The sequence below is a fragment of the Anopheles ziemanni genome, chromosome 3 (assembly GCF_943734765.1).
Source record: "Anopheles ziemanni chromosome 3, idAnoZiCoDA_A2_x.2, whole genome shotgun sequence".
In the NCBI taxonomy this organism is placed as follows: domain Eukaryota; kingdom Metazoa; phylum Arthropoda; class Insecta; order Diptera; family Culicidae; genus Anopheles; species Anopheles ziemanni.
Genome location: NC_080706.1, coordinates 65,767,629 through 65,911,807, shown reverse-complemented (window position 1 = coordinate 65,911,807; position 144,179 = coordinate 65,767,629). Strand labels below are relative to the sequence as shown.

The window sequence follows — 144,179 nt, the reverse complement described above, 5'->3', positions numbered from 1 at the left end:
GCGCGAATCGGAAAATTTCGAAAATGAACGTTACGGAAGAGAAAGGTTGTTCCTACCACACCTAGCTATCAACGGATGGTAACTCACGTCGTGGTTCATCCGCCGAGGATTACTTTCGAAATTTAACTGCGCATTTGGCGAGGAATGAAGGACGATTCGAGCGGCTTTTCGGGTAGTATATGGTTTATTATTTCAAACTTGGAACACTTGGTTGATTTAACGGAAAATAATTGGATTGATTTAGATCACTTTTGTATAATATCGAAGTTGTATATCGCCACCTGCCAAACCACAAAAAATGTAAAGAAAATAAAATAAAGTAGAACATAGCGCCACTATTATAATATAACTAGAACGAGCAAGCGGAAGACAAGTTAATGAATACATGAATATGAAAATATTTATGTTATTGAGGTGACTAAAGAAACTTTAACCGCGTGTAAAATGCGAGAAAAATGCGATGTAATACATTTCATTCAAGAAGGATACTATTTAACTCTTGGAGATAACTTACGACTACGAGTGAAATGAAAAAAAAATTGTCATATGCGTTTTACACTCCTGCGTCAATTCTTCTTAACCACCTTTAAGCTAGATTTTGATGCCAAATAGTTTCTAGTCAAAGCGTTCGGGAGCAAATTGATTTTTTTAGTTTTAACTTAAAAATTTGTTTTATCATTTTATTCAGTTAAACTTCAAATGTAAACCTAGTTTATTCAGGAGCGCTTAACGCATTTTAAATGCATTTATACGAATGTCGCTCAAATACCATGTAGCCAACAACTCGCCTATTAATTTACTTAGTAACACAAAATTAGGTGTTGTCTCGTAAAACTGATTTACGTACAATTTCTTCACTTCATCGTAAGGTGCATCACTTTTACCAGCTTTGCTGAAACCGTCGCACAGAAAAAGAAAAACATAAAAGCAAAGTACGGGCAGAAGCTGTCCCTAGCGACGGTCGAAATGCATTCCGCCGACGATGTCTGGCTCATCATCATCATCGTAAACATTGCAAAATTTTATCATTATTTCCACCCGCGGTAGTAAAGAAAAACCAACCCTCGGAACTGCCCGCACAAACGAAGTCCCGATCGCAGCATAACCCGACCGGGAACGGGTTTTCCACCAGGATTGCGACTCGCCTCGGTTCGAAAGCAAGTTCGCTTGCTGTACGGTGGAGTCCTGGTCCTGCCTCTTCCTGCACGGTGCCTCGCGTAGTTGGTTGCACGACGCCGATGACGACCGACGTTGGCGATCGTAAAACATTTGCCACAAATGAGCATAATTATGATGTAAAATCCGCCAGCGAAGGTGATGCAGCGCGGATGTGGGTGATTGTGTGTAAAACGGTCGGTAGATAAAAAGGAAAGGGAGCGGAATGAAAATGAAAAATATGACAGCGCCAATCAAGCGCTGAAGCCAAGGATGGCCGAAGATGGCCGAACCCGGACGGATGGGTTAGCCGGGCGGGTGGCGAGCCTCATTACGGACGTCAAATGTTACTGCCCCGGGCCGGAACGGGTGGGATTTTGCCTTCCGCGTCGGATCGCACCGGTTCGAAGCCGAACGGAACCGGACCGAATAAAATGCACCTCATACAATCTTCATATATATTTTTACTTCTTCATTTTTCCTTCCCGATGATCGTCCGGTTAATTCGTTATCTCCGTCGTTTTTTTGTTTTTGTCATTTTTTTTACTGTCTTTTCGGTTCGCCAGCAGATTGTTTGTAAAGCATAACAATTGAGGATGACAAACATGAGTATTATATGCTGCGAAAACGATGGTCAACACTTCACTCACACCCCGCCGCTCCCAACAACCGAACCACCAACGCATGCCTCTTAATTGGGAGCATAATATTGTTCCAATCAATACACACCCAAGAGGATGATATAATTCAATTGACATCGACAACATCCCACGTCATCCGATCACACCGGAATGTTGGGAAAGCAGCAGCGGCAGCAAAATCGCAATTGATTCGATTGCCGCGGGAAATTCACGCGTCCAAACGCCCATCGGGAGCCGGTTGGGTGGTATAAGAAAATTGTCACAACAAATATACGCCTCCTGAGAGTGTCCAGAGTTCAGGATGGGGGGTGCGCCGAATTCTGCCACTGTATGCGAACCCCATCCTCCCGGCCCAGATTGCGTTCCAAGATCCGCGGAATGCATCATTAGTCATCGAATTTCGCTTCTGACTTTATTTATTTATTTTATACTTTCTTTTATTCGACTACATTCGGTGTTTTCGAAGGAACTCCACTTTACGGTCGAAAGAAGGAAAAAACACCCCGACAAACCCCCTTTGGGAACGCATTCGGAATTCCATCGACGCACGCTCGCCTGCTTGCTGATAATTGGTGTTATTGCGCATTATCAGCAGCGTCGCAGCATCGAGCATTCCGATCAGTTCATATGGTGTGTCCTGCTCGTATGCCTCATTCTCCCAATTATGGAATTACCCTGTGTGGCGAAATACGCACGCATTGACACGCGAACTTTCAATATTTTACATAAACAACAACCGTGTGCCAAGAGAGTCCAAACCCGTTCAGAATGGCGAGGAACATTCCTGCACGATTGTTTTATGGTGCAGGTTTGATATACTTTTAAATTTCGACAATTTTTTTAAATAATTAAAAACTTAAATGCGTCAAAAGCGTTGACACACGATCACTTGTGACTCACAGCCGAGCGAGGGCCATAGACATTCTCACGCAAGATGGGACCACCATCGAGACGTAAATCAACGACCTATCGAGCTGGTGTCGAGAGAGCATAGAATATGCTACGAAAAAAACAACTGCTCGCGGGGCCAAATGTCCGCCAAAAATATACGCCTGGATGAGGGGTGCGTGTACAGCGATGGAGACCCTGTCCACGACATGTTTGTATTTTTCCAACCGTCCTCTCACACGTGAGTTCGTTGATTCGTTGATGGCGAAAAAAAACCGGACGTAAACAAACATATAAATTACATACATTTTACCACCTAAGAACGCTCCGCGGCTTATTTATTATTACAGTAGGGCGATGTTTTTTGAAGAATGAGGTTTTCGGAAAGAAGTATGCTCAACCCGCAAACGATGATTCGAAGCGTGGCGATAAGCGAAACGCAAAACAGAAGGTACCAGAAACAAGATTATTGATTTCATGATCACCGAATCGAAAGACTGTTTTGATAGGTAACGATTCTACGATCGCATGGCGTTTTGTCAGCTGTTTCTAGACTAACTGAAATCATAAGCATCCCGACGAGAACATTCTACGAAAACGAAGGAATTGCGTCTCTTTCACATTTGTGCCTTGCTACGAGTGTATCTTAGAGTACGTAAACTTGATTTTTTTTAAATCTTACTCACACAGTATCTGACAGAAGCAAGGGTACATCCTACTTATGAATCTAAGCTAAACTGTGGACAGCCTACTGTAGAATATCTAGCTTGAAACACGCCACAGGGTTTCTTCCCAGAAATAAATCACAAAAACTGCGTGAGAAAAAGGGTTGTCATAGATTTACAGCTGGCATAGAATTTGTGAAGAAGTAGAAATGAAAATGAGTCGGTTCAGAAGCCAACCCTGACATGCTAAACCCTGTCGGGAGGAAAAAAGGGCATTCAAGTTAAAGTCAGTTAGAAAACCCTATACGCTATCCTCGGTTCTGTGAGAAAGTTTTAAAAATGACAGAACAGAAACAAAAATGGTTGGGAAACTGGTAACGATTTCAAGAGTAGGATCCGAAGATCGGAAATGGGACTGGAGAACCCTACACAGTCGCTTCACAGTGCTGTAGAAAATAAACGGCATCCCTTGACAGGGGTTGCTTGCAGCTGCGTTAACGGATCAAATTTGAACTGCTGTCTGAAAGGAAGACACTGTAAAGCGAACTAAAGCGTAACGATATTGGAATATGTCACGTTGTAGGGGAATCCTTAAGCATCAGCATGAAACATTTCTCATTGGAATCTAATGTTTACATTCGAGGTAAGGGGTATAAAATGCTAAATATTCAATAAAGGGCCATATCAAGGACTGGAAAACCCTGTAAATCTTATCATCTGAGCTGAATTTACGCGCTTAACACAAATGTTCATTCAGATTTATCAATCTCAAGCTCTATTCTAGGTCTGATCGTTGCTCAAACTTAAGAATTTTCGTGATTAAGTAAACTTTTCTGTAAACCAAATAACGTTAAAGCTAGAAACTGAAAATGCGGTGTACATTTTCAACGTGACGGTTTATAACGGTTTTTTCTTCCTTCGATTCAAACATTTCACAGAAGATGTTCTACCCTGTTTCGGTGCTTAAATCTGATTGGCTCGAAATACCTCTGTCAGACAACGAAACGAAAAAAAGCAAAACGATTCTTCAACCCTCTAATCCGAAATCCCTTAGAGTAAAAAGTCACACGTGCAGTTGAGCACGTGATAGTACTTCAATTTCTCAGCAAAAGAAAAAAAAATAAAAATCGGGCGCATGCAACGAAAACCGAACCCTGTGTGCCGACCCTCGCCGGTTGATGATGAATGCATTTCATGCCTTTCATGCATCCGCATCGCCTTTCATCCTCTATCTATTCCCTACCCTTCTCCCTTCCTCTTTGTCGCTCTCTTCTCAGCGTCATTTGAAGCCCGTTTTCTATCTGTTGCATCGTTTCCGCCCGACCCCGCCGACACCACGCGATAAGGAAAATGAGTTCCCAGTCGATCGGGAAGGGAAAATCGGGTGAAAGGAAAATGTCATCCCACCGTTCCCGCAACCAGGGTTTCTTGGAGACGGGAAAATGTCCACTCCCACGCACGCGAAGGAACCAGGATGAGGCGGCACACAACATATTAAAATTTATGTTGGGAAGAAAAACGAGCTATGCAACCATTAGCAGCATCATTTGAGAGCATGATCGGTGAGTGAGAGAGCAGAAAACCGAATGAACACAACCGTTCTCCCTTCGCCACCGCTGTGTCGCTCTATCGCCGTCTCTGTTTCTCTTTCGCGCGGGGAAGCCGAGATCGCGGGCCGCGTGCCGCCGAAGCGCCGGCCGGGGTCGCTCATCGAGCACGAAGCCAGCATAAATTGGCCCGATTCGGCCAGCATGCCAGCATTCACGCCCAGCGCACAGAACAGATCGGTCTGCATCAATATTTCCTCGGACGGTAGAGACGCGCCTTTTTTCCCAACCACTTGAAGTTGATTTTAAAACTGCTCATTCCCACGGAAAACCCTCTATCGGAACGCACGGAAAAAGTTTGACACAAAAGTGTTGTGAAAATAACGAGTTCAATCACAAAAGTGAACGTGATCGTTTTTCGTGCGGTTTATGGTGCCAAAGAGACGAATAACTTTGTTACAAACAAGAAAAGTAAAGGATATCAATTTGTGGTTGAAAAACAATTAAGAGTTACGAAGCGTAACACAGAAGATTGACAAAAGTGCTTTTAAACACTATTGTGACAGTTAAAGTCGGAAAAGTAAGAGATCGTAAGATGGCTCTCCAGTTGAAATCGATCAGTGCTATCCTGCTGGTGACGCTCTGTATCCTCAGCGTGGTTAACGTGTCCCGGCAAGCTTCGCTTTCGGTTCAGGTAAGTGATAAACATTGGTGCTCCGTAATTTTAAAGTTCCTGACTTTACTTTGCCTACCTTAACTTACGTTTCAAATGGCGCTTTGTTTGAACAGAAAAGAGCGGGAAAAAAATAAATTGTTATTCTACCTCCTAAGAGTGAGCTCGATCTCGTCGAACCACCCTGTGTGGGACGCCGTATCCCTGGTCATGTTCTTGACTTTGGTTTCAACGCAATAAACCAATAATCGCTCGCGCGCCGCCCGAAATATGCGTTGCCCGATTTGTCTGACCTTCAAGATGATCCAATTCGTCCGAACCAAGCCAAAACAAACCGCCCTTCCCTGGCCGCCCCGTGAAATCCCCTACGTGTTACACGTTATGTGTCGCGGCGATCCCCCATCCGCGCTTTCTTCAGCACCCCAAACCCAGACACGAAACGTGTAGACGGAAAACCAAATATTAAAAAAAAAAGAAATCAGAAAGATTCCTCATATCCACGCGTATCGTCATCGGAAACGGGGCGAGAAAACGACTGCACGATGGACTGCAGGGCCAAACCGGTCATTATTTTTCGGCACCAGATTGGTTTATGTAATAGGGTTGACTCAATTGCTAAATTGCGACAGGCCCAAAATTAGGCCCAAACCATGCCATGCCAAGCCCTCCACCCAAGCCGGTAGGGCGGGACAGGCAAACATTTATCATTCTCGTGCGGCTTCTGAGTGAAAGCAAAACAGTCACACGACAACACGACCGGTGTTTTTGAAAGAACTGATTTCGCTATTGCTGATGCAAAAGTTGTAGAACAAAAACCTTGTTGTAAATCTGATGCAATTTAAACACCATATTGACACTGCAAGCAATGACCTCCCTTAACGTCGGCTCGGTTAAGCGTTGCGCGCCAAGACGGTAAAACCGATCCGAAGAATGCTTTCATTAGCAGCAATGGGATGGAAAGTGGATAAAAACAGTACTTAGCGTAAGCCAAGTCCATCCTTTCGTGCAAGTCAACTCTACTACGCTCTAATAAGGTCATAAAAACGGTCCCAAGTGCCAATCAATCTCTCTATCTCTCTGTTTCTGATATCAACCGCTGAATTGCACCCATCTAGGTTTATTCCATCTACCACTTCCACGTTAGTTCCTCGAATCTAATTGATGTCCACTAATAGCCTATTGACCGTAACGAATAAAGCCAGGTAATTTTTCTCTGTTTTCTTATCCTGTTTTTACTTTCTTTGATGAATTAATGAACATTTCTCAAAAAGAAATTTTAAAAGATGCAAAAGTAAAATAGTAAACTATACACCATTAAAAATGCATGTAAAACACATCGTTTATTTCTTCTCAGCAGGTTGTCCCTAAAATGGTGGTTGGCTTCTATAGACTGAATATATTTCGGCTTCAGTTAGACCAATACACAATTCTTATAAATTCTTATGGAATCCAGCACAATTTGTTTAGAAAAGAGGAATTTTATAGCCTCTATATTACTGGGAATGTTTATCGTTTGTACACTCCGTAGAAGAACTAGGACCAATAAGAGTATTGTATTTTTTTCTTCGTAGAGCTAGGATTTTATTCCACTACAACCACTTACCCTATTCGTTTTTAAAATAGAAAAGTCCATCAAACTTGAATTTCCGAATTTTTTCTGAAGGTTTTGTAAAACCAACCGATGCTTCGTGATATTAAAAAGTTATCTACCAACTTTCAAAGACTTTTCATAACTCCTAGTTCCGAGAAGACAACTCCATCGACTGTCGGACAAGATTTCTTCACAATTTCCACCCAGCAGGCTGGAAAGCATAATTTGGCTTAAGATCGGATTTCTAGGAACTCTCTGGGCCAACGCGTACTTCCGCAAACAGAGACCGTGAATTTTCCTATCTTTACTCACTCATTCATGAACTGAAGAACTTGTTTACTATGACCGCCTGAGTCTGCCTTTGGACGCGACGCGTACGTATGCAAATATGGTCGTGCCCTCGGCGTCCATTGGAAGTCTGGCGACCGACACCGAGCGTTGGCGCTGTGTCTCTGTTTTGCTGCAAAGTGCATATGGTTTCATGTTCCACCTGTTAAAGTGGCGGCGAAGTGTGGCAGTATGTTTTTTTATTTTACCTTCCTAAAACCATGTCTACCGAGTCAGAGGCGCTAAAAGTGGAGCGAAAAGTTGACTGGTGTCGGCTTCCATTCCACCTCGTTGCCTTTCCTCGGTTGACACCTCGCGTTGCCTGTGATGTGTTCAAGCATGAATATTCGATGTCTGATGTCGCCTCGGCAGGTTGTGGAAAATTTCACGTAAGCAACTTCCTAGTTTGTTGCCGCTAATGTATGCGAACCGTATACCTAGACGCTTGCGACAGCAGAGATACTCCAATATCTCCCCGTGTGAGAGTGTTAAAAAATATTGTGAACATCTCAAACATTTCGATTCTTAAGTAAACTCCGGACGCTCTGGTACTTTCTGAAGACAACGAAATGACGTCCGGTGGCGAAGAAGGGCCAATCCTGAGCACGCCCCGTGCGTCAGCATCAGGCGATCGCACGAGGCACGTTCGAGAATCAACCGATAACCCCGGACGATGATTAGGGTACTGTATTGATTTCTGATAACGCCCTTTGAGACGTCGGAAGGGCACTTGCACCCTTGCAGGCGTTCCACGAAAGGCGGGTTCATCTGTTGCACGAGACCTCTACTACTGCACACGATTTCATCTTAATCGCGGTGTGCTTGCACATCGTAATCTCTATCGATGTAAAGAAAAAGACGCTTGGTTAGAGCTGAATCGATGAATCAACACCATTACAGGAATAAATGTCAAACGAAGTTGTCAAAATTGCACACCGGATGTATTAAAGTAGCACAAACCTAACCTATAACTTTTTGTTTCTTACACTTTACAGCTCCTCTCCCGTGGCGAACGTTCGACATCGAACCAAACTCTGAACGAGAGGATGTGCGAAAGCAACACCCCTTGCGGTTGGGCGCTTTATGTACCATTTTCCCGGCAGATAGAGAAGTTCATGAAAAATACGTAAGTTTGATCTAAAAATCTCCTTTAAAGTTCTTAGTCCAGGGATCATTTTGACTCTGTTTGGAAGAGTACCTAAGACCTCTTTCACAATTCATTTATTTACCTTTTCCTAAATTCTCTTCCAAACCAGTTGCGAATGCGAAAAGACCCTCGAATGCATGCGCACGGATGATGATGTGTCGATCAGCGCGTACGTGTACCGCTGCCGGGAGAATAAACCGACACCCGAATCCTGATCAACTGACGAATACTGATACCCTGTACGGAAGCTACCGGTACTCCCCTTCGGGACCCCAAGCCGGGCCCTGATCTTCTCGATGCGAGAGTGTACAATGTAACAGCTCGATATCTACATGACTAAATCTATAAACATTATCTTATACCGCTGAGACAAGCCTCCGGCAGGACCTCTAAGAAGCGCAGCCTAGCAAAGTAAGAGGTCGGCCTACCGAACCCTACCGCGACATCTCTTCCTTCCGGTGCCACCAAAATGGGCGAGAGAGCAGCAATATTTAAAATTTATTTATATTCGCATACTTGTTTCTTGTTTTAACGACAAAAAAGGGAATCTCGTTTCATTGTTGAGTATCTGATACGATGGATGAAGTTTTGTTGCACTATTTTGCACTCACTGTTCTTACTGTATAGTCGATATCAGCATTTTATGTTTTTGCGATTTTATTTTACTTTTTATTTTATGTTATTCATATTGCTTATAATAAGTACTAGGAAGCCATTACAGCGATACAATCATCCACGGACGTTAAATTATCACGAGGGAAAAAGTGCGCTCAGTATAGCCTCGACTGCGAGGACGACGTCATATTGACGTTAGCTTTTCTTTACGTTTAATATACAAAAGTGTTTAGTTTACGGTAAGAATTGGTTTTTGACAAAAACTGGCAGCTCATGCATAGCGGTCAGTAAAAACTAACCATGCTTCGATTCTGCATACTTCTTCCCTCCCTACCTCTTTCTGTACACGGCTCGAGCATATACCTGATTGAAATAGTAAAGTCCAAGGTATATGGACGTTAAAAACCCTACCGTCTACCTTTGAAAAAAGACTTGATTTAATGCGCAAAATCCCTTGCCACCGTAACCGAACCGTCGGGTTTAGCTGTAGTGCGCTATAAGGCAGTTAGAGTAGTGGCAGTTAGAGCTAGACTTAGTTGTTATATCCTCTTACCATATGCCCAACGATCGGTGGAAACAAGCTGAGCGAAATCTCAACGCATCCACACCACAAAAACACGGTTTTTTTGCTCACCTAGCTCGGTAGTATTAGCTTGTAACTGCAGTGGTACAACTTCACGGCGTCGAATGGACAATCGACCGATAAGCTCGCAGTTGGATCACATACAGAAAGGACCAGCAGAGTTTCGCGCGTACTTAAGACAGTGCATGATGCAAACAGTGCAAACTAGTTATGATAATCAACATTTGAAGGGCCAAAACAAACAATTACTAACCAGAACAAAATTGCGCAGGACTTCCAATGCCGTTCCACTATCGACAGTATATTACACACGACTCCAAGCAACATGCTGCAAAGTGAGGTTATAACAAGCATCGTTATCCGCGAAAATGGCAGCCCAAAAGTTTCCAGCTTTTTGTCCATTGTTAGAGAGTCCTTCTCATATAGCTACCATAGCAGCTTCAACGCAACAGACAGTATTTAATTGTAACTTCTTCCAACAAACCCTTGCTATCCGTGCTGGAACATGTTCAACAATCGGTCGCCATCATTAACGGCCCTTCTAGAGAACAGCCATAGTGAAACCGAACACACTTGCGAGCAACTACCGATGTTGTAGACATGTGACAAATTTTTACTGGTAAAATAAATACAAAGGCTAAAGCAGCAAGGACGACTTTGTTTTTGTTTGTGCCGTTACAACGAACCATCCGAAACTTCTAGCTAAGATTTGTAACAAACATGTCGGCGCCATTAAAAGGAACATTGTGTTTATTATTCTTCCTTGTTTCTTCCTATGATGATACTGAATGTTTTATTTTTTGTGTTCAACTTCTTTTGAATTGACGTCTACTAATCACTGCAAACGTGACTAGCGTAACTTCCTGGAAAATTCCAGCAAGAGTTAAGACACATTTTCGATAATATTTGTTAAAACAACGCATTGCTTTGCGCAGATTAGAATGAATGAGTAACGGTAACGTAGCCTTGACACCACTTCGCACCGCCATGCTGGACTTCACCGACAAAAACGGCTTCGAACAGCTTCTAACCGGCACCGGATAATGTAATCTGCTATGACAAACGGGTCGGAGATAATGCAAGTTCCCCACGCCCCGGGGACCCAGATTGTTGACCCGAATAGTAAACTTGTACTTACAGTACAAGAGTTGTAAGAAGCAGATTGATCGATCTCGCACGTCGGTGAATGTCCGGCACTCGACGTGCCGAGTCGTAAATCGCGGCTACTTTGATACGATTGATCGGATAGGCATCAGTGATCTATGCATTACACAGTGCGGCTGATGACAGCTTGGTGCGTTATGACGAAGGCACTGGAAATGAGCTTGCTCATATGGAATTTACTGTCTATGGCATATTTAAGATGATTTGAAAGTGATTCATGTTTCTTGATTTCACTGGCAATCAAATATAGGCAACGCTAACTCCCACTTCCAGGTGGCCTTATCACACTACCAAGAAGCACCATTATATCAAACTGAGTCTCAAAACCAAAGTTTGTCAGTCCAGTGACTTTGCCATGTCGCCATTAGTGTGATATGGCCATTCCTCGCCTTCCGTACGTCCTGAGCGCATAAAATTCAAAGTTCCTGTTTGATGGACAGGCTTGGACGGACGCGTGTCATAGCAATGATAATCCACTATCGTACACCGTAGTGTCGTGTTGCGAAACATTCTTCATTCTGCTACTCATCATGCTTACTATCAGGCCCGGCGTGCTACTATACTTCATTGACGTATTTCAGGCATGGACTACCAGGAGCAGGGTCGCCGCCACCCTGTGCTGAGCATAGTGGTCGAAGTTCATTCGCTGTTGATCGACAGGCACACGCACATGACAGAGGCTCTTGCTGATGCAATTAACCACCATCATAATCATTTCCTTCCGACCTTCCACCGTAACAGCCTCCTCTTAGTCCTGCTAGGCGGCTATCTTCGTTAGTCCGTTCTAATCTCCAAATGTTTTCCTCGAACATAAATCATCGGTCGGTGTTGTTGTGCCTCTGAAAATCCCACATCGGGGTCGTTGATACCTTCAAATGAGCCAAAACAAACAACACACCATTGACACCATCCGATCCGGTACGCTAGGGGCGGGTATATGCCACAAATAGTAAAACATCAAAAAGGCAACGTCGGCCATAAGATTACGATTCGCTGAGGAGGAAAAAATTCATTCAAGAAATTCACCGCAAGTACCGACCATCTAGGCTTTATCGCGCCACTCTGCTGATAAGGGTATGGAGTGCAGAATTGCAGGCGATGCATTTTATTCGTTGGAAGCGTCATAGCGAATGCCACGTACGCCTTGGTAAGAAGGCAGGTGTTTGGTAACCGCCTTAGCAGCATTTCAGATTCCTTAACGAATTCAAAATCATTCATTGATCTGTGAATCTGAACAAATTCAAAATCATTCATTGATCTGTGCTGTCGTTATCACTTAAAAAAATTCCTGGAATTTATTGAAGCTGGTTGGAATATTTTCATCCTGGGTGGTCTACATTATTGGGGTTATTTCCGCTCCGAACGACGCCATTGCGCGCCGGTACTACGCATTACCATCGGTGCGGTCACGCATTATCAAAAGTTCAACAACGTTGAAAAGTTTGTCCTCCGTCCATTCACGGGGGGCTACCGTCGCGTGAAATACATAGCCAACGAATCCAATAGCCGGTGTTGTAATGTCCACAAGAACTTCGTAGTGGGGCACGTTTCCATCACGTTTCGTATGGCTGCGCTTGTAGTATGTGCCAATGGCTCGAATCGGACCGGACTAGCGATAACGGCACACACCAAAGTTTTGGTTGTGGCATTGATTATGAATGGCAGAAAGACCAAGAAGTATGACTGAAATTTTGAATAACAAATATTCCCCAAAACCGAAATTTTACTGCTGTATAATTTTTTAGTTAATATTTCATCAGTCATCAATGCGTTTTATTCGGTAAATTTCATTATACAATTTGGTAAGGTTTTAACTTGCTTTCTTACCTATGGTTTTGTTTCAATAACTTCAAAGTTGCAGGGTAACGGTTTTCTGTGTTTCAAATAACGAAAACGTTCCAAAAAAGACCGCAGCCATTGAGTTTATTATCGGTTTCATAGTACCGATCGGTTTGCAGGCGAATAGATACCGATAGCTATACCCAAAAATAGATTTTAATGTAAATTCACTAAGATTAATCAATATCATTGCATTTTGAACGGAATTTTTCTAAACACGTAAATAACCGACTTTTGAACCAAGATAAAGAAACAACAAAAGTTATGACAGCCCGAGTTGGTAAGGTGAACTAACCTCAATACAAGTACCTTGGTGAAATCGTGAAGTCGTGATTCTTTTCATCTGATGAAAATTGTGCAGTTTCACGCTAGTTTCGAGAGGATTTAAATCGAACCACTTCGCTCATGAGGAGAAAAAGTTACTTTTATTCGTTCTATACCGTTTAGCCTTGAGTGGCAGTCGTGAAAACCAACCACAAACATGGGCAATACGGACACGAAGCTGAACTTTCGCAAAGCCATTGTGCAGCTGACGAGCAAAAGTCAGGTGAGTTTTCGTGCCGTGAAAATGCTGGCAATATTGCAGCACAATTCGGATAAACTTCGACGGTGGCATTGCGTTCCAGCCGATCGAATGCTGCGCTTATCAAACGTTTGTTTTACGACCATTTCTAACATATGTTCCTTTTCCCTGCGTGGTTTGTAATGCGTCATCAATTCCCAAACCACCCACCCCCACCCACAACCGTGGTCATCCGACACAACAGCCGATCGATGCGAGTGATGACGCATTTTGGGAACAATTCTGGTGTGAACACAACACGCCGGTGCAGGACGTGTTTGCGCTGGTGCCGGCCAATGAAATACGAAAAGTGCGCGATGTAATGCCGACCAATTTGGCCACTCTGTGCTACAAGGCGACGGAACGGATGGTGCGCGCGGTGGACAACAGCTGTCGGACGCAGGGAGAGCAGCAGACCGTACTGAACTGTGTTCGCCTGCTGACGCGCATTCTTCCGTACGTTTTCGAAGACGTTCAGTGGAAGGATTTCTTCTGGTCGTCGCTCCCTTCGTCCAATGGAGAGAAAGAGGAAACAGGTTCCATTCCGCTGGCCCAGAGCCTTCTGAATGCCATCTGCGATCTGCTGTTCTGTCCGGATTTTACCGTCGTCGGGTACCGCAAGTCGGGCCCCGAGAAGGCCGAAGAGCTGAACTCGATCGACAGTTGCGAGTACATCTGGGAGGCGGGTGTCGGTTTCGCCCAGTCGCCACCGCGCAACGGAAACATGGACTCCCGGCGCACGGAACTGCTGAAGCTGCTGCTGACGTGCTTCAGCGAAACCATGTACCGGCCGCCGACGGCCAGCGATGAACCAAACCGGTGGATTGTTCACTTTACCAGTGCGGAGAACCGGCATGCATTGCCCCTGTTCACCTCGCTGCTGAATACGGTGTGTGCGTACGATCCGGTCGGTATCGGTGTGCCGTACAATCACCTGCTGTTTACCGACACGCTCGAGCCGCTGGTAGAAGTTTGCCTGCAGATTCTAATCGTGACACTCGACCACGACATCACGAGCAACGGGCCGGCACAATCGTCGGCGTACATCCACGATGACAGTACCATCGCGGACAATCTCTTCATCAACTATCTGTCCCGGATCCATCGGGACGATGACTTTCAGTTCATCCTGAAGGGCGTCACGAGGCTGCTAAACAATCCGCTCGTACAAAGCTATTTACCGAATTCGACAAAACGTTTGCACTGTCACCAGGAACTGTTGGTGTTTTTCTGGAAGATCTGTGACTACAACAAGGTATGTTGTATGGAAACTATTTTTTAAATATTGGAAGTGTAATTGATTGTTTTCTATTTTCAGAAATTCCTTTACTTCGTACTGAAAAGCAGTGATGTGCTGGACATCCTCGTACCAATCCTCTACCATCTCAACGATTCTCGTGCCGATCAATGTAAGCCTTTTGTGATTTGTTACCATAGCAACAATGTTTAACATTTCTTGACGTTCCAGCTCGTGTCGGTTTAATGCACATCGGAGTATTCATCTTGCTGCTACTGTCCGGCGAGCGAAACTTTGGCGTTCGACTGAACAAACCCTACACAGCTACCGTCCCGATGGATATACCGGTGTTCACCGGAACGCACGCCGACTTGCTGATAACGGTGTTCCACAAAATCATCGCCACCGGCCACCAGCGGCTGCAGCCCCTGTTCGACTGTCTGCTCACCATCCTGGTGAACGTGTCACCCTACCTGAAGACGCTCTCGATGGTGGCGAGTATTAAACTGCTGCACCTGTTGGAAGCCTTCAGCACGCCGTGGTTCCTTTACTCGGCACCCTCGAACCACCATCTGGTGTTTTTCCTGCTGGAAATCTTCAACAACATCATCCAGTACCAGTTCGATGGCAACTCGAACCTGGTGTACACCATTATCCGCAAGCGTCAGGTGTTTCACGCGCTGGCCAACCTGCCGACCGATGCCGCCGGCATTGCACGCTGTCTTAGCAATCGCAAAGGGGCCGGTGGTGGTGGTGGCGGCGGCAACCGACAGAACAACTCTAGTCATGGATCGGGTGGCCGTAGTGTGGCCGGATCGGACGATGCTGCAGACTACCAGCAGCGCAAGGCGGCCCTCACAGCGCCAGGATCGGTTAGCGCTGCCGAGGAAAGCGAGGAGGAATCGGTTGCCGGTCGCACCGGAAAGCTGTCGCTAAGGGATGCTAATGGAACCGAAGGCCAGGTGCCGGTGGCTTTGGTGGGCGATGAAGATGCCCGTAGTGACATTGTGGAAGAATCGATGGAAGGTTCCCATCCAGCGCAGGAAGCTGAACCCGGCACGCTGAAGGTTACGCTGCTCGATACGCCCAACCTGGCGCAGATAACGGAACGCGAATCGGCCCACCCGAGCGATCTCACAAGCCCCTCGCCGGTCGATGGTGAAGCGAAGTCGATTGCAAACGCCCCGACGGGCACAGTGTCGGTGGTGAACGATGACGACGAAGCTGACAGTGTCGCTAAGGAAACCGATGTGTCTCCTAGCAAGACACCTTCGCCACTGCGGCGTTCTGTAGCCCAGCGAGGTAGCATTCGCGTCACGCCAGCCCCTGTGCACGGTCCGCAGGCGAAACAGTGGCAACCGGCTCCGGAGTGGGTTCAATCGTGGCGCTCGAAGCTACCGCTGCAAACCATCATGCGTCTGCTTCAGGTGCTCGTGCCGCAGGTGGAGAAAATTTGCATCGACAAAGGCCTTACCGACGAGTCGGAAATACTAAAGTTTCTGCAGCACGGTACGCTCGTCGGCCTGCTGCCGGTGCCACATCCGATTCTCATCCGCAAGTACCAGGCGAACGGGGGCACCACGGCCTGGTTCCGGACGTACATGTGGGGCGTCATTTACCTGCGGAACGTCGATCCGGCCGTCTGGTACGACACGGAGGTGAAACTGTTCGAGATACAGCGTGTCTAAGCAGGAATTCGCCGTGCGCTTTGGCAGCTCTCGCCAGGTATGCTTTATTTATCACTTTCTCTTACTAACCAACACTTAACAAAAGTCGTGCACGCGGACCGTGCTGTGTGGATGGTGATTATTATCTATGCCTTTATGATAAATGTGCAATCATACCGACTAGCGAAAGTGGTGACCGACGTTGGCCCTGTAAACGAGCAAGCAGCAAACATTGATATAACTATCACAATAATCCCCTGTCCCTACGATGAGTCCAAGTGAAACTGTTCGACCATTCCGTTTGAGGCATTGAAAGGAAAACAAGTATAATATAAAACGACATACAATTCATTCTGAGATATATACCCCTAAACAATTCCAACAATTCCCCTCGAGGTCATTTTTGTGTTGATCGTCTATGCGCGTGTTCTTGCTAATAACAAATGGCTTTAATGTAGAGCTGACCGAGTGCTAAGCTTAGATATCAAGCTTTATTGTAAGTTGTCAGTTGTTTAGTTATCTGTCGAAGCGCGGTCCCAACCATTTTTTGATAAACTCCTCGTCCATATTGCTATTGCCCAAGAGAGAAAGTCAGAGCAGAGCGTTACATATGATTGTAAAATGTAAGCTTATATAGAGGCTTCAGGTTCCTCTCGTTTAGAAAAGGACTTTTGACAACAACAAAAAAGTAACGCGTTTATACTAAGCCATTCCCTCTTACGGAGTGTAGCTGTTGAAAGACAAGACGATGGATAGAGTAGTGAAGCAGGATAATAACTGAAAACGGTAGTCTGATGTTGAAACAAAGAAAGGCAGCAAGGGAAAAGTGATGAAGTGGAGATTTAAAGAACTAGGATAACGGTAACGGAGCAGCGCAGACGTAATATAATTTAAACCAATCAAACCGATAACTTATAAAACTACCAATATACAACATTCACAATACATATACATACGTGCAACGTGGCGGGCGGCAAAGCCCACCCGGCACGAGGACTGTGTTACAAAAAGACATCCACGGTAACGTTCTTTTTGGTGGAAAATATTGAGAATACTTTTATTGGCAAATTAAAATTTGTTTCATACTACTTACCTTACCGTCTCGGGGTACTTTAAGTTTTCCTTCACTAACCTAATACGGATTTAAAAATTAATTTTCTTCTTGGGTTCTTTTCGAGTACTACACTTTTTATACGCGACAGTTCTCTTTCGTCTGTGTTGGGATTTGAACCTACAATCTCTCGGGGAGGCTAACTCGTTCTCCAGCGCGTCAATTTCATAAAAAGTAGCTTATTTCTCCAGCAATATGTTAAAATCGTTAAAAACAAAATGTAAAAATTTAGCAAAAGATTACAGTGTGACTTTATTGGTCGGGCTGGCGCTGGCAGTCCACTCCGGGACGCGATCCCACTACTGCTTGCCGCGGAGACTCTTAGCTGCTGGTTTTCACCCCTCGCTCGGTTTGTCTCTCCTTGGCCAACCTGAATGTCTCGGACTCCTCCATGACACCCATATTGACGGCCAGCTTAGTGCGGACGTCCCGTCAACATGGCCTAGTCCAGCGCTCAGGACTCCCGCCCTCAAATCAGTCCGTAATCCGACCCACGGGTAGCCGCGTTACAGGAGACGCCACGCTCCCAGTCGAACGGAGACGCGTTCGAAGGTTTACACGTTCTCCGAATCGGCACACGCGTATGTGGTAGTGCCGTTCTATTTTTAGCATCAAGGCAGCTAGCGCCATCTAGCCAATGTTGCTTGGTTGCATGCAATCACTTAACTTGTACGCAGTGAAGTTGTAAACTTTTAGCTATGTTGTGTACAATTTTTATGAAATTTAAAAACTTTTATAACTGTAATGGAATTAGCAGTAAAGAAGTACGGGACCTCAATAACTGCATTGTAGGGTGTATAACATATATTTTCATTCTATTTTATTGAGGGCTGATTTATACCGCTATGTCCTATGTTCGAATTCACTTGATTCACAAAGACTTAAAGGCGAGATCCAGGGCCTTCATATGAAAACAGCATATTCACAGAATATTTATGAATAGAGAAATATTCAAACGGAGCATGTATAAGATGTCTTAAAACAAATTTTAGTTCTGTTTGTTTGTTATAAAAATCTGTCACCTTTTGTTCTTTCAAGATTTGCTTATATGTAGGAGATACCAACGAGACGATTACATGTTTCAAAAGTTTTATTTTCATTTGACAAAATTTGGCGGAACATGATTATTGAACAGTTTCAGGGGTGCCGGTTATAGTTGAGTTTGGTTTTCCTCCACATTTTCCAACGGCGTTGCATTTGTTAGACTGCCATAAATGTGTTGAGTTAGAAAAATCGTTAGAAGCGAAATTTCTGTACAGTTTTGATTTGCGATAATTAAGAGACACAGCTCCTTCGTTAGGGTTATTTCCCTATCATACATTTTTCCCAAACACGCCAGTATCTTACACGATCAACAACCATTCACAAACACCATTTACGTTGTAGTTTCAATAATTTTAATTATAATTTTTATCACCCTATATTTAACGGCTGTATTTACATGTAGCCTAGCTGTTGGTTATATTTACAAATAATCTATCTATCTTATCCTTTTCATGCTCCACAATAGTTATGTACACATTAAAATAGTTTCTAAACCTTATGTGTTTATAGTATCCTAGTGTTTTACTAACTTATTGATTGGTTATCCGCAGCAACGGATTTTATATGAACGCATATCGTCACGAGTGGGTATGAGTCTCCGAACATCCAAAACTATTTGGAACAACGGCCTTTACGTTGCAAAAAACAGCTTCACTACTATTAACACACGCCTTATCCAGTAGTATACATGTTATCCGCTACGCTAGTTTGTTTTAAATACGCTTTTAATTTCGTGTAGAGATATTTTATCGCTACCATATGTTAATGTTTTGGGCAAGACTTTAAGATGCAATTCTCTACGGATTATTGTGCATGTATGTTATTTCAATGTATTTATGTCATGGAATTCGTCCTATTATTATAATGTGAACCTTTATCCTGCAGTGTTTGTCTTCTTCTTATGATAAGCTATACATTTACTAATACTACCTCTTCGTACTTCTATAATTTACCCCTATGTCAGATCTTGGCAGCTGTATACTAGGTAGGCTGCTGAATACTAGTTTTTCTTCACTTCGTTTTTTTTACAGTCACATGATCACGTCCTTTTACTCCGACTTAGCTTGCTCTTAGCCTCCTACTCACTATCCCGAGTTTGATTTGATCACTGCTTGTCAGTTGTTGGCTTACAAAACTAATAGGAATCCGATCTTCACTTGTCCGCGCACTCCCCGTTTGACCAGCAGAGTTCGGGACTACAATAAACGAAGCGTTTTGTTTTCATCTATGTTTCTTCTGCTAGAGAATAAATAGTGTCACCCTTCGGAGTCCGAGTGTAACCGCATTCGTAGCGCACGGCGGCAATAAATATGTATCGTACACAATAAATAACAGGTCCGGTTTGCAGAAACGTTTAGGAAAGGAAAACCCCACGTAACATGTACAGCGTAACGTAACGCGTCGCTCTGGCTCTGTAACACAGTCTGACGAGAGGAGCTTATAGAGATGCTTAGAACTTGCGATTGTCCCGCAGGTGGGCCCGCTTGCGACGGATTTTCTTTTCGCACTTGCCCCACCAGGACTTTTTCACGCACACCGTTTCCGGCTTCAGCACGAAACACTTCATCTGCACGATGTTGAAGAACAGTTTGCCGACCAGATTGGAATCACTGGAGTCGGCCATCTTGAGGCAGGTTCGGAATCTGCAAACGGAATTAAAAAAAGTTCTTAATTAAATGCTTCAAAACTTTTAATAATCTTCTCATATCAGAAATTAACCAAACAAACGAGAGAGCTTGAGAGAGCGAGAGCTTTAAAGTACAAAATTGGAAAAAAATGGTCTAAGCTGAAATAAGAGTAAGAAATCAAATTAAATAACTTAAAAACATTGTATACAGAAGGACATCAGTTATCCTGCGAATAGAAAGAATTATGTTATCGGAACGTCAACCGGGTCCATCGCTGATCTCTTTATTGCCGTCAAACTCTCTGAAATGACGTGTTTGATGCATCCCTTGTCACACGAAAATGTGGTTCTTTTCTCTTCCTTCGCCATCAATTCGGAATTCCTTATCTTAGCTACATCAGCGCATCGATAGTGCATGGTTTCCAGCAGCTTAAAACCTCTCCAGCTGCCTTAAGAAAAGGAAGGGAAATGCTAACAGCAATAAAGATTATCATCTTTCTATATAAGATTCCAAAAGGCGCCTGTACTTTTTCCCTCAATTGTGTGAATTGGCTGGGAATAGGAAGAAAATCCTACAATAATCTAATTCTTTAAACGGATTATCGAAGATTTTTATCTACGGGATGCAAGGTGTCGATTGACCGATTCCGCAAATTGAATAGTGGTTTTTAACATGTCTGTTCGAATTGAGCTAGCACTTTTTTTTTGCGCCTCAAAAACCTCGTAATATCTATCACTTTGTGCAAATAGAAATCGAATCCGAATGATTCTGTTCCATTAAGTGCGCATCGGTAAACTGTACCGCGCTCAAACTTGGCCACGCGAGGGGAGGAGCGATAAAAGTTCTCAACTAAATCATCCCAGCCGTTCGCAATACCGTTCGACAAAACGCATTGCGCAATGGTGGTTTCGTCCGGGGATGGCCAGCCGTTTTATGAATCGACGATTTCCAGGCCTAGCCTGCCGAACGCATAAAACTGCCATTAGCACACTCTGCCAATCGACCCAAAATGGGCCCAACGTGTCCTTACGAGGGGTGGGTCGACGGCACCAAATGGAAAAAATTACGAGCAAACTCTCGGAAGTAGTGAACCCGCGAAACCCAACAGAAGCATCGGTGACCGGATGCAATGAGCCAAATAATTTCGGGAGAATGAGTGTAATGTTTATGCAGTAAAACTATTCGCGGAATCCTCGTTGTCCCAATTAAGCGTGTGTCCTGCGACCGTCATTAAGATTTGTCGAATTAATTTCCTCTTTCATGTAATATTCCCCGGATAGATGTGCATAAAAGTGTAAATTGATTGCTGCCTCAAGGAAAGATCGTTTTCTGCCTTATTATCTTTGGCTTACAACTCAAAATATCATGAAACAAATATTTAACTCGTTACTTTTTCTTTAATTCTAGGATATCTTCTTCTTCTTGGCGTAACGACCTCTTGGTCATGCCTGCCCGTAAAGGACTTACGAGACTTTTTACCCTATGTGTACGTGGATAGTCAGTCCTCTCGTACAGGGGAGGGTCCGGTCTCGGTTGGGATTCGAACCCACGCCGTCGAGGTTGTGAGCCCCGGAATTCTAGGATACCCTGGCTGCCAAATTAATGCCTTCAGAACTTCGCCAAAAAACGAACGATGAACGGACTGTTTCGAAAGACTTTCGTGGTGGTGAAAAAAAAAACATCCAGGTGTAATCCTACTGACCTACGACGATTTATATATGCCCTCGAAACGAATCCGTAAAGTCGCAAACACCCTTCGACTGGTAAGTCATACCCTTCCTTAGAGGACTACCGAAAGAAGTCCTGCCGGTGACAGTTTTATTGTCTCCCGCAGCACAGCCGAATGGCGGATGACTTCTGACAAACCATCGAAGAGGAGCACAGAAGTGAGTCTTACAAAAATGTCGCCGTTGTCGTAACCGTTTGTGCGACGGTTTTTCATCTTTGCTATACTTGTTAGAACTTGTACCATGCACCGTTCCACACCTCTTTGTTAGCCCTCATTCAGGTGTCATTCTGCCACTCCTGGCATTTCGGGTGAGCGGAGGATGAGATACAAGCATTTAACAGTCAATCCATTCGGCTTCCCCGTTTTGCCAGAGTTCTTTTCGAGCCGCATCCTTTTAAGCGACACGACGGATGCTTTTTAGTTCAGTCCTGCAGAAGTATCCATCTTTAACACGTTTCCCAAACAAAAGCAAACAGAACATGAAGGTAGATGCTTGCTACTTTTGTTTTCCGCCCCGTTTTGTTGTCCTGTCCCGGCTTCTCTGAAGACCCGGCCGAGGGTTGATGCAATTCTTTGCAGCGGAAACCGGGACGAATGAAGCCACGGGAAGACAACCCAGAAGTGGCGCCAAAGTTGATGATTTTAATTAAGATCGTTTACATTAACAAAAAATAGAACACAGAGACCGAGAGCCTGACCTCCCCGTGACCGAACCCCAACCGCCACCAGGGGGAGAAAAACGACAAGCGGCCATTTAGCGGTGGCGAATGATTAGTAGCGCTCCCTACACTTGAAATCGAGTGGATAAGCGTGCTGGTGATTGAAAGTGTCTTTAAAGTTGGTGGCCATTAGAAACGGCTGGCTCATCGCGCGTTGGTTCATTCTCAAGGAACACTTCGTCTCGGTAGCGGCGAATTGAAACCTCACTTCCTATCGCATGCCAGCGAAGACGATGCAGCGAGCGGCAATATGCTGCCGTTATGTATTATTTTATCAGTTGCACTCGTTCAAACGACTCTCGGTTTCGCAAGCAGCCACGATTGATCGGGGAGAACACCGTTTGTGTCGACCATTTGGGGTAAAATTATCTTCCATCGGTAAACATTTATTGCCACTTGAATGGAAGGCATTGTCGGCAGGTTGTGTGCCATCGTTTAGTGAAGCAGAACGTTACTTTTCTTTTTCGATCTAAACATGTTTTCATTTTGTCTTTTGAAATAATGCTGATTTTTACTATTGATTATTTTAATCAGCCCTGTACAAAACGCACAACAAATTGAATCATTGTTGCATTTTATGATGTTGGGCTTACCAGTTTTTGTTTCGTTTCAGTTTCTCCCAAAACCTCGGGGTCGATTCAGGCCACAACGAAACCGAAGCGTGTACAATCAATCAACCAACACCGAACCAAAACCATCCACCGGAAGGTGGCGGCTAATAGATTATGACAAATTTATCTACGATCGAAAGTTCGGGTTCCCTTGCCGAACCCTAACCGCGAAGCCACTCGAGAAAAGAACTGCGTCCCATCCCTGGGTGTTATAGGACCCGTCGCCGGAGGAAATTCGTACCCCGCCCCGGTTCGAGCTCGACGATTTCGGAAATCAATGACAGATGTCCACTTTTCAGCCCTCCTCTAGAGCGATTCGCTTCGGTTTCCCGTACGGCGGCAGGGTTACCTCCGTCCCGTACGGAGCGCTGCAACTTCAAACGGCCGACCGGGTTTGTGCCAATCTGTTAAATGGCCGGAAACAGTAGCAACACCTCCATGACCAATCGCGCCACACACTTTCTCCGCTCAAGTGCGAGAGAAACGGGAGAAAAGAAGCCAATGCCAAACCCCCAGTTGGAGAAATGGTCCGGTTCCGGAAGTCGCCGTCGAGAGGCACTTCTCGAGTGGGTATCACTTTCTTGCACGCCCTGTCGATGGTTGTCCCTCTTCTGTGAATGTGTGCACGTGTGTGTGTGCTGATGGCTAAGAAGTGGCCACGTTCTAGGCCTACAAATCGCGCACACTTTACGGGCCGGAGAAGAATGGGCTGGAATCTTGAGCGCCCAAGCATTTCCGCATCGGGTTAGGTCCCCGCTGGTTCCCGAGGAAGGTGATGCCGTATTTATGCGAAACCATAAATTGCAGACAATCATAACGATGGCAACTACGCATAAGACGCCGTTTGTCCTCACGTTGCAAAATGTCGTCACCGGATGAATTCTCGCCAGTGTTCTTTTCATCGTTTCCAAACAATATGTTTTTTTTTCTCTAGGCCGCTCGCAAAGACTAACGCAAACACGAAAGGACGTCCGGGCGTCGGGTTGAACTATTCAGTGGAGGTTATGATAGATGTGCCCTGACGCATGGGTGTCCTTTAACATAGACTTGATATCTTTCTTCCACGACCACTCACGACGATACGATCTTGATAATTAATTCCCATTCTCGATCAATTTGTACGTCTTGCTGATAAAAATCTCCTCCACGCGGGACCACTAGGGCTTAATTTTCGTCCGTTTGTCGTCCGACGAATGGCTGTTGGCTAGAACAAATCGGTTCCGGATTCTTTCGGTCATTGGATATCACCCCGCGATGCGCTCTCTTCTATCCAGATGCTGTTTTTTTCTCTTCAAAACCCCTTCGTTCAACGATACTTTTCTCCAAGCAAAGCAATTATTTCGTTGAAGTTCCATGTTGTCATGTATCTATTCTCTGCTTTGTAGGAAGAAAGCGTCTTCGAAAAAACACATTTTCTCCAAATCACATTTCCTAATTTCTTAAAGGATTCCCGCCGGACACATATCATATCGCCCGAAAAATTAATGGGAGTGTTATTAATAATCCGTTCATTCCGTTTCTTCCCAGTTTCCAAATTGCTTTATTATTTCTGGTTTCGTTTTTCTTTGCCAGGGAATTTACCAGTCTAGTGTTTTGGTTCGAACACTGGCTAGAATGTTGCAAGAAAAATTGGTTGAAATAGTAACCTAGATTCGTTGGAGGGTTGAAGAATATCTTAAGGGGATTGGAAGTTGGTGGACAAGATTATATTCCAACTAGCTTCAAGCATGCCCTTCATCTTGTAGCTTTATCTCATAGTTTTCCATAAAACTTAAGATGTTTGTTTCCGTTCCTCACAGCATTGAAGTCTTTTGTTGTTTCAGATGAGCAGAATTTCCGGTTGGAAACAGTTCAACTAATCGTTGTTATGATTATGAACCCTTCAGTATCGTTATGTGAATGATATTTTAATAACTTCCTCATGAAGATGAAGCCATTGCTGGGCAATTCAGTCATTTATCTGACGCCAGTCAAAACTTGGCTGCTGACAGGAGCCCATGCCGTCTGCCTAGGTCAGCTACAAACGAAGTCATTTTACAATAGCCCCGCTGTGCGCGGGGCCTTCAACTGCCACCTACCAGGCAAAGGTACGCGGTCTATTTAGTCAATCAATTATCAGACCACAGGTCCTGGAGCCCGCGCGCTTACACAGGTTTCCTGCGTACACAAACGAATCCAATCGGAGCCACCGTACGAGTCGGGAAGAATTTCCCACCCCGTAGCAAATGGCGCCTTCAAAAGAGCGTTGTGGCAGCGTTTGGCGGGAAAGCAAGGAGGGAATGTGGGGCTTTAGATTAAGCAACGGTGCGTTACCGAGAACACGCATGTTTTTCCTTTTTTTATATCTTAACTCGACTCTTTTTCTCTTCAGCCTTCCTTCGCTGCGTTCGATTGGGTGTGAACGAAGGGCACGGATCATTAAGCGGTCAAAGAACGACGCTCCGACCTCTTCCTACCGCTAGCCGCTTTCCCGAAGGTCGGGAAGCCTAAATAAACAGGGCCCTAGAAATGGCCGAGTGCAGTTCGCTGAAGGATTTTAACAAAGAAAGGGAAGTTCATAAAAAAGAAACCAACTGGCAACATTGATTTATTTGATGTGAAGTTAGACTCGGCACGGTCAATCGAATCGGCATCGACGTCGAGTATCGGAGTCCATTTTCGACCTCTGGGAAAGTGTTTAATTCTACCAACGGCACCGGGGTGAGCTGGCGAAGATAAACATCAAACACATTCTGCCACCTCGTTTCCAGCAAGGTTAAAGTAAACAGCAGCAGCAGCACTGGGAAACTGTGTCAATCCTTCTTAGTGTTACCACCACCGTTGCGGGTGTATCTGCCCTATTTGCCATCGAAGAATACAGGCCGGCCCTTCCTTACGTGTCGTGTGAGGGGAAGGATTTCTTTTGTACTTTTTCCAGTTGATTTCAAGAAGGACGAAACATTGCCCATTAGGTACCGATGCCACTTGAACAAGGCACTTTTCATCTCTTGTTTTCTTTGTCGGAAACTGTATAGTTATTTCTGTTTCCATTTCTATTGGTATGCTAGAGAAAATATTCAAAAACTAGCTTATCTTAAGGAGCAGATTTTTTTTTTCTCTTTGCGAATACATATTTAGGAACAGGGGCTCGCCTTCATACTTAGTAATTGGAACAAACGTCAATCGGCTGCACGTACGCAAACCGAACGTTAATTGATCCAAAGTCGACGTTAATGAGCATCAGATTTTACTCAGCAGGCTTTTGCGGCTCAAATTGATTGCCTGAGAATGTTTTTCCCCTTATTTGATACCGTAAGGAACCACACATGGTTCACAAATACAACTTTTGGTTCAGCTAAATACGTCGTATGAAGCGATGACGCATTATATGAAACTTTATCGCTTCATTTATGCATAAGAAATATTCTGTTAACTGCTTTCATTTTGAGGAGGCTCTTTATTCGCTCCAAATAAGGTGGAAATGTTTAAAACTTGATTATTATCAGGAAATCAGAAACCGTTTTAGGCACTTTTCTCAAGTTTTATGTAATTGACGTGTGCATTAAGAAACAAAGCAAAGTAGAACTAATATGCACCGTTGTTCAAGATCGTATCTCATCTACCAGACGTATCTATAACCTATCCATTAGAGCGTGACAATTAGAAATTATTCTCATTTTAGATCGAAGATATTAAAACGAAAACCGTTCACTTTTCATCCGGCCACTTTCCACACTAGCCGTTTGATTGATATGCTCTCCAAAGCTAACTGATCAATCCGAGCATTACTCCATTTCTTCCAACGGCTCAACAATGGGAAGCCATTTGGGTGGGAAAGGTAACATTCTCACCAACCACTTGCAAAGGTTTTCTAACAGCACCTTGTTATGGTTCCCTCCGAAATCGAAACCGATACGCGATCGATCGAACATGATCCTCGCGGAGAGGTCACGGCAAATCGATCGCTCTTGGTGATGTTTCAATTTAAAAACATCAACCCTTGCCTTCTGGAGTTCCTTGCGTTCCTTTTCCTCAAAGCCAAAGCCGAAGGGTACGCTGCGTGGTGATTTGTAAAAACTTATCGACAGCATCGTTCATTATAATCAATTTCGATCATGCGGTGGTCGATCGACTTCTCTTTGGTCGTCTGGCAGCAGTTTTGGGTTCCTGAAAAGTTTGTGCCTCGTGCTGAGGAGCTGAGTGGTTGCCAGAATGGGGCCGGTAACAAATTATCGGTTGCCGCCGGAGAAAGGTCATCAATCATCGAGGGCGCAGTTCGTTGCATCGGGGGCATTGTTGACCGAACGTCGTTTGTCAGAAGTCGTGTTCATGGTCTTACACCACTATAGTACACAGTAGGAAGGGCTAGTATCTTGTCCATAACCCGATCCTTTTGTACGATCGATCTCCGCAAATTATAGGTATTTTCAATGACCGGTCCTAGACATGAAACACTCGTAGGATAACTCAAAAATAGTCTACAGTAAACATTATCTAACTAAGTGAAAGTTTCAATTCTCGTGCGCAAAATGTTTAACATAAAATTAGTGTAAGTAAAATTTCCCCTTACAAACAAAAATTCCTGTATAAACTTCATGAATCAAATCATTGCAGAACATCTCATCTCCACCACTCGAACATAAAGCCAAAGGATTGATTCGCATGGCTGGGAAGTTATTACATATAATAACACGGACGATGGCGGGCAACCACAAGGGCAACGTTGGGGGATTGACTCCGGCCATCCAACATCAATTTTCGCTACCCGCCCACCACCGGAATGACCCGCATTCACCCCGTTACCTCTCGTCGCAGCTGCAGTGCATCAGGGTGTTGACGCGCCAGTTGAACAGGCTGTACTTCGTCTCGAAGCCAAGTATCCAGAACGGGCAGGAGAGATCGTGCTGACGGCAGCACCGGTCCGCCTTCGAGTAGCCGCCCATCTCGACGTAGTTGCGAGCGCTCCAGCCTTTGCCGCACCATTTCGTACCGGGAACGCGCAGCATGTCGGACAGGTCGCGCCGTTGCCTGTTCGATGATGAGGTTTTGTATTCCGGGTTGGAAAGCGGGGAGGAAATAATTTAATTATCGATCGAAGTGTGCGACGGTATTTGGGCCATCCGAGTTCGAACAGTTTATCACGTGTTGATTGCGTCAAAGGGAGGAAGGGATAATGGGACCACTGGATAAGGAAATATGTCATTTATCGTTCGCCTCAGAGGCGCCGGAGAGGAAAGAAAAAGATGTTGGAATACCAGGAAGGATCAAATATATAAGAAAACAGGATCAGATCATCGTCGGGACTTAGATATCCTGCGGCCAACAGATGCACTGTTTGTCACTCCTTACGTTTCGGGAACAGAAAAGTGCTACAGTACAACTTTGTTTATCATCACGGTCACCACCACGACCATCACCACGGGGGCTTACCTGCGTCACTGAAGAGGATGAACCATATCTTTTTGAGGCGTACTCAGCACGGCGGAGATCCTCTAAACTGAAGTCGGCAGTCGGTATAAAATTATACCCTTCCTAAACTATTGGCAATTTTCACCACCCCTCAAATATCTCTCTTTATAGCTCCCTCGCTCTCGTTTGTTTGCCTCCTCCGGTGAAAGCTCACCTCCAGCAAGTGAAGCAGCAATCACCGGACGGCGATAGGAGGAAGGCCAGTGGCGCATCCAAACTTGCCTACCGGAACGCATCGCGTTGCCGTTGCAAAAAGGGGGAAACTCAAGACTAACCTCATATCGCAGCTACAGTGGCTGATCGTGAAGGGACGGAAATTGAACAGATTCCACTGAGTGGCCATGGGCGGTATCATGATCTTGCAGTGGTCGTGCTTCCGGCAGCACATGTCCGCGCGGGATGCGCCTCCTAGCTGGTGGTAGTGGGCGGCCGAATGTCCCTTGCCGCACCATTTCGTGTTCGGCGACAGGAACCAGTCGGCGATCGCACGCTTGTGCCTGTGGGCGGCCAACGCGGGTTCGCGAGAGTTGATTTACGGAGATAGTTGGGTAGTGGTTAGGTTTGGTCGCGAATGCGCACGCGGATAAGCGATTCAACGAGAGGCAAATCATTTAAGAAACATATGGAAAGAAACGAAAATAAAAATTCGAAAGTTAATAAACTGACCAAACGTTCGTAAGGGGGTTAACTTATCTAATGATTGATAAAAAAACTGAACAATTTTTATAAAATTAGGAAGCTATGTCGAAAGCTAACTAAGATAATAACCAAACAAACTTAGGGCATTCATGTTATTTCGTGGTAAAATTGGATACAGTTAGTACTAATTAGTAATGTGCAAGTAAACTATAGTATTTGAAATATTTGAATATTTCATCGATTACTAATTATAAGCATGCCGAAAACTAGGGCAGTTTAAATATTATTAGTGCTTTTCTGTTTAGTTTTCAATTAGATTTGTGTATGTAAATACAAGTTTATAAGTTAATCCAATAATAACTTTTCCTAAAGTAATATTAACCGTAACCATATTAATTCTAAAACTTTTTTCCAATTTCCAAATTCCAGAAATAATCTCCAGATCTAACTGTAGAAACAACAAACGATTGCCAACGAATGTTAGTCCGGAAGGAAAACAACCCATTCCGTTTGCCGATAAGGAAGCGTCCATCATAAGTCGACATGTTTTCACGATCACGGTGATTAATCGAACTTGGTGAGTCCAGTGGTGAGTTTATCTTCAAAAAGAAAAAAAAACCAAAATCCCAATCCACCTGACGATTCTCCGACATCTTTCATCACCTTAGTCTTCAGGGTTAACGAATTCCATACAATCGAAGGCAATCGAAGGTGGTTGCGGTGCGGAAAGAGAAAGGCTATATTCAAACCGCACCTCATCGGTCCCGAGACCGGTTTCCAGCCCTGTTTTTGGCGTGATTTATGGGAATGATGGCACTGACAACAGCGCACGCAATGTTCGTAGCGACGTCATATCCTGCTCGTCATCGACACATTCCGATGCCAAGATGAGGCCCCATGACGTAGCGCTAGGAGAGCGCAACAGCGGAGAGGGTGCAAAACAACAAAAGCGGGGAGTATCGCGCGATACGGTTCGCGGAATCAGTCGCACCCCCTCCCGCAAACTGTGTTGCAAACGGTGAGGGAGAAATGTAACAGTTGCCTGTTGGATCGTGTTGTAACATACATTTCCTTTTTACTCGGCTAGGCTTCGTCCCCCCTACCATGATTGGAGCGACCTTCCGTTCGCTAATGGTTTGTGCTCTGTCCATTCTCCGGTTGACCGGGAGCGACATAAACGACTGTTGCAACGATCCATCCGTCTCATTCCGGCAACCGGTGTGTGTTCCTTTCGCCGCCCGACTTCCGGTTAGTAAGGGGTTACGCGAGGTTAGAGTTCGTGCGCCAAAACGGGTGACTTGCGTGCGTGGTAAAGAAACGAACCGTTCGTGTTGGATTGTGAACTAGCTTTGAACGGGTGGGAATGCAAATTTTTCGCCTTCACAATGGTCACTATGGCATTGACCAAGCGCTGCCGAAAATGGTTTTGCTCGAAACCAGTCGGGTGAAGGTAAACAAGGCAAATTTTGGAAGTTCCCGAACACTAGCGTTTGTTTACGTTTTGCCAAAGATTGTTTTTGCTCGGTGATGGCGGTGGTGGTGATGATGACTGGGTCCGAAAAAAAAACGAGGTGTGCATGCTCGTAGGAAAGGAAGCCATGTGCTAACGTGGTCCGTTTGATGATACTGAAGTCCCGTGTACGGAGCATAAGGGAAGTGCAGGATGGAAATTGGTGGTTCTCTTGTTAGTTTGTGGGGTGCGGGGGTTGGTGATAAGGATGGTGATCTCTTCGAACTGGGCCGCTAAACATCACTCCAACCGTGGATAATTACCTCTGCAGCTTCTCGTTCGCTATCCGCTTGTGCTCGGGATCGGAACTGCGCAGTCCGGTTGCGATCTCCTTCAGCTGCATATGCCGCACGTCGCACCGTTGCTTGAGCTCGTGAAAATTCAGCTGCCCCTGCAGCTCCACCGGTATGTCTGCCCGGTCGTGCAGTGGAATGTAGGTGAGATTTCGCATGCCGAACACATCGTTACTGGCGGGCGACGCGACGCCGGCCGGGAACTCGTACACGTTGTACTGCAGCTCGTCCATTTCGGGCGTGACGACACCGTGCTCCATGTACTCCTGGAAGTCGTGATCGGACACGAGCGAGTGACGACCGGCGCCAGCGGGAAAGTTGTACGGCGAGGTAAAGTTTCGGGCCCGCCCCTGGGCGAACTCGGCGGTGAAGCGCGAACGGAACTGCAGGACCAGAGGTCGCTGCCGGACGTACTCGCAGTCCATCATATCGCCGTCGCTGTTGTAGATGATTTGCATCAGGTACTTGGGTGTTGCCATTTGCCAAAGACTCAGCGTTTTATTCGAACTGGGGGGAAGAGATAAGAGAAGTAAACAAAAGGCGTTTCGTTAGTCCAAAGTTGAGCTATCAGGTTCATTTTTATTGCGACATGGTTTCAAGCAATTGCATAAGCCGTGTTTCATGCTGATAACCCTAGCTTTATCTCATCACTTCGCGAAGGAACTAGAATAATCTGACTCAAACTGGAAATTCGCTAATCTGTCCAAACTCATGCGATGTGGATTCAGGAAAGTTCTTGCCAGAAATGCTACAAAGTTCATGCGTATTTCTTGATAAGGACCAAAATCACGGTCTCTTGCTTGTGACCTAATTTTACGTAGTAGTCTGAGATCATTTCAGCATTTCAGAAAATGAAAATATTATTCATTCTACAACAACCACAACATCCTCCGCCGATGGCTGTTGGTGGGTTTTGTATGCGCGTGTCCATCAAAGGGCGGTCGGGGGAAGAAAGATGCTTTCCAATTCATTCTCGAATGTCCAGCATAAATTCTGTCCGATCGGACCACGCACGCCCCGCTGGAGTGCCAACCTCATTAGGGCATCGTTTATGTCACTCGGTGATTTTTTCTTCCCGCCGCAAAGCGCGCATAGTGATCGGAATCCAATTAAAAACCCACGAATTCCTTCGTTAAAGAGCAAGCTCGGGTGAGCGTGAGCGTTGAGTGGCTTGGGCCAGGTAGGAAACATTTACAGCCATTCTCGGGAAGGGCTTCCCGTGTGCCGGGCTTTACGCTGATGAGCAGCCTAGGTCTTGCGTGTTTTATGGTGACCGCCCTCCAGCGCGCGGCTCTGATCGTGAAGGTAGTTCCTAGTTTCCCATTTTTTCCATAGCTTCTTTTCCGCCGGTGTCCTACACTCGACGTCTTGCTCAAGCGAAAACCCCAAAGAAGAGCGCACCAACGGGGACATTCACAATTTACAATCATCCGAGCATGTTGATGGCCAGCGAAAAAACATCACACAACACTCTATGGTTGTTTGCTGGCGGTTACAAAATCTCGTAAATCGAGTTGACCCAATCGTGCACAATTTTACAACTCTGTTTCGCTGCGGGAACAGAAACTACGAAAGCTGTTGGAAAACACACACACACACACACCAAACGTGACCATTGGTCGGTCCCCTTGGCTTCCTTCGAGTGGCGCAATCGATGAGGGTTAGAGATTTTCGTCAAGCAGTTTCTCGGTTGGTCACATTTTTTTTTGTTTTACCTTTTGATGTGCGTCGAGACGAGGAAAAATCAATTGGTTCATAACCTTTTTCGCACGATTTATTTGCTGACTCCCAAATTTCGTTGTAAGGAGTACTTGCTTTCACCATAATGCGTTTATGTTGACGAAGATTATTTTCCGGGAAGTATTTGATTCAATGTTTTCTTTTCATCTTTGGCATCAACGTTGTGACTGAATTTAACATATTTCGAAACTCCTGTTTTACTTTAAATAATAAAATCTTTGCTCACACATGTTTCTAGAACTCTGGGCCCATATTTATCTGTCACTTGTTACCTAATGTAGAAAAAAAGCTTTTATCGTCGACACCTTCGGAATGGGTACGGGGGACACAAATTTAAGGGTAGAATATTTTATATCCCTTCCTCAGAGGAGCGGTCACATGCCAGTTCCTAACGAGGATGCTAAAGTGACGAAATGTTTATTTGAATTCCAAAAAACCGCACTCAGAACTAGTGTGAATGGGTGTGTGCGTTCCCTTTCGGGTCGAATGCCCGGCTGGCTGGACCGATCCCGACTGAGCAAAGCGTCGGGGAACTTAAAGTAAAGCCGATTAGGTTGTCCCTTTTTACATTTTAGATGCTTAGACTCGCAGCGTTACCACCATGGTCGATCCTAGGACCGATGCCGAAGCTGCCGGGAGCTGGAGCCCAATATGGGACAGATTGAATCGGAGCCGAAATTCGCAAACCACCATCACCCTTCCAAGAGAGCGGCCAATGTCTTGCGGTTGGCGCGAACTCTTCCTTTTCGGATGATGAACTCGAAACCGAATTCCCAACAAAAAAAAGGATGTGACGCACTCGATTGCGGTCATGCAATCGCATTAAATTACCTTGAACTCGTTGAACCACGGGCGTCGTAGACGGTGGAGGAAATAGTACGGAAAGGAAAACGGTGTGTTTGGCAAAAAGGAATAAATATTGCAATCTATAGCAAAAAGTTATGCCAGTGGACGAAAAACAAAACCTTGTCGCTCCGATCGCATGTCTACACGCCGCGAGCACGTTCGTATATCGTTTTTTTTCTTGGATATCAAAAATGCAACAGGGTAATAGGGTCTTGAGCGATAGGGTTTTTTTTATCCTTCATTCAGTTAAATTATGCTTGCTCTACTAAAAATAGTTTCAAAGCATTTTTCCTCACTTCGTTAAACTTTGATCGCTAGTTATTTCCTCTTATTTTCCTACCTTTCTCATATTTAATTAAGGTTGAAATGGCTCATGTTACTGGAGCGCTTCTCATTCTTTCGAAAAAAAAATTCGGTATTAATCCATCTAAAAACCGCAAATGTTTTTGTCACTACATTCTAGTTTCGGAGAACTAGAAAAGCAACCCATTCGAAAAGGTTGGCTGAATTTTTGATTGATCATACCGACATTGCCATGTGAAAGAATTGAAAACTCAGTACATTAATGAATTTACGATGGTCTAGTTTCAAATTTCACGGAGCTCACGGTGGTTCATGCACATATGAACCGAGGTTGTATCGCAACCTTTAAATAAATGTACCGTTCCAAGAGAACGCATATATTTATGGGGCTTAAGAATCAATTTGTCGTCATTTTAATACATTTCAATGTAATCCCATTAGATCTAAGCTTAAGCCGATTTAAAGGTTTTACTTCCTATGTTATCGTTCCGATTTTATTGCGTTCTTATGATCTATAGAATTATACCATTCGGTTCTGATTCTCCAAATTCTCCATGAACCTACTCTATCTAGACATGCAATAGAATGCATTAGATCAAACTTACATAAAAAAGTATATCCAGAATTATTGAATGACTCGATAGTATTATTTTTAAGTATCGATGTCGTAAACAATCATTAATCCCCGGGAACAAGCTCCATTTAGATGCAGGCGCATCCATCGCAGCCAAGATGCACGCACCGTTTATTAGCATTTACGATCGAAAAAGATCTGAAGATCATTTGAAGTAGTTCCATCGGGTTCCCTCTGTTGAGTGGAGGAGACATCAAAGGCAGCGAAGCGAATGGAACCCGAACGCCGGGCCCCTGCTTGCTTCCGCCAATAATCATCAATAATAATCGTTCTAGAAAAACTGGCCCAACTGCTGCTAGCCCTTTTCCAGTGCCAAGGGAAATCAAAATAAACAGTCCAGTTGCCGTTTGCGCGCATTGAAGAACTTAAGGAGCCGGAGGATTGCATCTCTTCCAACGAAAGCGAATCTTAGCTCTGTTCTTGGTAGGGTATTTATTTGTCTACTGCACTACCGTGTCGGTTATTATTAGTGCGTACGCAGTTTCCCAAGAAGATATTAACCCTTTTCTGTTTAGGAATGTAACTGATCGATTTTAAACAATCACTTGTTGAATCCCTGTCGATTCCATCGCCATCATCACAATGTACCGTGTTTTAGGTGTCAAGTGTGTCCAAGCGAAGTAGAGCTCAGATTAATACTGGCTTTACTTATTTCTTCTGTAAACCCCCTCTGAAGAAAAACGTGTACAAAATCCCAACAAATCTGTACATAATTCACGAGCCGTGCGGTGGCGAGCAACCTGGGCCAAGACCCTAACGGAAGGCGATCCGTCCACCGTCGCGTGACTATTAATTAAAAGTGAAATGATACCACCGCCTGCTGCCCACAGATCTTTTGTCGGTTTTAAAGACCCCGTGTCTCAGCTTTGTTTGTCTTCTGGTTTAGCTCTTCAGTCATCCCTAACGATTCGCTCTTCGGTGAAAAGCGAGATTCAGTTTCAGCCAACTACCGTGGGCACAAATGGTTCCTCTATCGAATGGGCACAAATGGTTCCTAACCTCATTGACTGGGGACTGTTTGAATTCTTTTTTTTTTATTTTATTTTGTTCCTGTTTTATCTCAGAATGTTGTTTGAAGACAGACACAACTTTACGGCATGCCGCGGCCGGTTCGATCTTGAAATCGTTGCTTCTATCGGAACGGAATTTACAAACAACAGAAGCAGCCGGCGATGTGACTGCAGCAGACGGGACAATCTTTTCGGAGATGTGATGCTCTATCCACCGATCGCGATAGGTATCTGGACCGTTCGACAAACCCCCGAAGACGCGAGGTGAGAAGAAAGGTTCACCAGCGGGGCGAAGAAGTAAGCACAAGAAGATCGTCAATGTCGTCCAACCTGCTAGAGGAAAACGGTACGGCCATGAGGACGTATCTGACGTGAATTAAGTAATCGTCTCAACGGCACCGTTCCTACAAAGCACGTGGTGGAAAATTCATAAAAATTTACTGATCAAATTTATTGGATCATCCTCGCGGATAATTGTTTGTTCGGGTGGCAGGGGATACGGTCCGACTTAATGACTCCGACCAATCCGTAAGGCGGATTACGAAAGCCGAGAAGCCTGGAGGAAATGTCCGTCGGCAGCCGATCACTTTCTTATACCTTCATTTCTTTTTGTGCTCCATGTGTTCCATGCTTTTCTTGAATGTTCACCAATTCAACACGTAAGACGATACAGAGTCCAGTAGAATGGCTCGAGGAGGATCGTGTAGAACGACAATATAACGTCTTCAGACGATCGTTGCGACACCTTAAGAAAGTATATTTTAAACTACGACAAGTTTTCGTCATGTTTTCGAGTTTATCGACAAACGGTACCATTAGTTCTGTGGATCGTTATGCACAGCCGGTGTCAGGATATGATTGGAGTGTGTTCGAAATCCAAAAGGCCCGAACAGGTCAGTGTTGTCTCCTGCTCTACTTCTGAGCTCAGATGATTTAAAGTATGCCCAGTTAAATATTAAACGTCATTTAACCCCATTCCATGAGCTCATAAACTACATGAGGGAAGCAAAAGATGAGGTGTTTTCGCCGTTTCTTTGTAACATTTTTTTGGAAACTGGAATACCTTCATGGTACCTTATTTAACACTGTAACATCTCTTCCACGGGGTTGGGGTTTCCGCGACGGCGACGAAAAGTAATCGACTGCTATAAATTTGAACACCCACGCGCACGTGACATTGTCAAGCCGTTTAAGCGCTTGTCAAAACATCTGATCAACTGATCGTGTTCTGTTTTCTTTTGCTTTTTTTCTTTCTTTCTAGTCGCTGTTATGCATCGTTCTTCACGCGTCACGTGCTGATTCCCTTCCGTGGAAAAGGAGACACAACATAACCACCACCATCGCCGCCAGCGGTGAGCATAAATAAATTTTCCAACTGCTCGCTCGGCTGTCTGCACCAGGAGTTGCATATTTCGTCGATTCCGGTTTTATTTGACTGCCACTCCGCGCGCGCGCTGCCACATCTGCAACGACACATGTCGTGGAGATCGTGTTGCGCCGGTGACGTCCTCCGTTTCGGGCGAGGGAGCCTCGCGCTCGAAGAGGTGAAGAGGTTTTCCATGGTGTTGCTTTTTTTCTTTTTCAACATATTTTACCTTTCGACTTCATACTCAGCCGAACGGGGAACTGTAAAATTGGCGTGGGAATGCATCCATTTTCCTCGCCTTTGCGCCACCATGGGACCAGACCATCCAGGCTTCTTGACATCCTTAAAACCCCACGTGGCGGGAGCACACTCTTCCCCGGTTAAGAAGAAACATAAATGTTTGAACTCGTCCGTCGATGCGTAACCGGACTGCAGCCATGCAGGCCGCGTCGGACTTTCCTTTAGTTGGGACTCACCTTAGCGCCATACGCCTTTTCTCCGATCTCATCGGTAGGCAGAGACCGCCACCAAAAAAAATCGCTTTCCGCCCAAGCGTACTTTTTTTTTATTTCGACGGATTGCCAAAAACTCGACCCCTCGACGTGCCGGGGTCTATAATTAGGTATTCGAAAATGGTTGATGCCCCGAAACCGCCACGTTTTCATTCATTCCCCCCCACGGTCGCTTACCCAGGCAGCTTCTATTTACATTCCAACGCGCTGCCACGACGGTGGATGAGGTGGTCTTGATGCTTCGGGCGGGAGGGGAATACCGTGTAAGCGTTTTTTCATGGCTTGTTTGCATGGCAAATGGCAAAGAAATAAAAAGAACTCATCGTACATCGTACGATGTTTCGTGACGTCATGGAACCGCGTGGTCCGACATGCGCGCCGCTCTACCCAGGTGTCAGTTTCTTCTCGGCGTTTCCTGTGCGACGAAGACGGCAACCATCGGTAGCCAGCGAAGTGTCAGGGAAATACCTTCCCATGGTGGAAGGTGGCCTTTCGTAAGGGTTTTCCATAAGCTTAAGGAAACGGACGTCTGTGACGTTTCCTTTTGCTGGCTCGGATGAGTACCACGCGAAAAATGTTTACTTCTTCCGGCTATCGGTTCCCTTAGTTTCGCGTGGATTCATTTAAAGGAACTCTAGCTCTAAATCTATCTCTACAAACTTTACTTCAATTGAAATTAAAGTCCCTCTTATGATGCATTTGTAACCACTACCTTCAAAGAACTTCCCAATTATTTTCGGCAACACCAATCGTCTCCCAAAAGGCACAGGACGCTCCCGCATATAGCCAAAACTCACCGTAAGCCATACGCGCGTATAACACAAAACAACAGACTGTCCTCCCGCATCACAGAGGACAGCATGCTCCCTCCCTTCCTTTTATGCTCGAAAGCCGATGGTAGCAATTCCCAAGCGACAACTATCATTGCGAATTAGAATAAGTGTAAATCCGACTAATCTGTGTCCCATTTCAGGCCAGGGGTCGGGCGGAGTTCCCAGCCCTATCCGGGATAGAAAGTACCCTTCGCTTAACCGTCCCATCCCACACTATTCGAAACAACTTAACAAGTGATACACACGCTGTACGAAGGGAAACGGAAAGGAGAAGCACTTCGTATCAAATTGCAAACACACGGATACCTTCGCCGTCGTTTCGTTTTGGAAAAACTGTGAGGGTGGGCCGACTTCCGATCCGGTCGGGCCCTGCATAAACAAACGCTGCATGTTGCGCCTCGACCCGCCGTGTACGAAGATACTTACCATGATATTCGCATACAAAGTGCACCGTTGGCGAAAAAGGCAAAACCTTGACACACACCCGCGCGTGCTGCTCATTTCGCTAAAAGTCGCTCCGCGAACGGCGAGGGAGAAAAGTGTGTGAATATTGTTTCATTTTCCACTAGGGAGGAGTTGCCGCACTCTGGCAGAGTACTCGCGCGGAAGGTAATGAGGGTTCTCCTGCCAGTAGCAGGATCAAGACAGCATCCATTGCACCCGTTTGGACCAAATTGCTTTTAATGTTTTCATTATGCCTCTACTCTCTGGTGCCGCCATCCACGGCGCAGAAGGACTCCTGCTTGGTGGCCGGGACAGGAAAATCTGGTTCCTCGTACAACACAATAACCAACAGCAAGACCATCACCGTCATTATCTTTATCGCGTGATGTTCATTGCTGTTCACGTTAGTGAGCCATCACATTTCTCCCCGCCAACCGGTATCCCAAGGCCTGAAGGGTGAGACCGAGTGGGCCCCCTGGAGGAAACGGGCGACTGATGACAACAATGTGCATGTCGACTCCGTTTGTTAGACTGTGTTGTTGTTTTGACGGTCCTTCTTCCCTCTCTTCAACCCAAGGATCGCCCGAGTGTGAACGCGCCAAAGAGTAAAGATTTACTTAACTCTTGAACTCACTTGAAAGCGGTTGGAACTTCAGTGGGGCAAACAAAACCAACCCCTGCTTCAGGCGGCATTACTCGGTCGACTGCAAACCGGACTTTTCTGCTACCTGACCTGAAGAATGAGGAATCATCGGCTAACTTGCAGAAGATTTGACACGGACCTGACATTGGACCGGGTCAAGTATGTTGTTCTCGTACACTTACTTCCTTCGCGATTGTTGACTAGGGTAATAATGATGGTCAATCCTGGAGATGCTCATTGATATGCTAATATCTTCCTATTCCAGTCATTACAGGTATATTATTCTTTAGTTATTCTTCTTACTGATTTTTTATGATGGCTCTCATTTCCAGTTTCCCTACTTTTCCGGATTAATTGAGCCATCACATGCGAATAAGGTGCTCCATATGGGACACCGTGATTGCCGGGGCCAATCGAACGGGTCAATTAGTGTGGAACATCACCGCACCACCGTCTTAATAAATGATTCCCTGGGAACGTCCAGATCACGCTCGCTGAAGAATTCCCCGCCGATATCAGGTTCGCGTTTCAAGGTCTGGGAAGGACTAATCATAACGGCGGCGGGAGAGTCAAAGTTTCCCAAGATTGGCTCACGCATAAACCGTTTAGTGTTGCCAATCGTTCAACGACACCATGGAGGTATCCGCCCAAGGCACAAATGGCGCGAATAAAGCTCGATTGCCGTCAATAAAAGGGGGTCAAATGAAGTGACTCCCATTCGACCGACAGATTGTCTGTAACGCATAAATGCTGGCAAATCGATCGGACCCGAATTGTCCGAAGCGATTCTTTGGTTCACCAAATTCGCAAGAAACAGTTTTGGAAAATTGAATTAATAGATATTTCGTTGATTCCCCCAATTGGACGCTCTAAACTGCGACTAGACTTAGTTCCCACAAACCGCTTCCGTCTGTCAACGCAAATGATTTGCATCCGATTCTCGGTGGGAAAGCCTGTCAATCAACGCTATGGCCGATGCCTTGGAGTTGGTTTGGTCCTTTTGCTTCCCATTTCTCTAAAATCTTCTGCACAAGACGCAACGCATATCACGCCACTTTACCGAATCGACAACGCGCGCGTCTTCAACATTGACATTTAAAGTTGTCGCGAAACGCCAACCCGGTGTTAATTTTAGCATTTGGCCGGGACTAAAGAGTCTTTTTGGCTTGATATGCCGAGAAAGCTAACCAATTGGTTTTACGCGGCATAAGCGCCGGGACAGCCCGACAACCCCGACTTCTGTTGTAGCTGCACTACCGTGCACTTGGGACACGCTCGTGTGTAAACAAACAAATATTCTTTTTTCTGTGCGCAACACAAACATGCAGAATCCACTCACGCACGTCTCTCAAACCGTTGCTTCCGGGGGAGTGCTTCAGGGTGGGTGGAAGAATGTATTGCGGCACAACAAACTTGCAAAATTTTTGCCCGACAGCGCCCGAACATTTTGTAATAATTTTGCCACACCGCGCTCGTGTTTCCGTAGCCATCACCGTACCCCCATTATGCAATTGTCGTCTGTCGCCTGAAAGACTAACCGAGAACCGCGTGTTTCGACCTGCTCTGGCTGAGTGTGTTACTACTAGTACTTACTACCACACCCATCATTCGGTCGTGGGAAAGATCGTATGATCTATTTCTATCGTCACCCCCGATGGTTGGGTTTAAAAATAGGCAACAGATTCGCATTCGCGCACCGGTACCGGCCGAAATCGGATGTGGATACCGATTCCCATCCGATTCAAATATCTTCCGATCCCGTTGTAATGACGGTGTGACTAGGACTCGACTGGTAGATTGATAGATCGTATCAGTAGATGGCGCCACCGTATACGTTTGGACTTTTTAGGATCGTGCAAGTCCTCAATCCTTCGGTGGTAGTTGTTTTCATTACAGTGTATAAAACATCGTTCTACAACAATCTTTGGATTCGATGGGTGTACTCGTGCCCGAACACGTCTGTTACTTAATTGCGACAAAATGTCTGGCCACACTTGGCACGCGCTGATCTTAGACCGAATTTGTGAGGTTCTGTCATTCGATCTCTTGAGATGGTTACTTTGTTGATTACCCTTGAAATAAATACAATGATTGATCTTGCACTAGGACATAGCAGATCCATTTCTTCTGCGCACTACCTACGCTGAACTAGAATTCATTAGGTTGATCGTCTAGCTCCATGAATACGTCCCCAATCCGGAGGTCAAGGTGAGCAACGTTGCTACGACCATTGATCGGATGATACTCGCGAAGAACAGCTCGTGCCAGCGACTCGGGAGCCAATCAGAACCCAACCGCAAAACGGTATGCCAACCGGCTTGTTCCTAATCAGGTGATACTTATCAAGCCAAACCAGTTTCTGCGAAATTGTTTGTATTAAAACCCGAAATCGAACGACAAACCCTCACGCCACCGCGGATCGAATTCCGAAGCGCATCCAATTTCCAGCACGCTTCTTCGAGTCTTCTACCAGCGTGTTTCCCCTTTCCTAGGGTTCCCTTCGGCAAAGGTGAGCTTAACGCGCGCAACAAGCGACGTCATGATTACCCTTTCAAATATATGCCGATATCCACGATCCGATTTCGTTCTGTCGTTCTCCACATCCGCTCCAGTCTTCTTCTTTTGGCTTTCTTCCAGGCCTCGGTGGACACTTTTTTGGTTTACCAAAGGTATCTTCATAGAAGTGGAAAAATGTAATAAAAAAATATCACCATCTAGTACCTCTTATTTGACTGGTAAAGGCATAGTCTTTGCCAGGAAGAAGAAAAACTGCGCCTCGACCAAACTTAGCACTCATGTTCGGGAAACAAATTTGCACCTCCGGTCGCCGTTCACCCTCATACATATAATTGTTGCATGAACGCCACCTTATCATATGCCGGTCGGTCAATTAGACAAGATTTGCTAATTTCCTAAAAAGTCTCAAACAACTATGCAACCACACACACTCAGCTCCGTTAACTCGTGAGTGAAATCCGAAGGACATTCCATTTCTCAAGTGCGCTAACGACCGGAAAATGTGGCCAACGATTACGCTCGATTGAGAGAGACAGAAAGAGAGACTGGCAGCAGGATAAGGCCAAAAAACTCTATAACTTTAGAGTTAGCGGAAGTCACTCTGAGTGGCCCACCTGGGTGGAACCGACCATGGAACTGACCGTCCCACTATGCCGGAATGTGAAATATGGGGGAAATGTTTTGTCCTGTGATGACAACAATTAAGTACTTTAGCTGCTGCATTACCCTCCGCTAGAGGTGGAGACGACAGTTGTCCACTGAGTCAACCCACTTGAGAATGTCCACCTACTATGGACAGTTGAGGAGGAGTGCGGAGTATCTAAGTTTTTGCTCGGAAGGCCCAGGTGAACGACGTTGGTCTTAGCCCAACTCTTTATAATTCTCTACCCAATTTGGGACGAACGATTATCGACAACTGCCGATGCATCAAAAGTGTCCTCCGGATGCATCACACGGCAGGGATGGCCTTCAGTGGCACACCAAGACGAATAGGGCACTTTTTCGGCGGATCGATATTGGAAACTTACCTAGTGTCGGCGATGCTTGTCTCCTTGCCGATGATACCATTATAATGGAGGCGACGTTCCCGTTCACCATCGTTCAGGTAATCGATGAGCAGAAAATTTTCCATTTTTTCCCCCGCCGGTAGACCACCAATACCGCCACCGCCGCCACCATCGTCGCCTTCGTCGTCCCCACCAGCAACAATATCCCGATGCTGGTGATGTCGTTGCGGATGTTTGCGATGGTGATGTGGATGATGGGAACCACCGGAAGACGGATGCGTTAGCCACTCAATGCCTTCCGGTGCGCCGTTACCCTCCTGTAGCTGCTGTCCCCGGACGGCCAGCGTCACTGTCAGTGACAGCATCAACAGGACGGTCACAATACTAGACCCTAGTAGGGTCCATTCTTGCCGGCACCCCTTGCGGTGGACTTTCACTTTTGACATATTACTGGATGGTTGCCGCTGCTGCTGCTGCTTCAGATCCTGCTGTTGACCCTGCGCTGGTGCCATTCTGAAGGATAGCCTTATTTTGTTACCTGGCCGCACGCACATATACTACAGACTTTGCGTCGCACAAGGACACCGTCGCACACTGACGCGAACACCGGGATATCTGGAGAAGAAACACGAAACACATGGTTTAGTATTGGCTTTGGGATTGGGATTTTTCACTCTTATTTGCATTTTACAATTCTTTTTAATTCGATCCATTTTTTCATTCATTTTAGGTCTCAACTAGCAGCTTCGTTGGTTACAACAACAAAAATGGCCTTCAACACCGCTTGTACAACCAAGCATTGATATGCTGTATATTTTCTCCCGTACGAATCGCACATCGGCCACAAACCACACCAGCATCACGCTAATTGGGCGTAAAATTAGCCTCCCCCCATTGAAACCGTTGAGCAGAACTACTCTTCCCCACTGATCGCAGTGCATGTTTTCACCGTGTTCACGAATCCCAAAACGCCCAACAGCCAACGGTCTTTTCAGTTCTAGACGTTTCACACACGTTTTTCGCTGTGTCTGCTTTTTCGCACCACAATACAGCGATTATACAGCCCTGTAACTTACGTTGCGCTTGGATGGTGGAAGCTCTATCCTTCCAGAAGAAATGCTCAATCGGAACAAGCAGTGTTTGAATGACTGAACGCCGTCGCGCCTCGCCAAAGTGGTCAAAAAAGCGAACAACCGATTCCGAATAGCCTCGATCTCGAACCGATATCAGACCACCGGTAATAGATACGGTGGTGGATCGCACACCAGTTTGGTAACCTGCTGATGGTTGCTTCAGCCCGTTTTCGGTTTCTCCTATATTGGCGCTTGTGGCGTGCGCAGAAACGAGCGGCAGTATCACGAATAACAGGCCACTGGTCCGAAGGCAACAGTTTTATATGAGCGGGTATTTTCTGCCAACGGTCTTTCCGTTGAGCTACGCGCACCGCCATCACACCAACACAGCGCAGCGCAGGATCGGCGTGGCGTAGCGTGGCGCGAAACACAACCGCACCGCCACTGGCGACAAGGAGAGGGGTGGCCATCCCCACGACGATCGCCAAATGTGCCAAACAAGCAAATAGTCGGAGAGGGCGGCTACCGCGAAAGCAGCCCAGTCACCCGGTTCGAGACGAGCGGGAGAGAAAATACAAGCCTTGCGCGTAAAGACGATACGATGATGACGTTGCGTCGCTTCGCTTACAGGGTGGCGTCAAGTGGCCAATGGAGCGAATTCAACTCTTTGCTTGAGAGTTCGGAGGAAATCTTCAAAGTGTTGCGCTATCCGGGAAGCCGGTAAGTGATATCGTTTTGTGCGAAGACGTTCAGCAGGATTCGGTAGCACGTCGTACGTAATGTTTCGTCTAAGGACAAGTCGTATCGGAGTTCATTTTGACGTAGGGTTCCGTGTTGCAAAATCAACCGATCTGTTTACAGTTGTTTTGTCTAACGTTTTGTACAGAAGTAGTAAGAAACAAATTGCCTACTAGATCACATTACATGATAATGTTGACGTCCGTTTAATTATCATCATCCAACCTATCGACGTCAGTTTATCACAAATTCCGCTGAACAATCATTCACGCTTTAAAATGTGTCGCAAAAAAATGAATCATTAGACGATCTGCCGGTTAGTTGAACTTAATTACCATCGAACGCACAGTCATGCTATATTATTAATATGTTTTTTTTCCTTGTAGGTATAAACTTTGACAACATCGTAGCCACCCTGTAAAAGAGAGACTTAAGTCAGAAACCTTTTCGAACGCAAGTGTGCAAGAGATGCAGTGAAGAGTGGCGGACGGGAAGGGGGTATCGTCCGACATTCCGCCTTCCTTTTCGTTTTCAGTGCGCATGTAGCAGAACCCAGAAAAATCATACGATGCCCAACATTCAGTTCAATCCTGCGGTAGCGATGCCTAAGGTATAGCCCGAAAGGTGGATTGGCTGATTATTCGACACGCTAAAGTTACGTTATATAGCCTCGTAATGGATCTATGCCCGACAGTACGAAAGCGATTATTCGTCAAAAATTAGGAAACCACTGCATATTGCTAATCACGCGGGAGTGATAAGTCTGATTTTTGTATGCGCAATACGTGGTATCTTTTTTGCGCTAAAATATCTGTGTGTATACTACGTTACATTCTCAGAAGCATGTACCTAGTCCCGCTATCCCCGTTCCCATCATAGATGGTTTCCGAACCCTTCTACTTAAGTCTTATCAGGCTGAAAACTGTGAAAGGCTTGTCGGAACGATGCTATCAGTCACCTACATCATACGATCACATACTACATTCCTCCGAATTTTTTTCCACAATCGTATGGAACAAGCGGATATTAGCCGGTCCCATTGAGAAAATCGTCAGATAGCGAGCCTCCATTGCGCATGGTGCAACCCCTGCGCAACGTTTCGTGTGTAATAAGTATCCACCAGTGCTTATCACCGTCAACCGAAGGGTACATTGCACAGTACACACCTGTATCGTATCTTGATTATAAACGGTTGTGTTTACTTTTGCCCCCGATGGGGAGACCTCCACGTCCGGAGCTGACACGTTGCCCATTATAGTACTCGTTTCTGCTGCTTCAGAGCCATTGCGGACGCTGAAACTCGATCGCGTGATGATGATGACGACGGTAGAGTGCGCGGTGGGCCTGTGTGCGGACCATCGCCAATCGTACGATGTATGACGTCACGATTCGGTCTTACCTTCTCCGGCCATTCGCTATTCGTTCGTACTTGACCTACCGTGGCGCTCACGCGGTGGTATCTTTATAGCCAACTCACAACAACCTGTCGATGACGTGGTCTTTCGTCAGCCTACTGCGGGCTTGCGTGGAAGTAAGGTTGTTTTTTTCTCCTAGCGATGTATCCATTTTCCGTTCCATTCATACCTTGCCCGACGATCTGCAGTCAGCGACTAAACCCGGAGCGTGATCTCACGGAAGCGTTGCCATGAGCAACCCAAACAAACTTTCAAATCTGATGCCGGACGTATCTGTATGCTCTTTCAATCGTTATCCACATTTTATTTGAATTGGTAGTTAAAAACGATCATGCGATCGTGTGATCAAAACATTACCGCCGGCACAAACACCATCATGGATGGGCTTACAACGAATCGTACCTGTAGTTGACGTAACGGGAAATTACGAATCAATGTCCGATATCTCAAACGTACACATCGACGGAAAATAATGTTCGATCGTATCATCTGATCCTTCCGCGAATTCGATAAATCATCTTTACTCTGGCGAACAAAACTGTGGGTTGTAAAAATATCCAAACATCATACGATTTAGGATGGTGGGTGAATCATGACAGTTTGGTTGAATCAACGCGATGATGGGTGTTTTGTCAGCGTTATGACGAATCTTTTACCAGTGTATACCGTATCTTCCCACGAAAAGGATGGAGCAGGCAATTTGCCATAGTGGCCAGCTGAGTGTATTTATAACTAACCAACACTAACAGCTTCGTACCGAGGAAGGTGGCGTGATTCTGACGTGTATCGTGTTTTCCCCTTTCTCATGCCACAACACAATCAATCCCGCGAAGTCTCGTGCGACCTTGGCGGGGGTGTCTCGTGGTGCAGCCACGAGTTCCACAACCCGCGCACCCGCGATCGTGCTGCAGATGATTATTGTTTACAATTACACAGTCGTAATGGCCAACCGGTTTTGTGGCGCCTATCTATTACACCGGAGGTGATAGCGGGTGCGCGGTTTTTTTCTGCTACCTTATTGCGTATGTAGGATAAGTTGAATTGAGAATTTCAATGCGCAATGGAAAGCGTTTTGTTTCTTTTTTTTAACGCCAAAATGGTGCAGAAATTAAACAATCAATCAATTTAGATACTTTCTTAGCGATCTCAATTTAAATTCTATTCCTGTTTTGTAAGCTAAGTACTGTTGTAGAATTTGCTAGCGATGATTCATTTATAGCCACGTTGTTTTGAAACCATGAATCTACAACGAAAATAAACAACTTCGGGTTTTATGTCGTTGGGGGAGTTCCTGACACACGTGCTTGGTAGTGAACACGTCGTCTAAAAATTTAGAGTATAGATTATTTTGAGAATGATAAATGCATGCTATTGGAAAAATTGAGAACTTACTGAAATATCTAACGGCCACATGCTAATGTAAGTGTAAAATGCTAACCCCAAGGGACATACAGTTTGAAACTAATTTGGTCAAATTGTAAAGTAAACAGAAGATTCTGTTAACGTTCCACTCCTTGAATGAGTTGCAAAAAAATACTCCTCTTCTATGACAACGTCGCGAAAAACCTCACATGATCTAGATGAGATCAGGCCCCAGTCGCCATCGAATAGGAGTAGGGGAGGTGACGCCGCGCTTGATTGTATGATTGGCGTAATCATAGCACTGCACTGACCGCAAGGCTTCGGGGGGGTGTGTCTATCAAATAAGATGGCTGTATATGGTTGTACGGTAGCTACGCTAACGAACAGCATCATTCAATCGCGACGTGGATCTACCGTGATACACGCGCGTTCCATGATCGCCATTCGCCGATGGCGAAAATAAGCGGCATGTCATACTTTGACCCAATAGTAGCGTTGGGGAGGTGCTCAAATAACTCGACAGGCGTGCAGACTCTCTCGGGCGCCATTAATCGTCTGTGCCAATTATGACTCTATTAATTTTGCGCATTGAGCAAGATGTTTTTGAAGGTTGGACGGTTGAGCTTTGATGGCATGCACCGGCGTCGTAGGTGTTGCGTACTTAATTGCCCGCTCCCCGCGGTTCACATTTCCTACCCACAAACTATGGTCAGCTAAACGAACGCTTTCATACTTTCACGATCGCTGAAGCGGCCACCCGATGGTTGAGTGGGATCGATTGATAGGCACAATTAATGCAAATCCTTGGCCCACGTTCTGTCCGCCGCTTGCCTATATCAAAATGATTACTTCAAGCGGCTATTCAAATGGACTGTGACGGCAATTTTCATGCGTTTTCTTCCACTAGCCCTAAGAGCATAACTTTGCTGAAAAAAAAATCACAGCAGGCGCCATCGTCGGCATCTCTTCATTGCTATGACGCGTGAGCTCAAATGGACGGAAAATCAACAAATGAGTCTGGCGGTAAGATAATGTCACAGGGAAATATGATTTGCGTTTTTTAGTTGAATGTAAAAGAGTCGGAATATTTTCCTGCAAGCACACCGGGGCGCCGATGGCGAGGAATACCTCTTAAAAGAGTGTAGATACCTCCATTAGGATTGTTCACTAGACAAAACGATGTTCATTACATCTCTGATGCTAATAAACCCTTTAGTCAAACGCCGCTGTATGTTACCTTAACAAATTGCTATAATTATAATTGGCGACAAACGAATGGCGTCGGGGTTTTTGCGTAATCCCTTTGTAAATCCAATTGAAAAATTAAATTAATCAGTCGTAAGCTTTTTAAAGATTGTGTAATATTTCTTTACAATATTTACGCTCTCCAAAATAGGAAATTTACGCAGAAAACAGTTTATCTCACAAACGGTTTTTAATTGCCTACTCAATAAACCCTTTTAATATGTTATAATTAAATTAATTTTATAAATTATAAATAAAACAATTTTCAAACACATAGCTGATTTTTACGATAGTTTTTTTTTCCTTAAACTCAATTTTATTATACCACCTGTATTTCTCCGACACGAAATGTTTCAAGTTCACATTATCGTTCTTTAAAAATAGATATGTAATGTATGTTCTTTTAAAATGTTAATGTGTTTGGCCCTTTTAATCTCAATTCCATATCAGTTGGTTTTCCCAGTTTTTAAGCTCGTATTATTTCCCTTAGAAAAACAAGTATGAGTTTTATGCTGTTTGATTGCTTTTCAAACTGCTCAGCTACAATTTTGTATTTTCAGCTTGTTTAGTTGAAACATTAAAGAAGAGAAATAGCTCTTTTTTTATTATACGTTTTTTCCCTAATTTATATTATCAATTAGGTTTCTAAATCACCAATTTTTTCTTACATGTGAATATAAACCACTTGTTTCTAATCCATTTGCTCCCGATACAAATTTATAACAAAAACGATATATTTCACAAGTTTTTGACCTAAGAAAAATGCCTGCCCATTCACAAACCTATAAAAAAACATCTCGAACATTCTGTAACTTCGCAAGTGTGTTACAAATGCTTAACTCACTAACCTTTCTCAAGCACCTTGCAGTAACTTGATCCACTAAAGAGTCACAAGATCACGCACAATTATACACAACCCAAGTTTCTTCACACTTGGCACGCAATAGTGCACTGTTGTAAATTGCAACTTTAAACCACCGACCGACAGATAAGCATTTGTTTGGCACTAACAGAAAAAAAAACACTTTTCCTCGAGTGGAATTTTATCGGTTTCTTAGCAAATGAAAAATATCATCCAGCAAATATGCCACGGAAACACGTGCACTACGGGTTGCAATCAATAACACGTTAAAGAAGATTTGTTGTCACTGTTTCTTAAAATTGCGAAAGTTGTTCTAAAGCACAAACTACTTTCTGTTGAATCTATGCATTTAATGTTTGGTATTCACAATTTATGGTTTAAGTCATACATTTTAGAATTGTCGATGACGAATTTTACAGCGTAATGTTCATAAACTCGATCCTCGTGCAATATATTTACGAAGAGTGTTCATTCGATTAGATACGACTTCAATCTTTTTAATCCTTCCTCTGTTTATCATTTATTATACGGTTTCTTCGTAACTCAGCTGCGCTGAAAGTTTACTTTGCACCTCGTTAAGTTTATTTTCTTCAATTTCACACTAAATTATCGTTCTCTCCCTAATCGGATCCCGTGCAGCAGGGAATGCAGCGCACGGAATGGATTGAACTGTTGAGGAAACGGTTGTGGCGATCACCTCTTTCTGTGTGCAGAAATCACCAGCGCAAACCTGCTACCGCGACTAACGAATCGCAAAATCGATGAGCTACCTCTGCACCAGCCAGATTGAATTTATTATCTTTTCAATTAAATCAATCGCTTGATTGCATTATTTGCTTCGCACCACGAACTCAGCGGGGGATACACGTTTACGCGGAATTTTCGTCTTCAATTTCGTGCAATGACAACTTGCATTTTCTGCGGCATGCAATAAATTAAGTTTTTTCCGCTATCGTGGAATTCCGCTGTTAATCCTCTTAATTTCCCTCGGTGGGAAAGTTATGTCCCGAGACCGCTTAAACCGCACCGACCGATCACGCACCGAACCGAGTACGAAAGTCTTTTTCGTGCAAACAAATTATGGAAAACAATCACTTTTTCCAACTGCTATTTCAACTGGGTTTAGCCACAAAATTCGAATAGCACAAAGCGTTTGGGGGAAGCACGCACGCAACGATCCGAACCCAACGGTGGTCGAGGACAATCTGAACCGTTGTGCTGTGCTTCGCGCTTTGAGCCCTCCAGACGTCGCAACGGCGCATGGTCAGCGTATCTCCAGAACCGACCGCAGCGCGGGATTCGCTCGCTGCAACAACCCATTCGACTAGGCTCAGAGTCTAGAACAGGTTTGTTGACAGTTTTTGAAATCTCGAATTTTAAAATATTTTATGCAACGTATTTATTAATTTCGGGACACTTATTCCAACGAGTGAAAAAAAACTTGAAAAAAGGGAAGGGAATTATAATATTTCGTTAGCATTTTGTTAGCAAAACTGACAAAGATCATCAGTTTTAGTAAATATTGCATTTTTATGTGACGTGTAAATATGCCTGTGTTGAAAAATAAATTTTTAAATTACAAAAAATCACATGTCTTTGTAGAAACAATTTTTAAAACCGACAAAATACATTTTGCATTTCCACATTATTGATTTTTAACATTTACTGCTTGATTTTATATGATAAATTGCTGGTTGATTGATTTTTTAAATATTTCAATTGCACCAGAAACAAGCATGGTGTAATGACTCCCATTAATATTTCCCATAATCGAAAATAACTTGCAATGAAATTGGTAATGCTCCCAATTTAGGTATTTGTGACGCCAATTATAAATCCTATTTATTTTGATTCATATCCAACCAAATAATTCGCAATGTCCAGCAACATGTTGCGCAGGATAACAGAGAAAAGTTTTGGGGGTAAAACATTGCAAACATTTCACTACCAAAGAAAGTAACGTACCGATTTGCTCTAGAAACAAAAGCCACCGTTTACAACGCGTACACCTTCCTAGATCATCCCGATGAAGATCGATGGGCAGCATGCACTTTACCTGAGCGTAACGTTTCGATTATGATTTGATTGCTTCATAAACCTGCACCGACGATCGTCGCACTAGGACAGCGGCGCCTTGGGTTGCGATCGGACGTAAGCACGCCCGGAGAAGAAGTTATCGACCGTTCAAGTTATGCTCGACCGTAAAATAGTTAATTGGTTGTTAAAAGAATGTTGTGGCTCTCGGAGCACACGTAGAACGTTTGGGGCCGGGGTTGGCGGTGGGGTAGGTGATCTGGAATCGGCGGGAAGAGCCCTCGGAAACTGATGATCACTTCGGGATTAGTTTAGCGAGCAGTGACCATGTTCGCTCCGCTGTCAGCTAGATGTTGAGCATATTTATGGGAACCATCTTCATCCGATGGAACAGGGTACGCAAGACGGAAAGATTGGGTAATAAAAGCTTGTCGCCGCTCTCGATGTTATGTGCAACATTTAAAAACACCTCCGAGAGACGAAAACTATCCTACATCGAATGGAAGAGGAGATCAAAAAAAAACAGCACAACCTCAAACCGAATCGCTGCATTCTAAAAGGCAACGTAAGGGAAATTTTAAATTATTGACCAGACGTAGCGGCCAGCAACTAAAGTGTAGATGATTTTACTATTTTATAGCTGTTTTGGAAAACTGGAACATGGATTAGGGTGTATAAATATGTACCAAGTTGCTGGATATTGGACACGGCCGAGTTGAACAGCGGCCGGATTATAAAACAAACGAAACCGGGAACCTTCCTTGTCGAAGCGTTGAGATCGTTAAGAGAGTGTTGTGCAAAAGCTGACTTTATAGACGGAGACAATAAACATGCCAAGAGGAGGAGTAGGAACCAAGCAGATACTTTCCCTAAATCATCAATACATTCAAGAGTTGATTAGCTTTCTGTTACTACATTGTGTGACTGTTGGAAAACAGAGAGAAATTCATTAAGTTTATCTGCACTAATTCGCACAAATGTTAAGATAAGAGTAGAATAAGCACATGCTTTCTGATGAGTGTTAAGAATACAATTTACATTCAAACGTAAGTCGTATAGTTCGCCACACTACCTGAAGTTCTACCTTTTTCAGCTATTGAAAAATTGAATTAATAAGATATTATTATCAATAATAAATTAGGGGGGGTCCGCGACAGCCGAGCGGTCGCACCGGTTAGAAAATCGACCCATGAGCGCCAGGGCTCACCACCTCGTGGGTTCGAATCCCAACCTAGACCGGACCCTCCCCTGTACGAGAGGACTGACTATCCACGTACAACAGGGAAACAAGTATCGTAAGCCCTTAACGGGCAAGCATGACCAAGAGGTCGTTACGCCAAAAAGAAGAAAAAGAATAAATTAACAGAGAAATTTCAAAGTTTAGCAACCAAGAAAAATAACAGTGAAAATTTCAATAAGTCCCCGGCACGTAATAAGCATATTTACATAGAACAAATTTCTATCCTCCTTAAAATCGTTAATGAAATAGTTTCAGAAGCTATGCTAGCCAAATATAAAGCCAGGCTTTTTTATTTCATCTCATACTCCCATACCAATTCGTTTACAGTCTTCTTAATCGTTTTTATTTCAACTTGATCGTAACAAAAACATACTGTATGCAAACAGAGGTGCATAAGACAGTTTGTAAAAAACAAGTAAAGTCCAAACAAACCCCAGAGGAAGCAGCATAAAACAAAACACCTCGCTATGCAAACAAACCGCCAATTGGAAGACAGTTGACTCTTGGCTGGGTGGACAGGGCTGTTGAAATCTCAATTAGCCATGGAAAAGGAAAGTGAAGTGGACAACATGCGCGCGCATACACACACACGCGCGAACCATGGAGTTAGGGCGGGCCGCTTCGTTCCAGCTGTCCACGGGAAGCTGTAAAGTCGTCAAAGTAATTTAAGATGATTGTCCTCTCTTTAGCTCAAAAACGTTGACAGTGAGCTGTCGGGTGAGCAGGTTGTGACAGACCTGGACAGCAGCACCACGCGGTTTACACGGTAGCTAATTGATATGCATGCGAGCCCTTTTTTTCACGCACCTTCAGTCGCATTTATCAATTTGTCAGGTGCTTACGTTCCGCTGCACATGGTATGTCGATGCGTTCGGCAAACCCGCCGGTCGGGACAGTCTGTCACTCGTAATCAGACTCATTTGCGGGCAGGAAAAATCCTACGCGCGCATCCAATGGTCCTTGGTTAGTTATTAAGTCGGTTGTTTTCGCGCCTGTTTGTGTTTTTCAAATTTGAAAAAAAAACACGTGTCAGGTCCGTTTGTTGACTAATTGACATACTTCAATGCGCAATAAGGTAGACTGTTGGACTAGCGGGAGGAGTGTGGTATTTAACCTGCTTCGAGTGTGACTCGATGTGAATGCAGTACTTAAGCGCCAGCTCTACAGAGTGAAGTGCACAGAAATGGTTGGAAAAATATTCACCAACGAGATAAACCCACAGGGCAAGTGTAATCTGGAACAAAGTACAAATGTAGCGGACCATGCAACATTGCATCTTAAATTGATATGTAGCAGTGATCCTAGAAACGTGGTGCAACATCTACCGTAGTTCAAAGATTGCAGCGTGCACTTTCCATCCAGAATATTTATTTTTAATTAAGGATGCCTGAAATTAAGGAAATTAGGGGAAAACTAATATTAAGGGGGTACAGTTATGCTAACTACAACCAAATATTAGCATCTAAATATGATTATATTGGATTAAATGGATTTCACATATATTGAACAAACATTGAATAAAAGGTGTTTTTGGGTAATAAGATTAATACATCCAGACAACGGAAATAATTTTGTATTCATCAATATTGGGGTGGGTGTGGGTAATGATAATCTTCTACTTCTTCTAATTGGCGTAACGACCGTCTTCGGTCATGCCAACCCCATGAAGGGCTTACAAGACTTTTCCCTTTGAGTACGTGGATAGTCAAGTCCTCTCGTACAGGGAAGAAGGTTGGGTCGCTGTTGAGATTCGAACCCACGCCGTCTAGGTGGTGATCCCCGGCGTTCATGGGCCGATTCTAGTTCCGGCGCAACCGCTCGGCTGTCGCGGACTCTCGGATCGGGTAATGATAATAAATCTCGTTAAAGCGAGTTCTACAGTACTATGGTAAATTTCGTATAGGGTCAACCATTTTTCTCAACGGTTAGCTAGGGAAATCGCGGGTGCGCACTACAATCCGTGTGGTACGGTGTTTTTGTTTAAATGGAGTGCAAAATGCGCGGTTCTCCTGACGGATCTTTTAACAACCTCTCGTCCTTCCCATCAACAGATTCATAAACCGTTCTATAAAATGCTTTTTTATGACACAGCTCATAAAACGCCACAAAACTAAGGCTCGATTGTATTCGATTATGCACTATGCGTCCTTCGACGAAACGATCATTTCGCGAAAGACTACCAACTTGATAACTTCATTAAGTTTTCTTCAGACAAAAGGCAATAAAAGTCGCACGTAAACCGGTGTTCTCTGTTGATAAAAGAAAACTTTGAGAAGGTGATTTTACACACCACTTTGGCGGCGTAGATGTTGCTTTTATTATTATTCTTGGTATTCCTTCTTTTTTATATCGACCGCGATGTAAAGATTACTAAGTAGCTGCTGCCACGAATGGAGATGAACACAGTTCCAACAACCTCCATCTGCGTTGTTTTGCGTCGCTCAATTCGGAGGCAAAATAGTTGCATGCGTCACAGACATGTGATTTTGTCATTAAGTATAATTCCTGTTGTTACTACTGGCTCTCTTTTTTCGTATCCTCTTCAAACGGAACAGTCGATCAACATTGTCTCAATCACAGGTATTCCTCGAGATTACCGCTGGTGGTTGCTTACTTCGTTCGCCCCCCTCCAGCCGCGCCTTTAATCACGAACCGACGGTACCGCCTGCATGACGATCGATTCCTTGATCGGATCCGGATCGTCGCCCACCAGGTATGTTAGGATGCACGTTAGGTCGACCGGTTCGCCGGAAGGGTTAGCGAGCAGCAGCACCTGCGTTATTCCGTCGGCCGGTGGTCGGAAAGGTTTCGTGCCCGGAAGACTTGTGGCCGACGGGGGCAGCAGGCGTAGCTTGCACGGTTTTCGTACACTCGCATCAAACTGAAAGCTCGGAATCTCCGTGCGTCCCTGATTGATGGTCGAAATCACAATCACCGTCACGTCGGGCCGCGGATGGTCGGCGGCAAAGTTGAGCGTTATCTGCAACCCATCCTTATCGTCCAGCACGGTTCGGGACGGTTCTCTGCTCGGTAGAATGCTATCCAAATCGATCACAATATCGGCGAGCGCTTTGAATTCCTGTTTTACGACACTGCTTTCTCCCGCTTTCATCACTGGCGCAGTGGGAACGTTTTGCTCCTTTTCATCCACGGGTTGCACTTTGACCGGGGGTGCCGCAAGGATAGGATCGTCCTCCTCCGAGCCGATACCAGAAGAAGGTTCCAATCGGTCCGTTGAAACTGAAGATGTCTCTTCCGCTGTTACCGTTGGCCCAGAGAGAAGTGTCGCTTTCATACCGCTGATGATGGTATCTAGCTCTGGAATGGTTTTCTTGGATGTGCCACTAGCGCCAGTGTTTGTAGAACCGTTACGGATCGTAGCAGGAGGGGCTTTCTTTACATCATCTACTTGTACGGGCACTAAGTTTCGGTCAGGGATCTTCGAAGCTGTCCTTGCATTGCCGATGCTGCTCAGCAGGGAATGTATGTCCATCAAATTATCCTTAGCTACACTACCACTTTGACTCCCAATCGCATTATTCCCTGTCGCCGCAAACGGTAGTGATTGCGGCTGGAGAATACTTTGACTAGCCGGTCCTAGCACTCCTCCGGAGGCAATTCCGTTGCTGCCAGTAGATGCAAATATATCGCTGAGATCGTCATAGTTTGATCGCTCCGTTGTGCCTTCCATACTGGCACCACCGGCACGTTCCGTGGGGTCCGTACCCGAAACGTCGAACAGGGTATCTAGCGGATCCGGACCGACAATGTTCGGGCTGTACCTCATCGCCGTGGTGGATTCTGTACCACTGCCTCCTCTGACGGGTGGTGGTTGGTTCAGGACTTTCTCGCGGTATTTATCCAGCACAACCGTCAGTGCATCGTTGACTTCGAATATTTTCTCTGAAACAAACATAAAAAACAGCATACTTTGTTACATTCTGTCAGTGTATGTAATTATGAAGAAAACAATCAAGAAACGTAAATCGCAATCTTAAAATGTTTGCTTAAAAACCAGCTGTTATAGCTAAGAAAGGAAAACTTAAAATAGTTGCAAACAAAGGATGAAGTCAAATAATGTGTTCACATAAAACTACCTAATCAGCGTTATTCGATAAAAATATAAAATAGAAAGAGAGAATTAGAGAGAAACCGTGGTGGCACTACTAACCAAATTCACTAGCTAAACTCCAGAATTTGCCTACATTTTTGCATCCGTTCTCAAGTGACTGAACTGTGTGAGGAAGGAAGGAAGTTTGCGCGGGGATAAATGGGTGAAGTTGTGATGACGATGATGACCGCGACGGAGTTTGCGTTGTTTGTGGGGGGAATTAAGAATAGAGAAAACAGAGAGAACAACGATGTGTGTTAGCAAGACTCGAGCAAGAACAAAAACACAAGAACAGTCCGATTAGTTATAACAAATTGGTCGTGAAACTTTTTGTGTGGCTTCTTGTGTCAAAAAGGGGTAAGCCTGCCACCCCAACGACCGACCGCCCGACCTTTTCGAAAGACTTACCGAGCATCTCTTCACTGTGCTGCGTTTCTTCCGCCAGCCGCACGATGGTCGGATGGGCACTTTCGCACGACTCGTAGATCTCACTCAGTACGGCCAACCCATCGTCGGACGTTTCGCCCACCCGGTACTGGTCCAACATTTCGTCCAGCAGTTTCGTGTTTTCTGCCACCTTCTGCAGCTCGCCGAGTCGCCGGCTCTTCATCTGCGTACGGCGCTCCTCGTCCCGGTAGATGTTCTGTATGAGCAGATTTGCCTTCTCGAAATTCTCCGGCTTCCCGCTGCTGATCAGCTGGCGCAACTTTTGCTGCTCCTTGTCCAGCGCGGGTCCAGCACGATCGTCGAGTGTTCGGTGCGGCACGGTACTGCGCACGATCACGTTCTGCTGCGATCGGTGCTGGATGCCTTGCGTGGCCAGCAGATTATAGGCTTCCTGTATTTTATCGCAATCACACGGTTCGTACTTGTTGGTCCACGTGAAGAGAATATTTAGAATCTGTAAAGTTTGGGGTAAACATCGAATGTTCTATTACAACCAATAACCACTCTCGGAAGCGACAGAGCTATTAGATAACACTCACCCGGTCTGACACTTCGCGTGGTGTATGATCGCCGTTATATTTTTTTGACACCATCTTTATCAGCTCATTAAGAAACCGGAATTTATTGATTTCCGACCGAAACTCCCGTCCGAGCGATTCCATACATTCTTCGAGGGCCTAGCGGTATAAAGAACATTAGCGAAACCAAAAAAAAAATGCTGTAATCATCTACACAGATTGCATATTGCGGTTCGATAAGCAAATGCAACATTTACCTCCAGCGCCAGCAAAGATTCCTTCGTGTTGGTAGATTGAATACGGCTCACCAGTAGCTCTCGGGCGATGGACATCTTCGAAGGATCCTTCTTCAGCGCCATACAGAACAGATCGATAGCCGACACGTCCAAGTCGTGGTTGCTCGGGTTGACGGCTTTGCCTGGCAATAAATTGACAACACACAGATTGCAGTTTAGCCTTTTACCGTACGCACATATTGTGTCCATCATGCGAATGCTGCTCCAAACAATGTACTCACGCAAATACCCATCCAAAAGCGTTCGTGTGTCCATTACGAACGGTAGTGGCTCGTTACCAGCTGTGCGAAAGATGCTGCCGTCGAGGAAAAAAAAAGGCGTCTTATCGCCAACACTGTTATTTGAAGGAGGAGTTTTCCTTTTTGCTCCGCGAATTACTCCGTTCTGCTGTATTGTGATTTGCGACTGATTGATTGCGGTATCATTCCGTTTAGATACGGCATACGTGCGGTCGGAGCGTGTTGACGTACGTCTTTTCCTAGTACTTTTGCACATCAAGTCCCTTTTGTGCTGTACTCCGCTCATGGCACTAGTGACATACGGGCATTCCGTTTGAAGTGAACACAACCTAGTATAGACGCCTAGGTTACTGCGGAACTGTCAAAACCGGAAAATAGAAAACAAACAACCAAAGCAACCAATTTTACCAAGGGGCACGATTAGTAGGGTACTACCCTGCGACCGTTATTTTTTAAAATAATTTTTAAAACATGAATATATTTTTAAAGTTATCAAACAAAAACCCTACACTCGTCGTGCACACAAAATGCAATAAAGTATCAATTTGCCTGGAGATAAACCCAAAATACGTTATTTGTGTGAAACAAAAAGATTAAGGCATACGAAACGTGGTAAGGAGAATATTTCAGCACAAGAAGACAGATAACAAAACACAACTAAATAATCAATTTCTAAAGCTCTGCGAAGGAGGCGAGTCAGTTCTAAACATAATATTGGTTTATTTATGGACGAACCAATGTAGAAGTAATCAGTTTTATGCCTACCTTTTTCATTTTTAAACCTCATCGTACGGCTGCAGGCCATTTCCTTCCAGACCGACAAAAGGGATATGAAAATCAAAAAGCACTTAATTTTGCACCGCTATCGTATCGCATTGAAAAATCTTGTAATACATGCGCATCCCAGTCCGCTCAATTCCTCGAGTTCTGATCGGAGGACGTGCGCCTAGTACGCTTGACACATATGGGACCGTTAAAGTTTTGGCAAAGAATCGTTCAACAAACGTTTCGGAAGAGTCTTCTCAGTCCCGCCAGGGTTGGCCGCATTGTGTACGGATGGACATAAATTAGCTGCCGATTAGCATGATTATGACAAATTGACATTAAAAAGGACCCTTTGGGATGGCCACATTCTTTCCACTTTAGCCAAAGAAGAATTTTTGCCCTCGAGCCTGATGATGGCGACGATAAAGAAAAAAACCAAATGTATGCCCGGTTCGCAATGTGAGAAGTATTTTTTTAAATCAATTTCGACGAAAGCAGATGTCGGAGGGCTCTTCCTGGAATGGCATACAGACATGATAGGATCCCCTATGGGCAATAGATGAGGTAAAAGGTTGTAAAAATGTTGCTGACTTTTGAATTCATCGTTTGGGTTTAATTTTCGATCTAAGCCAAAGTTGAAGAAATTCAATGAAAAATCATTTCAAACTTTACTCAATTTTTAATGTTTTATGTTTTCCCTAAAAAGGTATCCAAAAATTATAACAAACAAAGGCCAATGAACGCTTATTGAAATTGTAATAAATTTCCAACCATAAGCAAAGCGGAACATGCAAAGCTTTTCTGCAATATTGCATTTGTCCTTTCTTTATCTTCTCCTTTCTTCCATCTGAAGATGATATACTGCTAAAGAAAGGCACAAAAATGCACTCCACGGGAGGTCGCGGATCGTTTCGTTTCAGCTTGGCATGCCCGGCACACCACAAGCCTGAGTGATGTTTTGCAAAATTAAAGAAACAAATAGCGAGAAACGATTTGTCAATTGTCCTGGTAAACAACGGCAATTATATACACCTGCACTTCGATCTGCGCGACACGGTGTACGATGTGTCGAGACGGAAGGAGTTCCCCGTCCATCGAGGACCATCGTGTGGTCAGTGACCACGCGCTGATAATTGACTCTAATTAAACGGTCAACAATTAAGCCACCCAAAAGGGACCACGATCGTGACCATTTGCGCACCCGGCGAAGGGTTTGAAGGTACTATTGAGTAGAAAACAGACAGGAGGTCTCACAAATGAAACTCTTTATTTTCTTAGAGCCTGTGAAAGGTGACCACCGTTTTTATCTGTAGGTTGTTGGTTTTGTTTGCCCCAACCAAAGTCTGCCAAAAGAGGAGAAACGGATTGCTACCGTAACCGGCTGATTTATGTGTTAGCAAAAATAAACCACTTGGGCGTTAAGGTGAGCCATCCTGTAAAAAAAACGAACTTCTTTAATTACCAACCGTGGAAGCCCAGAACGATGCTCCTTGATTGGGGCCCCCAGCATAACCGAGGACGATCGGATCGTACGATCCCGAGGCGAAGGGCCAATTGTTCCGTATCCACCAGTTAATAACATCAAGACAGGTTTTGTTGTCTCCTATTTCGGCACTCCGCACGTTTGGTGCGACTATGTTGATCCAGTTTACCATTTTATTTTATTTATTTTTTAGAATTTTATGTTCACTTCTTCGGTTTATTTTTGGAACCCTACAACACCGTACCACCCAGCACCCCCCGTGTCATATCTTTTTGGCAGGTTTTTAAATTATATCTCGGTCGGGTGCGTTGCGTTCTACATTCTAAAAGGAATCCAATTATTTGGTCTGCAAGAAAAAATGCCCCGCTTTCATGGACGAATCGGTTTCGTGGGTACTTGCAAGGCTCTTGTAGGCCAACGCAAGTTTCATACTCTGACGGCACCCAACGGTTTTGGTATCACCGCAAAGACCCTCCCGGGACTCCCGGAGTGTTCCCTGGGGATTGATCTTGGCGGTTTTGCATTTATGTGTGTGTGGGAAATGCACAAAAAAAAAACATCCACAACACCCTTAGGACGTGGCGTCGAAGTGCTACAAAACATACCCTAAGGGTCTCTGCGAGGGTGCCGAAAAAAGAAAAGCAGACACTAAAGAAATGCGTGAAAAAGCGAACTTGATTAAAAATGCATGATTTAGTGACCGGTTTGCAAAAAAAAAGGAAAGGAATAAATATGCTTGTGATACGCTTCGTTTTGGGCTCCCCGAAAAGAAGACATTTTACCGAAGGCGCTTTAATTAATATGTAACGATCGTAAAAATCACTTTACCTCACGAGACCGTGTTCCCTAGTGGAGTTTGAAGAAGTGCTTCCTTTTTTATGCATTGTTTTATTGCGATTGCTCATTTAAGAATATGGAAAAAAATTAACAGCAGTCAGTTTTAAAAAGTGTCTTCCACCAACTAAGCCCACGTTGCCCAGGTTTTCTTTGGTGGTGCAACTTCTACCAACATGATGTTTCGCAAGATGCAAATTGGTTAGTGGACCCTCTGCGCCGGATGACTTTATCACGATGAAGTGTCGAACGAAAATTAATGCTCCCTTTCGGATACGTAGGTGCCTGAAAGACTACGAACGCGACTGTGACATCTTTTTGTTTTTGGACATTCCATGTGGTTGTGCCAAAAATCGAATCATGTGCAACAGAGTTGTGTGATTAAGATTAGGAAAAGACACGAAAATCCAATTAGAGTGATTAGCGAACGGTATAACACAGTTTAAATGTAAAGTCATTCTTGATAGTTTGAAAACATATGAGCTGGCAGTAAACAGGTTTTGTTCATCGTTTCAGATAAGGCCTGAAGATTTTACTAGCTTTGAATATTGTAGTTTTTAAAGCGTGTATTAAATTAACATAATTTGACGTTGATTAATGTAAATTGATTTTCAAATAGTTTGACATACATCAAACAAGTTGCTTGTCGCTTCTGTTTTTATTATCCTAGCTAATTTTTGTTCTTTAGAAAAACCTAGTAAAACATTAAGAACTATGCATTTTGCTTGTTATAGATCATTTAAATATTTGTAGCTTTTCGATATCGTCTTGCATCAATTAACCATTTTGAATAGTTTTTTGGGGACCTAACTGACCGATCAAATGGAAACAAGATCATATTCAAACCCTTCATATTCTTCTAACCGACACTAGCGCCATCTATGTGGGAAAATCATTTTTAATCAATACCCGTTTTGAATCAGTCGTTGCCAAATATTTATTTATTTTGTTATTAGGTAGGATTTAAACGACAAATTTAGAAAACATCGTTCTTTTCATTGCTTTCATTGATATAATCAAGTAATGACTCAAATTTAGTAATAAGCATTATAATTGTTGCATGCACATTCATTAACCATTGGAACAATCGTTTTTAACAAGTGTGTATGTGTGTGAAAGAGTGTATGAGAGTTAGATGCGTGTGTGCGTGCGTCTCGTTGGCGTATGTGTTAGTGACCAATACATAAAACCAAAAAAAATTATTGTCAAACGACGAACCGGTAAAAACCGATACGGAAGGCTAATTTTTGTTCGAGTATAGGTCATCGAATCGGTAGTGCAAGGACTTTGAACCGGTATTGGAAAACACTATCGCACCACTACGTACACACTGTTTGAGCCATCACACCACTACATACACGCGTTGCAAGTATATAGAGAGAGAATGTTCTCTCACCAATCCAAGCAAACGGGAGAGAAAAAGTTTTGTACGTCCCAGATCGAGGAAAGCGAATCCGCTTCGGTAGTATTCGTAGTGAGCCAGTCAGAAAAGGTTGTGTGTGGTGGACGCTGTTTCTTCTTTTTAAGTGTTTCTTTGCTTCCTTCCGCTGGCAATATTGCCACCATTACCCCCTCAGCCTGCTTTGCACCGTCGCTGGTGGATTCCTTTCTACTACGACACGCTACTCGCTGCTGTGGTGTTGTGTGATTGCTAGTGTGGTGTGTGCGCACGCGAGTCGCTGGCTAGGGGTTTTTTTTTCTCTATCCTTTATCTAATACACGGCTAGTCGAATTTAAAGCGACCATTTTTTGCGTCGTTTGTGCATCCACTTCACACCTTCCGGTGCTAGGCTCACCTTCAGTGTCGTGTTGGGATGAAGCCACACACCAACGCCCACTGGTCATATGACGTTTGTGGCAAGTTGAAAAAGCACGAAAGAACAAGTTTTCCGATGGGAAAAATGCTTCGTCATTTACGGACGGAATGCGCTGGTCACTGGGCCATTGTGAGCCATCGTTTCGCCCTGCTGGAGTGCCTATTTTTCCACTCACGGCGCGGTACCGTGCGTGAAATTGGATTTCGCGCGGGAACCGCAATGCGAAGGATGTGTGTGCACTGTTTTGCTTGCTTGCGTTGGCCTTTGATAAAGTGCGTGCAGTCCAAAATAAAACCACCCTCTGCCTCCCCTTCCCTTGGGGTGCGGTCGTGTACCACACCACCACCGGAACGGGATATGTGTGTGAAAAGATAAGTTCTGTCGGTGGCGTGGTAGCGTCATTCGTCCCTTTCACGCGCGTATCCTTATGTGTGTTCCTAGTAGGCGGTGATCCGTGTTTTACTTAACATTCGCTAGATTCAACACACCCGCGAACTAATCTGGCGGATGCACCGAAAGACGCGTGACGTAGTTGTTCCTCTTGCCAGAAAGATGAAGCTCACGGAAAAGTCTAATGAGGTGGCGCCATGGTGGCAAACGACGGAAAGAGCCGGTTGGACAGTTGAAAGAAGAGATCCGCACTATACGGCGTCCGTCGCTTTGACATTTCGAGTCGCCCTCTATCGGCGAATTCGAGACCGTAAAATTGGTATGTCATCATCGCACTGCAACAGTGGCCCAAGTCATCCCCAGCAGCGTAGCAACGCTGCCAGCTATTGGAGTGTTGGTCAGTCCTCCAAGGCAAGCAAAAGGCAAAATTCTCCATCGCGGGGAAACGCGTCGACACGGCACACACTACTCCGGGGTGAGCAAAAAAAGCTATTCGCGTCGTTGGTGGCGTCCGTGTCGTAGCGTGGCAGTGAATTAAAACCCGCAATCACGCGAAGACCTTTGGTGTCGTGCGCACACACAGGCACGGCAAGAAACAAGCGAAAATATGCAGAAAGCATTGGGAAACAGATAATCGCCAGGCACGGGACGCGCGCGTTCGTCGGCGCTGTGTGTGGAAAACGTCAAAAATTGCGTACCGCGACTGTCAAGCAAAGAAAAAGCGCATCTCGTTCGTTCTAGCCAATGGTTCCTGTGTTTTATTCTTTTTAATGGTTCTATTCCGCAGTGACGTGTGCTTAGGGATGCGAAAACCCACTTCCGATCATCACAGCATCCTTTGCCGGTAGTTTGTTCTCCGCTTCCTTCAGTGTAGAACGAGATGTTTGCACATGCCGCTCTTCCCGACAGTCAAAAGAACGACAAGTTGGAACATAAAATGGCGGCATCCCAAAGCAATCGACGCTTCGATCTGCATTCATTGAAGTTTAGCACAATGTCAAGAAGTTAGTTTTTCCAGTGTTTGAAAATGGATGGAAAATTATTTTCGACAACTTTTCGCGCGCTTTTTTGTGCCTTGTAGGTAGATGTGTGCGAGAAGTGCGTACATGTATGGCACAACATCCAGTTCGACAAGTGCCGGACAATGTATCCTAGATCTCCAGAGGAAAGCCACGTGTGTGTTGGATTCTATTTTCTTACTTCCGTTTCCTCTATCTACAGAAAAGTAGGAAACTGTCAGCTACGGATAACAACTTGCGTTCACGGTTTTCTGATGCGCTCGAATGGACATACAGCATCAGCAACATTAAAGCAACACTATAGGCACAGCAACTAACATCATCATAAGCTCGTTACTCTCGGAAAATCCGTACCACCACCACACCTGTGCCGTATGATTACCGCGTTTTCATGTTCCGCTCGGCCGGCAGGCGCAGACCAACGTGATTTCTGTAATGTTCAGTCACACATGTCAGCCGGCCTCCCCTTGCCAGCATGGAGCTGCTCTCTTCCGCGGCCTACCACGCTCTACGATGCACGCACTGGTGTCTCTTATAAAAAATATACCAGAACAGCTAGAGCATATGGATTGGACGCGTGGCGTCTATGAATGTTGGTAGCAGCATACCCGCCAATATATGCATCGGTGTGTGGAATGGGCAGTGCGTTCCAATGTGGAGTTGCTACAACATGACTGCAAGTGTGGCGGGTGGCTATGTTTGAGTAATACGATGCGAAAAACAGATTCACCACGCAATTGCCTGTTGTGATGCGAATGTAAACAAATGCATCGAAGCAGGCGGCATCGTTGATGCCTCAAGATCGCTTTTGTTGTCGCAGTGAATTCTATGTTGGACAGGATTTAGGCTAATTTTAACACTGACGCATTTTTAATTAACTGCATTATACTAATTGTTTTTCTTTATCTTCTCACAGGTGCAGCTTTCTTGAATTTGGGTTATGCCGTTACCCGAAAGTGTATGCAAGTTCAGATCGCGGTGATTAAAGTGAATGAATTTAACTAGTTTTTTAAATTGACACAGGAAACTGTCGATAGTAGGGGCTTCTCCGGGAGAAAGGGCGCTGTGGGGTTTCCTTTTCTTGGCGGTTTTTACCGCCAACGATCGAGGCGCGTCGAGACTGTTGGAAGTAGTGAATCAGGTGTGTGAAAAAGTGCTTCACTAACCGTGTGCTGTACGTGCCGTACTAGTGGTATATCGTGTGAAGTGTTGTGCGGCTTGCCAGTGATATCATTCGGTGAACGAAGATTGCATCCGATAGCAGCTAAATTGCGGAAGATCGACTAACTGTAGGCAAACAGCGGCGGAAGAAATAACGAGAGCTTAAAAGCGGCTAAAATGTGTGCGGCACAGACGAATCCGCCGGCCAGCTTTAACTACACCACCTGGGGGTTCGCGGAAAATCCCCGCTCCGACTCGGTGGTGGAGATAAGCCCAAACATCAACTATACCGTCGCAGATGGATCGTCAGCGGTACGTTGTCTACTGTAGTCGGTTGGTCGTAGATTTTTCAGCCCGATTTTGAATTTCTTTCAATAACCAATTTAAAATTTATTGATAGAAAAATTTCTATCGATATGCCACTTATACAATTTTTAAATCAGTTTCGAGTTACAACAAACGGAGGATGAACTATCCACGTTCCCTGGGCCTTCGCAAGCTAACCTGGAGACATAGACCTCTTTGACGTCCGCACAATTCACGATGTCACAACGTTTTACGACCGGTGCGTTTGCACCAGTTCCTCCGTATCTGACCGCCCTGTTTAATCATTCTTATCCAATATTTATTCGAATTTACGTACAATCGCAAGCAACGCGCCCTGTGAAATTTGTTTGCTTTCCATTTGATGTTTGTTTACATCCAGTAGTTCGTGGTGCGAGCCAGGTGACAGCGTTGACAGCACACCAAAGTGATGTGAGCGGATGAAAACCGATAGGATACCATTACACCGATGCGTGTTTCCGGACGGTTAGTGTTAAGGACCTCTGTACGAGAGGACTGACTATCCACGTACACATAGGGTAAAAAGTCTCGTAAGCCCTTAACGGGGCCCAGTTATGACCAACAAGGTCGTTACGCCAAGAAGAAGAAGAAGAAGAAGTGTTCCGGCTGCTAAGGGCATATGTCCTCATTTTCTGTGATTATCCTTACTCGCTGTGTAAGTCACAGTTTTCCGCGACCATCCGGTAACCCTGCTTCTCGCTGACCTATTTCAGGACAACCACAGCTAACCGCACTGGTGCGCTATCAAAACGTTACTGACATGATTCTTAGATAATTCTACTTTTTATAAATAGTATTTACACTTGCAAAAGGGGGTCCGCGACAGCCGAGTGGTCGCACCGGTTAGAAAATCGGCCCATGAGCGCCGGGGCTCACCACCTCGACGGCGTGGGTTCGAATCCCATCTGAGACCGGACCCTCCCCTGTACGAGAGGACTGACTATTCACATACACATAGGGTAAAAAGTCTGGTAAACCCTTAACGGGGCAGGCATGCCCAAGAGGTCGTTACGCCAAGAAGAAGACTTGCAAAAGTAGTGTATCGAGGAATAAATACATTATTCAGAGAAGTTTCACGAAAGCACAGACAGTGTTTTGGTAAACTGATCCTGGATGAGATTGATGCCCCATATCTTCTAGAGGTAGTAGAACTGTAACACATGCTATAGGCAGTTTGGTATGTCCAAGAACAACCTCCAAGAGAACGTTTTATGGCCAGTTTGCTTCAATTTTGGTGATAACGCTAACACATTTAAGTTGCGGCTTACAATTAATTAGTTTTTCATAAGGACATTTTCTGTCCGTTGAGTGTTCTTTTCTTAACAAATATTCCCATTTATGTACCACCTTTGCGTCTCTGCCATAGTTGTTTGTTTTGATTGTTAACAGGCTTGTCATGTCCTTGTTTTTCTTGTAAGCATGTTGTGTGTACGAAATGTTTTTCGTATCCTGGAGTGTATGAAGTCGTCGGTGGATTCCAACAACACATTGCACCACCACACAAACGTCGCTAGGACATACGAGCAGGAGATAACAGACACTGGTACGACGTGCGGCACGGGTGCACGATGTGGACGGAAGGTCCTCCTGAGCCTACATAGGACACACTTTCGTTTTTGATGACATAGCCCATCGATATGGTGTGCGACTACTACAGTTCCTTTTTGCACACCGAGACACTGGAAGCACGTTCTCTCTCTTTCTCCGTCTCTCTGTTCTTTATCCTACGTACAACATCATTATTATTATTATGCTCTACCATACAGCAGTATCCCCATGCTCCTGGGTGGATGTTGCACGGGTGTCGATGGTGGTGGTGGTGGTGGTGGTGGTGGTAGGTTCAACATATACCTCTTGCCCACCACCTTGGGTGCCATTGTGTCCCATACCTTCAACAACGCCCCTCTCTAGTGTGTGCGAGAGTTTTCGTTTGTCGAGATGTGAGAGTGAAATGTGCGTGCTGCAATTTCTCCAACCCTTCCTCGCGCCCTGCCCCCACGGCTTGGTTTGAAGCATGTTTTTATGCTGTAGCATAACAGCACGAACAGACCTGGTCTGGTGTCCGTTTTTCCTACATACCACCGTGAAATAATCTATCCGTGTGTATCGAAGGCAAGGACCGGGAGTAGGAAGGAGCTGGGGAGTTTTAGTTGGTGTGCTTGCAGCATATTTCTACAGCATAACGCGAATGTGTATGCCCCTCAATGGTCCTGCCTTCATTCTGACGTTTGGAGTTTGTTTTCATCGGTGCGACACACACAATGCTAGGCACACGACGACGACGACGACGATGATGACGACGCGACGATGCTTGCTCTGATGCTCGTCAATGATGTGGACCACGTGAAAGATGCGTGCGGGAGTGTGCGTTGCCTTTCTGGCGGCGCACGGCGCCCGGTGTTTTCTTCTTCTTCGGTGTGGATGGGGTTTCTCATAGATAGATCCTCGCTAACACGGGGGGAAAAACCCATTGGTGTGAACCACTTGGCCTTCTTCTGCATGCCATACACCGCGCGCGCACCCTGTAGAATATTCGGAATTACTTGTACTATAATTCCTCTACCACTACCATCACCGCCGGCCACCAATTTCTCTCCCATACCATGCAACCCTATGAAACCTTCGGGTACGTGTGTAAATTTCATTTTCTTTCTCGTTTTTTTTCTGTTGTGCTGCTGTAGAGACCACATTGGTGGTATGGGGTGTTCGGTATGTGATCATGTTGTGTTGAAGATGACGTTGATGATGTGGTGTTTGAGTATCCGCCGGATCATATGTTTTCTATTTTCCTAGTATTCGTACGTAAAGTTTTATTCGGTTGTTTGTTTTGATTACCGTCGTTCATGTTTTACTATTTACACCACGCGCCAGTCGGGCCGAACGGGTTTGTTTCCGCCAGGAATTCGTGGAAATATTAATATTGCTATTTAATGCGATGGATTGAATAGACGTCTAGACTATTCATAAGGAATTCATTGTTATTGACATGTCTCGTAAACTTTCTCTACTTAATTGGCATCAATAAGTCCTGTACCTGTTTTCCTTTCATTTCTCCCTTCCTTTTGGCATTCTGGGCGCTTTCTGCTGACTTGAGAAATGCAATTAAACTTATGTCAATGTTTGTCGTACCAGAATTTGTTTCAGCGGTTTCCTTTTTTTACACGGCATCAATTGAGCAGCACACTTTAAATTCTTTCTAGCCAAAGCTTACTTGATCTATTTTTACACTTTTGCCATAAATGTTGGATTGATTTCAACGGTTCCTAGACTGAGTTTCTTCATGAACACTGTCTTTGGACAGGTAATCTTTAAAACCAGTTGTGATGGGAAATGATTCCTCTTTGCTCTCTGGGAAGCAGAACCGGAAAGGACCCGATCATCAACACACAGCAACAGCAGCAACAACATGAAAGTGGATGTTATCTGTGTGGTAGTATATGTCGTCCGTTTCGACACAGGGACAGGACACAGGGATGTTGCCGTTCCCTTTTCTCCTTCCTTCGTTTTACACTTATTCCCTCTCTTTCTTTCGTCGCTCTCCTCTTCGCTTATGCTGCCTCCTCACACACTTATGCTGTGTCCTTGTAGACTCATGCTTCATGCAAACATTAAATTCGAACATTTATTCTGTTTGTGTGGTTTTCCCTTCCTTTTTTTGTATACTTTTCTTTAATGCGTACATTGCCTATGCCTAGAGCTCGTACGCTTGTGTTGTATGAGCCTTTCGGTTTCTGGTGTGCAGGGTTTGGGAAAATTCCTTCATGCTACCCTGGCGCCATCGGCCGTTTTTGTGTGTGGATGTAGGTATGTGTGTAGGATATGGATAAAAACGACCGGAAAAACAAGGTGTACGTACGCGGGGGGTACAAGACCGCGTGTGTTGAAGCATGGCAAAGAACGGCATGTTTTAATACGGCTTGTTTCTCTGTCCTTTTGGGTGTGTATTGTGCAGCCCCGCCGTCGACCGTAGAGGCTTGTGTGTCTCTTCGCCGTTGGCACGCGGTGGTAGTTCTCACCGGTGTATGGGGAAGGGCATTCATGGACCACGGGGTGGTGTATACATGCGCGCACTTCAACTAAGAAGCCACTCGGACGACGACGACGACGACGACGGTGGCGGTACTTTGTGTGTGCGTATGTTAGCACACCATCTGACAATAATACGTAGAGTCCGACCGGCGCGTAAATCTCATGTTGCTCTTGCCGGTTGCGTTTTACCTTGAAACCTGCAAACACTACGACGCTCCGCATCGAGCCAACTACCATCCCGATGTATTGAGAAAGAAAAATCTGGCCGCCCAACATCCAACAAGTGTAGTGTTGGGACGCATCACCGTTGGTGGTGGTGTGCGGCGGTACGATGGTTTTCGAATGCCACACACAGGACGCGGGACGCTGCTGTTGCTCCTGCCGCCACTACGGGGCCGGGTGGTTTGCTGGGTTTGTCGTGGCCACTACCGATGCAACCCATACAACCCGTGTGTCGTTGTTTCTTCCGTACGGTCGGTGCCCCTTCGGTTTGGTTGGATAGGTGGTTCTTGCTGTTGTTGTTTGCCGCCAGCTGCCCAACGGATCGGATCGGTCGCTACTTACCCTCCTGTTTGAGCTAACTGCTACTGCTGCTACTCTGCTGCGATTTCGTTTGAAGTGCTTCGTTTTCCTGATCCATATCGCAAACGTTTTTATTCCTGTGCCCTGCCTTTGTTCTCTGCTGAGGTTATGACGGAGTGTACTGAAAGTTATCGAAATTCATGCCACGAGCTTCGGCCTCTGTACTCGTTTCCGCTGCGGTTGAGCGATAGCAAGTGTCAACTTCACGTCGAAATATCGAGAAGGAGGCACTGACGCGACTTAAAAACTTGCTCAATGTCACGGAGGTTAGCAGAGCAATAGGCAATGGTGGAAGCATCCCTACCAACAGCGAGAGCTGCTGCAGCCAGACCTGACCAGGATAGGCATCAATCATATATTGTGGCGAACTATAGAGGCCACGATCATATGAACGCGAGAGAACGAGCGGAACCGATGACAGAATGTTCAAGGAAGAGCAAGACCGAATGATGATGAATGATTGCATCACCAAACTGAAGCAGCTTTTTCCAACGTTGTGCGGATGGGCGTCACTGCTGAATTGAAAAGAATTGCTAACATCCGAAAAAGTGCACCAATTCTGGGTAAAGTGAAATGAAACGATGCGTCGCTGGACGAGATGATGGCAAAAATTAGATTTGTTCGATTATTACTGAACGCTAACGCGCTAGAGCCATAGTTGAACGGGTTATTGTGTCTTTAAGTTTTGAAAGCGTCACTTGAACTATTGTGAACGCGGTTCGGAAATGGATTTTGGAAGATACTCCAAAGATAAAGTATCTTTTCGTCAAACTTGTTTTCAGACAAGAGTGTAATTCAATTAATCCTCTTGCGTAATCAAAGAAAAGGTAACCAAACCCGCGTTCAGAGATGCCAAGCTTTTCGATTGGTGTGTGCGAATTTGGTCATTGGCGACGATGCATCAAATGTAATAGAACTTTAGTTCCCGCATTTATACATCATGAAATTCTACAAGAAATACGCGTTTCCTACACGGCTGTACCAGAAAAATCCAAGATGGCGCCCACCGTGTTGAAAAAGTCTCTCTTCGCCACCGTCATACAATAATTTGTGCGCATGTATGGGTTGTGTGAGAGCATGTACATAAAACTCGCGCTCACTAACACACTCGCAAGCTTTGCAAGCGCTTAGCGTTGTACATAACCACATCAGCAGCATATTTTCTCGATGCTCGTGTAGAGACGCAGTAAATTCGACGCGGGCTTGTTGGAGAAGAAACCTTAAACCAGTGGCCAATTTTGAACGCCAAGCGCGCATACTTTTTTGTGAATGTATTCTGCTTTTCTGCTTCATATGAAACGAGTGGCGCCTTTTTGGGGAGGGATAAAATGTGTTGGACGAAACAATAATCGTTATTTTTCAATTAGTAGAATCGTTGGCGTCGGTTCCTCTAATGAATTCATTGGTAGCAAACACAGCAACAGTCTTTTTAGCATTGGTTACCATACCATTGCTAAATGTCGCGCATCGCCTAAGACTTTCGATGGCTTTGCTTGATTGGGTCACGATTTTGATAGGTTGCACCAGACAAAAACTTCCACCGTATAATGCCAGCTTTTTCGACTTTTAGAAAGGGGAACCAAACAAGTTTGTACGTCGGATTTACATTCCTTTCGAAAATGATGAAAAATTAAACCTAGCTCGATGGTTTTTTGCGCTTTGCGAAAGCAAACATCCCGCAACGTTGCCGTTTGTGTGCTGCGAACACGAATTGCAGCTATCTCTTTCCTTCGCGTACTGCGCTGGCTATATGTTTCACTCTTCCGCCGTTGCTCACGCGCAGGGCGCATGATCGGACAGTGGGAGCGAGTTGAAACGATGTTTTACTCAGCTTGTCTTAGCGGGCTGTCCTTTTCGTTTCCGTTACAAAGGCCTCTTGGCTTCTTTTTACCTTTTTTAAATGCACTTTAGATGCATTTTCATTTTAAGCATTGCTTCATTTTAAGTATCATTTCCAACACGAATATCCAATATGGTTTTGTTTCCTTTCTTTAAAAAATTGAATCGAATTAACTAAATCCAAGGAAAAGTTGTTCGGAAATCGGCAAAAGAGAGGATCATGATGGGTATAAAATGTATGCTGCATTCAATTGTATATTTTTCCTTCGCCTTATAAACCACACTGTACATGATTAACAACATTGCAAAAAAAAATACTTATATTTGTAAAAAAAATCCTTTTGTTCAAACCGTTAAGAAATACAATTTATACATCATCAGTTGACAAACATTCTTGCTCTTGGCACTATCGCTATGGTTTGACCGCAACAACGAGAACATATTACGAATAAACACACTCGACATTTAAAATGAAATGTAAACAACATTTCCCGCCCACCGAACGAACGCACACATACTCACTTGCTATGCCTACTGAGCAGCTTGGCGTTTCTTTCTCTTCATGTGTCCAATTTGTTGCCGGTACGTTCATTAAATTATCTAACACCAGTTGGGTTTTCATAGTAGTGGAAACATCCATTCAGACTGATTGGAAAAATTAGGCGGGAAGCACAATTGGGACACAGTTTACCTCGCATAACATATTTGTACGTAGTTATATAAAATAAGTCAGACAATGGTAATATCAAAAATAGCTAATAGTACTTGAACGCCCCTTGTACAATTTTTACAAAAAATAATATTTGTTATAACATTCTTGAAAATATGTAAATAGTTGCGTAATTAATATCATGAAAAAACGGGTTTAAAATAAAAAATATGATAGATTACCATTTCTCGAACTTTTCTGAAAAAAAACCTACCGACATTCGACCTACCGGCGTCTTTCGTTCATCACGCGACTTTTCCATTCGTTGCAATATGCAATTTATTTTGCTCCCTACTGCAGTTACGTAACCGACGTACTTCGCTACATAAAATTCACCTTCCGTTTCATCCCGAGCCCCCCAGTGTTGCGGCAATGTAACGTGATCATGACAGGAGGAAACCTTGTTGGGAAAAACCCAAACCAAATGGTTTGTACTACGTGGTGGTTGCTTACTAACAAGCGTCTCCCCGAATGCTACGGCTACGATCCGCTGATGTACAGCTGCGGGAATCAGAGATTGCTATGATTGGCAACATTGCTACCCACGGTGAGGCTTTCCAACGGCCGACTGTGTGTACACCCCGTTCCAATGTAGCACAAATGAACCCATCCATGGAAACCACCATGGATGGTGTGCAAACCGGAGAACCGAACCTGTATCTGGGATCCGCTGGAGGAAGGTGTGAGCTTTTCATTTAGCGATGGTACGACGATGATAAGCGTGTACTGCAGATGAAAGTAGGCGAATCAGTTCCTGCGAATTCTTCCCACTAACAAACGGCTCTCGGCCGAACCGATGTAGACGAACTTACCATCCGTGCGGATTCCGTCCTGCAATCTGGAACCTACGGAGAACGAACGAATCGATTTCATTAGCAAACGTTGGATTAGTTTCACTACCGACCTTACTCATGCTGTTCATCAAATGATGGTTCGGTTATGCAAAACATCACTTTAAGTGACAGATAGGATTATGCATCATTCCCCAAAATCCCAATCCTTAACAGACTTGACTAGTAGTTCCATCATTTGGTTGGTGCGTCGATCCCGGATGTGTTATCGGTCCAAGTAGACCCGTCTCCGGATGGACCAAAACCGCGATTATTGCCACATATTGTTTATTTTCCATTTTGCTCTTATTCTTCCACTCCGAGGAGTTCATCTTCGATGGCTTGTTTCTGGACGGGAGGCCAAGCCGTCGGTTCAATATTTTGTTGCGGTAAAGGTGGTCTACGTGAAAAGAAAAACGTCCACCGCAGCAGCACCGGGGCAGCTTATGCTAATGGTTTCCATTAGCATGCACTCCGTTCCGCATAAACCAACAAACAGAACCACACAACCTTTGCTTTTGCTGCTCGGTTGCGGTTAGCAATGGAATGGAAATTCAATAAGGCTTCCCTGCTCCGGATTCTCATTGCTAGGAGCTTGTTGAAGGTTTATCTCGGGTGGGGATGTCTGGGTTTTTTTTTGACAATTGTATGGAATAAAATTTACTTTAGACATTTGTTTTGTTACAGTTATTAACTCAAGGGACTGACAATTCCATGGAACATCGTTGTAATTTATTTTTTGCTATCTCTACAACTTCGTAGGACCTCGGCTTTACGCTGGCTATCTTCAAAACGGTGTTTTCCCAATTTGTTAAATTGAATATCCTTTATTCAAAAGGGCAAATGCCAAATAAAATTGGCTTGCTATCTGAAGAAAGGATCCAAAGAGAAGATAGCGAATAAATCTTGAAAGGAGCTCTTATTGATAAATGGATAGCTTGTCGTAATATTTCTAAAAAGTATGTTGATACCCTGATCTTTAGTTTTGTTTGGGTATAAGCAAGTGAAATGCAAGTATTGTCAAAGTGTTTTGTTACTACATGTACTTTCAATGGTGTCTTGTTGGATTATTAATAAGACCATCATGACAGAGAAGAAATCCTCGTATACCAACCTTAAAGCAGGGAAGACCATGATGAATGGGTTTGGGAAAGGTATTTTCCAATTACCTTCATTAGTCCGAGCATATCTGAGCAACGGAATCGCATTCTTTTCGTACGTCAAGATCAAAATAAACATCAAAAAAGGGACCATGGTATATAGCACAAGACTATGTCAGAGCAGACAACCTTAATCGTCCGTCCGGCACTACCCGCTCGAATGTACCTTGGCTGTCGTTCGTTACGTTCATGTTCTCGTTTCATCCTTTCATCGTCCGGCAAGAGTGTGCTGGCTTTCTGTCGGCTTGCATTCCCGAAACGGCATACCATCGCTGGCTGCTGGCAGTTTTCCGACGTACTCTCCGTTCGTGCAGACGAACAACGCTATGCTCGATGGTAAATGTATCGTGCTTCAAAACGTGTTGGCAGGCCTGGCTTGTTGTGTGTGCGCGAACGCGGGCCACTACTCTACCACTCCGGCAGAAGAGTGCCTATGCTAGGATAAATATTTGCTTCCCCTCAGTTTCCTACAAATAAACACATAAAACACATCGCCGAACGAAGGTACGGTGGTATTCCGTACAGTCGGAAACTTACACAAACGCTCGAATGGAAACGGGCAGACGAATCCTTGACCGTGGCCTGGGGAAAGCAGTTTACTTCGGAACAGGTTGACGATAAAAGTGGCACCTTTGTCGTTCTTTTTTTTTTTGTGTGTCCTCTATAATGGTCTCGACTTTCTCGTTTGCCTCTAACGAGATGGAAACGATCAGTGCCATGTAATATTGTTTACAGGATTGGTTGTTATGAATTGTGTATTTTTGTGTTGCAAATGTATTTTCTTCTGAGAACCACTTTCATTTGAAAATGTCGTCATTTCTCCACGAATGCTCCTTATCATTTTTTTTGTCATCCAAGGAGATTCAAGACAGACCAAAAGATTGCAAAACATTCTTTTTTTGAAATGGTTCTGAAAACTCAATGCGTGATAATCATGCAGATTGAAAGAAAAATGATAGAAGCGTTAAAATACTAACCAAACGACCATGAACATTATTTTTTTATTCAACAACGTAAATTCTACAGTGGTACTAATCGTTAAAAGTACAAAATAAGTATCTACTGCTCATGTTTTCTAGCTATAATAAAGTATTATAAATATTCGTCAGCCCCGCACCGGTTATAAGCCAATTTGTTTCGGTGATCGATTGCTTATCCTTTCTCGTCTTCTGGAGCAGAAGATGTAGAACACGACCATTTTTTTTCACCGGAAACGCACCGTTTTAACAGGGGAAAAGGAACCAAACGACAACACGGATAAAGGATTTTGATTTTCATATATCAACATAAATCATTCGGTTGTTTGTTCGAGCCCTAACACCTTCTCGCTAGCCCGCTTCCTTATGACTTTTCGTTTTCGCTCCGTTACCAATGGAGCACAAGGCTTTTGCTTTAAAGGCAGAGCTTTTCGCTTGGTTGTATTCTCTTAGTTTCTGGTCTCCTTTTTTTCCTGGGTTTGGTTTTTGTTATTTCAAAGGGCCAAGAAGGATAATGTATACGAAGCTCCTCAGGCAGGCAATATTATGCATTCATGTCAAAAAGTTTTCGTGTGTTAGAGTTACTTACTTTTAAAATGGACATATCATTGGAATATGTTGTATGGGCTTTGGTTGTTTTTCCTTTTGTGATTTTATGTGCAATCAAAAAGTTACAAAATGTTTCTAAACACTGACTAATCTGTGAAGATATAAAGTTTTGATTAAAATTAATTGCTCAATTTAATATTCATGCAATTTCAATGAAAAACTTGCCACTTTTACTGCCTGCCTAGTAATAATCATGGCTTCTTTCAGTTTTGCTTATTTTTACCAATTTGAAGCATACAATTTATGCTCTCAATGCCTTTTTCCATCGAAAATCGTTTCGATAGCTGCAGTTCTATTTTAAAAGTCTGAAAAGGATGGTTTTAACTTTTTGCCATCAACATTGTGGTAAATCTCATTTTCGTTTCGTTTTTTTTTTCTAATTGACATTGTCAGGTAAAATGTGCAGCATCATGAAATTCCTCAATAAGCAGTGTACATACATTCTCTTGCATCGAATATCAGGCATCACGAGGGTGAAAACGAAGCGTTATGCTTCGGTTGGATTACACATCGGAAGAATGCCGTACGGAATCAGAATAGAGCCAAAGAAACGTGGAAACTGCAATATTTTGGCCGTAGTTTTACGACGCAACGAACAAGTCATGCTGTAGCAGCATTACATTTGTGAACGGAGATTTCCTTCCTTTTTTGCAAGCACATCTCAGCCTTTTTATCCAAACGGATATTTCGTCCACTTTGTGCTTCTATTTTTAAGGTTTTGAATGGACAAGAAAGAAATGTATCTGTTATATAAACAATCAGATGCTCTTCATTTAATCAGTAATAAATGTATATTCAGTCTCACCTACATTTTTGCTTCGTTTTTGCACGAATCTCACACACTGATGTACAACACTTTTTCATGTTCTCGTGGGAATTAAAATCTGGAATGTACCCAACGTAACTTACAAATCGTAAATGATTTGCGTTAAATGAGCAATTTTTCGGTTGGTTAATTTCCAAGGATAAATAACAATACCTGAATAGTAGACTAAAGTTTGCTCTTGCTCATGGTACTGTAGTAAACATTTGAACCTTCATACATACCACATACTACAGAGCCAGCATCCCGTTGAGAGGATTTGTATTTATGATACCCTGTCCCGCTTGTGGGGAGGGGTGTGTGGGGCAGGGGGTCGGATTCGATGCGTACACACGTGTGTGTTGAAAGCCGAGGGGTGGTGGTGCGTGAGTATAGAGCATAGTGGGGTGGTGCACCTTTTTGGCGGCATCGTCGTCGGGGTGGTGGTTCACCCTTAATGCCGGGGGGTACTGCGTATTGGTGGTGTCGCACGGCTATTATCCGGTGCGTCAGGATTTGTGTCGTCGCTGGCGCTTGGCTTGATTGGGTTTGGTGGCCGGGAGAAGCGAGGCTGACCGGTTGTGGGGCTTTGTTTACTAACAAATCGCACAGACAGAGCGTGAAAAACAGGACGAACACATGTTTGACAGACGTTTGTTTGAATTTGCGATTTTTATTATATTTTTATATTTATTGAGCGATGGTGTTAGTGGTTGTTGATCAGCTGGATAGTGGCCGTGTAACTTCAAAAACGAACCAAAATAAATGTGTAGAGTACAACAACAAATAAATTTAATCCATTTTCAATAAATGCTTTGTCATTTGTGCTTAGTATTTGTTTATCTTCAAATTTACTGTTTTGATTCTAAGTGCTTATTGTTTTCTCTTCTATTCATGTTTTGAAGGTTCCTGTTTTCTTTTTTGTTTTATCACATTCAGGACCTAATCATCCAAGCTTAGCAAGTCCGTGTGTGCATGTGTGTGTATAAGCTCCCTTTTCGTCCTTCTCCAATATATACGAACTAGCGACTGTTGTTACCAAATTGCACGCAATTTAATATCATAATGTGCACGGTTTGGTAAAGTGAGTGAGAAGGAAGCATTTTTAAAGGGATGTATTGTGCTGCAATATCCTTTAATGTTGTCGGGGTTGATGCGTTGGTAGTGGTAGTGGCATTGAATTTCGACGAACCATTCACCACGATTTTGTGCCGGTTTCGTTGGTGTGCATACACTTTTCGACATGGTATATTCCGCTCGTTGTGTGTGCGATCGGCTCGCTGTGTCCTTTTTTTTTAGAACCCTTTGATCTCATAATAGCATCAAAAGCGAAATGCAAATGTTAAGTATGTCCAGTTTTTTTTATTTGGCCTTGAAATGCATCAACAATCGGGCACAACACTGTGGTCTATAAGTTGATATTAATTCTGAATTTATAGTAGCTAAGGTTTGATTGATTAGATTTGCAAAATTGCAAGTTTCCCTGCCGGTATCAATTACAGAGATTGATTAGAGTAAGACGTGTAAAAACACGTGGCAAGTGTGCATATGCGTGTGCTGCAGCATCGGAATGCACCTTCTCGCCAGCCCAAGTCAAGTGCTTATGCACCGGTTCATCGAAATTATGCGTATGATTTCATACTTACCACCGCAACACTATATGCTAGACAGCGATGTATTTTTGGTGTGCTCATGAGCAGGAGGGTGTGATTGGGGGGATGGTATGTGTACCAGGGTGGCTGCCAACATTTGAGGTGAGCTGGTGGTGGTAGTGGTGGTTACTATGGTTGTCGGCGGTGGCGCCCCTGGGAACCAAACAAGCGAAGTGTATATAAAAGAACTATAAAAAAAAAACTTCCACACACAACAGATTTGTGCACTTGAACTTGACATTGAAGTTTAAGGTTGTGTGATATTCTGCCTTTCGTTATTTGTTTTTTTTTTGCTGTTCTTCGGAGAGCGAGATCGACGTGTGTTGATTGCGATTTCGGTGGCATTTACGGTGTGGCATCGCATTTTATCGATCCACTTCTTTTATTTATGTATATGCGTCATCGTAAAGGATGCTGCCTTATGGCTGAATGTGTTGCTTTAGTTCCATGTCTTAAGGTTAATAAGCAGCCCAAGCAAAAGAGACAGATTGAGGCCTAATTATCCTTGAAATGTTATTGGTTAGTTTCGGTTGAAGTTTTGATTTTTTATAAACTACGTTTATTTTTGGGCATTTTGTTGTGGATTGTTCTTTAAATTGACGTCAATATACCTCGACGTTTACTTTTATAATAAACTTATTAGGAATGTTCCTTTGATGTGTTTTATCTATCTGGTTTTTAACTTTTGTTCCAACTTGCAGAAGTTTTTTGTTAACGCTATTCACTTTTCTCTGATAAATATTCTACATCATACTCCTTTTTGGCTCCAACTCCTCCGGTATGTTTCGTAATTATGATGCACCAATGATGATTAAATTTGTCGTAATATTTGGCCTCTTTCCAACCTTAAATGTTCCTCTTGGAAAAGGAACGCCGAAGCCACTTACGTACGTTGAATTTACCGACGACTGTCTGGCGGTGCCTTGTGTCCCCGTGTTGAATTAAAAATAAATAAATTCAATTGATTGAACTTACACTCCGCCTAATTGATGTCGATATTCCCCGGGCCAGCATGGTCGGGAAAATTTATACCAGGACGATGATGCTGTACTTGACCACCGAAGGAAATACACATCGTCGTCGTTGGGCACAGAAGTGGCGAGCCATATTCTTTGCGATAAAGGTCTTTCTGGTCGTGCTTCTGGGCGACTCTTGTGTTGTAAGAGATGAATTAATCTGTCACCAAACCACGCCGTTTGCATTCGATTCGATCGAGATGTTTTGGCCTGGCGATCAAGACAAATTTAATATTCTCCTGTCATCGGAAGCGGTGTTGCTTCCTAACGCGATGTGAGAAGAAGCTTCATGGTGTGAAAACTGATAATTGCAACGAAGGACATCGGCATTTGTTGAAGCGTTTTGAGGACGCCATGTTTGACACGACCTCAACTGTTTCTTCGATTTGAATTAGTCAAATATCAAATATCATATTTGCAGGGTGGCCACTCAACCGGGAAAACCGGGAATCAGCCTTGAATTTAATTTTACCGGGAAAAAACCGGGAAAACCGGGAATTTCGCCGAAAAAACCGGGAACTTTCGGATGTGATCTGATCGATTTCTATGATTGCAAAATAATTTCCGCTTTGGATAGAATTTCGGTCGCGGTGTGGTCGTTAATATTCGTATGGAAATAATTATGTATGTTTCATTCTATTTGTCAGCAATGGTTTGATATGGATAAAGTGTTTTTTTTACCTTTAACTGCTAACCACTCTCTGGCTGGTGTATCGGTTGCATTGGTATGGGATCTTATTGCATTGCGGCATTCGCTAGACGAGTGTACTGGTCAGTTTTTAATCTTGGTGAAATGTAGGTCATTTGAGTTGTTGGTGTGTTTGCTTGAAATTTTGATAACGTGAATCATTTGTATTGACGTGTTTATGAAAGTATCTTTCGATAGAAATATTAGAAGATGTACAACAGGTATGCTACATCTCCCTTCTTTTGTTGAATATGTTATGATTGAGAAAATTCTATGAGCAAAAGAAAAACATTATTCATTTCTATTTTTGAGCCTTTTTAAAATTTAATTTGTTTTTTTATGTCAATAATGAAGTTGTTCTACAACATTTTTATATACATTTTCTTCTTCTATATACGCTCAAGAAATGTGTGTTGTTGCAATATAAGTTCAGTTTACGATTCTGTATAATCCCAACCCGTATATGTTGTCCTTGTTTTCCTTCAATTTTTCAAGGGTTTTTGTTTTTGAAAATTTCAAAGTTATTTTCTTAAAGTATTCCTTCCTTAGAAACCATAGAGACATACTAGGTGAGGCTATCATTTTGGGGCGCAGTGTATGTTTTCCTTTTTTTCCTTCAGTTTTTCAAAAGTTTTTGTTTTTGAAAATTTTGTTATTTCCTTAAAGTATTCTTTAACACATACATTGACCGGCAGGAAAAAGTGCCCACTTCGAATTTTGTAGATTTTCGCTCAATATTTTTTTCTCAATCCAACTAAATATACTGCAAGTATTTTTCGTATATTGATTTACATATTTCATATAAGATCCACTAATGAGTAAGCGAAAACAAACATATTTTGATTTTGAGAAAAAAATAATAAAAAAAAATTTCTAAAAAAACCGTGACAAGAAAAAGTGCCTACTTAAGTTATTCATTATTATACATAAAAATAAGAAATAATAAATGCATTTTGATATTTTATGTGTTCTCTTTTAGCTTTTAGAACCTGCTGAAGGCGCTTTGGCATGCTTTCTACAAGGATTTTTAGTTTTTGGGGACTTTATTCTTCTCAAGCGCGCATTAGAGCTTCAAAATTGTCGTTTTTATTCGATACATCAGTTTTGTCCACCCTGGCATCGAGAACTGCTCACAAATTCTTAATCTCCGGGCTCTGAGGAGGCCATTTCAACAGTTTTGTCCGACAAGACGGGAAGAAAGACTTCGTCTTCTTGGCAGTATGTCGAACTTGGCCCCGCCGGGCTGCGTGGAACTTGCCCCCGTCGGGAGAACGAACTTCTCTTCAAGGCCCGTCAGGATCAGTGAAATCTCCAGATTTTGTTGCAGGATGTTTATGTTTATGTTGTAATCTGCAGTTTTAACACCGTTAATGTTCCCAAGGCTCCCCACTCCAGTGGACGAAAAACAACACCAGACCACCATATTGCCTCCTTCATGGCATACTGTGCCCTGGATGTGGCGAACCTGCAGCATTGCCTTCTTCGATCTGCGCTGTATACGTTCATGCCATCTTCGATTGAAAAGTTCAAATTTTGATTGGTTAGGCCACAGAACCGTTTTCCAGTACTCTAGAGGCATAGCAGCATGTTCCTCAGCGAGCTTAAGATGCTTGGCCTTATTGGTCATGCTCGTATAAAGAAGCCTCCTAGCAAGTCTGCTCTGTAACCCGTATGCAACAAGCCGACGACGGATAGTTCTTTCGAAAACTGATGAGTGAAGTGTTTCCATGACCTCTCTGACAGTTACTTTTGGATTTTTTTGATCTCACGAATGCTCTTAGTGTCCATGCGGGGCGATCCGCCTACGTTTAAAATTTCATTGTGATTTTTCCTACCGCTGCCTTGTGGATTTCGTGCTTTGAATGAATTACTTCAATGTAAATGAGTGTCATAAAACATATTTTATGCAAGGTAATTTCTTGTAACACTCAAATTAATGAGATACCAAAACCTGATATTAATAAATTGTATATCTACAACTAAATATGAATTAAACACGTGATCATACATGTATAAATATCAGAAATGGTGCTAACAAACCTAAAAAATATTAAAACGCAATAAATTGGTTAGCCCTCAATGGAAAAGTTTATGCAAAGCTCTAATTTTAAAAGTGGGCACTTTTTCTTGTCACTGGTTTTTTAGATACTTTTTTTTATTATTTTTTTCTCAAAATCAAAATATGTTTGTTTTCGCTTACTCATTAGTGGATCGTATATGAAATATGTAAATCAATATACGAAAAATACTTGCAGTATATTTAGTTGGATTGAGAAAAAAATATTGAGCGAAATTCTACAAAATTCGAAGTGGGCACTTTTTCCTGCCGGTCACTGTAACTTACATGCAGTTGTAAACTACCTTAGAAGCCATAAAGACATATAACAGATAAGTTTATCTACTATGAGCAATCGAAATGTAGTGAACCTGCATAAACTAGAAAAAACCGGGAAAAGCTGAGAAAAAACCTGGAAAAACCGGGAAAAAACCGGGAATTTGAAATCATAATCTGAGTGGACACCCTGTATTTGAGTAATTGATACGGAAAAGTGATCTTTAAATGTTCACAAAAGTGATTTTTGTTTGTTGTATGAAATTCGAAACATCGTCTCTCATTTGAAGATTTTTTTCCTATAGTTTTTTATACTATTTCCTTTTGATTGTGATTGAAAACAAGCGGGGAGTTTTTGTCGACACCATACAATTTTGCCGCCAACGAAAAAAAAACGACGGAACGCTTTCGCGGAAACCTTTGAGGCACACTACAGAGGTTGCAAAAACCTCTTGGCCATACCAAGGCAGAGGCCCACAACGTCTACGTCTTCGCCGGTGCCAGGCAAATAAACGGTTCCATTGTAATCGCGCAGTTGGTGGAGGATGTTGCCGCCATAAAGCGAAAGAAATGGATGGATGAAGCACGAACGGCTCATTTTCATCCCTGTTAGTCTTGACGTAACAGCTCCCTTCTCCTCCTGCAGTCGTGACTTTGAGCCGGGGTCACTTTAGGTTCGTGATTTGTCTGTCGAGAAACACAGTGTCGATCTCCGGCACTATTAATCTCCATCAACGGGTTTCAAATGCTACTTTGTGGCCGAATGGGGAGTGGAATTGGCAGGGTTTTTTATGGAGTGTAGCGAAAATAAATTTGCTTCTGAAAAAAATACTCTCGTTTATCGAATGCATTTTGTTTGCATTGGAATATCATGTTGACTTGACACATTTTGTTATAAAGTTTTAATATGGAACTGCACTCTATAAATTATGAATGTTCAATAACAAAGCAATAATCTTGTTAAAATTATCAAGAACACAGTATATGGCCAAACTCTTGTCAAAGTGCACAAGTAGAAACCGAACAGTGTTTGAATTCTTAGCCACAGAGGAGATCATAATGAAATCTCCCTCTGTTACTGCCTCATCTTAAAACAACACATGCCGGCCATGTGTTTCTGCGAAAGGCTTAACTGGAACTTCTTTCAACGATGGGATGGGAGCATCATTCAACCTCAACTTTTTTATGAGTTGATGGAAGAAACGGAGCATAAAGAAAGATACTCAACCAGTCACGCAACCAGACCAGAGAGGGGCAACGCTTTGATGCATCATATTTTGGCGTGCATATTTTTCATGCTAAAAGAAGGAAAAGACGGATGGATCGCTGCACGTCGCATCACTTTGCATCTTTAAGTTGTCTGGAAGGATTTGTTGGCGCATGTGCTTTTTTTCTAAACTTGCTTCATGTTATTTAATCTTTAATAAAACAGTAAGTTGTAGGGTTTGTTCGAAGAAAGTGACGGGACCTTTTCATTTATTAATCCTTGTATGGAATTCATTCATTAGACGGTTTTGCCGAGACCCATTTGTCGTTTAGTTTAGTGTTACCCGCATCTACACGAATGCATTGCAATCCCACTGATAAGGGGTTCAGTTTGTTCGAACCTCGCATCTAATTTGTATGCTTCGTAGCTAAAGATATCGACATAAACGAAGCGAAGTGTTGTGAAGCACATTATGGATGCACCGGATGGTGGACAAACCCCCATGACTTGTTGTTTGTCATTGAATATTCAAAACGTGAGCATTGCATAGTATTACTTTGGACTTCTTATCAGCGCCGTTGGTTGTCCAAAGTATGCCATTCTCCGTCGGTTTCATGGCAAAGATATGTAAATTCGGTTGCTAAAGTTTTAACAACACAAAATTCGACTATGTCCCGCCAAAAAGGTATCTCTCATCTTCTTTTGAATTCTGTCATCATTTAACGGACACATACCACACCCCTATAAATGTGTTTGCCCTTATACGACTGCTTTTGTTAGATGAGGTAAAGCAAAGAGGGGCAGCATACATATGTTTCAGCATATACAGATACCTCAGCGGCTTGTGAACACACATGTTACGGCACATGTATGTATGCTGTGTGTGTGTGTATGTTAGGCTCGCAAGGGATACAATACCTATCTGTGTTTCTTGTTTGTTTAAAATGAGAAAACCTTCAGCCGCACGTAGGACAGACAACTAACCGTTACTGTAAGTGGTGGTTTCAAGTAGTGCGGGGTTTGTGTAGGTTAGTCAAGTAAATTTCCATTCCACTGCAGTACACTTTTGTTTGGGGTGCACAATCATTCGATTTGATGGTGCAAGTGAATCAAACGGGTGTTGTTTATGTTTACCTGTTGACAACAATGCTCGTCGTCTGCATCAAATGCATAACAGCCCGTTAAACCTAGGCAGAAGTGTGTGGCTGTTTGTTAGGTGATAAGAAACCTTATACGAAGGAGTTCTTGTTTGCTGAGGGAATTGAACTGTTTAGTATTCTGTATTGTGTAGATCTTCTTATCGACTTGACTGTTGTTAAGTTATTAAAACATTGTTACAAAATCGTAATTTTATGTAGGGTTTTGATAAATATATTTGTATGCTTCACATGTGCTTCACTTGTTTTTATTTATCACATAAACTCATCAATTTGAACATAATATTTTCAGGGATATAGTGTATTGATACACTTATCATTTTGTTTTATTGTCAAATGATATATGACTAACCATGTAAAATCATAGTTTCTTTATTGCAAGTAAAAGAAAGCCATTCTTCAATGGGAATGAGAGGGAGATTTTACAAAAATAATTAACGGTGTGTCGGTTTTAAAAAAATGTATTCTTTGAACCATACATTGAAACGGTGCAATTTGTTTTGACAAATGTCGTTAGTTGATGTTGTTTTCAAGTTCTTTTTTAAAATAACTCTGTGAAGCAACAAACGACGGTTTAAATCTGGATTATATCTTATCGACAACCTTTGCCATTTTGGTTAATGTAGGGATGGAAAACCCGTACAACGTTAGAGGTTATAGAAGTTTTATCATAAAATAGTACATCATACACGCACGACGGTCAACGCTTGTTGTTTTGTAAATTATCATCCTCCTTCCGTATCGCACTTTGATAGTTGACAGTTGTTTATGGTCAACAAATCAAACTGGAGTAGCGACTACTCCGAAAATGGCTGCAACAATTTCTTATAAAAGTATTCAAAACTATTCGCATCACAAAGTTCGAACCATCTGTTTGTTTTCTGTGTTCGGAGGAAACGCAGCAACCGGTGTCCGTGGGCCGATGCTGCCATGGAAAATGTATGCGTAATGTTTTCCCGCCAAACGCACTCACTCTCGCACACTCTTTATCGCTGTTCTCTACATCGCCGCCTACTTTGTTGTCGGTGGTGGGTTGATTGGTAACGCCGGCTACTACCGTGTACACGAAACCAACAACAGCCACCATCCGTAGCCGGGAAAAGCGATCACGGGTGGAAGGTTTTCCCAGCCTTGGGTTTTTGCGTATTGGTGATGCTCCCACGGCACGACGCTCGTGGTGGTGAAGGGGAAACCGGTAACCTTCGGGTGTAGTGTGGGTCGCCGTAGGCCGGGAGGAAAATGCGAATAAGAGAGAAAAATACACTGATGGGGATGCGATAGTGGAGGTGGGAGAAGGTCGCTCTAGGTGCCAGGGATGGGGGCGTGCGAATATGGCGATGGAAATGTATTGGAAAAGCCTCTGAATCCCCTCTGCACCATCCCCGTTCCACCAACCGATCGGGGTGGAAATTCTGTCGTTAGCTTTTGTGTGTTTGTTTGCATGACGATGTGTGTGTGTGTGTGTGCGAATTTTCACTCCATCAAGGTCTTTTCCATGTCTGCCTTCAAGTGTACTACCCATTCTATGTGTAGTGTGATTTCCAACCGTGTGCGTTTGTTTCGATCCATGGTCAGTACAGCAAACATTCTCCACGCTCTCCGTCACATTATTTTTCAATAAAATTACACTACCATACGCAAAGAATGCATCGGAAAATCTCCTTGATATCTTATTTTGTGTATGTATTTTGAGAACTTACTATGTCACCCTGCACAAGTATAAGCTGGCGACGTTTTTGTTTTTGTTTGCAAACAAGATGCATGCTCCTTTGAAAATAATTGGTTTCTCATAAATAATACGTCATCATCTGGTGTGATTAAACTTAGTAATAATTACTCTATCAGTTAATCTCTGTGGTAAAGCACCATTTCTAATCCAGTCCGTCCGAGGTTCAAATCCCACTGTAACGTTAAAAATAGTTGTCGATGCTTTTCTTTGAAATAGTAATCCCTTCCAAGAAAATGTATAATGCATTCAAAATATAGTTAGCAAACAATTCAAGGGTCTTCTGACTGAGAATAAAATATCTTTTTACAACATTTATTTTTAGTTAAGTTTAATTTATTAGAATAGGATGACTATTTCTTTCAGTAAAAAGTAGTAATAAACATATTTCCATCCGGGAAATTTTCACATTCATACGTTATAGAAAGTTTGTCAACAAATAGTCTTCTTTTCTCTTAATATTTAAGCATAATATGTTTATACCATAGTCTGAACATTCTTATTTTCCTACACCCTTCTTCCTTGGCAATACTACTTCTCACGATTAGCACAAATTTTCCTAGTACTTCTTGTCAATTTCAAATTTACCATGTAGCTGTATTGTCATGATCCTCTTCTCACGGGATGAACCAAAAGTCCGTCCTTTGTTGCAGATTGAAATATGAGATTTTCGGATAGCAGGGATTCAAATTAATGGGATTTAATAAAACGAAAGGATACGAATTTTCCCTCCCAAACTTGTCTGTCAGTTTTGGTGGTGTGCAGTTATTGAGTTCATTGAATTGCAGACGAACAGAACCTCTATCCTTTCGTGTTTGGTCGTTTTCCCAGTTTGTGGTCGCGTTGCCATTTCAAGCATACCAAACAACATAATGGACCGTCGTCTGGATACTACCTGTGCTTGATGATCATGTTTAGGGGGATACACATTTTCATTCCATACACAATAAAGCGTCCTTTTCAAACGTTCACAATGGCTCAATGTATTTCTATGGCTCATGATAATGTTTTTCAAATGAAATGTGTACAGCTCATCTCCTTAAAAGTTTATCGGATAAAGTGGATTTCGCTTCATTTTCCCAAGGTTCTATTTTGGATTATTTGGTAATTGGTGGTGGATTAAAATGGTATGAAGTACGGCAAAAGACGACTTTGAATTTATCTGTGTTTGAAGGGTTGTCCCTTTTGAACCAACAGTTATTCCTCTTTACTCCCCTACGATGCTGGAAGAAATTATTAGGATTACGGGACCCATCATTTTGACGGAAAACTTACAATTCTTGTTATCATTTCCGTGAAAAGTTTAAACAAAACTTACAGTAATGAATTATTGTTACGTAAGGATTTGTATTGTGAAAGTTATACTAAGTATGCATAAATTTTGTTTTCTTTGAGTCAATTAATAAAAATTGAAGTTAGAAACGTCCGTAAACCAAGTGTGTTAAACCGAAAACATTATTTCTGTTAATATAAAGATTCCGTTTACATTTCTTATAGATATATGAACACTGAAAAACACAGTTAAATATTGTGTTTCCAAATTGTTTTGCTACATTAACTTGACTAAACGTTAAATTAAGTTCTTCAACACTTGATTTTCTAACGCTTTTTGTATTGTGGATAACTTTTTTCTGAAAATGCAAATATGTTACACTTGCTTTCACAGAGTTAGGATTTTATCCTTTCAAATGAAAAAATCCTTTTGTTTCACTGTTTTTATTCGGTGTTCTAAAGAGATCGAAGCCTCTGCTGATAGTAGTTTTGAAAACAATTGCCTGAGGGTTCTCCTCTATGCGCTTAATAAAACATCTACTAGTGAAACTAAAACATGCCAAGTTCTATACGCAAATGTATTGATAGCGCATATAAGATATAAACAGCTAAGCTTCCTTGAAGAGTTTACAAGGCACGTCTTCACGCTTATTCTTAACGAGATGTGTGGTGTAAGAAAAAGTCTATCACCCCCACTGGTATATGTTGCCACGGCTGAAGAAAACCTGGTGGGGGGATTGTTTTGCCATCGATATGGGCGCAGATAAAACGCTAATGGCGTGTTGGTGGGCGCACGTGGTCGCGGCACACGACGACGCGTGTGTTTAACGAGAGGTGTTAGCGCGGTAGAACCATCTCACCGTCGATTCATAAAATCCGTGTTGGTTTAATCCCGAGAGAAATGCGACTATCGACCACAATACTTCTATCGACGCTAGGTCGAGGGCACACCCCCCACCCTGGGGTGGTTGTATGTTATGTTGCATTGCGTCTCCTCACCGGTATGGTATGTGTTGGTGGAATGCTGATTCCGTAGGCCTTTCCCGTTCCTCATCCTCACTAACCGGTTCTTTGCACGGTTTGCCTTGGGTTTACTGCGTACGGAAGAAAAACATCTTGTTTTTACAATCAAAGTTAGTGTTACCTGCTCGTCATGTTTTTGTATCGTCGTGTGGGATTTTAAAGCGGACGGTTGACGTATGTGTGGAGTCGAGGTTTATAAGCAACTTAAGTCTAGTACGGTGTGGCACAGCTGATCGATCTCGAGCCAATCTGAAACCATTCAATCAAGGCTTTTTGACCAAACATGTCACTTCTTAATTAAACATGTCACTATTTTGTTTCATAATGCTTAAAACGAGAAAAAAATGTAAGAAACATTCATAAATTGAATCAAGTATCTGATATCCTTATAATTATTGTTAAAGTATATAAAGGTAGGATATTTTTCTGTAAGAAGGGATCCGTAGTGGAATGCGTTCGTGGAGAACCAGTTTTAGTATTGGGTACCAACCGAACTGATTTCCTCCGTTTTGCGTAAGTTTTCCTTCGAAACGCCTTCGGGGTCCGTATCTGATCCTTTTGTGCTTCCTTGGTGTGTGAGATTCCTTTCCTCGGAGTAAACGACCGAATCCCATTCAGAGATTGTGACCTACATAAACATCGCAATCGGGTGGAAGTGTAGTGGGGTGTTCCGCAGGATGTTGGCAGCCGGGGACACACATACACGGAATCGATTGCGTGTGCCCCGACCGTCCCACGGACACAAGCAGAAAATCATGTTTTGAGGGCGCTTGTTGCTCTCGACCTCCTCGGGGTGACGATGTATGTGCGCTCGCGTGTGTATGCGTGCGTGCGTGTAGATGTATGTGTGCGCAACAAGGATCAGCTGATTTTGACATTTTGCTTTGGAGTTCACCTTTCCAGCGGCAAAGCAAGGCGGAAGGAGAAAACTGTTCTGGCGTGGTAGTCAAAACAAAGCCGAATGAACCGAAGGATAGCTTAAGCATTAACCAAATACATGTAAGCTCGTTTTCCCGAGCAAAATATTGTTTATGCAAAAGGGGATATTTAAAACACGATGAATGAACTATTACGAGAAAACAATTCGTCTAATATGATTCGGCAACAACAGTTAAGAAAATGACAAAAACAGTGGAATTCAATAAACAATGTCGTCTTTTTTCCTTCCTTATCCTTTAACAGATGCCATATTTGCACCTACCGGATGGTGCCAGCATCATCGTGCAGAAGGACGCAAAGGGAACGATCCCGCACACCAACAAAACCGTCCGCCGGATGATCGTCCTTCCGCACGATGGATCCACCGTGCAGCAAGGAACCCAGAGGTAAACGCGTAAAAATCCTTCGACGAAAGACCAGCACACTCCCCCTTCGATTGAAAATAACAACAATTTTTTCTCGTGTTACAGGATAATCACTACCAGCGGAACGACGGCAACGGTCTCCACTGGCCACACGAAGAAACAGAACGAAGTCATAAGTAAGCTCGTTAAAAGTTTGTTCTTTCTATTAGTAATCCGTACACCGTTGGTTTTGTTTTGGGTTAATCTGTAGACCATTAGCGGTGATGGTAGAAGGGATTGGTGAACAATAAGGGACAGTAGCTCTATTTTTGTAGAAAAAATAATTTTTAGCATTGCATTTTTTGCACAACTTCTTTCAAGTATGCATTATTCGTAATGAAATATGAATGATATTTCCTTGGATTCGTATGTTCATTTTGTTGAGGATTTGGGGCCGAAAGGAGGGATGCTTATAGCATATCGATTAATATTTTGATCGAACGAATGGAAAACTCTTGCGTTATAAGTATCTCTTTAAACTCATTGCACTCGAATCTAACAAAGGAAGATAATTGTATTAGAGAAAAAACTAAATTTACTATAATGTTACTAATATTTTTATAGAGATGTTTTCATAACAAAAATCGGCGATAGTTTACGATAAGTTTTGAATACAATAGCAATTTATATCCGGATGAATCCAACCCTTATTTAGCGATGGGTATTCTATGTGATTCTACGAAGGCCTTGCTGTGTAGAAAGGCTAGAAATTAATGCAACCCTTTTATGTCGCCACTCTTCTGAATTTATAGAACTGTGCTACTCCACCCTGACGTACTAGTAATCAACTCATCCGTCAAGTCTCCATCGAACATACCGTGGTCTCATGGCCGTGCTGAAATACGATCGATTGACAAACGATTCACCCGGCCAACGTTGCCTTCAGTTCGCTACCCCTTGCTCGCCTTCCAGTTTTGTTGCAACGTTAGCACGAATCACTTGGCTAGTTGGGCCCTTTCCATTGGGTTGGTAATCTTATCTCTTGCCGCCACCACTTGCCTGCCTGCCTTCCTTCCGTTGCCAATCGATGAATCGTTCGTGTGAAATAAAAATAAAAAATGGTTGACAAATATTCATCAATTTTTTATCATCTTGCAAAGACGATGGGGGGAACCGAATGGATCAGGTTGCACTAGGAAACTGATCGATATTGGAATGTGGATTTTTCCATTTCCGAGCATAAATTGGCTTTTCGTGCACCGAAGTGTTGTATTGTGTAGGGAATAACTGGGTTGTCGATATCGATTGTTTGTATATGCGTTTTAATATGTAACCAATTTATAGTTCTAAGTAGTAGTATTTATTTTTATCACTAATGTGGTGTTTTGGTTTTGTTTCTTTCTTTTATCTTATTACAAAAATCCTTCCTTCCACCTAATGCACCTTAATTCGGGTGTGCTTTCCTAACAATGTCCTGTATAAACATTTCCATTTGCACGACGGTGGCTGCGCGGTACTTGCCTACCCTTCTCCAACACGTCATTCGTACCACAATGTTCACCCTTAAGACCAATCCAATTCCACTCTAGCGAATGGCATCATTGACTCGAAGACGAAAACCATCCTCACGGCGGCGGGCACGGGCGGTGCATTTATGTCCCCGCTGGGACCGATCCAGCTGACAGCCGAGGAATGCAACGACATATTGATGAAGCGGGCAGCGGCAGCGGTCGCAGCCAACAATCAACATGCCATCACCAACAGCACCGATGGTCATCACACATGTAAGCAAATCGTGTAATTTGCCTCCCCGTTTGAGCCTGTTTCTCGGGTCGAGTTTTTAGAATTTTCAGCAACTGTTCGGTGAAATTGTAATGCCAAAATTAACGCTTGTTACCGTTTTTTTCACCCCGTCTAGCCATTGCCGTGCAGGTGCAGAAAGTCATCCAGGGCCTGGAGGATGGTGATGATTCACAGGCGGCAACCTCAAACCACCAGCTGAAGATAGAACCGACGCTAAGCATTTCACCGAAGCTCGAAGCCGTAGAGATTGATTATGTGAGTAGGGGCATTGTGAGGCCCATCCCGGAATGTGGAAGTTGAATGGTGATACATTAAACCCTTATTTCCCCAATTCGACACACAGAACGATTACGTCCAGGCAGAGGCGGCCACACCGACCCCGAACGTGGTCCCGAAGGAGCGTCCGTACTCGTGCGATCAGTGCGGCAAGTCGTTCCTGCTGAAGCACCATCTGACCACCCATGCGCGTGTCCATACAGGTACGGGTGTTGAGTGGGCGTTTACTGGTTTGAGTCTTCATTAAATCACTGTTCCATTCGTGCCCCGCTAGGTGAACGGCCTCACGTGTGCGTCCACTGCGGCAAGGACTTTGCCCACAAGCACTGTCTCAATACGCACTTGCTGCTGCACTCGACCGAGCGACCGTACCAGTGCCAGGAGTGCAAGAAAAGCTTCACCCTGAAGCACCACCTGCTGACGCACTCGCGGGTTCATTCGCGCGAACGTCCGTTCGTGTGCCAGGAGTGTGGCCGATCGTTCCCGCTGAAGCGCCACCTGGTGACGCACAGCAAGTTCCACGCCGGCGAGCGGCCGTACGTTTGCGAGGACTGCGGTGAAAGCTTCGCCCAGAAGGAGCACCTGGTGATGCATTCGCGGTTCCACGGATCGCTCAATCCGTTCGTGTGCCAGGACTGCGGGGCTACGTTCCCGCGCAAGTTCCAGCTGGTCAACCATGGCAAGCTGCACGGACGCATACCGCACTCGTGTACGCTCTGCGGCAAGGAGTTCCTGCAGAAGCGCACCCTAGCGGCGCACATGAGGTAGGTTCAGAGTTACAAGTGGAAAAGATGTACACAAGACAGAAAAATAAATACAATGCGTGGGTAGGGTGCATGACTAATTTTTTCTGTAAATTTGAACCAATTGATTCAAATGCAGATTACGTGTAAAAACTAAAACACTACCGCACATAGTGCACATGATGTTGTATTTTTAATTAATCATCTCATATCATCTTTCCAATTTCAACCCGTCCACAGGATTCATACCGGCGATCAACCTTTTCCGTGTATCGCCTGCGGTGAAGGATTCCGTACCAAGTCGGAGCTGAGTGCACACAATCGTCTCACGCACAGTGGCACCAATGCGAACTCGTCTTCGAACGCGACCATCATCACAACCAACACGGTCGTTACGTCCAACGCGCAGCAGCAGCAACAGCAGCAACAGCAACAGCAGCAGCAGCAACAACAACAGCAGCAGGCCCAGGGCCAACAGCAGCACATCGAGGTGCAGCAGATCCAACACCACCAGGGTCAGCAGCAGGTGCAGGAAGTGGCTAATGGCAACATCATTACGACGATTGCCGCCACCGGCCAGGGTTCACCCGAGACTTCCCCGAGGCCCCAATATGCATGTCGCGAGTGTGGCAGCGCCTTCAATAGCCGCGAAGCATTGGCCCTTCACCTACGCCTGCACACCGGCGATAAGAGCCTGATGACAGACCTGTGCGCCCTTACCGCCGCCATCCCGGGCCATCTCTTCCCGGCCGTCAATCAAGGTAGGGGAGAGGGATGTTGCATGATGGAGAAACGGGACGATGGTGTGCTTGTGTTTTGTGTGTCGGGAATTGAGTTTTGGACACAATGATGTGTTTTATTCACTTACTAACATGACGATGGCAGCATTTGCTTTTCATTTGAAAACAAATTTCACCAAAACTACTCCCATAACAACTGAAATTGTATATAACAAAATAATACAGAAAACACTCTGTATAACTTTACTCAAATCCTTAGATTCACTACCCCAATTACCTCCAAATCTGCTGTTTCATTCACATGTTTTTTCTTGCTAACTTTAACCATATTTTTTATGTTTTGGTTTTATACTCACATGTACACATTTTATTTTTGTTTTCTATCTTTTTTCTTTCTCTTTTTCATGATTATTGACCACTCTTCTACTACTTCTACACTACTACCACCACACCCTCCACACCGCCTCTACCACAACCAAATACATTTTTCCACAATTAACTACCAACAACAAACACATATTTCACATGCTCGTTTTACTACATTATTGTGTCGGTTGTTCATAAACGGACACTTTCGTTTACTGCAAACTAAACTCACAAACCGGGAATGGTTTTTTGGCTTTTGTTTTAATGTTGCTACATCCAACAATACTGGTTAATTTTGCTCACGGTTCATTTCTTCTAACACTGTTCGATGCTTGCTCGTTGTTTGTGTGTTTGCTTGAAAACAAAACGACAAAATCAATTAATCCGCTTGTTGTTTGGTAAAAAATTAACAAATACTTTATTGATCGACAAATGAATTTTGTACAAATGAACGGTCATTTGCGCGCAAAAGAATATTCGCTGGTTGGAAGTCCGGCAAACGGTGGTCCGACGACTCTCATGACGACAAGTCCCGTAATACAGAGCAATCCTCCCTTTCCAGTACAAATAATCACCTCCTCCGGGCAGGTCGTCCAGCAGACGATCCAACCGCAAAGCCCTCCCCAGCAGCAGCAGCAACAACAGCACCACCAACAGCAGCAGATTCAACAGCAGCAGCAACAACAGCAGCAGCTCCAGCAGCAAACACAAGTGGTTCAGCAGCACCAGACGCAAACCGTCGTCCAGCAGCAAAATCAGCAACAGCAGCAGCAGCAGCAAATGCAACAGCAGCAGCAGCAGCAACAGCAACAGCAGCAACACCAGCAGACAGTTGTCGTGGGACAGACGAAACCAAAGTCGCACTACTGCACCCACTGCGGCAAGGGTTTTGCAGCCAAGCACGGTCTGCTGCTGCACAACCGACGCCACCCGAACGGTGGTTGCACCGTGCGGACACACGTGTGCGAGTGCGGTAAGGCGTTCTTCCAGAAGAACCACCTGATGCTGCACCAGCGTCAGCATTTGGAGCAGAAGCCATCGGTCGGTGGAGCTGGGGCTGCGGCAGCCAATGCTCAGCAGCAGGGTCAGGCTAGCCAGCAGCAACAGCAGGCGGCCGCCGGTCAGCAGCAACTCGTTGTAGTAAGTTCTTTGCGATCACAGGGCTCGACAGGTTAACTTACCGATCAACCTTCTATTTCGTGTTGCAGATTCAACAACCAAACCAGGAAGCATTGGTACAGCAGCAGCAACAGCAGCAAGCCCATCAGGCCGCCCAGCAGCAGCATCAACTGCAGCAGCAGGCCCAGCAACAGCAGCAGCAACAGCAAGCCGTCGCTGTGCAGCAGCAGCAGCAGCAGAATCAACAGAACAATCAGCACGGCATGCGCAACCTGGTGATCGCGAATCAGCCCGTGCAGGTATCTTATGTAAAGTTACTTTAATGTTTCACTACACGAGTGTGTTTTGTGTGCGTGGAAATACAGCTACAGTAGATGGATTGGTCGTAAGATCAAAGTAAAATTTATTGGAGCTTTTTGAGTGTAGTAAAACAAACCAAGAAGACGATTGAGCAAAATAATGCTTGTTTGGGATGTTAATCCGTCGTGCTAGGTATCAGCTTGCCAGGAAGAGAGGGGCTATTTGAAATAATGATGGTTTCTTTGGTCAAATCCATCAACTATGGTTCCTGCTACTTTCGTTTGAAGAAAACTTTGATGTGACTAAATTTACGTGTCAAGTTCATCTTGATTGCGAATCGTTTTTTATATCGGTCTGGGAGGCAAATTTAAAATAATGGATCGTTAGTGACCATGTTAGCACCTCATCATAAATGCTCTGAATGTCTTGGGAAATTGATTTTGAAGATAATTTGTATGTGCTTTCACGATAGTGCCATTCAGCGAGGTTCGCCATCTATTTCATTCGTTTGTCGTTAGAAATGTGGTTGATGTGAATTCCTCCATTTTCATTGTATCTTATTTCCTTGAAAGTATCATGCATGCCTAATAAATGCAGGAATCATTTTCAATTTTTATGTGCAAACAAAACTAGAATGTTATCCTGCATGCCAAACTGTTTGGAGTGATACATCCTTCCCTTACGGTCGAGCGTTCGAGCAATTGATACCAATGTGTTTTCCTTTTTCCCTCTCTCCCTCTCTTCCCCGATTCCTCTTCGGTCAGGTGCAGGTGCTAGAGGGTAACACGACCCAGGTGATCAAGTACGAGATCATCCACGACACCTCGCGGCAGTCGAACGTCGAGTGAGAAGAGGCGATGCTCCGTATAACCAAACCGGATGGTACGGAGGAAATGAAGAAAGTCTTCATACTGAAGAACGAGATGGGATGAAACTTGCTTCACGGTGGCGGCCCCGCTGCTGCTGGTGGCGTTGGTGTGGCCGCACCCGGCGCTGTTAGCTATTCCGCCACCAACACCACCACCTCCTCCTCCTCTTCTTCCACGCCGGCCGTGCTGGACGTGGGTGCGGGAAATGGCCCTGCGAATGGAAATGGAGAAGGAGGTGCACCTCCTAACAACAACAATAACAATCTGCAGCATCATCATCATCAGCAGCAGCATCACCGCAGAGATGGTAGCAGTTCCGGCGGTAATGGAAGAGGAGGTGTTGGAGGTGGTGAAGGAGAGGGGCATTATTTGATAGCACACAGTGGGCAACAACAAGAACAACAACAACAACAGCACCATCAACAACAGCAACACCATCAAGCAGCAGCATCTGGTTCGGTTGTAGGGATAATCGCAGAGACAAGCGAGGACGATAAGAGCACCATCATAATTAACCACCACCAACAGCACCAACCTTCTCATCAAACATCTCTGCACCATCATCACCAACAGCAGCAGCACCAACAGCATCACCATAATCAGCATCATTACCAGAAGCAACATCACCATCGGCAACAGCAGCAGCAGCAGCAGGAGCAAGTTGTGGTGACAACACCGGCTAGCATGATGTCTCCGAGCGATCATCATAATTACGCTGCCACGGTCTCCGACACACGGCACGTCACGACGAGCACTAGTACGGCGTACCACAACAGCTATCACCACCATGGCGGTGCGATCGTGAGCGGCCATGGCACCGCCACCGTACAACAACAGCAGCCATCACAACATCTCCAAGGTGCATCTGGCGGTGGTGTTGTAACAACGGGAATAATTAAACATGAAAAACTGTAAAAGTGGACATACAGAAAACAAGGTTGGTGGCTTAGGTGTCTGGTGGCCAAACGAACCAGTATGTTGTGAAGCAAGCAAATAAGATTGGTGTGATTTGAATGTGGTACCGTTTAGGACACGTGACCTCAAGTATGTGGAAGGGGTACAACGTATGCAGCGTTTTATGCATATGTTATAGATGTAGATGTAATAAGAAAGCAAGTCCTGTTGGCTAGGAGCAAAGGGTAGAAAGGTGGTCAAACTAGAGCCACTATCTTTTAGAAACTTTTGAAAAAAATTTTTAACCTATGCTTTTACCAGGATAGAATTCTAACTCTTACTCTTTGGTTTATCCACAACGGTTCATATTTTTTTCCTCCCCCTCTGCCTTTTCAATCCATTTATCTTGAACGGAATTACCTTAAGCATGAAATTATTAATATGAAAATCTACCTTATCATGAACCTGCGTACACACAACACCTACAAAATAATCATAGCAAGCGTTCAATGTGGGCATTTGTTGAGGTCAAAACAAAATATCTAATAACGCGAAAGTAGCATATTTCGTTCTTCTTTCAATATGATGAGGTTTAAATGTTGGTGTTACAACATTAATTTGCTTTCCTGTTTTTTTTTAAATATCGTTTATCAGATTGACCGTATATTGGTGATTATTCTTCCTCCGTGCTTTTTCAGAAAACACTTGAGAGTTACAATTATCAGCAGTTTTGTAAATTTGAATTAACACCGGCAGCACTTGTACACTCCCACGGCATACTTTGATATACCACCTTTCGGTATGTACAAACAAAGAAAAACCTACGGAAAGATGGCACAACAGCTGCATGGTTTAAGTGGTAGGAACCGTGAACTAGTGAGGACTTTAATCCAATTAGCCAGACACATTTTATAGTAAGATGAAAAGATGTAAAAGCGCACGTGCACCCTTAATACGCAAGCCATTGCACGCATCGGATCACCACTGTATATTTTTAATCTTTTGTAAATAACAGTTGTAAATTGATTTTTGAAAAAAAAGAAACAATAGTGCAACGGCATGAAACTGAAAACAGTGAAAATACCCGAAGTGTAACGTAACAGATTTATTAAATAACGTAATCGCAGTTTAACGAATGGGTTTAATGTTGCGTGTGGCTTTGAGCGGTTGCATTTGATGTCATATTGTAAATGGTAATGACTTTGTAATTTTACTGACAATCCCCATCTTTTTTTCGATAAACTTGCAACATACTATAATTTAGATTGGAATTCTCATTTTCGGATCGTCGTCAGTTTTCAGATCCCCTTCGTTGGGAGGGCAGATAGAGATCGATGTTGTTACGTTTTATGAATCAACTGTAAACCATACTGTCCCAGACTATGAATAAATGCACAGTCAAATGTGGATAACGTTGCACTCAGGGTAGTCAGAAACTTTCAGAAAAGGAAATTATCATCTCCCAACGGTAATGTTCCATCCATCTGTTTGGGCCGATTATTCAGATTTGACTGTGCGGCTGCCTTTTGACTTTTGAACAACAGTTCTCGATGAACTCTTGCCCATAACTCAATAGGAGGAAAATTAAGAAAAAAGGTTATATTTTGGGCCATTTGTTTATGTGTTTTCATCAAGGATTTATATGCCATAAATGTTAGTCTTTCCGCGCATGCTGCGCGTTAGGCCATCGGAAAATTGCGTGCTTACGTTTGGCTACTTCGGGTAAAATGAAGAGGAAACATAGCGTTGTATTAGGATAATCGCGATTAGTTGATGTTGGTGTAATGTAAAAAACTCCTATTGCTATTGCGATTTTTTGAGAATGTTTAGAGGTTTACAAAGCTGGAATCAAGGGAGTCGTTGTACATAATATAAAGATGAAGTGAAGGGCACACCGCTAATGTGGCAACAATCACACGTACATTTGGTGGGTGTTCCAGCTAACGATACGGAATTTACGGTGTATTGCATGCGACACAATTGTACAAGGTTTACGTGTAATATTTTCTTTTCGATGTCGGTGGATTTGGAGAACATAACTGTATGTGGCTCCAAAATAGGGGGATTTGCGTGCTATACACTTAGATACTAGAGAGAAGAACACGCAGCACGATGCAAAAATTATCACGGATAGTTTTGTTTCGCATCGGGCGCAAAAATGTACATAATTTTTAATAGATATTTAAGAGGCAATCGTGAAGGGGGGAGGGTGTTACAGTTAATTGAGACACAGTCCATGCCCAGAGGCAGAATAAATGAGGCATTATTTTCATCGTACATTACAGTAAATCAACAGTAAAATTATGTTATGTACTCATAAAGACACACACACACACACACACACACACTCATATACACACGCGCATAGTCCACCTCTGCACATCAAGCACACCCTGGCGCTGTATTAGTTTGTGGCCATATCGGATGATTTACGAGAGACGGGGCTAAAGAAAAGGAATTACTGTTTATTTGATAGTGTTTTTGGTTACTCCGAAGCATCCAACAAGTTTAAAATGCACAGCCGCGTACAATATGAAATAATGCACAGTGCATCAAGTTTAGAAACTTGAACCGGAGATCGTATCGAATGGGAGGAATTAAACAGCAGGAATTAAATTCTATTTGCTTCATCTGATTGATTTGTGTCATGTATGTTATGTTCCATGCTTGTCGTATCTGCTTCCTTCGGAGTAGTTTTCAGTCACTTTTTATTTAGAAAATAGAGCAGTCAAATCACCACCCAGCATTTCAATTAAGCAACGAAAATGAGCCGTCGTTTGGTATATCTCGTGGTTCGTTAAGACATAAGAAGTTTGCCACCAACATGAATGTACAAATGTAGAGCGAAAGAACGAAACACATGTGTGTTAACACAATCGCAGTAAACTATGAACTACACAATGTATGATTTGGGGGCGAAAAAGAGTCGTAGTAGGAGTGTTTCTTTGGTTTTCTCTAGTTTAAAACAGAATCCTTGTTTGAATATTTGATTGTATGTCGCTTAAAACATCTGTAATTTAATTTCTTGGTCTATTCATAACCCAACATAAAGATTTCGTTGACGAGTTGACGGTGCTGAGTGTAAATCTATGTTGTACAGCATGTCGCCAAGAGAAAAGAACCCAAGAATATACCAACCAGAGCGGTGCGTAAAGGAGAAGCATTATGCAAGGCGCGCAAGAAAGGAGGACAAATTAATGGAAGGGCTTCTAAAGCCATTAGTGTAATAAAATCATATATGATGTGTAGGTAAAAGAAGAAGGAAGGAGTTAACGGTAGAGGAAACAGTTTATATGTAAACTATGAATTAATGGAATAGTTTATATACGATACACTACTGGCCCCAAGGCGTGCAGAGCAAAACACAAGATAGCTGCACTAAGAGAACTAGTTTCGTCCGGGTTTTTTTTGTGTGTGTGTCTGTTTGTGGACGTGTTGAAAATTAGCTACAGAGTAACAACAAATCTAAGTTAGTAAACAGCATTACATGTTGAAGCGGCAATAATTGTGCGATGCTTTCACAACCCGTACATACGCGCGCACCCTCCATCGATTGCATTAAAAATCACAGGCGTAGGATGCAGGTCTAACAATTTAGTTGGTTTGGTTTATAAACAGTGAACATTTTGGATGGAACAGTGGATAAATAAATGAAATATTTTAATTATATCACTTGGTTTGTTTGTAGTCTATTTTTTGCGATGTACCCCGAAAAATGTATATTACGATTTTATTTATTTATTTATGTAGAGCCCAATTCTCTTGTCGTACAGCATGCCAGCAACATAACGTCACCTGGTGGCTTGTGGTGGTACTACCGACAAAAGTGAGAAGCAACTAGCGCGGCGTCGTTTGCGAGTGAATGCGATAGCAACAATAACAAGTACAAATCATATGTTTTCTTGTGCATCCACCGAACGGCCGTGGGGCGATAGTTGATAAGGGCAGAAGGGTATAATTTAGATAATCAAAAGGTTTACATTCAAAGGTACATTTTGCATCTGCACAAATGCTGCCCATTGGTAATTTCTTGTGAGCGGTTGATGCCCCTGTCATGTTGTTATTGGCAGTGCCAGTTGTTTACATTCCGCATCCTTTTCGCGGCAGGTGTTTGTGTCCCCAGCGTTCTTTTTTGTACAATTTACATATTTTTTAACAACGCACCGAAACACTTTCGAGCGAGCGCAACAATCGATTGTTTCGTCGGTGTTCACTTACACTTTACTGGCGCAGATTTCGAGCGAGTGTGTGTGTGCGAGAATTCTTAGCGCGGCGTATGTAGAGAGAATGCTACTTTAGCGCTTGCTGCTCCGCATGTTTTGGTTGCTCTCAGCAGCAAACGCTCGAGCTCGAGTCGTGTGTATCCCGCAGTTTATCGTAGCGGGCGCCCCGAAAAATACCAAACACGCAATTTGTTGTGTTCGATCGAGCGAGCGTCAGAAAGTGGCATCATTTGCAACAAAAAAACGGCAAATTCACTGCTGGCAAATAGTTCCCGGACATTAGACGCCAACGCGGACGGTACACCGTGTGCTGGTGGGTTGCGATTTTCATCGACAAAGTTGATCCAATTTGGTAAAAATTACAACGCAAAATAGTAAGCGCACACGGGACGACAAAACGAGTAGGCCGTAGCGGGTTGCTAGCTGGAGTTTGCAGTTCAGTTCAGTGCTTGAGCCAGAAGACAGCAGCCGCCACTAGGCGCAGAGGCAAGGAAAAACCCCGTCTCTTTCACGAATGCAGCGTTCTAGTGATTGGGGCAAATTCTGCGAATCGTGGCCGATAAAAAGGTGACGCTTTGGACATCGCAAAATTCGTGAAAAAATCTTCCGCGCGCGTGAAAACGCTGGCTGGTGAGTGTGTGTGTTGTTATCCAAATTTTTCTGTTTCTTCTCCCCTCGCAAGAAAGGTGGAAGCTAGAAATCTCGGGCGAAGAATAGGAAATCGGAAAACGGCAAAAAAAAAAACTCGTCGAAGTGCAACCATCGTGTGGCGCTGGGCAAATCGGCGTGGTGTGTGCTGGAGGAAAAATTGTCGTCATCCCAATGTGGTCCCCTTCGTTCCGGTTGGAGCGTGCGTGGCTTGAGTGAAATTAAAGTAGAGCAGTGGAATCGAAAAGTTTCTACTTAGCTGCGTTGATGCTGCGACCAGGTAGGAAACCATCCCTATCGTAGTGATCTTTGATGTGAAGTGTTGTGCTTTTCCGCTTAAGAGAACGAATATTTGATCCTTGCATGTCCTCAGGAAACGTTAACCGTTGTCGATCAAGTTTATTCAAAGTTTGTACATTTTCTCATCGTTCGCACGGCATCAGTGTGTTAGAGTCAGTCATTTTTCCATAACTTGTTCTCGTTTGTGTCCGGGTGCGGTGCATCGAATCAGCTGTTGACGCCACATGTCGTCTCAAGTGCAATTGTGTCAATCGAACAATTTACAGCAGCTTTCAGCTCCCAAAATGAAGTGAATGCATCGTTCCGGTGGAATTTGACCGGGAAAACGTGGCTGCAGTAGAACTGTGTCAAGCGAGGTAGAGCAGGCGTTGGGTTAGTGCAGTGTACAGCGTTTGGCGGCTAGTAGTTTGCCCCCTTGCAAATTACTTGATCGTGTTGTTTTCTTTTTCGAGGTCCCACGAAGGTGCACTGCACGCGTTACGTAACAGCGTTACAACGTTGATAGATTCGTGCGTTGTTTACATTTGAATGGCGTTGCGTCCCTTGGCAGCCCTCGGCCGATCAGTTGGCGTAAAGTAACCATTGTAAGGGTATTTTTTTACATTATGTTTGAGTTTTACCACCACCGATACTGAGCGTCGATTGTTGCTTCGATTGGACTGAACCTTCGATCTATTGTGTGAAGGCGAAAAAAGGTGTTTACAAGATTTAATCAAGGATCACGTTTTATTGTTTGACTGTGTGTGTGTTGGTGTGCGTGTGCGCTGTGTTTTAGTTTGGTTTTTTGCGAAAATTTTTATAAAATCCTTTTGCGTTAATCGGAAGGTAGGCAGTTAAGGAGAATTGCACACACTTCGGTGAATGTAAGTATCAATTACTATAAGTATTTCGTATTGCTAATTTATTAGCAGAAACCTTGTGGACAATATGGAAAACATTCCGGTTGTCAATATCACGTTCTTACATTTAATTTTATTTTAATAATATCTATTGTACAATTTTCAAATTTGTACAATTTCATCCCACGCCCTGTATTATGGCATTGTCCTTCTCTTTTTTTGAAGGACTTCTATGATTGCTCAGTGCACGAATACTAAAGAGTGTGGAGATGAAATATTTATTCTTGCAGTTCCAAGAACGCACGGTATCATAAGATATGCCAGAAGCAAAACAATACACCACGTTTCTACCCTCAGCACTTCACTTGGCGCTAAATGGAAAATGTTTGAACCATTCTTTGTGCAGATGAAAACAAACCAAAAAAGAAAAATCATCTCAATATAGATATTGTTGGACCATTACAAATGCGTTCTTGAAAGAAAGGAATTCATATTGGATGGAAATCCTTGGTATAAAATCCTTGGAATGTACTTTAAGCCACGGTACATGTTGTTAAGGAATTCAAGTACAGACTTTATTTCTTTCACACGGAATGTAGAGCATCGGTATTGAAATTTAATTACTAGTGCCTATTTTTTTCAAACAGAAGTTTTGTTTGGCAACAATAATTACTTGATTCTATTGAACAAACACACGCAAATGTTGGATTCGGAGATTGAAAGAAAGTTGGTAAATAGACCTTAAATATGTTTATAAGGGACAATTTTACTCTAATACTTATTAACTTAATTTAAGCAATCCAGAATAAAGTCTGAGGTTACTTATGATTAATCTACATGGAACCCATGTTCATCAAGATTACAATCCTGGGGAAATGTCACTTAACGGTTTCCGTTTCCGTACTGATCTGTCTAAGTTTAACTCCCAACAGGAGGATTATGCATCATCTAACAAGATACTCTTGAAGGATCTGGTCCCATCTTCTGGTGGGTGAGTAATGGAAAATCGATAGGTATGTCCAGCGGTCGGTAGCTTTTCCGCATCACATACTATACTGAGGCCATTGCTTACCCTCACACACTCTTCTTCGTGCCATTTCCTACTAGAGTTTTGTTTTATTGTCTCCGTCACAGCAGAAGCCACTCGCAATTATCCGCCAATGAAAAAGAAAAAGCTTTCACAGCAGGTGGAAAGCCACGGAAAACCCGCTTCTAATCTGCCAGTACAACGGAAGGACATGTGGTGTGTTGAAAGTTCGATTTGTTCGGGAACTTTTCCGTAGGTCTCCTGCTGGGCGTAAAACTCATCGTTCGTAATCTAAATAACGTATGGCATTGAATTATTAATGACATAATCATACTGCGTCGCGCGGTTGCTGTCGTCGTCTGTGCTGTAATTGACGTTGATGAAAAGGACATTTTAAGTGAGGTTTAGATTAGGGGTTTAACAATGTAATATTGTACAAAGTTCGCATATTGCAGTACAAAAGCGTGAGCCATGATAATAAAACCTTTTGTTGATAATATAGACAATCATTTTCTGAAGATCTTTCGTTTGAAAAATGAGCCAACTAACTTCTTCGAATCTAAACCGGATCTTGAGCGTACCATTTTAACCATTATCACCCGCTTAATGGGTGAGACTAAAAAATTCGGGGGGTGCCTGCCTTCACAACTATACCATTTTCCCCGCATAATATTCCACCCAACGGGAAATGGTTTGTTTGTAAACAACGGCACCGTCGCGGGAACGGAAAATCCTCACCGTGGGATTTTTTTTTCTTAAATTTTTCTCCAACACCTTCTTGGCGATCAAAATTTTTCCCCAGAGAAAACCACATACGTTCACTTTCTCCGATGCTGCTCTCTCGCTCGCATCATAAGCTTATGCGTGTGTATTTTTGTTACCCACTCTATGCAAATGTTTATCGGAATGATAAGTAAATGTTTATGTTGCCATATTGTTTTACTTGATTTCAAGGAAAATCGATTAGTGCTGGAGTGTTTTGAGTGCGTGCTCCGTTTGTAGACCGCTCTGCTTCCCTGTACGGTTTGCCGTAACGAAGCTTCTCTTTCTAACTTCCTTTCGTTTTTTGTTGTTATTTGAGATGCTGCGCATTTTTGCGTATTTTCACGCCCATTCATGTAATATTAACGCACTGGAGTTGATTTAAGGTATAACGATATCTACGCCTTTGGAAAAGAAGTTTCTTTTTGTTCAGGTTAAGCTTATAGAAATGTTTTCATGATGTATAATTTTGTTATAACGTTAGTACAAATTAGCTTTTTTAATCTTTAAAAGCCTCGGTCAGCAAATAAACCTTAAGTGGACAAGCAAAACCAAATCGTTAGTAATTGATTAGCATTGATTGCCCAAATTTGTAGCCAGGGCTTGAAACTGCACCCTCATTCACTAGCGTCATGCTATTTTTTCTTCTTTGTCCTGCGAGCTATCCTTACTCACCCATACTGAGCTTTCCCAGCGCACCGTCCTGATTAGGGATGGCATCGGAAAAAAGAGAAAGTGAGCGGAACGTTTTGTTTTCCCCCAACGCTCGACGGTCGTATTGGTGTGCTGCCAGGGAACTATGAAAACTATGTGAATGTCAAGCATACAATGACCGGACCTGATTTCGACGTCGGCCCTTGGACGCGAGTTTGTTTTTAGAAGGTTTCCGTCCCTGTGTGTTTGTGCGGCGAGCGACGGGCATTTCGTGAGCAAGTTCCGTCTGCAAGAGAGAGGGTGAGTTTTTCCCGAGAGTGCGAATTTTCCACCCCGCCGCGGCGTTTGCGCGCGCGGGACACCCGTTTGTTATTATTATTGTTGCCGTCTCGTTTCAATCGATTTTTCCTTCCTACGTCCTGCAATGGGTTGGAAGGCGAGGAAAGGGAAGAGGCGGGGGTTGGACCCATCCCTTTGCCTTGTGTGTTTTCCCTCTGGTGGCCGGTTCGAAAAGCTGCAGGGATAAACAGAGGGTTGTTTTCCCGATCGCTTTCTCTCATCTCATCTAGGAGCATCTTCGCTCTTTTCGCTTGGTGCGAAAGTGTTAGATCGATTGCTTAATGGTATTTGTGCAAGGCAGAGGAAAATGCTACCAGCTGTTTTGTGTTTTCGATTTTTCCCTTACATTGCGGACTGTCGTAGAAAGCACCACATTTTTACGTATTCTTTTTTACGCCTATGAAAGTGGTATTGTAGTTTGCATATTTTTTGAGAAAAGAATCTATCAATATTTTCCAATAGTTGAAACTTGAAAGATGTTGAAAAATTTGTCGATTTGTTTATCTTATTTCTCAGCATTTATTTTCTTAATTCGTTCAATTGATTTCGAGAAAAATTTGCATTCAATATCCGAAGCAAAACGTAAACAGCTGTTATTTATTATACTTCTGCAGTACTATTCCCCTCCTTCGATATCAATCTGATCGGGTGGAGGAAATGGGAATGGAATGCAAATTGAATGCACTTTGCCCGGATCTGTTCGTTCGGGGCCCGTGGGTGGCTGCATCGCCTGAATCCCACAGTTTTATCGATTTCGCTGTCGGGATTTGTGCGAACCACCGTTGCATAATGCATTTTCCTCCGTTCCCGCGACGTCCAATTTGTTTACTGCACGCGTCAATCGTGAGACGTGTGTGTAACGATGCATCGGTGCATCTGTTTTTGCATATGATTGGCGTTATTACAGGCCCATTGTTAAGTGTCATTGTCGAGCGATTGTAATTTTGGATCGCACCGAGAGGGAAGTGGGATGGGTGGGAATGGGAGGTTCAATCTGGTGTGATCGGATGGCAGTTTGCCAAAAGGCTCGGGGTAAAGTCTGTTGATGACACGGAAATGCATCGATTATCCGCAAAACCACTGCCACGGACCTGCCCGCGGAAGGTTTCGAGATGCACCAAGCGTTGTTATGCAATGTGAGATGTGATTGTCGATCCGGACGGTTTATGATTGCGCTCCATTTAAATGTGACGCACCATGGATGATTTGCGTAAGCAAACCCCTGGTGTTAATATTTTCACATTTTATTTTATGTATGTTTTTACACATTAAACTGTTGTTACATAACAAACCATTTGGTTTCAAATACACTTTTTTTTAATTGGACTTTCTACTAATCGAAACATTAAGAAATTTTAGATACATAATTGTTGAAAAAGGACAAAATTTATTGTTGTGATCACTCACAACTTTCGGATATTTTGAAGGCAATCATTGTTCATATAAATGTTCAACTATCATTAGACTTGCAATCTGCTTTTTACACTTATTGAACATCTTATGAATCGTGCTATTCATAAGGTAATGTTCGATTCTACCCCAACACAGATCTTTGCAGAAATATATTAGGGTGGAATTCATGTGGATATTTTTACTTATGCGGTTTTCTGTTTAGAAAAGTTCTGAATTAAACATCTAAAATCTCCAGCACGCTTTTTATTTTATCGATGTTTGCATAACTCTTTTTCTCTTACACGCTGGAGATACGGACAGTGCAAGATATGTTACCTTTTTGATGTGTGACATTTAAATGCCATTTCGTTCATTCCCAACTGGATGTGCGGTTATTTAGGATAGGTTTTAGTAGAGTTAGGTAATGAGATTGTGGAGTTTTATGTGCCAAAGACATTCGACAACCTTTATCTGATTCCAACAATCTGCTGAATAATTTTTCTCTTTGTGTTGATTTTTCCTTCTTGTCCTTAAGAAAACCATACCCCTTAATGTCGTTTTCAAATCTGTTTCAAAGCACACTTTACCACTTTTCTTTTTTACATTTGGAAAAAAATGTGTACCACTTGATAAAGGTAGAAATGTACCGTCACTAATTGGATCGAGATTAATGTGCTCGCAATTTACTACATGGCTTGTTGTTGTGCGGTACCAAAAACAAGAGAAAAATAAAAAAATGATCGATCGCCGTGGCCTTTCAGTGTCCTTCTCTTAACTAATGCTTGAAGTTGAAACGGTCATGCACTAAGTCCTAGTCCTCTGTTTTTGTCAAAAACTCTTTTTTCTGTCTTTACAAGGGTTTTTAAGTAGAGCGTTTGGGGCCAAGGTTCGTCCTTTGTGGCCTTTTTGGAAGGGATAACACCAAGAAAAAAATAATTCTTTTTTTAGGACTCGCGGGCGTAAATGATCGTGATTTATTGGTGGCTGTTGCTCGTTGCCATGGATTATTATTTATGGTCCCGTTTCTTGTTTATAATTTTCTTTTGAAACCGCCAGCGACTTTATGAACTTTATGAACCTTTTTTTTTTGGCTATCAACAATCCCTAGGCTTGTGTCTTTTTGACCCCAATTTTTTCTATTTGATCATATCAAATAAACCTAGCAGAAATTAATTTCATCCTTTTAAGGAAGGTTAGAAAAAAGGGTTACATTTTTTGTAAGTACGGCTGTTGAAGTTATGATACAAGATGGAAAATATGTTCTTTTGTGTATTCTCGTTGTAACTACTGTAGATCAATGTTGGGCATATCGTCGATTTTGAGCTGAATTTTGATTTGCGTACAATCTAAACTTATTTATTGTATTCCTTTTGGTAATAGTACCGGCGAGCTTAAACATTAACTTGAAAATAATTGTTGATTGCGTACAATTAAACCTGAATGCATAATTCTTTTCCAAGTCCAATATGGGAAAAATCATTCACAGCAGTTAGGCAGAATGTCCAGATTTTAGTTATAAATTCTGAGCAATGTTATCCTTAGTTATAAATTCGGAAAATCAATTAGTCCCACATATCCAAATACTTACCAAAATCTAGTAGATTTAGCTGGCGTGAAACAAATGTTCCATAACTCCGCCCGATGTTATATCGTTCTTCCCGTAGGTGACGCACAGATTGTTGAGTGTACGTCTCGCCCGTCCGGTTCTCAAGTGCGAATTAACGTGAGTTATGGACCGCATAAAATTGAAGTAACTAACACCGTCCGGAACGTCAGACGGTCAATGACCAGACCGTAACGTGGAAGGACCAACCGATCGACCACAAACGGCTGACATTTGGTCTTCGGTTGGCCATTCGTGTGAAGTGTTTGTTTTCTAGCGATGAAATGTCTTTCTCCACGCCGTATCCATCATTGAGTGGCTGGACGGAAGACGGGTGTACCTTAAGTACCAATGCGGGGGGGATGGTATCATGGGGGGAGAACAATGGGTGGAGTGATCCATCTCAAAGCATTACCATCGAGCCAGATGCTCGTGCGGGTGGAAGGTTTGGAGCATACGCTGTCTTGAATGGTGTCACTGACGTTTGCGATATCTGTGGATAAGGGTTAAGAGAACTGGGATGAGAACCCCCAGTGCGGGTGATGTAGATCTCCCGTGATGGACACTTCTGTGGGGTAGATGGACGGTCATTTGGCTAGGAATTTACTCGCTCGATAAAACTTATTTTCTACACACCGTGACACCGTGAAGGACTGCGACAACCCCTAGGACTTCGGCCCTTCATTGGTCCTAATCCAATCGAGCGTTAACTTCTCACCAAACAAATGTAGAAAGGATTCGCGTGGATAGGAAATAACCCTTACTAGAAAAGGATGAGACAAAGGAACCGACCCACCATATCATCGGTCGTCCGTACGTGAACAACTTCCGCAGTCATCTCCATCGGGAGCTATGGCACGCGAAACGTCCAGACCTGCCTTTGCTCGAGTCCAGTTGGGATAGGTCACGGTGGAGCGCACACTACACTGCGAGGTGTGGCACAGAGTGGAAACCCTTAAACCAATTCCCACACGGGGAGTGTGCTGCAGGTGCTGATGACCAACCGACTAACCGATAGCGACAGGGCTGGTAGCCAATATCGTGGCCCCAAGGGTGCGCCCGGAATCGCTGACGTATCCAAACAAAATAAGTAAAAAACCGAACGCCCCAGACGGCAATAAATAAATGGATCTTTTTCCACCGTCTTCTGGTTTCCAAAGGACGATGTACGGAAGGCACCCACTGACCCAGCCTGGAGACCGTCTGGCGAGAGCGACTGAGTCGAGCAGAGCACTAGGACCTAGCAGGATCTTTCCAAATAAAATGCCAAAAGTTAGGGCATTAAAACTGGTTCCGTAATAAAGCGGAAGCGTTGTTTGAGATGAAGGTGAATGAGTGAGGTAGAAAGAAAAGCACCGAAGAAAGGAAAAAGGGATAAAAGCTACCGGAACAGAACTGCTACCAGACTGCTGACATTTTCGCTCTCGCTGTAGGTGCTTCCTTCGTTCTTCGTGCTGCAAAAATTAACTCATCTTTTTGCCACGCTGCTGTGCGAATGCTGCAGACGAATTTTTCATCGGTCGGTGGTTCTTCAGGACTTTCCGCCCCATTTTTCAATGGTTTACCCTTCCGGCGACCGTGATGGCTATTAGTTTCCTGGCCGATACAACATCCCGGGACTTGGAAGTGTGGGTGCGGCCGACGATGGAGGTTCTTTGTTTGCAGAACACGGCCACGACCCGGGACCGGGTTCGGAAAGGAGCGATCCTAGTTGTGGCTGATGATGCTGCTGCTGCTGCTGCTGCTGCTATTGCTGGTTGTCTGGAAGCTCTTGGTTGGTGGTTTTCCTTCCTGGCTCGACGATACGCCGTACGAAATCCTTAACACCGACGACGACGACGACGCCGACGCCACTGTCTGGCGTTTCTTTTCTTACCCATAGTTCCGCTTAACCTTAACCTCCTCGTAGGGCTGGTTAGTTCCACAGCCCGACGTAGTCATCCTTGTTTCCTGGCTTTTCCTTTTCGAACGGTTGCATGCAACCCACGCCTGATACCGAGAATCTCCGTGCGAAGAATCTGGAATTGTTATGCCACGGTTGTAGCTCATTTTCCAGCGGCTCCGGTTTGTTCAACTTTGTTCGACTAAAAACTGTGCTGAACTGGGGATTCCCTAGTTCTTTCCATTTCCAGAGAAACCGGGAAGGAATCGTGTTGGATGTTTAGCAATCCAATTTTTTCCAATTTTTCACAATTGGCACAGGAAAAACAAATCCTTTCCTTTTTGGGTTCCAGAACGGGGAAGCTGGTTGCGTTTCATTGCGCCAATAAATGTTGTTGTGCTCAGCAGTTGTTTACTACCAAGGGAATAATGTACCTGCACGAGGTTTCGTAAGGGACGGTTTTGCGTGTTGATGCTATTTCCGGCTCCTACTTGTATAAATGTCTACCCCCGAGAATCTATTCTGCACAGCTCATCACGCTCCGATAAAACTGCATCCCGGCTGAGGCGACAGACTACGCCGCTAGCGCTAGGAACAACAAAATGTACAAAAGTCCGTCTCCTTCTTCGACTTTCCGCAAAACATATAAGTAGTGTCTTGGAGAGGGAAACAGCTTCCTCGGTATATATTGTAGACAACTCGTTGGTAGACAGAGAAGGTTAGCTCGAACGGATGGACTATGGCTTGTTGTGGGTGTTGGAATAAAATAACTCAACCCATGTACCAGACGCTATCCGGTGCATCATCAGCTCGTAGAACTCGTGAATCATATTCTATATTCCTTCCAGACAGAAATACACATTCGCTGATGATGTATTTCTGCCTCACTCAGCTCGAGGAAGGACCAGAGTACGTCCACTGGTGCATTAAATTTCTGATTCCTGGTTCCTTCACAATGAACTCCCAATACATTCTCCGCTATATAATATTAACGATACTACTAAAGGTTTGTTAAAGTCGTAATACTGAATGTGGAATGAAATGAATAAGCATATTTGTTGAGGGTTTATTGCATTTCACTCGGCGTTAGTTTACTTTTTCGTAAGAGATTTAGCGGAACTCGCTTGCTGACTAGGTCCATAGACTTGACGACTTCACTTTGATTGAATTAAATCGTCTATGTAGCAAATATCAAGCATTCTTTTCTATTTTATCGCAGAAATTGAATAGAACAACATTGAAAAGTTCGACAGAAAATCCATCGGTACCTACCCCACTAGTTAGATAGAGAGAGAAGAAACCCCGTCTCGTGGCTGCAGAGGAAAAACTTTAGTAGTTTATTTTCCCCAACAGTTTCCTTCATCGGCGGCATACTAATGTATCGAGTTCTCGGTATTTTGACCATCGACAAAACTTTCGTTCGTTCTCGTAAGCGGCAATTCGTGAGGGAAGAATTTATAGGACTGTTTTCCCGTCTCGTCCAGGTACACAAGTTCTGGTATGCCCTCGACAATCTTCTTATGTATTAAAGATTTTGTTTGGTTCTTCTATTGCGTGCATTCCAAAGACGGAATGTTTTGCGATTCTGTGCAAGTGTCTGCTGTATCTTATTGCTTGCAAAAGACGTTGGAGTTTCTTTCGAACAAACACACACCGGACCATATAGGAAGATGGATGAATTCATTCCGAAAGGTTTCTTCCTCAACAATGGCAGTCTGGGTTCTATTGAAGATTCGGAGTCTGCTCACCCGCGCAACACTTGAGACGGCATTCGCCCACGAGACGTTTTGTTGAGCTAGGTTAGGATAAAATGTGCGAAGTAAAAGGAGCTTCTAGTGCAAGGATTCATCTTGCCAATATCTTCGTTTGACTTTGAGTGTGTCTTTTTTTGTGTTTGTCACCCTCTACCCGACATTGCTGGCATACATTCTTCCTTTTCGAGCCCGTTAGATCCTGGTACGCAAATGCTATCGAACGTCAGATGGTCCCGGACGGGTGACGTTCGCTGCAACCGACTTATGAGCTTGAGATGTCAACCTCGTCTTGCCCCCGTCGCCGTTGCACATAGTTATTAAACTCAATGTCACCCAATCAGTAATAAATAGCAAAAAAGTTCTCGTCGAGAATTCTCCTATGCGGGGCCGCCCTGTACGACAGGCGAAGAAAGTCGTCGGCAGGCTACGGTCTGCCTGGTCCTGGTCATAGGGTTCTTTTCCTACGACCATGAAGATGCTGCTCTTCTCGTAATGGTTTTAATTTTACTACTCGCCTCCGTATAACTAGACCAGAGCTTTAAATGAGTTTTTTATATTGCCTTCCATGAGATGGTATTCTTTCGAAGCCCCGGACATTTTCAACCAAGTTTGTCGCGCCCTTGGGTGTCGTTTGCGGTAAAGTTTCACGTCGGTTTTACTAGCTTGCTGTAAAAAGAAATTGAAATGTTAGCCTTCTGGTTGTGTTCGAGTAAATACATTCAAAATTGTGAGGCATGTTGATTCGTACTTTCTATGGGTGACTCTTATAAAAACCTTTTTAGTAGGTTTTGGAGTACTTATAAATTTATTTAACCATCCTTTTTCGATGTTTTATGTTCTATCGTTTGCGCAATCGCTGACGCAATATGTGGAGTATGTCTTTTTAAATTTTTTTGCTGGAAGACAATATTCGTTTGGTCACACATTCTCAACGCTAGAACTACGACAGTAAGCCAAGTCGAAGAGAATCATTACATGCATGCACTCTGCTAAAAGCCACCTGTGACCTACATGTTCCTCGGATTGGATACAATTTACGCTGGGGGGAATGGAATATTTTTGAATTCCGAGGTTTGTCGATTCCCAAAGAAACGTTCCCCAGCCGAGTACCATCTTGATTGGAAATCGTTCGTCCAAGCCCACAGTGTCATCGATTGTCTTGTGGAATTGGATTAATGCAGCTCCAGGCACGTCCGATATTAGCTCCGTCTTCCCTGTAATTTGTCTGTACTTTCCACCAGCCATGCTTTCTGCTGGCGATCTCTCGGGAACCTTTGTTAAAGCACATTGCATTGGAACGGTGGGGATTCCTTGCTGATATCGAAGCCAATCGAAAAGTAATGCTGCGACCGTGCCCTCGTCTTGGCATAACGAATGTCTGACAGCAGAATCCAGTTCACGTGCATCGTGGGTTGGTTCGGTTCTCGCTCTCGAGCCGCTAGGTCGTACATGCGAACTGTAGGAACAAATTACATACCAAAGGTAATGCTCCAGTCGAACGGTCCAGGAGTTCTCGGTTTCTCCTGCCAATTCCTTGCGCACCTTATAGTGTGCAGCCTTGCAGTTGGAGCACAGACGATACAGGAAGTAAGCAATAAAGTGTCACCGTCTTACAACCCATTTCCCACTGGACCTTTAATTCCATTCGAAATGAAAATGCAATTCGCTCGCCTGCTCGTTGGTTGGTTGGTTGGTTGTTAGAGAAATGGCTTTCGGAACTAGTTCGAGAAATGGTGGAACTTTGCCAAGGTTAGTGTGAGGCCAATCCAAAACTTTTGTTGATTAGAGAGCCCAAGGTAAAGTCAGCGGGGTTAAGTCAATGCAAAAGCTAACAGTTTCCCATTCGTGCCATTTGGGACCATGCAGGTATTTATTTCCGTTTTATGCACTTTTGCAATTGTGGCCCTTCAAAAACTCTTGGTTGTGTTTCTGCAGTCGTCCCATGCAATTGAATGATCGTGTCAGGTTCGCACCTTTGCGACGACTAGCTCAAACTCGACCAGCCCAGACAGTTGTGGCGAATGAAAATGTGAAAACCTCATTCGATTGGACGTGTCGCCCACGTTTTCTGCGACGTTCGCCGACAAAGTTTCCCCGTCATCGGTCGTTTCTCAACGCTGAACTTTAGGTTGCCGAGTACCAGCGGTAGGTTCAGTTCCTCGCGGGGATAGGTGATAAACATAATTTAAATTAGTTTGGCCATAATTTATGCTTGAAACGTGTGCTGCTGGGAGGGGTTAATCTGCACGTTCGGCGCTATTTCTTCTTTTGGGTTTTTTTGTCTTTTCGATTTTAGAAATAAAATTTTCGGTTTAGAAAACATGAAAAATAGACCAACACTACTTTTCTCTTAACCGTCAGAAAACTCACAAAATTAAAATCAGTTATACTTGAAATTAAATAGACGTATATAACTTAAAATGCAATTCATGAAGATTTGAGGAATGATCCAGATTTCTTCTTATAATACTGTAAACTATACAATAATAATGATTATATACATGATTATTTTTTATCTTTTCTTTTATTTATTTTTGAATGAAAGAATCCTTAAAAGTACGCTGTAGTTTTTCAATATAGTAAACTAATTTCAACCAACTGACTGTCACTTAAGGATGTTAAAGTTAAAGTATCATCTAGTTGGTTAATTCATCTTTAAATTGGTTATTGTTTGCGGTATTGCCGAGTTTTAATCAGAATGTATCGAACCTATCATAAATTGTGTTATTTTTAGCAATTGTATTGATTCTTTTGACTGTGAGTTATCATTTTCAAATTATCAGCACAAATTTTGGTTTTCCTGAGTTCGAATTTGGGTTGCATCTGTTAAAATGCTATTTTATATCTTTGTAGTCCATCTAATCTTTCTTTCTTGCATTGCATTACATCAGACCTATTTAATATTCAAACATGTTTGATTTGTAAAGAAAGTTATCTGAAGTAAAACGGTGTTTTTACAACTCGTAACAAGTTTCCATTACATAAATGCAAACACAATTCTGATGAAGGTTCTATAACCTCCGATTCCATCTTATGCACTTTCAAATATATTTGAGAAAGTATCCTTTGTTTCCCATTGCTATCATTAGCAGTTTAACTATTGAATTTAATATGCAAATGGTCGTTAATAACTTGACTGCATGTGCCCAGACGATACCCCACCACACACACACACACATACACACCGCTCGCTCTGACGATTTGTTGGTAATTAATTTGCACAAACGATGCTCCAACCGATGGTCGGGTGGAGCAGAATGTCCTGTCCCTCAACCTCGCGGAGCAAGGACGAACAAGTTCGTTCCTTCTCGGTCTCGGTGGTCCGTCCGATGACACTCCGCGTTCGATTCGCGAACTGGTTGGCCGAAGTTGTTTGTTTATTTGCTCATCGTCTGTACATGCGGACCCGTGTGACCTGTGGGGATGAACCTTTCCGATGCAACCGCGCCATCAGCGTCAGGCCGCCGTCTCGCTGGATCGTTTAATTGAAACCAGTAGCAAACCCATCCGACTCCGTTTGGTCTTTATGGATCCTGCCGTCATCGTCATCGTGGACGCCGTTGTTTCCGGTTGCGAACCGCGAGTTTTGTCGGAACCATGGGAACAACACATACACGACGTTGAAGGATGCTCCGGGCTGCGAGGGTGTCGGAGGAGGGAACTAACGTGGGAGACAACGGTCAGAACGGGAGTTCATGACCTCGCCGGTTTCTTTTTCCCTCTTTGTGTCCCCTGGAGTGGAAAAGTGCAATTGCTCGATTGAAATGTTGCAGTGATAATCATCGCGCTGGCGTTGAAGTGTTGGTGGGGCGTTACCATTTCTTTGTCCACTCGGAACACCACCTCCTCGCCCGCCCCTTCAATCCCGCCCGATCGATGAGTCTGCGGACGAGACGCGAATGGATAAACAAATGCCATTTCGCGGTAGCGAAGAATCCATTAAACACCACCTTCAACTGATGCACTTCCGGTTCCGCTTTGGCGTTGAAAGTGCGAGAGTGGGCAGCTGGAAAATTCTCCCTAGCCGATGCCCTTTCCCCCGGGTGGCTAAGTGGATGAATTTATTTTTTTTTTTTTCACTCAAGCTCATGTCTCGGTGGGGATTTATTTTGCAATTTCCACCAATTCTGGATCCCTTGCGCGTCCCTTGCCCTAGATCCCTCTGCCACTCGCGCTTGTTTGTTCCACTTGATCACAATGATGCACGACCATTAATCATACTTTTCATTCAATTCCTCGCTGTGGCAGCTGCGACGATGGAGCGCGAGGAGATCACCACTTGCCAAGGATGCCACTGAACTGTCCGCTTCTCTGTTCACTTCGCTTGTTCCCGTAAAGTCCCTTCAGCCAGCCGATGGGAGGATATTTTATTTTGTTTTTGATTTTTTTCCTTTAATTTAAATATATCATAGACGTTGTCGACGGTATCATGCTGCATGTGCTTTGCGCGGTGAAGGACGTGTGTTGTGTTGGGAAGACGACGGTTTCCAGACTGAACAGATATTGAGGTTGGCTGAAATTTTTAAAAGATAAAAAATCGATAAATTTTATCGCACGAGGAAAAATCTCGCCACCTCCCATTTTTGAGAAACATGGATGATCCAAAACATAAATGTTTATATATGTCAAACGTAACCAAACACTACAAATTAAATAACAACGTTTTACATATAAAGCTCCTTTTTTACTACTTTACGGTTTGTATTTCTATGTTTTAGGATGTTTTTTTACATTTTGGTACTGCTAATTCATTCATGCATTGTTTTTATACCTTGCTAATACATGTTTTTGTACAAAGAAGGAGTAAATTGATTGTGCATAGATAAATGGTAAATCTTTCAAATTGAAAGTGTATAATTGATGGAATTAGTTTATTTGTAAATTTATAAAAATTTTAGGTAAAAATGGTTGGTTGAAATTAACAAAATTCATATAGTTTCATGTAGGTATACTAACCTAGGTAGTATTTTTATTTAAATAATATGAATTATTGCTCATGTGCCTAAGCCAAACTAAAGATAAAGTTTGATAAAACAAGAAAACTAACATTGAGATGAAAATGGAACATAAACACTACAGTAATATTTAAAACTCAATCTTTGGGAAGCTTTGCTTGTCCTTCGCAAACTATCGGTTATTAGTCGGACGGTAATAAAACTTTAAAACAAATTTTATCGACAAAGCTTGGCCCTGTTTGATTGTTTATTAACTCGTTCTGCACCTGTTCGATTCAACAACAATTTAACTTCTATAACAAGTTCATTCAATCAGTTACATAAAAAACATGCAAAAACCAGTTATCTATTTAGTAACTGTTTGGTCATTTACCTATCTCAACATATCTTTTGCGTTAGCTCCAAGCTTTTACACTCCATGTTTGTTGGTGTATTTTTCTGTTGGCTACCTCGTTGAGCTCGTCTCGATTTGTTTGAGTTTTAATGCGAAAAGTTGGTAGTTATGTTTTTGTTTTGCTTGTTGTGCGCTGGTAGGTCACTTCAGATTTTGCTTAGGTACATTTTTCCGCGCTAGACTCCCGCACGCGCCCCTCCCCACCGTGCCACACAGATTGACTTAATTTTTGTTTCCAATTCCAAAACCGTACAACCTTGTCAGGGGTGGGCAGCAGAGAAGGGTTCGCCCTCTTATCGTGCTTGTAGTGAATTCGGGGCAATTATGCTGATTCTTGAGCACGTTTTCCAATGACTGCTATTTTCCGCCTATCTGAGTGGGAGATGTTTCGTAGCAGTCTGAAATCTCTGTGATTAGGTAAAGATGATGTTATTGGGGGAAATTCTCTTCATTTGCTAAGTGCTCCTATTAAGAGAGCTTAATTAGCCAACTATACTGTAGGATAGGCCTTCAATAAAGTCAATGATCCATGAAGCGGAGATTTTCCAGTGAAGCGGATTCAACGATCGTCATGATTCAAGTGATGTTTGCTTGTATCTATTTTTCGTTTGATAGTTAGATTTGTACGGTTCTTTTACATGGTAAGATTGCTCATTTTCAAGAGATATAAATAATCCTTTTTATATTTTTCGTTTCAGTTAAATAACCACACATTGGTAAAATACTCCAACCCAGATTTCAAGGTAGGTTTAAAATTAATTATTTTGGTAAAAGTGCTCAAAGCCCATTCTTAAGAGATGATAACGGCAAGTTTTGCATCGTCAAAAGTTGGGGTTATTTCTTAGGGAACAACTACATTTTGGGCGAACCATTTTATCACAATTTGTCGACCGCTTGGTTAACATTTCATATCTTAAAAAATGTGCTCATAAATCTTTTGTATTCAATCACTTACATTTTCCTGTTGGAAGTCAACACGTCGATGTTTTGTAAAACGACGTTGCATTGAACTTTAAGATGCAGTTGCATCGTTGCACATTTCGTAGCATGCAACATAGTTCGCCACTCGGCACTACTGAGCGCTCGTTCGGCATTTCCCGACCTCGGTCGTATTGTTCGTCCTGGTTTGCAGCACTTTCAGTATTTGTGTCACCCGCCGACCATGGCCGTCAGTAACCCGTCATCGGCATCGCGATCATCAGTGTCAACGGTGGATGGCCTGCGCCGCCCATAGTATTGGTGAGAGCCAGGATATCCATCGCACGCCACAAAATGGGAACAAAGAACTTCGCCACCTCGGGACGCTTTTCTCGAGGTGAGAACGTTCGCTTCACCCCGGCCCGCCCCCATCAGTCTATATACGTGTTGCCTCTCTGTGGAGTTGCCATTTTGTGACTTCAGGACTTCTTTATCCCCGTGCACGGATCTCAACGTTTCGCTCGGTGTACATAAGAAGGATGCACTATTGCACTTCCACCGTCATCGTCAGCGGGTCGGAACAGTGCATCGGGATAGTGCCCTATTTAATTCAGCCACAGCTATGTATCATTCGGTGCGCTCCCGTTTATCCTTTCTCTTGGCCCGACCGGACAACTACGCACACTCCCGGGGAGCGGGTGAGCATCATCCGTCGCTTTGCGAGCGGTTCTGTTTGTTTGCAGGGATTTGTTTTCGTTGCACTTGCCTCCGGAAGGATACGGAACCGGACTGTGCTGAAGCCGCACACTTGCACACGTCGCAGAATTGGGTCAGATTTTTCCCTGAAAAGAGGTCAACTCCATGCTGCTGGGGCACCCTGGGGATCGGGTGTGCGGAAAAGTGGGCCACTCTTCGGTGCATCCGTTTTCCCGCTTCAATGATGCACTTCTCGTACATGCAGCGTGTGCTGCTGACGCCTCGTCGCCAGCGTGAAGTTGAACAGGAAGTTCAGAGTGGCGTCCGGACGGGCAAAGTCCTTGAAAACCATCGCACGACCGAAGCTGGGAGATTCCGAGCGCTTTTCTACTTCAACACAGAACGGGTTTAACGACGGAAGCTTCTTTATCTAGTTTAGTATGTGCAGCATGATCGCAAGTTTTTCGTTTCATTATTTCCCAGCTGTAATTCAAGATCCCCTACTTACAGTTTGTGACATTTTGACACAACGAAACTAGGAGGAGGAAAAACTTTTCCGAAATTCTTTTCAATTATTCACACAATGCTAATGCAGAAGCTCACAGAAAACTAAACTTTACGTGCTTAAAACGTCCCCAACCTTCCGAAACTCCTCTCCAAAACTAGCAAACTTATTTGGATCACTCTGGATGTTTCTTATTGCTCAGGTTTTCGTGGTAGTAAAATCGTTCAGTATGTGGTTTATACCATTTTTACTACCCAACAGAGCGATGCGAGGTAAGGCTGCTAATTGGCCTCTTGGTGCAAGGAAACATTCTTCCGCAAAAACGCTGGTCCTGTCGCGATGGTACGGGTACTCTGCTTCGTCGCTATAAATTTTATTGAAAGCACACTTTTTATTTCCGCGCAGTAAAAATCGATCCACCATTTTTAGGATGACACGGAGATAGTTTACTGCTTGGCGGTGTCTTGCGTTCCCTTCGGTGGTTGTAACGAACGGACGATGTGTTTCGCTCGTTCGTCTCGACCGAAGGAAGGAAGATAGGAAAAAGGAAAACCATACGGTTTTTGAAGGTCAGGACAAAACGGAACATTCGTACCGGATGCATATTTTTTATAGTTTATGATGCCAGAAAGGAGCAAAGATTAGCTTAAACTTACACGCTAAAAGAATTTGGGTCAAGTACGAACGAGATCGTACTTGCGACGCTTGTTAGTTTAGGATGCGAAACAAGCGAAACACGCGAGAATAGAAGAAAACGGCGATTACCGCTGTTGCGCGCCCATGAGCCCACCCAAGAAAGGCAAATAACAGATTTACATGTAAACTTTCGGTAACGACCGCGATCGTGGTCCTAAATAAACATAAAAAGGAAAGGACACGACGCGTCGGTACCGAGAGTCTAAGGCAATGCGTGGGATGAATAAACATTACGCAACGACCGACGCATGTGCGCATGCGTTGCGTAATCGTAGCGCAAGGAACGCACCCCGTTAGGACCCGCGCAACGACGCGAACGCAACGAAAGCGAGGATAGGATAAGACCGTAAAATTCAGGACTCGCGAGATAACGAACTAAGCTCAAAATTCTCGCATGTTAGAACGAGATCCTCCATCTCGCTTACGATCATTAGAGGATAAGAAGCGTTTTAGTATATAAGCGCTTGAAACTTTTAATAAATCAGTTATTTTTCAACCGACACTTGAGGACGAAGGAATTTTATTTCGACGTCCCAATAATCCGAAACTAGGCTCCTTACTCCCAACCTCCTTACGCTAGATCACTTCTCCGTTAGCGGCATGTCGCGCTGCGGACCGGTATCTTCGTAAGTTTCCCAAAGACTTAGAAAATTTTCGAAGGCTTCTCTCCGACGTCGGCCAGTCACGGCTCGGACGGAACTTCAAAATTTGACAAGTCCCCTTTCCCAATCGAACTTAGAAAAATTTCAAAGGTTTCTCTCCGACGTCGGCCAGTCACGGCTCGGACGGAACTTTGAAAATTCGACAAGTTCGATCCCTTCCATCGTCCAGAAGGTTAAGGAAAATCCGTTGGAATTCCTCTCCGTCAGCGGCGTGTCGCGCTGCGGACCGGGTTCCCGATTTGCCTTAACTTGAAGGTTTCGTCATCAAGCGTGGTTTTCTCCGGCGTCGGCCAGTCACGGCCCGGACGGAACCCGTTGATTCCGAAACCATCGGACAACCAAGTGTCTCGTTGGGGAATACTCGCGTGACAGACGACGACGCACTCGGTCGGGTTCACCTTTGCGCCCGGTCGGATAACCGCCTCGTTACAGTGGTCGTATAGTGCAATTTATTTTGTCGATATAAATTATCGTCCTATGTTTTTCTCCATTGCTGCATAATGATTATGATGTTTAACTTAATTAGCTGTCAATTGAGTGGATCGATTTGGTGGCGTCAGCTAACGTGTGCCGCCTAAAGATGCTCGATTAATCTCGAGAAAGTCGACCGTTCGACCAACGGCACCCCGGGTTGGTGTTATCGTGTTTTAGACAAAATCTGGTCCACCCTTAGATTGCCTTAGTCCTGTTCGAAGTCGTAGCCAGACGCTCAATTAGCCAGCAGCGTTTGGCAGACGTCGGTTGTGGAACCCCGGGTGAAACACGGGAGTGGATCGATACGCTGACTTTCTCGCACTTTAAATACAGCGACCTCGTCAGCTCGAAGGAGCATTGGTTCTGCACACGCGAGCCATTTCACCAGAAAGCTGTCGTCGTTGTCGTGGAGACGATGTCGGTGGAGGTGAGCGTGAGTGTACGATAGGTACGATGCAAACAAATTTGCATAATTAATCATAACTTCATTTTATCGAGCACCTTGATCTTGACTTGAAGGTGTGGGTAGGAAGTTCTCGAGCTGACACAAGAGTCGTCTGGACTATCGTGATCTAACCTGGGACCGGGGTGCAGATTCCATCCATTGCGTGCACAATGTAAGGTAACCTACATCTACTTCTGCGGTGTGATGGGCGCCTGTAGGAAACTGTGGATCTCCCGAAGAGTAGCCATCGGTAGTCAATATCTTAATCACTCTGTCCAATAGCTTGAGCCATGCATTGTGGGTCAATGGCGGGAGTCCCGGCAGAAACGTGATTGGCGTGCTTGTCGTGTGAGTGAATGAACAACGGCAACAATGATCAGGTTGCAGAGAAATAAAGAAAAAGGAACGTACAAAGTCGCAACCCCAACCCGCTTCTGGAACGGGGGGGTAGATCGTTTGTCAACTGGTCGGTAATTGCTACTCAGTGCAGTTCGAACGAAGGAGAAGAGCTTCGATGCAATGTAATTGTTGGTAGCAGCCAGCATGGCCGTGCGTGCAGTGGCTAACTGTGTCAGTGGGGTAAGGCGCCCAGGGAAACTCCTACGGACTCGCCAACGATGACTTCCTGCAATTTATCGCTCGGCTGCTCGCTATGTCTTAGGGGCACTAGCTCCATAATGCCATTATAGTGCTTTTCCAAAGACTCTGAAAAGGTATATAACAGCAGAATGTTTTAAATAACGAAACAAATTGTATACTTGAAGCATTTATATTGCAGAAGTGATCCAAGTTTATGGTGATCTACTCCAATTCTTTGGGTTATTGATGGATGTATATGATGCTTAAAGTTAAAGTTCGCACCATATGGCCTATGAGTTGTTCTCTTATAGCTCGTTGAGGAAATCTTGTAATCTATGGACACTTGCCGTAGTTGTTGATGGTAGTCTGGACATGCCCACGCATACTAGGCTGCACATTAACGTCCCCTATGGCCCTGAGATACGCTCCGAACTTCTTCCCGATAAAACTACTGGCCGTTCGCAAGAGATGACTGGATGATGGATTAGACCGGCCTTTCTGGATAAGCCCGAGCAAACTCGGTAGAGCGTGTGAGGAAAATAAATAGGAGTGAAATTATGCATAGCGGATGCTTGCGTTGGTGATGCAGTATGAAAAATAGATGTTGCATAATTGATCAATACAATGAGTATACGCACAGGGTGTTCTGCATCACACATCCTGGTTTTCTAGAAGAGATGAACTACTCATTATCAAATATGCGAATAAAAAATATATTACTAAGGACACAGCTGTTTGAGAGATATCCTCAAAATATCATTTTCACTCTTTCAATTATATACGACACAGATATAGGACTCAGATTTAGAAGTGAGCCAAACTACCAATATTGTTTTTCCATCAGAAATTTCAAGAGGTATATATTCACGATGCAATTGGAAAAGCAACACACCATACACATTAATAGTTTATTTAAATTGAACCCATTTTTCTTTACATTAAATATAAACGGCAAATGGAAAGCGAGGCAATGATTTTATTACATCTTCATTACCCATTCCCTTCCAACAACTGGCCCGACTGAGTGCATGTAGAGTTGCATTTATCGGTGCAGCAAACGCGCCTCCACGCGAAGAGGTCCGCTGATTGCAGGCAATGAATGTGTTAAATTTATGTGTACCTTTCAGTTTCTCCTCGAGCTCGACCGAGAACCGGGAGGACCATTCTGCCGAATCGCACACCAACCATAGCGTACACACCATAAATTCAATCGGCAAACAACTGAGGCCGAGCGTTGAATGCACACTCGGTGGAGTTTCCCGTATGGAAATGTCGAAAAGGCGTCGCCGAAGGATGGCGACGGTGCCTGATGTGCATCGTGGGCTGTTGTTTGAGCATGGGCATGGGAAAAAAGGGCGATCGCTTTCTAATTGCGCCATCGTCCCGACTGCTAAAGGCCACCGGAGAAATAGAGCTGCCCGCGTTGGTCTAGTGAGACAAATATTTGCCAGTCTCCACTCCCTGCTGTCTGAGTAATAGAAACCGGAAAATGGACCTACCGTACTTACGGAAGTATTCTAGCCGATCGGTTGCTGTTGGTTTTCACATAAATACGTGAGTGTATTGTCAATGCGCTGGAAGCATGTTGCATTACGAACAGGCTCTTAAAGTGCATTATTCATAGTGACCCAGGAAGACATGTTTGTCTCAGTATATTTTGTATTGTCGCTCAGAATTCAAATCAGATAGGTCTTAAATACTATTAAATACTAGTAAATATATAGAGATAGGTCTTAAATACTATTAGTTCTTTTAAAAACAACATTACTTCTGTAGTCTAAGATTCTCAGAACCATAAACATGAATGCCTAAGAGATTAATCGAAACTGGAGAGATTATAAATTGTGCTTCAAAATTTCCAACGTTTTCTCTAGAAAATCTTTCTGCTACTCTAAAATGCTTTTGAAATTTAACACCAGTGGTTTATATATCCTCGAGGCATGTGTTACCTATTCTTGCACTAGTTTCGTGCCAGAAACACTAAACTAACAACCGCTTCTGGCGATGCACCGTGCCGCACTTCTGCTGGTCCAGCTCGCCGTGATCCGAGCTGGTCATATTTTTCTCGAACGTGTATGCAAACGCGCGATGCAAATGTGTTAGCTGCCAGATGATGCACCGCTTCTTAGCGTTCCCCTATGCAATTGCGATGCAAAATTTGGCCGCAATGAGTGTTTTTGTGTTTACGATCACGTCGAAAAACTTCACCGAGGGCCACGGACGACATTCATTTGGTAAACTGTTTTGAATTTTTAAGATATTTTATTTCAACCAAGATTGTGACTGGGTAAACTCTAAGGACTTTGTGTAAACGTTGTGTTGTTCGCCCCGAAATCCCCATCCCAAGAGCCCTTGGTGAGCGGAGGGCGAGCAAAACAAACGTGACCCAGATTTTCCATTGCGCTGCAACCGACCGTTAGCTCTATTCTATTCGTGTTTGAAACGTCCGTAGCAGCGGGCTACCGGCGTGCACTAACAATGATAGTGAAAACTCAGCGAGTGGCGTCTTGGTGGTTTGGCTACTTTTACGAGGGGACGCTCCAATTTTTCCCATTTGTATCCCGGTCTAGAATGCTCATGTTTTTATTGTCCGCTGGAAACTTACGTGCTTACTTTTTACTGCGGCCCGAACAATTATCGTCGTTGTTAAGCTCCGGGAATCGGACGAGACGAAGGACGACGCGGGGTCTATTTTCTATTTCTTTTTAACGTATCTTGCCATTCGGATATGGAAAAACTACATTTCCTTATCTAAAGTATGTTAAACAATTTGTTTGATTATTCATACCAAACTTTCCCAATGGATTATGGTTCTCGGCCTTGACCGTGCAAACACGATGAGTGTTGAGTGTTCCTTCCTTGTACCAGATTCTTACAGATAGTAAGGTAAAAGGTGTAATAAGATATCCTCACTAGCATACATTTGAATAAATTTCATTGTTGAATCAAAATAACAATTAAACGTGAAGGTTTTAAATAGTACATTCCATATTACATTGCTTGAGTTTATGGAAGTATTTGGAAAGTTTCATACATTAAATAGGTCACACTGTTTGTTCGTTCCTGGGGATTTTAACTACTTTCATACGCTGGTCATCCAGCAACGAGTATTGTTTTCTTCCTTTAATTCGCTTTGATTTATTCTGATTTTAAAGTCTAATGTTCTGAATTTGCGTAATTTCTGAGGTTTGTTTTTGTTAACAAATAATTTTGAAGGTAAACTAGAGTTGGGTAATTCAGATTCAGATTCGTGGAAGACTCATGAAAGATTTATAAAAATTTATTAATGTTTTGAAAGATTCATCAATGTTTTAAGATTTTAATCCCGAAAGATTCATGAATCAATCTAATCGAATCTGGGTGAAAGGTTCATATGTATGAATCTCGTCTAAAGATTCATATGATATAAATCTCGTTTATACAAATAAGTAGTTCAATGTCTTTGTTTGTAGTTTCAGGTCGTCATTGGAAGATGAATCTTTCATCTATTATCATTTACTTAATACATCTAATAACCATACTACGCATGTTTTAATAGTCATTAAACAATCCCATGTTTTTAACGTTTGTCTTTCTGTTATGTTTGTTGAATTGGAAACAGGTATTTCGTATCCGCACTATCAGTTTCATCTTGTTGCTTTTCCCGACAATGCAACAAGCTTGTCCATTGGAAAACATGTCGGCCTTGCACGTGTCTCCCAGATAGAAGAAACAAACCGTTCATGGTAAACAAATTCTACCTACATCGCCCAAAGCATAAGGACTGCTTACAACGATGTGACGTGGTCGTTCGGTTGCAAAAAGTTTATATATTTCTCCATTACACAACAATGTTGCCATCGCTTGTGTTGGGCCTGCGAGTGTCTTCCCCTGCGATGTGATTATGTGGTCCTTGGAATTCAGTTGACGACGACCACCGATGTCGGCCACCCGTGGCGAAGATTACAATCGTCCGTTTTGCATTGTGGCGCGTTGCATTGCGTATAATTTCTGCATTACAAATCCCTTCGATCGCTCCCGGGTGCTGTTTTGTTTAACAAACTCCAGTCGCCAGCTACCGACTCGTCGACCGATAGGCGTCATGCTGCGCCTTTCGGGACGTACTGGTGGACGTCCGTATCGGTGGTTAGCATGTGCGCACATGCGTCCTTGGAATTATCCGTCGGAATTGATGGCGGACCGTTTCCCTGGCAAATTGAATTGAAGGATGTGTTGATTCCGAAGCAACTGGCAAATCTACGACGCTGAAATGGAGCACTGGTTACGGGGGGGATACCAAAGGATTAGCTTGGAATGTTGCGAAACAAACGGGACACTCAAAGTGGCGCCATCAGACGATCAAAAAGTCCGGAGAAAAGAATCACCAAGCAGAAAGCTAACAGAAAAAGGTGCCCCAAGTTTGAAATTGCCTCCAATAAAATCATTTCGATCCTGCCAGGCGGACAAAAAAAAGCCGCAAAACCAAATGCATATATGTAGGATGCTGAAGGAATGTGGCAGCAGTTTTCCAAAAAAAAAACCCCACGAAACCGCTTTCGAGCGCGGGTTCCGTTGAACCCCGGTGTCCGTTACCAAGCCACTGGCCGGAAAGTCGAACTGATTATTATGGCGAACTCTGTCACGTTTCACTTTGGCTCAAGAAACGGGCCCCAGTACCGCTCTCCCTCCGCCGCTTCAAAGTACCGCAAATTGGTTTAGTTTATTTTTTGTTGATGCTGCTTCTCGCCACATCCTTCCCGTCAGCTTTTGAACCGTGGAAAGTTGCGAAAAAGATGGGCGAAACAAAAAAAAAGAAATGCCAACCCGAACTGTTATTATTGGGTGGGAGATAACAAAAAATGGAAATGGAAAAAAAATCGCACCAAATGTCCGCCGAAATCTGTAGCGAGATCTCACTCTCTCCTTGGCGGTCCAGGGTAGTTGTTTTCGGGGGCACTAGCATGAAAGCGGATGGTTCGGGACCATCAATGCCATTACGGGTCCGACGGTTCAGGGCGGTAATAAAATAAATAATCGATTTAATTACCGACGCACGGAGGCGGCCGGAAGGTGCGTGTGGTAGAACACCCATGTTCGCAACGGGCTGACAAACAAAACGGAGCCAACTTAACGTCTCATAACGGCCCGGGGAGGTTCGAGTTGAGGTTCCTAGCCAAGCGAGAGTCCAACGGAAAATGGTGCCATTTAACGGGGCACGAAGTGCGCAAAATTGGTTCTGGAGTTGGTGGGCGTCTTTCTTGTAGACGTGCAGACAAAAGCGGAGAAGTTCAGGTGGGTGGTTTGAACGGTTCACACATGTGTTAACCGGCAAGTAGCACACTTCCTCACGTTTGGTTCCAGTTCCGGAGCGTGCAGCTCAACCTGTAAACGGAGAGGGAGGAACGGAAACTGATCTGCACAGAACTCAACCGAAACGCTGGCACCGAAGAAGGTGGGATTGTTGACTTCGCGGGTTTGGCGATACAATTCGGTGGGGTAATTATTATTACCATGAAATCTGGTTAAACCGAACCAACTTCTGTCAAACGATGTCTCCTGTCGCTAATCCGCGGGAAACACTGGCGTCGTTGTGTTTGATTCGACACACATTCGGTAAAACAGTCATTCTCCTGCTGATGCTGAGCAGCGGATGTCTTAAGTGAAACGGATTGAAGTTGAATGGGAAACGATTAGGAGGAAATGAAACCCATTTCTAGTGGGTTTCGATTTTTATATAGCAGGAAGTAACATGGTCAGAATTCGTCAAATCTGTGGGAATTTAGTTCATCGGATAATTAATCATTAAAGGTTTTTGAAACCTTGTAGGGTCCGCAAATCTTTGTTTTTTTAGTAAAAATAGGTTCACATTACATGACTATTAAAACGCAATCATAGATAGCACAAATATGAAGGTAGAATAGGATTTGTAATTTAAACAACCAAGGAATATGGAGTGGAACCATTCGGTATATACAAAATTGACGATCCCGGGCTTTCGCTGTCTACTTCTGGGACTTCAGACGATGGCCTTCAATAAACAGGCAGTGTTTATGGAAAAACAGATTTAAGGATCGATCGATGCCCCATATTTTCTAGAATAGGACAACTCAACGCACCCTAGAGGTAGCTTGATAATTCTGAATTTCTAACAATAGCCACCAAACATTCCAGATATGTTCTTATGACCACTATGTGCAGTACTTTCAATTGTGCTTCCTGCGCTTTTAATTATTTGGTGACGTTAATTCATAAAACACCATCTTTAGGGGAAAATTATATGTCCGTCCTGAAGAATTTTATGTGAGTTTTAATCGAATTTTATATTAATTTTACAATATTGTTCGAAACTTATTGGGAGCTTTTTCATAAGTTGAGTTATTTAACAAACAAGCATATACAATTATTTGGAAGCCATAAGCCGTCATTTCATACTAATTTGTTGCGTATGAAATTGCGTTACACAACATGCAATATTGTCCATGGAATTTCATATTTTCCTTGGGTTGGCTGAAAGTTCATGAAGCTATTCATACGCCCCGCACTCGTTGCAATACATTCTGGTTTATTTTATGGCAGCGAGCGATCAAACAAAGTTGACTTAACCTAGCTTTCACCAAGCAAGAAGTGTGTGCCTCTCCACCGAGCCACTGATTGATCCTCCGGCCATCTTCCCGATGGACGGCAGAAGTGTGCACTTGTGCATACGTGCTGTTTATTCTAACAAAACCTTCCCCCCTCCCCAACACCGGTGTCGGTATTTGTGTGGACGCGTGTGTTCCGTAATCCCGGGGCGCCTGCAACCGGGAGTGGAGGCACGCCGCGGTGCATCGATGTTTACATTGATTGTGCTGGAAAGTGCATTCCGCGAGGGAGGTCCCGCGAGGTCATTAGTGTACATGGGGATGTATTTCTCCGTCGGCGCGGAGTTGCCAGTGCATCGGTGCACCGAGAAAACCGATGGACTGCTTGACGCATGGAAAACCAACCATGGGCGGAATTGATTTTCTCGATGGATGGATGGATGAGCTTCGCCGTGTCATTTCTAGTGCCAGCGTTGCCCGATTCGCAGATGGAGCTATGGATTTATTTGCTTCCTCAATTAGTTTACAACGCACACCATTGATGTTACGCCCGGACGTGGATGACTCTACCGGAGAGAGGATACAGGTTACGCGCTTTGCTCGTTTTAGACGTGGACTTTTCAACGCGGAGACAACGTTCGCAATTATCCAGACAAGGAAATGCATTAAGCTCATTGGAATGGGGACGGCTTAGGTGATCCGCTCGGTCGAATGCATTACGGAAGTCATTTTCCCCGCCATCGACAGATGGATGCTAAAGCAGCGAAAGTATAAAAATATGTCGTCAGAGTATACCATCTTGTGAAAGGAAGTAAAAACACACTGCGAGTATCAATTTTCAGCCGAACGGTAGTACCTGTCGGCTGATTTTCCGTAGCTCTCTTCCACTGACGCCCGGACTGGGAGGATGTTGTCATCGTAACATTTTAATCAAATGGAACACCTCCACAATGGTTGCGATAAATGTGCAATATGTACACCATATGACGAAGACAAACGAGCACAGACCGTGATAGTGAAGATAAGGTAGGTTTTTTTTTTGTCATATCCTCGGTGGTTTGTGCGGAAACAAAGAAATATAATGCACTCAGTCTAGGAGGGATGAAGGGACGGATCAGGTGCCTCTATGCCACGTGGATGCAATTGCGTTTGAAAGATCCGTTGCAGTTTTTTGTGATTCTTGGGGGTACACACAAAGCTTGGTAGGGCTTGGAGGCATTGCGTGATGGAGTATGACCTCACGTATCAGGTGATCCGATTGAGAATGCAATTTCTGCTAGCATATTCCCCGAAGCGGCAGGCATACACAATAACTGCCATTATAGTTGATTCCTCTTCAATCCAAACACGGTTTTCATCCGAATGTATTGCTTCGAAGTTAGCGAGCTGATTTTTCTAGAAGATTTTGTGTCTTTCTGTAGCCTATACAACTGGTTTATGAGGCCTTTTTCTAATGACCCCAAGTATTATGGGGTTACGCTTGTTGTATCGTCTACTTCGGCAGTACTAGAAGTTAGTAACTAGAACCAGAACTCCAGAAGTTCGTGTTTGCCAATCCTGAAATCTTCTGCATTTTGATTACGAGTAGTGAGAACAACGTGTGTGTTCTTTTTGGGATCTTTCGCAAAATGAATGATTTTGTAATGTTTCATCAAATGCAGCAAAATCCAGCATGAAGTTTGCTTATCTATCTAAAGTGTGAAGTTGGTTTAATCTATGATTTAAAATTAGATTATTATTTCAAGTTTTTGTATGTGAGTTTCTAATATATTTTAATACTGAAGATTCTCTAAATGTGATTTGAAGATACTGTGATGTGATTTGATTTTCTACCTTGATCCAAACAGTGAACTGATTACGACGCAATACTATCATGCTTCATTCTTTTATAGTTGGACACAGAAAATACTTGGTTTAAAGTTTATTTATTTTTTTCCTCAGAATCAGCTAGGGATACTCAAGAGCATATCATTGCTGATTACAAAACAGAATACAAACTAACCTTAATCCAAAACAAACGACCTATTAAAGATCTGGGCACAAACAAAGTCGTTATAAAAATCCTCAATCGTGTAGTTGCGCCTCGGCTAGAGCCACCAGGAAGCAATACGCCGCACAAACAAAACAAGTCACTTTCTACGTCGTAGTCCAACGCTAGAACTGGCCTATGGTGGCTTTTGACTAGGTATGACACAAATAATTTACGAGTTTGTTTAAGATTAATCCATACGGCTCACTGTTTGAGTTGGGATTCGTCCACCGTCGCCGTGTTCTGAGCATGCCCAACGGTGCACGGTGCAGGAGAAAGAGTGTTAAAGCTACCATAACTCACCTCGGAATTAGTGACTACGAGTGGCCAGTGGAAAGGATGTGACATAGCTCCGGGCGCAATTGCATCATCGAGTGAGAGATGCTTAAATGAAAAACAACTGAATAATTGATCAGTGGTACTTAGTTAGGGTCGTTTAGGATTTTCTCGAAAACTAAGAGCTTAGGGTAAAAACTTCTCGGTCAACATGACGAATTCTATGATAATGAGGGATAGGGTATATGATGTCACGTCTAAATTGTTTCCTAAGTGTCATCACACCTAATTGCACATGCTACACTCATTGAATTAACATCTCTGTGTGCTCTTCTGACATTAGATGGCGATGAACCGGGGATTCCAGAGAGGTTACAAAGGGCCAATGAGCCGTAATTGTCACCAGGAAGTGACACACTTCGGCTGCAAACGTTAGGTGTATTCACTAAGTCAACACATACGACTTTATTGAGTAAACAGATACCAAACGAACTGTTAAGTCTTTCGAGTTTCTGAAGTTCAGTAAGCTGTAACTTTTTCATACAGTTTATCAGAATTTGATTTCCCTGCTTGTGTTTTTCATCAACCGAAACAACGTTTTTTGAACCACTTTTTGTTTCGTTTCACTTGAGAAACTCTGCCATCCAACGACCCGCCGCTTCAGTCAGTCCGTCTGGCGAGGCGATAGCAAGGTTGTTTATTTTCTGTGTAACTTTGCCGTGTAAGATAAGAACTTTCTGGAGCAGACCTGATATAAACAAACCGCAAGAGATCAAGACACTCTTGCTCGGCCGTATCTAATCTCTGGGGCCGATCGATACGGCGCTGTTGGTCACCCCGACCCACGGCATCAGTAAATGCGTATTAAAACGGTGTGGCCCTAGAGCGGGGGCTGTTCCTAAACAGCTGATGCAACTTGCGGAGGTTTGACAAGTGCAGAACGACGGCGATAAAAAGCGAAAAGCACCCTTAAGTTAAGGGTGGAGATATCGTTTCCATATGGCCATATGGTTTCCGTTTGTTTACGGAGGGTGAAGAGGGACTAGATGTTTGTCCCAGATGAAGGACGGGGAAGTACCACTGTGTTCTAACCACCTAACGCTCTCACCTTTATCAGACGGACACAGGGTAAACAAATATGGCTTCGATAAGCGCATCGCCGGCGCTAGAACGAACCATCATCTTGGATTGTTTGTGTAGTCTGCTTTCCCTGCCGGTCGATTACATCGAATTGCGCAACGCATCACTAACCGAGTGGAGGGTGAATTCGAACACGGAAACCCCAGCTGGGTGTGCCCAGCCCCAAGCGCATGGGAACTGATAAGGAAGTAGACAATGTGCGTTCGTAAAAATCACGATATTTTGACCCACTTGTAATGTGTCATGTTTGCCATTTAATTACTTTCTTGTCTGACTCCCGTGAAATGGAGAATCGAATTGACTTTATGAAAAAGTGTGTTTATTAGTAAGCAAACCTCTTTTCTTTTCAACTCTACTTGGGCTGGTTTTGTTTCTATAGAAATGATAAGCGCTTTTGACAAGATTTTTGATTCAATCAAGCAACGAAAATGTTTGGTTTATTTAGGTTTCTTTCTTGCTGAATCCAACGCCGCAACAAACTGCTCGTTGGGTGACTAACGATATGAAAATTACTTATTGTTACGGTATCTGCAAACTTCTGGGAAAATGAGATTGGTAATGTTCTTCTATCCAGTCAATTGAAATTGATTTGGGTCCATTAAGGAAGAAGCTGTCATCGGTATAAATTCTGTTGACAAGATAAGGCAGCAACAAGATGATTGTTCTAAGAGCTGGTGAGATAAGGAACATTTTTGAAAAAAGTTGTTTTGCAGTTTTAAGAAAATCATTCGATCTCAAATGTTTAAACGGAATTTAAGAACTTCTCATCATAACTTCAAGGAAAAACAAAGTAAGTGATTTATTGAAATACTCAAAGAAAATCGTAATGTAATCCTTGCGCCATTGCTTCCATTTTCTCTTCTTTATGTGCCCCTATTCTTTCTTGTCCCGGAAAACATTTCTTTAAAAAAAGATGTTCTCCATTCGAAGCGGGCCCTGCAGAACACTTCCTTATCTCGGTTGAAAATGTTTTATTCTTGTTCAACGCTATCAACCATCTTTTGGCAAACACTTTTCGCACTCTGTCTCTCTATCTCTCTCCCTTCTTCGTCTTTGTCATTCCGATTGGAGCCATTAATTTCTCTCGCACTTTTTGCAGAACGATAAACCAACCGCGATTCACTTCGTTAATGACCTTGCAATTGCGCGGTGCAGTGGCATTTCCATTCCAAAAATGCATCGCGCCGAGATGAGAATGGATTTTATTTGGCTTCTTTTTTATTTTTGCACTGCTTTTGTATTTATATGCTTCTTCGAGAAAAGTTGGATTCTTCCGTGATCATCCTAAGATTAAGGCTGCCACCCGAATGCACTTCCTCCTTTGTCCCGTGGGTGAGTGACAGTAATAAACGGACTCACGGGATCGGACTCGGTCCCGAATAAACGATTTTATGAATCGACGCTCCGGGTGGAAAATTCGTAACGCCCTCGAGCGTGGAAAACATCGGCCCACCTATTTATAGCGGTTCGCACTAAAACGGTTCACACTTTTATTGACTCTCTCGTTACGGGTGGGCAGCTTTAATGTGAAGGTCTTATCGCTTCCCGCTTGTTCTCCTTTCCCGCGGGCACGTTGCAAATTATCCCCGAACTTAGTTTGAATGCATGATTTTCCTCAATTTCCCGATGGGTGCGGTTGGTGAAGAATCGAATGCGTTTTCGTATGCTGTATAGCTCTGTATCTGCCAGAAGCAATAAAGTAGTCGATGCGGATGGATAAATGTGAGTATACCAAATACGGTTTGAATTTATTTTTCGCAACTCTCATATACGGTTTCATGTCTTTACTGTATTTATATTTGTTGCAACTGTTGTTAATTGTTGTTAAAAACTGAAGAATGATGTAATATACTGTTTTTCAAACTAATTATCTCTATTGGATGGATACAACGTATTAACAGTTGTTTCGTGGTGGTTACGATACCATTACTGTCTTAAATGAATTGCTAGCTTGTGAGACACCATGCAGGGATGCCGTTATCATTGTTGGCAGCACTACAGCATTTTTATCCAAACACACATGTCCTTAATATGACAAGCGGTTTGTGTCCGCATATGGACAATGTTCATTGCCCCAGTTTTCTGCCTTTTCATCTCGGCATTCTGCTTCGAGATGCTTCGCTTTGTTGTTGCTTTGTCTCTGTGTGCTATCTTCCCGCCAGAAGACATTTCCCGTCCGCCGTGGCGATCAAGGTCTACAAACGTACCGCACGCTGGAGCCACTGTTCTCGTTCGCGATGGCCTCAATTCTTCTCCCAGGCCCTGGCCAGTACCTGCTCCTGTCCCGTGTGTGGACACCGTACTGATAGCTGTTCGCGTCCCCGCTGCACTTTGCCGATAATGAGTGGAATAAAGTGATGGCGCTGGACACAACAACGCAAAAAAGGGCAGCAGCAACGCCACGGGAAGAAGGAAGCATCAACGAGGGAAAATAAATGTGCGATAATACGTCCATCTTTGCATGGGCCATGGATGCATGCAACGGGAGCAGCACCTTTCGCCAATCGCATCGATGCACCTTTTTTATATACTCTTCCCATCTCCCTTCACTCGTTTGGCCCGCAAACATTCTCGCGCTCGCAAATTCTTGTGCAAATGCACTTGAACCACCGTGCACCACTTTCGTTTGGGCGTGTGTGTTGGTGTTTTATAAAATATTACACCATCGCCCTGTGGGGAGGCCGACTGGTTTGGTCGGTCGCCAGCGTCATCGGCCGTGCACTTGACTTTCTTTCGGCCCCGTTGAGAGACACCCCGGAAGATTAAGTAAGTCGCCCAACGTTCGGCGCGCAACGGACGCCACGTGATCAAGTCACAATTTACCGAGCAGCTCGGTTTGGCATAAAATACGGAACTGCTTTTAGTATTTGGCTCTGCATTCTAAGAATGACGTGCAGAAAGAAATGTTTTACGAGAAGATATAGTTTTGCAAGATTATTTAACTTATTTAAAAAGTGGCCAAGTTATGTCTATGTATGTAACCTCGGTTTATTTGTCAATTCTGGAGTGATTTATCAATCCGTAACTTTTATTTAGTTCATTACACCCACCCATTACACCTCCTAGCGCACAGATCGCAGCTCCAAATAATTACAATCAATTTGTTTTCCCCCGTGAAAGACTCACATACCCGTTTACCACCGCGGGCAGTTCTCTGCAGGGGTTAATCGGGAAAACATGCGCTTGTTCCCAGCAGCGCGCATACTACACTCTCCCATCATCGTAATCATCATCGACACTTACACTTGTGGAGCGCATACGATGGCCTCAGCATAAAAAGGGTTGCTTTGCACCACCAGAAGCACGTTGTTTTCTCCCATCGTACGTTCGAATGCACCATACACACATATACACAAAAGCCCAGCATCGTGATACCTTTCGATGATCGTTGGTTTTATTATTTTTTCCCTCTTGCAAACCACCTGTCCGTCGTTATGTTGTAGGTTATGTTACAGAAGTGTGGTAGATGGTGGAGGTGGTGGACTTGCTGCGTCGCAAACTTTAACCGTTTAGAACTTTTACGCGCACATGAGTCGCGGGCGGACTCTGCTGACCGGACAGCATGGAAACACTTAAGGTGTTTCCCAAATACACGGTACGGAACGTTGGGAAGCGTCGGGCCTTACCTCGGGTAGGGGGACTTCGACGTTCCAGGAGAAATCAATAAATAGACGCGAGGTTTAATTTATCATTATCTCCGATGAACTGGCTCTCTTGTCCAACTATCGGTTCTTTATTTATACCAACTTATTGAACGATTTTACACGGTTTTTAGGAAAGTGTTTGTGACGGTTGCCGAAATAGTTGACTCGGCTAGATGATGTCAACTTGTGTTATAATTGGTCAAAGTGGTAAAGGGTGGCTTTCCGGTGCGAGCTAGTACATAGCCTACGCTGCACTTTGAGTGCGTTTACCTCTTGTTTACCAGCTAGCTTGTTGGTAAACCCTTCGTATGCTAACCAATTGGTTTGCGCCAACCAGCGCCTGTTGTTTATGCAATAATATGTATAGTCGAGGTGATTCTATCACACCTCCCTTCCTAAAAGAATTTCGTAACGCAAAATTTTGAAGTGAAGAAATTCTAAAGTTTAATAGCTCGATTTTTGTGTACTATTTGAATCGTTCCTAAATCGTTTTCGATTACTAAATTTGTACCTTCTATTTGTTTAACTTTGTAGGGTCCTTTGTAAATAGGATCTAATTTTTTGCGATTTTCGTTGGTAATGGCTATTTCGTCGTCTATATTGAATGTTACAGGGTTTAGGTGATTCTGTTTTTCAATTCTTTTGAGTTTTTCCTTATCGATATATTTCCTTGTTCGTTCATGTGCCATGTGTAATCTGGTATTTAGCTCTTTAACGTAATTTTCGGGGTTATATAATGGTATTTTAGTATTGATTATTTCTTGATTGATTTTTTCATTTCTTCCAAAGACTAACTCAAATGGTGTATAACCGTGTTCTAAATTTGGGGTTGTGTTGTATGCGAATGCATAAAAGTTTACCCATTCGTCCCAATCATCATTATGTTCATTTGAGAAAATGCTTAGATATTCGTTTAGACATTTGTGGTTTCGTTCCAGTGCACCTATTGTCTGTGGATGATAAGGTGTGGAAAATTTGTGCTTATAGTTGAGCAATTTGGCAATATTGTCGAATAGTTCGTTTTTATATTCTGTTCCCATATCTGTTCGTACTTCTGAAATATTTGTTCCAAATATCAATGTGAATTTTTCGACGAATGCTTTAGCTACTGTTTTAGCTTCTTTGTTTGGTATCGGTATAACTGTTATATGTTTGGTTAAATTGCACTGTATTGTGACTGCATATCTGTTATTATTTATTGTTCTTTGAAATGGTCCAACTGTATCTATTGAAATAATTTGAAATGGTTTTTCGGGTGTGTCAGTTTTTTCGAATTGTTCTATAGGTTGTCTATGGTGTTTGTTTAGTTTACAAAGTCTACATTTTTCTACGAATTGCTTGATTGTATCTTTCATGTTCTTCCACGCAAATTCTTTTCTTAACTTTTTATACATTTTACATTGACCTAGATGTCCTCCAGTTGGGGTGTTGTGTGTTTTCTGCAGAATCTCGGAGATTTCTTCTGGTCTTGTTATAACTTTTTGTTGTTCGTATACTAGTATTTTCGTTTCTTTTAGCGCTTCATTGGCTGCCTTTTTCACTGCCTCAGCAGGAATTTTCTTGAATATATCTTGGCCTTTAGATATAGCTAGCATTTTTATATTTCTGTTTTTCGCGATTTCTTCTAATTGCTTGAAAAATTGCACTAATGCACAGATTTCAGCACTGAACCGGATATCTTCTACTAATAGAAGTTCCTTATTGCTTCTTTTGAGGAAGTATTCTTTTATTTTCATTATTTCTTTTGTGCGCTTTTTGTTTTTTATGCATGCTCTGATTTCATACGTATTGTCGTTCTCCTGCATCGCTAGCTCTAGTTTTGGTAAATTCATTATTTCTTCAAAGGTTAAAGCATTAAACATTTTGAGGTGATCAATCTCTAGTTTGTCTTTTACCATTGTTTTCGTTTCTTCTTTGCTTGCCATTTTTCTGGTAATTACGTTAACGTTTTTTATTTCATCTGATGTTATTTGGATTCTTGACAAAGCATCTGCGACTACATTCTGTTTTCCTTTGACATATTCGATATCGAAGTCGAATTCTTCTAAATCAAGACGCATCCTCGTCAGTTTTGATGACGGGTTCTTCATTCCGAATAGATACACTAGTGGTCTGTGATCTGTTTTTATCTTGAATCTCTTGCCGAAGAGGTATGCTTTAAAGTGAAGAATTGCCCAATGTATTGCGGCTAATTCTTTTTCGATTATCGCCTTATTCATTTCACCTTTCGTGAATGTTCTGCTTGCAAAAGCAATTGGTAAATCATTTCCGTTATGTTCTTGTGACAAGACTGCTCCACAGGCTGTAATTGAGCGTCTGTAGTCAATATAAATTCTTTAGTGAAGTCTGGATACTGTAGGATTTTAGGATTAATGAGGGCTTTCTTGAGTTTTTCGAATGCTTTTTGACATTCGTCGCTCCATATAAACACTGCTTTTTTCTTTAACAACTTATTCAAAGGTTGTGCTGTTTCTGAAAAATTTGGTATAAATTTTCTGTAGTAGTTGCAGAAAGCTACATATCGTCTGACAGCGTCTGCATCAGTTGGAACTGGATAATTTTTTATGCTGTCATATTTTGATTCATCTGGCAGTATGCCTTTATCTGTTATTTTATGTCCAAGATATGTAACGTCAGTTTTGAAAAAACTGCATTTCTCAGGATTAAGTTTGAGATTGTAATGTCTCAGCCTTTCAAATACTCGCCCTAAGTTTTTCAAATGATGATTCTCTGAGCATCCTATCACTACAATGTCGTCCACGTAAACGAATGAACATTCTGGTGATAGTCCAGCTGTAGCGATGGTCATCATCCTCTGAAAACTGTTTGGAGAAATATTTAATCCAAACGGTAATCTGTTGAAATGATAGTGTCCTTCTGGTCCAGAAAATGCTGTATATTGTTTTGAATTTTCTGCTAATGGAATTTGATGAAATCCTGACATAAGGTCCAGGGTGCTAAAGAATTTTGCCCTTCCTAACTGATCCAGTATAGAATCTATTCTCGGTAACGGAAATTTATCCGGCAATAGTTTCTTGTTTAGCTGACGAAAGTCAACTACAAGTCTCCATTTCTTTTCGTTTGATGATTTTTTTGGTACAAGCAGTATTGGAGAGTTGTAATGCGAGACAGAATTTTCAATAATTCCGTCATCGAGCATCTTATCAATTTGTTTTTTGATCTCTGCTCCTTGAGCATGGATTTGCTTGTAGTTAGGTATGTACACAGGCGTTTTGTCCTGCAGTTGAATTGTTTGCTCGTAAAAATTATTCGTCGTTAGTTTTTCTTCAGGCATGTGAAAAATGTCGTTGTACTCTGAAATGAGTTTTTCGAACGCATCTCTGCCTTTTGTTGATATATTACCCGTTTTTACTTGCTTTTTAACGGCATTGATTCTACAATCATTTTGTTTACATTCAAAATTAGCTTTGTAAATCGTGTACTCTTTTAATGGTACTGAATCTATATTTAAATCTTTTAATAATATTGCTTTTTCTAATGTATTGATAATTTTTACGTATGGATAATTTTTATTTATGATACTACCTCCAAGCAAAACTCCTTCTGTAAGTTCCTTGGGTTCTACTACTTGATCATCTGTATACTTTGTGAGCGTACTGATACGTCTTATCACCTCACATCTTGGTGGTATCAGTATGGCTCCATTTACATTATCTTCTATAGGTATACTGATTGTTTCATCTTCAAAATTAAAAAATAATATTCCTAACTCGTAGTCTAGCTTACATTGATATCTTTTAAAAAAATCTCTTCCCAATATACCATCCGTTGGTATCGGAAAATCTTTACCAACGACTTGAAAAGTGGTTGGGATATGTTTTCCTTCCGCATCTAAAGTAGTGTGAGTACTACCTATTGACTTTACAAGCCCTTCGCCTATTCCTTTGATAGAACAGTTTTCGGTTGGATAGCAAATTTGGTCCAACTTTACTTTTGAGGCTTTAATTATGGATATATCAGAACCGGTATCTACCAATAGGGTACATCTACTGTCTGAAAATTTCAATTTGATGTTTACGAAATTTGAGACAGTTACGTTTATTGTGTAAGCTGCCCCAATTCTCCTCCTAAAGGGTGGTTCTGTCCGTGATTGGTATGTTCTTGCTGTTTTTCAGTTGCTTCTGCAACGTAGGCATTATGGTTTCTTTGGTTCGCGTTGTTTTGATATCCACGACCAGAATTATTTTGCCTGTACGGAATGTTTTTTCCGCGGTTTTGATTGCTTGTTTCAGGGGGGTTGAAGGTATTGGGTAGGTTAGATGGATATTGATTATGTGCATGGTTGCAATTTTGGCAACGTGCACTTCTTCCTCTACCTCCTCTTCCGTTTCTGAAGTTTGACCTTCTGTCTTGACGGTATCTGTCCACTTGGTATCCATTGTTGTTCCTATGCTGGTTATTGGTTCTACTCGCATAAAAAACATTGGTGCGTTCTACACTAACAATGGTGTCCTCATTTTCTGTCGCAACTCGTATTGCTTTTGCTAAGTTTTCGCATTTTGAAAACTTAACGGTATTTTTGGTGTCTTCATTTTTAACACCATTAACCAAAGCTTGAATTCCCGCTTTATTTGCTAGAGTCTTTGCAACATCTTGTGGGACTTTGTTTTCCACATATGCTAGCTCGAGCTTTGCGCTTAGTTTTTCTATTTCGTCTGCAAAACTAGCGAAATCCTTTCTTTGTTTCGAAATTGAAAGCTTGGCAATAATTGTTTGAGGTTCTGTTTTAACCGAGAATTTCTGCTTAAGGCTGTCAATGATAGCGTCGATGGTTGTCGGAACCGCTGTAAATATTTGACTTGCCTTTCCTTCGAATTTGGAGAGTATCACTTGAATCAGTACATTTCGGTTTGCATCAGAGACAAGATCTTTGCATGCTGTCAATGCTCTTATCACGTTATTTAACGATTCGGCGTTACCATCGTACTTTGGTACGAGATTGGTGATAACATTTAGCGTTTCTGTAAGTGTCGCCATTCTGACTTTTTTGTGTCTTTTAAGAAGGTTTATTATGCAATGTGCTATTGTTTTAAATTGCACGTGTTGTGGCTTAGACAAATGGAGATTGATCAACTCTGTTATTTTTGTAATGAAATTCCTTGATTTGAGCATATACTCTGTAACCTCACTGTCGTTATATTTGCTCTCGTGTTTCAACAGAAAGCACTGTAAATTTTTATACGTTTCATCAGCTGTATTTTTAATTGCCTTTAAAGTAACCTTTCTATGGCGTTTGGTAATATCTTTGACTCTATCGAGTAGCCTTTCTAGTTTTCTCAGATCTTCTTGCGGTTGCGTCATATTCAGAGGGAAAAACGTACATTTTTGTTTTTTACTTATCTTTTACGCATTGTGCTGCCGGTGTTCTGCGCCGATAAACTGCTATTGCTGGTAAAGTCATCATTCGTCATTTCTGCTGACGGCTGCTACTAGTCTTCCAGGCTGCCACTGCTTCAGGTCTGCACTGCTTCGGGTCTGCACTGCTTCGATTTCTGCACTGCTTCGATTTCTGCATATCCGCTGGTTCTCCACAAGCCGCTGGTCTTCCGCTTGTCGCTGGTCCTCCGCTTGCCGCTAGTTCCTCGCTTGCCGCTGATTCTCCATAGGTGTTTTGTGCAAACGGGCACAATTTGTTTTCACTTTTAGTCTGATTTTTTTTTCACTTATAGTCTCGGTTTTTTTTTTTCACTTATAGTCTGGGTTTTTTTTTCACTTATAGTCTGGGTTTTTTTTTCACTTTATTCATCGTTTTAGCTTCCCTTTGGCGTTTTGTGTCCATTTCACTGTTTTATTTGGGAAGCGTCAAAAGTCGTACAGAGCGACTTTCCTGGGCGATTGGTACACTGTAGGTATATTTTAACAATCTATCCGTAAGAAAGATTGACTTTTCTGCACTCTCAACCATCAAGGTTCTTGTTGTTCTCTTCTTCAGTGATGGTACCCATTAGTGATCGCACTCAATAATCGTCACTTCACTCGTTCTTTCTCAATATGCACATCACGAATTCCCATCACACTGTCACGGTCGCCATGTGGTAGATGGTGGAGGTGGTGGACTTGCTGCGTCGCAAACTTTAACCGTTTAGAACTTTTACGCGCACATGAGTCGCGGGCGGACTCTGCTGACCGGACAGCATGGAAACACTTAAGGTGTTTCCCAAATACACGGTACGGAACGTTGGGAAGCGTCGGGCCTTACCTCGGGTAGGGGGACTTCGACGTTCCAGGAGAAATCAATAAATAGACGCGAGGTTTAATTTATCATTATCTCCGATGAACTGGCTCTCTTGTCCAACTATCGGTTCTTTATTTATACCAACTTATTGAACGATTTTACACGGTTTTTAGGAAAGTGTTTGTGACGGTTGCCGAAATAGTTGACTCGGCTAGATGATGTCAACTTGTGTTATAATTGGTCAAAGTGGTAAAGGGTGGCTTTCCGGTGCGAGCTAGTACATAGCCTACGCTGCACTTTGA

At 43.4% G+C, this 144,179-nt stretch overlaps 6 protein-coding genes across 6 annotated transcripts; 4 read left to right on the top strand and 2 right to left on the bottom strand.

The window, feature by feature from the left end:
- The first annotated feature begins 5,491 nt into the window (after positions 1-5,491).
- Positions 5,492-8,849, top strand: LOC131285292 (uncharacterized). The gene is made up of 3 exons (XM_058314147.1): positions 5,492-5,590; positions 8,483-8,613; positions 8,744-8,849. The coding sequence occupies exons 1-3, from the start codon at positions 5,492-5,494 to the stop codon at positions 8,847-8,849; spliced, it is 336 nt and encodes a 111-aa protein (XP_058170130.1).
- Positions 8,850-13,247: 4,398 nt separating this feature from the next.
- LOC131289923 (protein HID1) lies at positions 13,248-17,313 on the top strand. The gene is made up of 4 exons (XM_058319271.1): positions 13,248-13,382; positions 13,603-14,652; positions 14,716-14,806; positions 14,866-17,313. The coding sequence occupies exons 1-4, from the start codon at positions 13,317-13,319 to the stop codon at positions 16,320-16,322; spliced, it is 2,664 nt and encodes an 887-aa protein (XP_058175254.1). The 5' UTR covers positions 13,248-13,316; the 3' UTR covers positions 16,323-17,313.
- Positions 17,314-19,906: 2,593 nt separating this feature from the next.
- Positions 19,907-43,400, bottom strand: LOC131285291 (uncharacterized). Its single transcript, XM_058314146.1, has 5 exons — positions 42,910-43,400; positions 31,004-31,540; positions 28,867-29,088; positions 27,926-28,150; positions 19,907-20,099 (listed from the first exon to the last, which is right to left on the bottom strand). Exons 1-5 carry the CDS (start codon positions 43,398-43,400, stop codon positions 19,907-19,909), a joined length of 1,668 nt encoding a protein of 555 aa, XP_058170129.1.
- Positions 43,401-55,159: 11,759 nt separating this feature from the next.
- On the bottom strand, positions 55,160-58,612 carry LOC131286469 (ADP-ribosylation factor-binding protein GGA3). Its single transcript, XM_058315429.1, has 5 exons — positions 58,451-58,612; positions 58,191-58,351; positions 57,955-58,092; positions 57,377-57,869; positions 55,160-56,760 (listed from the first exon to the last, which is right to left on the bottom strand). The coding sequence occupies exons 1-5, from the start codon at positions 58,482-58,484 to the stop codon at positions 55,499-55,501; spliced, it is 2,088 nt and encodes a 695-aa protein (XP_058171412.1). The 5' UTR covers positions 58,485-58,612; the 3' UTR covers positions 55,160-55,498.
- Positions 58,613-64,200: 5,588 nt separating this feature from the next.
- On the top strand, positions 64,201-97,993 carry LOC131285290 (zinc finger protein 420). The gene is made up of 12 exons (XM_058314145.1): positions 64,201-64,504; positions 65,693-66,249; positions 91,075-91,217; positions 91,302-91,372; positions 92,765-92,959; positions 93,094-93,233; positions 93,322-93,457; positions 93,529-94,018; positions 94,238-94,758; positions 95,576-96,243; positions 96,312-96,521; positions 97,287-97,993. Exons 2-12 carry the CDS (start codon positions 66,115-66,117, stop codon positions 97,368-97,370), a joined length of 2,793 nt encoding a protein of 930 aa, XP_058170128.1. The 5' UTR covers positions 64,201-64,504; positions 65,693-66,114; the 3' UTR covers positions 97,371-97,993.
- LOC131285289 (G-box-binding factor-like) lies at positions 97,597-98,306 on the top strand. The gene is made up of 2 exons (XM_058314144.1): positions 97,597-97,626; positions 97,677-98,306. The coding sequence occupies exons 1-2, from the start codon at positions 97,597-97,599 to the stop codon at positions 98,304-98,306; spliced, it is 660 nt and encodes a 219-aa protein (XP_058170127.1).
- Positions 98,307-144,179: the final 45,873 nt, after the last annotated feature.

Bases quoted from the DNA above. Each gene is read 5' to 3' on its own strand.
- LOC131285292 (XM_058314147.1), top strand. From the start codon at position 5,492: ATGGCTCTCCAGTTGAAATCGATCAGTGCTATCCTGCTGGTGACGCTC. The intron at 5,591-8,482 runs GTAAGTGATAAA...TACACTTTACAG, and splicing joins AAGCTTCGCTTTCGGTTCAG to CTCCTCTCCCGTGGCGAACG. The intron at 8,614-8,743 runs GTAAGTTTGATC...CTTCCAAACCAG, and splicing joins GAGAAGTTCATGAAAAATAC to TTGCGAATGCGAAAAGACCC.
- LOC131289923 (XM_058319271.1), top strand. From the start codon at position 13,317: ATGGGCAATACGGACACGAAGCTGAACTTTCGCAAAGCCATTGTGCAG. The intron at 13,383-13,602 runs GTGAGTTTTCGT...CCGACACAACAG, and splicing joins AGCTGACGAGCAAAAGTCAG to CCGATCGATGCGAGTGATGA. The intron at 14,807-14,865 runs GTAAGCCTTTTG...TTGACGTTCCAG, and splicing joins CGATTCTCGTGCCGATCAAT to CTCGTGTCGGTTTAATGCAC.
- LOC131285291 (XM_058314146.1), bottom strand. From the start codon at position 43,400: ATGGCACCAGCGCAGGGTCAACAGCAGGATCTGAAGCAGCAGCAGCAG. The intron at 31,541-42,909 runs GTAAGTTTCCAA...TCTTCCCCCCAG, and splicing joins ACAAGCATCGCCGACACTAG to TTCGAATAAAACGCTGAGTC. The intron at 20,100-27,925 runs GTAACGGGGTGA...TTCCGTTTGCAG, and splicing joins CACTGCAGCTGCGACGAGAG to ATTCCGAACCTGCCTCAAGA.
- LOC131286469 (XM_058315429.1), bottom strand. From the start codon at position 58,484: ATGGACACACGAACGCTTTTGGATGGGTATTTGC. The intron at 58,352-58,450 runs GTGAGTACATTG...ATTTATTGCCAG, and splicing joins GCTTTTGGATGGGTATTTGC to GCAAAGCCGTCAACCCGAGC. The intron at 56,761-57,376 runs GTAAGTCTTTCG...TGTTTGTTTCAG, and splicing joins GCACAGTGAAGAGATGCTCG to AGAAAATATTCGAAGTCAAC.
- LOC131285290 (XM_058314145.1), top strand. From the start codon at position 66,115: ATGTGTGCGGCACAGACGAATCCGCCGGCCAGCTTTAACTACACCACC. The intron at 91,373-92,764 runs GTAAGCTCGTTA...ATTCCACTCTAG, and splicing joins GAAACAGAACGAAGTCATAA to CGAATGGCATCATTGACTCG. The intron at 96,522-97,286 runs GTATCTTATGTA...CTCTTCGGTCAG, and splicing joins TCGCGAATCAGCCCGTGCAG to GTGCAGGTGCTAGAGGGTAA.
- LOC131285289 (XM_058314144.1), top strand. From the start codon at position 97,597: ATGGCCCTGCGAATGGAAATGGAGAAGGAG. The intron at 97,627-97,676 runs GTGCACCTCCTA...CATCATCATCAG, and splicing joins GAATGGAAATGGAGAAGGAG to CAGCAGCATCACCGCAGAGA.